Consider the following 144,179-nt stretch of genomic DNA (forward strand, 5'->3'; position numbering starts at 1 on the left):
AGTGGAGTTTGAGGCTGCGGACTGTCCCGTGCGGGTAGGGTGTTGGTGAATTGGAAGGGAGCGCTTGAGAGCAGCAGTGTGGCTGCTGGCAGTAGCTCTTGCGTGTGGGGGTGGGGAGAATTGCTTCCCTTCCTTCATACTTTTTGCGATGCACGAAAAATACTGCAGCAGCCATCCTACGTCTCCGCTCCGTCCGGGTTGGGGCTGTATTGTTTTTGTCGGGGGGGGGGCGCACAACAAAGCCGATATTGCACGCCCCCTGCTTGTGCCCGAAGGCCGGGGGCTGGGCTGCCGCACATACCTGGACTGAGCGGCTGGCGATGCTCCCGGCGGGCAGGGCAAGTGCCCCCCCCACTCCGCTAGCAGGTCGGTGCCTCCCCCCTTGAGTTGGGGGCGCCCCGTGGGCGGGGAGGTGCGGGGCCGGGAGCACAAGGGGCGATACCGGGCTGCCGCTGCTCCCCACCTCCCGGCTCCACAGGGGCCGCCCGCGGCTCGGCGCGGCCAGTCCCTCCCCCCGGGGGAGCAGCCGGCGGCGGAGCGGGGAAGGGGAGGGTCTAGTGCTCGGCGCACCGAGCCGGGCACTGAGCGAGCTGCCGGACGGGCGGCTCCTGCCGGGTTCCGGGCCGGCGGCGGTGGCGGCATGGCCGAGGCTGGCGGGGCCGGGGCAGGAGGCGGCGGGACGGGGGGGCTGCAGCAGGGCTCCCCGGCCGCGGGGGGGCTGGCTGCCTGCGGACCGGCCCGCGCTGCCGCCGCCGAGAGCCCCGGGGGCGGCGGGGAGCCCGGCTCGGCCCGCGGCGCGGGGAAGAAGGCGCAGCTCCGCTCCGCTCCCCGGGCCAAGAAGCTGGAGAAGCTGGGCGTCTACTCCGCCTGCAAGGTACGGAGCCGGGCAGCGGGGAGCGGGCGGCTCTGGCCCCTGCCGCCTGGGGAGCGCGGAAGCGGCTGCGTCCTGGTTGTTTGGCTTCGGTTTGGAACCAGGCGCAAACGGGGAGGCCCCTAAAATGGAGCCGGGGAATGGTGTATGTGGGAGCAACCTGCCCCCACTCCTGCAGTGCCCGGGCCCCCCTGTCCCAGCCTGCCACCCTCCCCCCTCAACATCCGCCGGCCAGCTACCTTCTCCCGCGTGCATCCCCCGCAACAACCCCCCCAGGCAGCTTCACCCCCGGCATCAACCTGGGAACCCCCCGCCTGCCTTCTCCGTCCTGCCCACTTCTCCCCTGTGCGACCACTTCCCCGCCACCCTCACCCCTCGGGCACAGACACCCCCCCTGCAGCAACCCCCACCCGCCCACTTGTGCAACTCCCTCCCAGCCACTGCACCCCCTGCAACGAGCCCCCTTTGCCTCTGTGCAATCTCTTCTCTGCCACTACACCCCTCTCCACCTCTTGGCCACCTTCACCCCCTGCAGCAATCCCGTGCACCCCCGTCTTTGCCACCTTCAGCGCCTGGAAGAGCCCCCATGCGACCCCCCTCTTTGCAGACCACCATCCCCTGCCCCTTGCACTTTGTGGGTTGTTGTTGTGACATTTGCATGGAGGATCAGACCGAGAGGAGAGCCCCTCCCTTTCTCCTGAACAGCAGGAAGAGGGAACTTGGCCTTAGGAGAGTGGGGGCGGGACATCGGAGAATATTGCCCGTTTCTGAAGAATTAAGAGTCTGATGGGGTGGGGGTGTCTAAAGGTATGTGTGCGGAAGACGGTGCACGTGTCTAACGGGAAGGCGATTTAGGCCAGCAGCACACACCATCCTCTGTCATTACTGTATTATTTGTTTGGTGAAATGTTGCTGCAGCTGCTTGCCTTGTAAACACAGGATTTGGCAGTGGGACAAGCTCCAGCTTTGAACGCTGTTGCGTTGTTATTTTAGCCCCCCCCCCTTGTTCTCCCCCTATGTTTGGAAGACGTGCTGCCCAGGGGAGACGGGTGCAGGGCCAGGGTGGGTGTTGGGATCTGCAGCTGGACTCCTGGCCGCCGGGGCCCTGAGCTTGGCAGCAGCGCCTTTGTTTTGACAGGATGACAGCTGAAGGAGGCGGGGACTTGCCTTGTTGCTTCTGCGGCCTCTAGCTGACAAAAACATTGTATTACTGGATTATCAGTAATGTGAGGAGGTCAGAGCCCAGCAGCCGGTGGTGGAGTAGTTTTCCCAGGGCTCCTCCTAAAGTTCCTCTCCTCTCCTGTTCTAGAGAAAAGAGGCCAAGCTGTGCCCATTCATTTAAACACTGTTAGAGACTGGGTCTTGAAGCTCTTGATTTTATTCATCTTTTCAAAACACTTGTTACCCAGGGAGCAGTGATGGCTGTTTGATGGTTTTAGCTTGGTTCCCAGTGGGGAGCTGTTGGCATCACAAAAGCCTCTGCTAGAATTCAAGTATCAGAGGGGTAGCCGTGTTAGTCTGGATCTGTAAAAGCAGCAAAGAACCCTGTAGCACCTTATAGACTAACAGACATTTTGGAGCATGAGCTTAGGTGCATCTGATGAAGTGGGTATTCACCCACGAAAGCTCATGCTCCAAAACGTCTGTTAGTCTATAAGGTGCCACAGGATTCTTTGCTGCTTCTGCTAGAATTGGCACTCTCCTCTGCAGTATTGGGAGAGAAGTAAATGAGTGAATGCAGCCTCTTAATTCCCACAAGCTTAGCCCTACTGATCGTGATTTAGGCATATTGGGGAAGTTGACGGTGCCATTCCCTTCGCTTTTATGGGGAAATAGGCTACATTAGTCTCTGGGGTCATTAATCCAGCACCTCTGATGAGCACTTAGCTCTTGTAAATTATTTTCAGTACTGAAAAGCATTATTAGAAGTATTGAGGTGAACATGAAAAAGAAAACTGAGAACACTTAGAGCAGTTATAAAGCAGATGGCCTTATTGCAAGGGTCAAGTAGAATTTAAAAGAGCAGCATGTCTAGTCAAAGCCTCAGTGAGATTGGCTCTAGTTACCTGAGAGATTGCTTCTTCTGTAGCCACGGCTGTTCATAACATCTGCATTTCACCAGCCCAGTTAAAGTGTTGACTGGTAGTAGGAGCAGGAAATGGAATGCAGGAGATGGAACCTTTGTGGGGGCCGAAATTGATGATGGAACTCACTCCCATAAGAATGAACACAGAATGACCACTGTCAGAATTAAATGTGAAATTAATTGCTTTGATTTAGCTCTCCCTGAACAATTTGTTGACATAACACTCCTACCTACAAACATAAGCAGGCAAACAAATAATACGTTTCCTATGAACAAATTAAGCTTTTTCTTTGGTAGGCTGGGAAGGAAGGAAGAAAGGGAGAGACTGCTATTTCTAAATATTTGGCAGGTGTTCAGGCCCCACAGTGATGGGGCTATAAAAGAAATAGTATTTGCAGGAGGTTGCAACAGCGAAGTGGTCAACTTTGAATTTTCGTGCTGTATGTCTCAACTTTTGATTCATTTTTGTGTTTGATTTCACAAGCTCTCAATCACTGAAGTATATAATTAGTGTTCCCATTCATGCAGTACGCATATGTGATCCTGTAACAAAAGAGTAAATCTATGTATAGTTGTTCACCTTAGTGAACGCAGGGAATGTGCCTGTCACTCAGCATGTTTGGCATCCTCTAGTCCTTGTATTTTTCTCTTCTCCCACTCCAGCCTGCATCACAGCAGTCAGCAAGATGGAATTTATTAGAATCTTAACCTTTGAGGTGCTGTAAGTAGCAAAGGAAGAGAGAACATTGATTAGGTCTGAAGAGACATGACAACACAGGAAGGATCTGCGAAAGTGAGAACATTGAATGGAGGAAGACTAGAGCATGGGCCTATCTGGTAGCAAATGTTGCTTTGCTAGAGATAAGACTTCCACAATGCTTCTCTGGAAATAGGCTGTTCATACCTTACTGCTATTGCTGTCTAATGATGCCCTCTGGCTCATTTGTGAGAGGCACTGGCAAACTCTGCAGGGAAAGTGTCTGTGATGCAGTGTGCAGGGCCTTTGGTGGAGAGAAAAAAGGAAAGATAGGACTATCCCTTAAGGAGGATACAAAGGAGAGGCAGGACATGGGAAAGACAAAGCACTTTTACTAGAAAACAGGATGATGAAAATAACCATATACTCAGCACTACAAATATTTTCTACAGAAACAGTCTTTATTAATTTTAATATACTTTTCTATGCGACGTACTTTTTAAAAAAGCAGGCAAACTTTTTGGCCTGAGGTCCACATTGAGTTTCTGAAATTGTATGGAGGGCCGGTTAGGGGAGGCTATATCTCCCCAAACCGCCAGGCGTGGCATAGCCCGGCCCCCACCCCTGACCTGCCCCACCCCGCTTCTTACCGCCTGATGTCCCCCCCGGGACTCCTGCCCCGTCCAACCCCTCCCCCATTCCGTGACAGCCCCCCTGGGACCTCTGCCCCATCCACCCCTCCCTATCACCTAACCACCCCTGGACCTTCTGCCCCTGACTGCCCCCCACTGCCCAATCCAACCCCTCCTCTCATTCCTGACTTCTCCCCGGGACCCTTGCCCCATCCAACCACCCCTTCTCCCTGATTGCACCCCCGAACCCCTGTGCCTGACTGCTCCATGCCACCCCATCCAACCCGCCCTTCTCCTTACTGCCCCTCCTGGGACCCCTGCTCCCATTCAACTCCCCTGTTCCCTGCCCTCTGATCGCCCCAACCCCTATCCACACCCTCGCCCCCTGATGTACCCCCTGGGACTCCTGCCTCATCCAACCCCACCATGTTCCATGACAGCCCCCCTGGGACCTCTGCCCCATCCACCCCTCCCTATCCCCTGACTGTCTCTGGACCTCCTGCCCCTGACTGCCCCCCACCGCCCCATCCAACCCCTCCTCTCATTTCTGACTGTCCCCCGGGACCCCTGCCCCATCCAACCACACCTTCTCCCTGATTACGTCCCCGAACCCCTGCCCCTGACTGCCTCCTGCCACCTCAGTCAACCCCCCTTCTTCCTGATTGCCCCTCCCGGAACCCCTGTTCCCATTCAACCCCCCTGTTCTCTGCCCTCTGACCGCCCCGATCCCTATCCACACCCTCGCCCCCTGACCACCACTGCGAACTCCCCTGCCCTCTATCCACCTCCACCCCCTATTCCCTGCCCCCTTACCATGCTGTCTGGAGCACTGGTGGCTGGCAGCGCTACACCCGTGCTGCCCAGAGCACCAGGGCAGGCAGCTGCGCTGCCCAGCTGGAGCCAGCCATGCCACCGCGCATCACAAAGCACTGGGTCAGGCTGCAGCTCTGCAGCTGCACTGCCCGGCAAGAGCTCGCAGCCCTGCTGCCGAGAGCATTGTGCCGGCAGCGCACTGAGCTGAGGCTGCGAGGAAGGGGGCTAGCCTCCCAGGCCAGGAGCTCAGGAGCCCGGCAGGAGGGTCCTGTGAGCCATATGTGGCCCACGGGCCATAGTTTGCCCACCTCTGCTCTAAAATCTCAAGTTAAAGTACACAATTTACTTTAGGAAGGCAAAATAGTATATAATTAAAATGAATTCAACCCCCCCCTTTACATTGATATGCTTTGTAGTGCACTGAAATGAACACTATTATAAATATGAATTAATTCATAAATATTTATTTTGCCCAGCATGCAATTTGATCATTTGAATGCAAGCTTGGCAATTGTTGGTATGAAAATAGCACTGTGTGACTTACACTCAAATGCATTTAGTGAAGATTGTAGGAGGAAAAATCTTTGGGTTTTTATACATGTTGCTTCATGTGATGTAAACCAAGTCTCATTGGGAGCTCTGTCAATGTCTTTAAGTATGTAATATTTTTGTACTCTTACATATTGTATATATTAAAACAGGATTATTTTTTATTCTTATTAATATATAGTACAGTAATGCCTAGAGGTCACAACTGTGACTGGAGCCCCAATGGAGTTTGGCCTGTACTACCACTTGACCATGTATGTACTGTGGGTATTAAAGCAGACGTTAGTGTAAATGCAGTCTGTAGAGACAGAAAGGGTTTTTCCATTGCTGTAAGAACACCACCTTCTAAAGTGACAGAAGCTAGGTCGACAAAAAGATTTTTCCTAGCGGTGTCTACACTGGCGATTGGATTAGCTTAGCTGTGAGGCTCAGGTGTGTGATTTTTCACATCCCTGAGTGTCGTAGATATGTCACCCTAAATTTTAAGTGCAGACCAGGCCATAGTAGGAAACAGTCCCTGCCCTGAAGAGCTTAGTCTAAATAAATGTGACAGACAAAAGGTGGGAGGTGGAATGAAGAAGTGAAGTGTGTCACAAGAAAATAAGAGCCAGAGTAGAATCCAGCTCCCCTGAGCCCCAGCTCAGTGCTCTATCCACTGGATCACATTTCTTCTGATCAGGTTCTAACTGTGCACTACTTCAGATCCTGCGATGAGCCCAATAAGGGTGGACCACTGGGCTCAGGTGGAGTCCCATTTCATGTGAAAATAGGAGCTGATGACATATCTATTTAGTGTAATATTTCTGTCCTGGTTAATGTTACATGCTTTATAGGACTGACTGAGATGACCCTTGACTGGCCTACCTTTTGCTTAGCTTTGTGCTCTGGAAGTGTGACTTTTGAAAGCTTGTCTGAGTGATAAATTAGTGAGTGAAAAAGGGTTCGAGTTGTTCTCTGGACTATGTATAATTCCATAGGCTCAGATGTTTAATGCTTTCTCAGTATCAGGTTAAAAGCTGGTGCAAACCCATCTAACAAGGCTTCTTGAGCCCAATCCAACTTCCAATAAAGTAAATTAAAAAAATCAGCCACTGACTTAAATGCGCATTGGGAGAGAGGGGAAACAGGTCCATATTAGCCTACAACTACTATAAAAGTCACAGCAAAATAGGAATAAATCAGATTCTGAAATTTGTCTTAGGAAATCTAAGGGCTCTACAGAACTCTTTAGTCAAATGGATCTGTTCCCCTCTTAATATCTGTGTGATTCTTCTCAATGTGATATATTTTCATGGAGGATACTCTAAATTTGAGTAGGAACAATTAGGAATAACTTGTACAAAGTTATTGAATTTTTGTTTTCATCCACGTGAAGCTTCTTATGTAAGAGCTTATCATGGATTTAGGTTGCTGTTTGCTGGAGAGAGCTGACAGCTAAATTTAGACACCCTAAACAGACTTGTACAATGTTGGATAATGTTGTGTAAGGTTTTTGTTCCACCTCCTGGAATTTAGCAATAAACCTGTTACATCCTGCTCCCCCTTTATAATTACTAAATAGGCCAGTTCTCTTCAAAGAGCCAAGTACAATGCTTAGCTCAAAGAGTTAATTCTAAGAGTCCTAGGGTCTTTTAATTTACAGCTAATCTAGCTCAGAATTTGTACCTATCTGTGCTCATTTCACCATCTTTAAAATGGGGATACCTTTTCTTAGCAAGCGAGGTATTGTGAAACATCACTTAATAATCTTCTTTAAGCATTTTTAGAACCTTAGATGAGAGGTTGCATGTGCAACCTTAAGTTTGTCATTTCCTGACTTTTAAATGCTTCATTTTGTAATCTTAACATTGTAATTTCACAGTTAAAACAAACAACCATGGACTATTAATAGAGTACCTGAAGCATAGTATTTTCAGACTCATTTTGGACATAGTGTCAGTGTACAAGGTTCTAAAGTTTAGATCAGCCGTTTGTCTGTTGGACAGCAAATAATATTAAATGTTTAAAGTTGTTTTTGGTTATTCTTGGTTCCTAGACAACATACTTTCCTAGTCTTAATACTTTAATTACACATAATGTAGAGGTATCATGAGGATTCAGATGTTCATATTTTTTTATATTGCTTTTAGCAAGTAAAGCGCATATTCATTGCTAAGTTTTGTACTAAACCAGCAGGGCCACCCAGAGGATTAGGGGGCCTGGGGCAAAGCAGGGGAAGTGCGGCGCTTGTACTCGCCCGGCGGCGGTCCAGGTCTTTGGCGGCATTTCGGCGGTGGGGGGCCCTTCAGTCGCTCCGTGTCTTTGACAGCACTGAAAGGCCCCCCGCTGCTGAAATGCTGCCGAAGACCCAGACTGCCGCCAGACCAGGGCCTACGGGGCCCCTGCGGGGCCCAGAGCCTGGTTCAAATTGCCCCACTTGTCGTCCCCCCCCCCGGGCAGCCCTGTAATCCAGATCTTTCCAACATGGGTTGTGGATGCTTCTGAGATAACATACACAATCATCTATTGTGGCCATTTAAGGAATAGTGTTAATGTCCCCTGGGTTGGAAGGATCAGGCTCAAAACCAAAGTTCTTGAAGGCTGTGATAAGGCAGGGGAAAATGGAAGTATCTTAACTGTCCTTTATTAGAGCCTTGCAATGGCCTAGAAAAATCAGTACAAGAATTGGTTGTACTAGGTCAGATGCTCTCCCCAGACACCTTCCCCCAAGACTGCTTTTGAAGCTAAATTAAGTTTTGGAGGAGATAATTTCATACTTTTCTTTCTAACAAAAAGCAGATGAGTGACATGTGAAAAGAAAAACTGTCATGAGAGAGTCAGAGAAAGAAATGAGTGAACAAAACACTGTGAAGACTCAAAACAACTCAACGGGATGTAATTTAAGCCACTAAGGAATGCACACTGAGTATTCAATGTAAAATATTTGCACTGTCAGGGTCCGTAATGAAGGCTTAGTTATCAAGAGGACCTCGTTCAATTTGTGCTGCTGTGTTGTGACCGAGCTTTTGTGCTGTATCTGGTGCTTTATGCTGAGTTTTTCAATGTTAATGTTTGTTTGAGGGAGAGATCTCTGGAATATTGGAACAAAAGAATTGAACATCTGTTTCGAAAGCTCTGGCTAGGTTAGGAAGTACAAGTGAGGGCAGAAAAAAATCTGCCACTGAACACATTTTATGTTCTGTGGGAGGGTTGATATTTAAATCTAGCAGTTTAACTGAGCTGTTATCACTATTCATACATCTGTTTGTTTGCATCTTTGGTGTTAATTACTGTGTGATGCTAAAGTTTGTGTAGTTACTCGCTGTTTGTGGATTTAAGGATTTGGAGTAAACGTGTTGCGTGCTTATGTGAAATGTTCACTGTTGCTCATAAGAAATTGTCTTAGAATTCTTTAGCCCAGCTTTTCTTACTATTTTTATTAGATATGATTGACACAACTATAAGCGTAATATTTGAGTGGTTTTTTTATAGCTTTAAACATTGCCTTTTGTTAGAGACATGCTTGGGTGTGAGTGTGGAAAAAAACAGTTCTGACAGACACAGAGTGATAAAATGGTTGGATCAAATCCAAGTCCCTTTTAAAAAAATATTCTGGTTTCTGTTTTTCAGAACTTCTATATTACCTTTTCCTTTTGAATTTTCCTTAATGATGCTTTGTTATAGTCCAGGCTGTTCGTTCGTTCTTTCTTTCACAAAATAACTTGCATTAGTACAATGCTAAGATTCCACATTTACAGTTATAAATTAGGAGTTGCGAAAATTAGCAGTTTCATGGCAATGCTGACTTTTCCACAAAGCATGTATAGGCAATCTGAGTGGCATCAAGTTTTGTCTTTCTCTGCATCCTAAGAAAAAATATGGTATCAAACAATCTCAAAGGGTATGTCTACACTGCAATTAAAGATTCGCGGCCCAGCCAAGTCAGCTGAGTTGGACTACAGGGCTGTACAATTGCAGTCTAGGGCCTTGGCTACACTGGCACTTTACAGCGCTGCAACTTTCGCGCTCAGGGGTGTGAAAAACACCCCCCTGAGCACTGCAAGATACAGCGCTGTAACGCCTCAGTGTAATCAGTGCCGCAGTGCTGGGAGCACGGCTCCCAGCGCTGCAAGCTACACCTGTAGAGGATGTGGTTTGCGTGCAGCGCTGGGAGAGCTCTCTCCCAGCACTGGCGCTCCGACCATACTCACACTTCAAAGCACTGCCGCAGCAGCGCTTTAAAATTTCAAGTGTAGCCATACCCCAGGTGTTTGGGCTCAGGCTGTGGCCCAGCCTCAGAGACTTCACAAGGGGGGAGGATCTCGGAGCCCAAGGCCCAGCTCGAGCCCATTGTCTATACTGCAGTTTTATAGCCTAAGCCCAGAGAGCCTGAGTCACCTGATCCAGGCTCTGAGACTTGGTGTTGTATTGTAGACATACTCAAAAAGATACTCTTTGTTGTAAACCTTTCCAGGGTTTATAACAGAGACTATACTTGGTTCACAGGCATCACTCAAACCTCTGCCTTTTCTACCTAGTAACTAAACAGATTCTACAGCCATTGAGTGACTAAAACAAAAATAGGACCTGTGCTTGTCAGTGTGTGAAAAATATGAGTGCTTCTCCAGATAAGCTGGATATCTGTGGTCTTCCAGACACTGGTGTATATTCGGGTATTTTTCTTAGGCCTTGTCTACGCTTACCGTGTGTTCGACGTGTGGCGATCGATGCATTGGTGGTTGATTTAGTGGGTCTAGTGAAAACCCCGCTAAATCGACCACAGATTGCTCTCCCGTCCAGGGCCAGTGCAACCATTTAGGCGAACTAGGCGGTTGCCTAGGGCGCCGAGATTTGGGGGCGCCAAAAAGCGCCCCCCAATTTTTTTTAAATGTTTGACTGGCTGCTGCCGCTGGGATGGAGAGGGAGTCTGAGCTGCCCGCGGCAGCTGGCAGCCCAGGGGGTCCCCCGGGTCAGGGCGCCGCCGCGGCAGCCGGCAGCCCAGGGGGTTCCCCGGGTCAGGGCACCGCCACGGCAGCCCGCAGCCCAGGGGGTCCCCCGGGTCAGCGCGCTGTTGCCGGCAGCCCAGGGTGTCCCCTGGGTCAGTGCGCCGCCGCGGCAGCTGGCAGCGGGTCAGGGCGCCGCCGCGGCAGCCGGCAGCCCAGGGGGTCCTCCTGGTCAGCGCGCCGTTGCCGGCAGCCGAGGGCTTCCTCTGGGTCAGTGCGCCGCCGTGGCAGCCAGCAGCCCACGGTGTCCCCTGGGTCAGCGCGCTGCTGCAGCAGCCAGCAGCCGGGGGTTCCCCGGGTCAGGGCGCCGCCGCGGCAGCCTGCAGTCCAGGGTGTCCCCTGGGTCAGTGCGCCGCCATGGCAGCTGGCAACCCAGGGGGTTCCCCGGGTCAGCACGCTGTTGCCGGCAGCCCAGGGGGTCCCCTGGGTCAGGGCGCCGCTGCGGCAGCCCACAGCCCAGGGGGTCCCCCAGGTCAGGGTGCCGCCGCGGCAGCCAGCAGCCCAGGGCTTCCTCTGGGTCAGCGTGCCAGCAGGGCTGCCCAGAGAGGGGGACAAGAGGGGCAATTTGCCCCAGGCCCCGCAGGGGCCCCCACGAGAGTTTTTTGAGGCCCCTGCAGCGGGGTTCTTCACTCGCTCCGGGAGCCCCGGAAAACACTCATGGGGCCCAGGCCCCTGGAGCTTCTTCTGCTCCCAGTCCTCGCTGGCGGGGGGTCCTTCCGCTCGGGGGCGGAAGGATCCCCCGCCGGTGAATTACCGCCAAAGCGGGACCCGCTGCCGACATGCAGCCCGGTCTTCGGCAGTAATTCGGCGGCGGGGGGCCCTTCTGCTCTGGGACCAGATGCTGAAGTGCTCCGGAGACCTGCGGCGGGGGCCCTCCACCACAGAATTACTGCTGAAGACCCGGCTGCACTTCGGCAGCTGGTCCCGCTTCGGCGGCAATTTGGCGGTTGGGGGGCCCCGTGGCAGGTCTCCGGGGCACTTCGGCGGCGGGTCCCGGAGCGGAAGGGCCCCCCGCCACCGAATTACCGCCAAAGCGGGGGCCCCCTGCTGCCGAAGACTCCAGGCTCCCGGAATCCTCTGGGCTGCCCTGGCGCCCCGTTGGCAACCCAGGGAGGTCCCCTGGGTCAGCACGCCGCTGCCGGCAGCCGCCAGCCCAGGGGTTCCACTGCGCAGTCCTGCTTGGAGAGGACATGGAGCAGAGGTGAGCTGGGGTGGGGAGGTACCGCAGGGGTCCTCGGGCTAGGGGGTGGGGAGCTGCCACGGGGACGGGCGGCACACTTCAGGGCGGGGGAGGGGGCGGGGAGCTGCTGCAGGGCTGGGGCGGGGGCGCAAGGTGAAAGTTTCGCCTGGGGCGCGAAACTTTCTTGCACCGGCCCTGCTCCTGTCGACTCTTGTATTCCACCTGAACGAGAAGTGCAAGGGGATTTGACAGGAGAACGTCTCCAGTCAACATTGTGTAGTGTGGACCCCGCGGTGGGTAAATCTAAGTATGTCGACTTCAGCTGTGTTATTTGTGTAGCTGAAGTTGTGTAACTTAAATCGATCGCACCCCAGTGTAGACCCGGCCTTAGAATGCTAGAGAAAACAGCACAGAAGTATAGCCTAAAATTCACTAGAATTAATATAAATCCCTCCAGACCTCTGCTTATTTGAAAAAAAAAATCTTGGAAAAAATTGTTCTTATAAGCCCCTCCCATAGATCCCCAACTCCAAAATTGACCCTCCTTTTTGCCACATACAGACTCCTCTCCTGGGAGCAAGGTTGCCAACCGGAGACCCCTGCCCTATCCCCTGCCCTGCCTCTTCTCCTAAGGCTCTGCCCCAGCCCCTCCTCTTTCCTCTGAGACCCTGCCCCTGCTCACTTCTCTCCCTCTGTTGCTCACTTCCTCCTCCTCCTCTGCCACCTACAGAGCCAGGCTGGGAGGAGCTGATGCGTAGCTTACCCAATCGGGACACGGCAGTCTGGTTTTAGCTCAGAAAAGAGGCGGGGGTAGGGGCAATAGGGGCATGGTGGGGAAGAAAGGGGGGTTGGTCCCCAGAGCAAGGGGTGAGGCAGGGGCAATGAGGGCACAAGCTGGTGGGGTGAATAGGATCCCCCCTGGGCAGCGGTGCCGGAATCTGCTGCTCCACCGAAGGCTTGAGCTGCGGGTCCGAGAGCCAGTTCTCTCCATCAGCAGCTGGGAAGCTCCTCCAGGCAGCAGCTGCTGCTCTTCCCGCCCTCTCAGCAGGGAGACTGACTTGCTATTCCTCCAATAACTGGACTTTTAATGTATAGTCAGCAGTACTGACTGGACACTTGCCAGATCCAGGAGTGATGGAAGTTCCCTAAAATTGGAGGGGCCACTGGTGCCCGAACTGTGGCCTGGCCCCCGTACTGCCCCTTCCCGTGAGGCTGCACCCCCGTGCCACCCCTTTCTCCAAGGCTACACTCCCTGCTCGCTCCTCTCCACCCCTTCCCCACTGTTGCTCGCCCTTATGACTGGTAAAAAGTGGGAGAACTATGCTTTTAAGTGATGGGTTCATGACCCCTTGGCCTCCTGTTCTTGCACCTCTGCCAGGTCCCCTTTTTGACTGGGCTCCTGGCAACCCTACCTGGGAGCTTAGTGGCTCCCTCCCTACCTGCATACACCTCTCAGCTGCAGATAGCCGCTCATGTTTCTGCCAACCATTTCATGCCCAGACAGTAGCATGCGTGTGTGGAAGGGGAGGGAGAAGCACGCTTCCTCTTTCCAAGGGTGGTGTGTTGGTATGTGCTTCCTAGTAATCTCTAGGGTCAATTCTATGTCAGCCAGTTGACGTCAGCTGCTGCATGGACCTTTTGCATCCCTTCTAATGTGCTTGCCTACATCGGGTGCAAACTATGGCATGTATATAGTATCACAGGGATAAGACTGGTAGTGCCATGAGCCCTTCCAAATATATCCAGTGAATGGAAATTACTCAAATGTTATGGAAAGTAAACATGTTGTATGTTGTCCAGCAAAGAGGCAGCATCTGGTATTCAATGCTTAGTGCACAGGTTGCATGATTTGAAATGATGGAGCTGAAGAACTATTTCAACACAGTTGACTAATAATTTCAGTTTGGGTACCTGAAAAGCCGCAGCCTCTATTGCCTCTGTTAGGCACTGGTACCTTAGGTATAAGGCAATTCAAAACAAAAGACAATGAAGATTTTGTGGAATAAGCTACATTAAATATTTATTTTTCATACCTTTTCTGAGCATAATGACACACGCAAGATAGACATGAACACCACAAACTGAGATACTACACTTATTTTTAAGTTACTGTCAAGTATTAAGCTGCATTTTTGCAGTAATTTCATTACTAAGAACCTAGAATAGCAAATTATTGTTTATCTTGTTACAGTGAAGTACACAAATGTTTCTAAATGTAGAGCAGATAGGAGATGCTTTTCTGGTAGGTAGGTCTTCAGATTTGAATATGACTTCAGTTAAGAAAATCCAGAAGTTCTTTAATTGCTTTGATGCTTGTACTCAGAAGAAAAAAATACCTTCAGTGCTACTCTTGTACCAAGTACTTTGCTTCTGAAGTGCCAGCATTCCAGTGGAACTTTGCTACTTCAGCCCCTGAATGTCTGGAATCTGGTTACCGGAGGCCCCACCGCCTACCTTATTATGTTACCAGTCCTGTTAGTTAAGATTTACGGGGCATCTTTTGCCATCAATATTTGGATCTAAACCTTCCAAGATAAGCAGCAGCATTTCCTTAGTAAAGGCCAGTGCCTCTGTAATTCCCTCGTTTTGGTGGTTTGCTCAGACCTTTGGTTTTGACGCCTCTATTGCATGATGTATTGTTTATTTGGTTTTGCTTCACATGTCTGTTGTATGGTTCCTGGTCAGCAGTATAGAAGACTGGGCAGTGATGTGGATGCTACCAGATGAGTGACCTATTTATTTTATTGTTTTAATTGTAAAAGTGTCTAGATGATATAGCAATAGGAGCCAGCACATCAAATAGATGAATGCTGCTTTTGCACAAAAGTTGGAGTGAGGACCTGCTGTAGAGAAGTTAGCCTGTGGTTTGGAGTGCTTGTCTGTTTTCTCAGCTGGTATCTTCTGACCAGCTGGTAGCAGTTATGGGCTGCCACAGATCATTGTGAATTCTCTGCTTTTAAGTAATAAGTGCTACTTTATTTTTGTGCATTTCTAGAAAATATGAAATACATTAGTTGTGTGGTAGATATATTAACTGTCTATTTTTATTTCAGGCTGAGGAATCTTGCAAATGTAATGGCTGGAAAAACCCTAACCCACCTCCTACTCCTCCCAGGGCAGATTTGCAGCAGACAATTGTCAGTCTTACTGAACCATGTCGCAGCTGCAGTCATGCACTAGGTAAGTATTTAGCTTCTCCTGGATTTGCAATCCATGTTCTTAAACCCTAGGTCATAATATGACAGTTTTTGTCTGGGAATAACAGAACATATGTTAAGATGGAGTTATAGTTGAGTTATGGTTATGTACGCATCAGGAATTTAGAGTAAAATACGGCAGAGATGTTGAAGTAGTCTTAAAAACAAGTGCTACAAACCAGGAAATCCAGAATAAAGGTGAAACTTTAAAGAAATCCAGATATTTTAAGGTATGGAAATGTACAATTAGTTCACAACTTTAACTTTGCCCAATAGTTATTTATTTAGCCTGTGCATAGTTGTCTGGCCAAGCAATGGCATCTTCAGTGGCGAGATGCAGTTCTTGTAGGCCAACCACTGAACCTAGTCAGCAGGCATTCGACAGTGTGCCTCATTATCTGTGTTGTGCCGCAGCTGCACAAAGGGTTGTCACAAAGGCCCCAGCAATACTTGTTGGCTGCACAGAGACCTTTCCCGGTCCGGAACCTGTTCAATAGGGACCATTGGTGATGGAGCAGGGCAAAACGAGGCACGCAGATTGTGGGGTTGGCGACGAGGGACTCATTGGGGATTATAACAGATTCCATTCCTCTTGCCAGAGTGTTTCCACCCTAACATCCTGGCATGGCAGATAAGTCCATAATGGGTGGTGTGACGGTAAACGTACAGCTGGTGGTTTAAAAAGGTTATTGTGCAGTGGCAGGCTTGAGTTAGCGCATACTTTCTCCAGTAACTTGCCAGTGGCAACCTTTTGCCTGATAGGAGGAGGAGCAATATTGCTTAGAACTGGAAGCCAGGAAGTGGAGTCAGACCCAGGATGCCGGAGATGATACGCATGGCGGCATGTAACCGCATATCCACCAGTTTGGTGTGTGATGATAGACTCCAGACTGGTGTGCAGAACTCCGTCACCAACTATGAGGTGGCAAGAGCTGATGTCCACAAAATTGGAGCATGAGCACCCCACGACGAATCTGCCAGTTTGCTAAGAAGATTGTTGTGCATCTTAACTTTAACTGCTGTCTTCTTCAGATGAACATGGTAACTCAATGTGCAGTCTAAGGTCACACCTAGATAGACTGGTTCTACTTCATGCTTCACCTTCTGACCATTCAAATAAACATTCAATTCTCGGTTTATGCTTGCGTGATGAAGATTGAACAAACTGGAAACTGTTTTTATGATCCTTGGCTGGAGGCGCCAAGTTTTACAGTAGTCAGCTAACTTTATCATGTCCTGGTTTAAGGTGGCATCAAACTTGTGAAACATTTGGGCCTGGGTACCACAACATATGTCATCTGCGTAAATGAACTTTTGTGACTCCTTTGTTGGCAGGTCATTGATGTAAATGTTGAACAGGGTTGGTGAAAGCACAGAGCCCTGGGATAACCCATTGCTCTGTCATCTCCAAGCACTCTTCTCCTCCCCCATATGGACTCTGAACTGCCTATCGTGGAGGAACAGTTCAGCGATGCCTGTGACCCAAAGGAGCAGGACCATACTGTATCGTACGCCATTGTTAGAGTGATGAAAACAGTGGCTGTTTTCAAGTTTCTCTCAAACCCATTTTCAACAGATGTGGTCAGCACAAGTACTTGGTTGCATGTGCTACGGCCTTGGCAAAAGCCAGCTTGGTAAGGGCTCAAAATTCTCTCCACGTGGGGTAATATGCGCTGTAGGACCAAGCACTCCAGAGTTTGAAGTACACCGACAATAATGATATGGGACCATAGCTTGATGCTTGACTTGAGTCCTTTCCGGGCTTTAGGAGGCCAATAACTTTTGTGGTATGCCATATCTTCGGTAAACTACCTTCACTGATGACCTATAGTGAGACTATGCAATGATCATATGACTAAGTTTAAGGCATTTTAGTGTTTGTAATCCTAGATTAGATTTTTAAAGACAGATTTAGACCCTGCCAACTCCATCCTCCGTTGTCAATATTGTGGCTGTGTTGTGGTTCTTCTGAAACTACAGCCTCATTTGGGGTCTGTCTATGCTACAGTTTCACCTCTGTCAAGTGACCTAGTTACAGCATGGTTGTCTCACAACATAGTTATTTTAGTAGTATAGATAAGACTGTGACTATCTCTGGACAGTGCTAAAGGTAAGAGTCCATGTACACTACAAAATGGAACAATGCTTGTACCATGTTGTGCAAAACTGTGTTGGAACCAGTCTTCCTGTATGGGTAAAGTTATTATATAAACAACCTCTGCGCTACAGAAAGGACAGTTTAAGTCTATTGTGAAACATGGTTGTATCCCAGCCAGGTTACAACATAATGATTCTTTACCAGTGTGGTCAGAAAAAACCCACCATGTGTCAGGGACAGTTTTAAACTTTGTGGCAACCTAAGCTAAAGCATGATTACTTAACATGGTTATAGCCTAGTTTTTCTGACCATAAAGTCAAGAAGAAACTGTGCTAATAACTGTTGGGCCACAACAAATTTCAGAACTGTTTAAAATGAAACTTGTTTTGGTTGTCTACTATGGCCTGAAATTACAAATCGGTAAAATCAGCAATTTTGTTAAATTATGTAAAATCATCACAATAGGTTATTTTAAAAAAAGTAAAGTGTGTTCCTTTTGAGGGATTGTTCACTACAGTATTGCTGTAGAGGATTTATTTGTTTCTCTGCTCTCGTTTTGTGTGTGTTCTGTTGTTGTTTAACCTATTTCTGGGCATTTCTTTATTCATTGTTATCATTTATGTTCAAAATCTCTTCTTTCATGCAACAGAGGAATAACAAATGTATAGCAGCATGAGTTCAGTATGTTTAGCGAGGCAGTTCATTTAACTTCTCAATGTGTAGCATACTTTTGCTGCCTCTGGGATATGCCATTAGATTAATCTATGTTATGAAACCCTTTCACACTGTGTCCTTGGATACTGAAGGCATTTCTTCACTGCTGCCAAATCCTGGTAGGTGCTGAGCCCTTAATGCTGCATCTTCGGTAGAATATGAAGGTGCTCATCTCCTTTCAGAAGAACTCGGTGCTTCTGAGGATCTGACTCTTGGTGAAAATCTTCGGTCACTCATTAACTTCAGGAATAGCAGTACATTGTTATTTTGAATAAACGTTACGGACCAAATCTGGTGCAGTGTTTCTATTTCATTACTGCCACAGTGAAGGAAGATGAAGCCATGTCATCTTCCCAGCTTGAACTAACAAGGATGATGCTTTGTTCGGAATAACGAGTGCCACCTACCACTCAGTTGTACCTAATGTGGAAAAGTGAATATTGTTCAGAAATATTTCTCAAGATATTTTTCCTATTATTCTCACCCTGATCAGCATGTTTCCCTCTTGAATTCTTTTAAAACCTGAAAGGTCGTGAGGGATCCCTATTTCAGCTGCTTCCCTGCTTCCCCAGCTCCATATACTCTCTTTCTAAATGAGTTCTGAAAAATAACCACAGATGCTTTCCGGGTTACGCAAACCCGATTTACGGAAATCTGGACGTATGGAAAAAGTTCTGTAAGTTCCATAAGGTGTGGGGTTTTTTTTGACGTAATTGTCGGAGATACGTTCCTGACTTACGCAAGGCGCTCCGGAACAGAACGCTTGCGTAAGTTAGGGAGCTTCTGTATGCAGAAATTTCTCTACTATTATAGGAAATGTAGAGTTGGCTTTTTGTGCTTATTTTTTTTCAGCAATGTTGCCCAGGCATCAATGCACGGTAGGCTCTTCCCCACTCAGGACTTGTCTATATTCAGTTTCACTGGCTTAATTAAAGGTTTGGTTAATCAGATGGAAAAGACTGTGGATGCTTATATCGGCTTAAATTAGGCTTATTTCTGTTTATTTTATAGGTTTGTTTACATGCACTTTCACAGAAATAACTACAGTGACATAAATTCACACTTTTTGTTATTTTGGTGAAAGTCCATGTGTGGATCTTCTTATTTTAGATTGTTACTTAAATGGATTTAGCATAATCTGAACTAAGAGTGTCGTGTTGTGATAATTGGGCCTACAAATTTACCCTAATTAAACACTCAATTGTAAAAAGTATATGAAAGTTCTTAAGATGTTACGATAACCTATAATAACAAATGTTGATGGAAAGTAAGTGAAGTCACTTTCAAATAGTGAACATAGGCACCAACTCCGTGGGTGCTCCGGGGCTGAAGCACCCACAGGGAAAAATTAGTGGATGCTCCTCACCCATCGGCAGCCCCCCCTTCTCGCCTCCTTCTGCCCCCCGCCCAGCGTACCGCGTTCCCACATCTCCCAGCGCTTCCCACCGCCCCACTGCCTAACAGTTGTTTGGCAGTGCTTAGGACTTTCCAGGAGGGTGGGGGAGGAACGGGCATGTGGCGTGCTCAGGGGAGGAGGCGGAGAAGAGTCAGGGCAGGGGCGGGGACTTGGGGAATGGGATGGAATGAGGGCAGGAAGGGGGTGGAATGGGGTGGAAAAAGGCAGGGTGGGGCAGGGATTTTTGGGAAGGGGTGAATAGGGGTGGGGCTAGGGCAGTGTAGGGGCTGGAAGAGGCAGGCCAGCAGCGAGGCCAGGGGTCGGGGGAGAGGTTGAGCACCCACCGGGTGGAGTGGAAGTCGGCGCCTATGATAGTGCATATTATAAACAGGTGCAATAGAACCAAACAGACTAAATTAGTCTAAACAAAAGGGCCTAATGATATGGTTCAAGAACTGTGTTAAAATCATGCTTGCTAAAAACAGAAGATGTAGAACCGGAGAAGATTGGTGTTCCGGATATTAGGCCTAATAGGTGGATAAAATAAAGAGGAGATGGGCTATTTCACCTGTCTCTCTCTTTGTAGACCCTTAAAGAAAGAGACTGGGGGTGGGGGGAATGAGAAAAACAGACAATGGCTATTGGAGTGAGCTTCACTATCAGGTCTGCCATGCCCCGCCATCTCCTGGACCTTCTTTGTCCTAATCCTAAGCGATGACTTGACCAGATCAGGCCGGAGAGAGGGAGTCAGATGACCTAATTACCCCTGTCAGCTCCAGCTGAATCCCAAAATGCCACCTGAGATGAAACGGGATTGGTCTTTAACGACAGCAGCAATGGCTCCAACTCGTCTGAATTAACTACTACTTTTTCCCCCAAAAGACAGTTACCACCATCTTTAATATCATCTAACAGAGACTGCCAAATAGGTTTTTTTTTTCTTTTTAAGATTCTCTCCAGCTAAAGGGAAAGGCAACAAAGTATGTTGTTAAAATTAAAGCCATATTTAATACTGCACATTTTAAATGCTTTAACTGTTTTTCTTCTTTCTTTATCTGTAGTAAAAGGTTAAAATAATCCTTAACGATGTGTTTGTCATGGTACTAAGAAGGCAGAGCTCTCGATATACCAAATTCTGAACCCCGTTTAGTGCTGTTTAATGTTGGACAGTGAGTGGGTTGTGTTAACACCTTTAGCCCATTTATTCCATATAAATTAATACAACAATCCACATACTGATTTACACTGAAATAACAAGGCTTGACTTTAAACTGATTTAGTTAAATTGGTGCAAACGCCTGTGTGGACATTCTGAAACAAATAACAGTTCTGCTCGTCGACCACAGGAAAGTCAGAGTAGCTTTCATCACCACCTCTGGTTTTGCTACTAGGCATTCTTACGATATTGATGCATATTTCTTTTCTGTTAGATTGCTGAAGAAAGCATTTCCAGTTTCTGTCAAGTTGCTATAGGCATTGTGTTTGTATTCATGCCTAGGAGCTTGAGTGTATTGCTCTTTTTAGGGTGATAGAGACAGAAATGATTGCTAAAGCTTTCTTCATTTAAAAGACCCTTCTCACGTACACCAGTGTAAATCAGGTGTAATTCCACTGAAATCAAGTGAGTCACACTGGTGTGAAACCAATTGTAAGTGAGAGGAGAATCAGATTCTTAGATTTTAATTTGTCAAGTACACATAGAGTTAAAGTGGGAAATTTATTGGAAGAATCTGTAATGTCTGAAGCCCTGCTTTGTATATTTTATTGCGTGTGAGTGCCTGTGATTTATTTTTGGGTATATTAAAAGGCTAGAGAGTAACAAATTGGGATCCTGGTTAGACAATTCATTTGTTCTGTTTTCTCAGTAATAATAACAATTAATAATACTGAACCCTCTATTAAATACAACATTTAGAACTTCTCTGAGGCTGTAGATAAAAAGTGCTTATGTTATGCTAGGCACTTCTTCTAAATGCTACTGTGGTATATTCCTTACAAAACAGACTCTCTGCAGCATCAGAACAGCTGCAGTTGTTTTTAATTAAGAACACACTGAATCTGGAATAATTTGGTTTTCTCCATTGGGGTCCTCAACTCAATCTTTTGATCTAGCCACTTGTGAACCAAATTACTGTATTATGCATGAGTGTTATCTTTTTACTATGTGGGGATAGTCACAGTTCCCTGATGCATCTTGCTTGGCTGGTAGACTCTCTCCTTTATGGCAACTGATGTTTGTGGGTTAGTCAGCACTGGCTGCTGCAGAAGGATGTAAGCAGTGACGCTCCTGTGGAGAATTGCCTTCTTGCTGGTACTGATTGGATAGTGCAACTGATGGGGATTACACTGCTCTGGGTCAGAGGCCTGGTCTACACTACGTGTTTATACCGAATTTAGCAGCATTAAACCGATTTAATGCTGCACCTGTCCACACAACAAAGCCCTTTATATCAATTTAAAGGACTCTTAAAACTGATTTCTGTACTCCTCCCCGACGAGGGGAGTAGCGCTGAAATCAGTATTGCCATGTTGGATTAGGGTTAGCATGGCCGCAATTCAACGGTATTGGCCTCCGGGCGGTATCCCACAGTGCACCATTGTGACCGCTCTGAAAAGCCATCTGAACTCGGATGCATTGGCCAGGCAGACAGGAAAAGCCCCGTGAACTTTTGAATTTCATTTCCTGTTTGCCTAGCGTGGAGTGCTGATCAGCACGGACTGTATGGGAGATACTGGATCTGATCGCTTTATGGGGAGACAAATCTGTTCTATCAGAGCTCCGTTCCAGAAGATGAAATGCCAAAGCATTTGAAAAAATCTCCAGACAGAGGTCACAGCAGGGACTCAACACAGTGCTGCATGACAAGCGTAACGGAAAGCCAAAGAATCGAATGGACGCTCATGGAGGGAGGGAGGGGGGACTGAGGATTCCAGCTGTCCCACAGTCCCCGCAGTCTCTGAAAAGCATTTGCATTCTTGGCTGAGTTCCCAATGCCTGAAGGATCAATAACATTGTCCCGGGTGGTTCAGGGTATATCTTGCCCTTCCCTCCTCGCCCGTGAAAGAAAAGGGAAAAAAATCATTTCTCACCTTTTTTCAATGTCACCGTATGTCTACTGCATGCTGCTAGTAGACGCGGTGCTGCAGCGCTGAACAGCAGCATCCCCTTCCCTTCCTTTCTTGATGGCAGATGGTACAAAATGGTGGGAAACCGTCCTCATCATCCCGTGAGTGCTCCTGGCTGGCCTCGGTGAGGTCGGCCGGGGGCGCCTGGGCAACAGTGGGAATGACTTCTGGTCATTCCTGGCAGATGGTGCAAAAGGATTGAAAGACGTCCTCATCATAGCAACTGGGGGGCTGTGCTGCATCAGCCCCCCCCTTTCATGTCTAATAAAGAATCTGTACTGCCTGGACTATCACAGCAGCGGGAGGCTGCCTCCCCCTCATTTTATCTCACTAAAAAGTCAGTGTTTCTTATTCCTGCATTCTTTATTACTTCATCACACAAATGGGAGGGGGCATTGCCACGGTAGCCCAGGAGGGTTGGGGAAGGAGGGAAGCAATGGGTGGGGTTGTTGCATGGGCACCTCCTAGAATGGCATTATCATTTCTGTGGGATCTCTGGGGCTCTGACCCAGAGTGGCTGTGCTCTCTGGTTCTCTAGTACACTTGCCCAATATTCTAGGCAGGACTGACTCTATTTTTAGACAAAGCATAAAGAAGGGAATGACCAGGGGAGTCATTCCCATTTTTGTCCATGCACCCCCAGCTGACCTCAGCGAGGCCAGCCAGGAGCATCCATGACAGCAGCAGATGGTACAAAAGGACTGATAACCGTCATCACCAATTTCCGATTGCAAATGGTGCAAAATGACTGATAAACATCATCGCCAATTTCCAGTTGCAGATGGTGTTATAGCTGGTAACCGTCTCTGCTACCTTGCAGAGGCAAATGAATGCTGCTGTGTAGCACTGCAGTACCGCATCTGTCAGCAGCATCCAGTACACATACGGTGACAGTGACAAAAGGCTAAACGGGCTACATGGTTGCCATCCTATGGCGTCTGCCAGGGCAATCCAGGGCCAAAGGGCGCAAATGATTGTCTGCTGTTGCTATCACGGAGGAAGGATTGATTGATGACATTTACCCAGAATCACCCGCAACACTGTTTTTGCACTGGGATCTCAACCCAGAATTCCAATGGGCGGGGGAGACTGCGGGAACTATGGGATAGCTATGGGATAGCTACCCACAGTGCAACGCTCCGGAAATTGACGCTAGCCTTGGTACATGGACGCACACCGCCGAAATAATGTGCTTAGTGTGGTCGCGTGCACTCAACTTTATACAATCTGTTTTAAAAAACTGGTTTATATAAAATCAGAATAATCCCGTAGTGTAGACATACCCAGAGTTACTCCATATTTGGTACTAGTGAAGGGAAGGAAGCATTTCTGTATAGATGGGCTTTTGTATTTGCCCTTTAGAGGTGGGCGACCAAAACATAATTTTAAACAGTCCACTAGGCTCATATAATGATTTAGAAAAGTATTCACACCAATAATGCGGAAATGACAATCTGTGGTAAACACAAACTGTTCATACGTTTGAAGCACTTTGCTATTGGGTTCACCACATGGCGGTTAGTTCGACTCTGTGTTGACGTATGACCACACACAAGTCAAGATAATATATACGATGGTGATAGCAGTTGTACAGGAAATGGATGTAGCTGGCTTGTAATGCTGATACTCTCCAGTTGTTGGTTGGTTCCAAGGTACGCGTGTGTGTGTATGTGTTTTTTACAATGCCATCAATTTTTAATGTGCTGCTGATCTAGATGTGAAAATTCATTACTTTAGCAAAATCAGAACTGATAGCTGGAAGTATTAATCTTTCATATCTTGTTGGAGGACAAAATTGGAATCATTTTACTCTGCCTGGAACTCAAAATATTTTAAATTAAAGAAGATAGTGTATGATAATTATCTCACTATCAGCTGGAGAATGTTAGGGACATAAGAGATCATATTGCAGACACTCGTTTAAGGAGAAAGGAGTGGATGTGCTCTTAAATATCTTGCACCAGAGTCTGCTTTCAGTTGCATCTATACAAATCCACTGAAGTCAATGGATTTGCAAAGAACTGATTAAACTTTCCAAAACAAAACATCACCTCTGAGCTGACAAAAAATAAGGAATTTCAATCCAAAGGGCATTTCCTCCTTTGAAATCATAAGTGCTTGAGAACAGGAGTGTATGATGGAAATACCTTCTCAGTCCTAACCATATTTCACTCCTAGGATAAGATAAATAATTTTACAGCAAATTTCTTCATATTAAGAGGTTTAACGTTTATTTTGTTAAAACTTTTAAATCTGTTTTTTTCCACTTCTAAAGAATACTATGTTAAAGCATTGCATGGGAAGAGGTGCAAATGGTCCCGATCCTGCAAGTGCTTATGCATGTGGGTTATGCCATGGAGTTCAGTGGGACTACTTCAGTGAGTAGAATTACTGAGGTGCTTAAGTTTTTTTGCAGTATTGGGCTCTCAAGTTTTAAGCTCCTCAGAGCAGGGACTGCAATTTCCTTTGACTAGTACAATGCCAGTCACATTGGCATGCCTTAACAAATAGTAAATTTCCTTTTTTCACAAAAATAAAAGTCCAGAATTAACATTACTGGTGAAGGGCAGACTGAATATTTAGAATGATATAATATGTGAACAGTCTCCTTTGAGGAGATGACTACAAAGGCAGTTGTAGTCGTGCAGACAGTTTGGCATGTTTCAGGAGTCTGTTCGCTTCATGTTTTGTCAAAAGATCATTTTTGATAAAAGGGGAGGGGAAACCATTAAACACTGGGGAACCAGTCCAGTCCAGAAGTCACTGGATTGTTTTTGAGCTTTCTTTCATCATGTGTCTAGAAATAAGTGAGAAGATTTGAGGGATAGGCCACTTGAAACTTCAGTAATTTAAATCTCTTCAGTCTTTCTGGATTAATTTTACTAATCTAATGGAATGGAAGTTACTGGCTTTTATCATGCTTATCATTGTTTTGTCTTTTGTTAACTGAAAATGCATCTTTCAGGTCTTTATCATGGATATAACCCTGAAGACTCTAGCTAGTTTCTAGGCTAGGAGAGACCTGTAGAAGACATTGCGCTAGTTGTGGGGAGGGTTGAGGAGGGACTCTTGGTTTAGAGCCAGTTAAGACCACTTACCATTTTTTCAAGTATCAGAGGTGTAGCCGTGTTAGTCTGGGTCTGTAAAAACAGCAAAGAATCCTGTGGCACCTTATAGACTAACAGATGTTTTGGAGCATGAGCTTTCGTGGGTGAATACCCTCTTTATCAGATGCATGTCAGAGGTATGCATCTGACGAAGTGGGTATTCACCCTCGAAAGCTCATGCTCCACAACGTCTGTTAGTCTATAAGGTGCCACAGGATTCTTTGCTGTTTTTACTGTTTTTTGTGAACTAAAATTTTTTCTTTTCTTCAGGTTTAACTTCTCTGTCTTCCTGGAGGTGCTTTTGAGGCCAACTTTTGAGACCACCTTTCAGTGGATTTCCCTCTTTGCACCTACAAAACTGCAGCCTCAAACCCCCCCCCCCCAAAAAAAACCGCAAGTGCAAAATTATGCTTGCATTTTACAGGTGCTAAAAGGAAAGGCTGGCTTTTGTAAATCTGGCCCTGTATTTGAAAAACACTTCCCTAAAGCTTCTGCTTGGAAGGGCATGTAGAACATGCAGCAGGAGGAGCATTGTAAATGTGACCCACACTGTGAATCATTGGAACTTGATACTGTATAAGTAGTCATGAAACATACTTACCAGTGCCTAGTTTAAGCAAGAAATTTTCATTTGTGAGCAGGAATTTTTCTCTCATTGCTGGTTTAATTGCCACTGTGGGGATTGAACCTGGGATCTCTGAGTTAAAAATAATGAGCCACACCTACTGCTTGGCTCCAAGACCAGATCTGCTAGGTTGGAGGCAGTAGCATACTCATAATCTCTTTACATAACCTAGACACTAAAGAGAGAAAGAGCACTAAGCTGTGTTAGTGTGGGTGACATAAATAGTGGAAGCACAATCTGCTGGTAGAGTAAGTCAGTAGCAGACAGGATTTGTGGGTTCTGTTCTCAGCATGGCCACAGCCTTGTGTGAGTTTGTACAAGTCACTTATCTCTGTGCCGTAGTGTATCATCTGTAAACTGTTATAAAAATTGTCCATATGGAGCCTGTGCCTTGAGGTTCTTCTGATGAAAGGTGCTGTTTAAGTGGTAATGGTGGTCATGGTTGCAAGGTTCATCCTTTGTGTTGTCTTTGAAATTATGTCTTATTGACCATAGAGTGCCGTCCTACCAGCTAGCTTTTTTCCACAATTTTTGGATTTTTATTTTGTTTAGCTGCTCATGTTTCTCACTTGGAGAACGTGTCTGAAGAAGAAATGAATAGGCTGTTGGGGATAGTGTTGGATGTGGAATATCTCTTCACCTGTGTCCACAAAGAAGAAGATGCAGATACAAAACAAGTTTACTTCTACCTGTTCAAGGTAAGATGAAGATGTTTCTCAAAATGCAACATCATGCAATTGTATTTCTGCAACTTTAGATACACATGTAGCATCTTGTCATATCTTTCATTCTTTTGTACTTACATTAATTTTATTGTCCTAATGGACCATTATATTTGTATTGACCTAGACAATTTGTAGGTTAAGCTCTCCTTTTTCCAAGATAGTAATAAGGTTTTTAATTTTGGACTAGATTCTGCTACCCTTATGTTGCACAGTACCTAACTTCTGAAGTCTTCCCAGTGATTTCAGAGTCTGGTCCCAAGTCAGCACCCATTTGGTATGTATTTTCTTTCCAGCCATCAACAGCATCTTCCTTAATTACAAGTCAGAAGAAGAGCCAGTTGACAATGAAGCTACTTTAGCTGTATACACATGGTCAGAACAGCCTTTCTTGGTGCATTTCAGAGGGTGAAGCAATTAACTCTGAAGTTAATTTAGCTGTAAACTTAATTTATTACATATACTAGCAAATATTTCAATAATAATAATAATTATGTTGTACCAGTACAAATTTCATTGACTGTCAAATGTTTATATAAAGATGTTAACCATTTAAAAATAAAATTTTGTTTTTTGATAGCTTTTGCGAAAATGCATCTTACAGATGGGAAAACCTGTGGTAGAAGGGTCTTTGGAAAGCCCCCCCTTCGAGAAGCCCAGTATTGAACAGGTAAAACAGAACATGATAATTTCTGTGAACAAGGACCCTGCTGCAGTCCATATGAGTGGATTTGGGCAATGTGTGAATATTAGTTCCCTGTATCATTTTGAACAAAGGTGAATCTGAGGTTTGCGTGAAGATGATTTCCTCTCCAGCCCCTGGGAAGGGCACTGTGATTCAGTTATTGAATTATTTTCCAGAGTGGTAGCCGTGTTAGTCTACATCAGCAAAAACAGCGAGGCCTCTCTTGTGGCACCTTAGAGACTAACACATTTATTTGAGTATAAGCTTTCGTGGGCCAAAACCCACTTCATCAGAAGCATGGAGTGAAAAATACAACAAGCAGTGTATATATATACAGCACATGAAAAGATGGGGGTTGCCTTACCAAGCGGGGGTAATTGCTAATGAGGCCAATTCAATTAAGGTAGAAGTGGCCTATTCTCAACAGTTGACAAGAAGGGATGAATATCAAAAGCGGGAAAATTACTTCTGTGGCTCTAATGAGGCCAATGCAATCAAGGTGGATGTCGGCCATTTCCAACAGTTGACAAGAAGGTGTGAGTATCAGCAGAGGGAAAATTACTTTTTGTAGTGACGCATCCACTCCCAGTCTTTATGAATTTGCAAACTAGATACCATCAAATTAGGCCTGAATAAAGACTGGGGGTGGATGGTTTGGATGAGGCAGAGTGAGGACATGGTTCAGGGAAGGGGTGGAGCAGAGATGGCAAGAGGTGGAGTGAGGCTGAGGCCTTGGGGGAAGGGGCAGAGTAGTGGCAGGGCTTCGAGGTGAAGTGGTGGTGGAGCATTCACCGAAAAAAATTAAAGTCAGCAGCTGTGGTTTAAATAGTAGACTTTCTTAGGGCTGGTCTACACTGGAGGGGGGAGGATCGATCTAGATACGCAACTTCAGCTATGCTATCTTATGCTTCAGCTATCTATGGCCACGTCCAGACTAGGAATTAAAATCGATTTTAGATACGCAACTTCAGCTACGAGAATAACGTAGCTGAAGTCGAATTTCTAAAATCGAGGTACTCACCAGTCTGGACGGCGCCGCATCGATGTCCGCGGCTCTCTGTGTCGATTCCGGAACTCCGTTCGGATTGATGGAGTTCCGGAATCGATGTAAGCGCGCTCGGGGATCGATACACCGCGTCCAGACTAGACGCGATATATCGATCCCCGAGCAATCGATTTTAACCCACCGATGCCGTGGGTTAGTCTGGACGAGGGCTTAGTTCGACTTACCTGGCCATCTTCAAGGTGGCAAGTTGACTGCCACAGCACTCCCGTCGACTCGGCTTACTCCTCCTGCCAAGGTGGAGTAGGGGTGTCAATTCAGGGATCGATTTATTGCATCTAGACAGGATGTGATAAATCGGTCCCCGATAGATTGATTGATTACTATCCGCCGGTCTGGCGGGTAGTGTAGATGTGGCCTTAAAGTACCTTTTTCATGTATGTCATGTCTAATCTTTGTTTATTTTGGTACACTTGGCAAAGCCTCAATTGAAGTTGAGAAATATAGCACTGGGGTGAAATCCTGGCACTATTGAAATCCAATGGGAGTTTTGCCACTGACTTCAGTGGGGCCAAGATTTCACCCCAGCATTACAAAGCAGAAACAACTGAAAGAAAACCAACAGTAGTTGATGCCTTTTTGAATACATATGTAGATAGATAACATACACAGAAACTGAGATTTTGATTCAGCAAGATGCATAAGCATGTGCTTATCTGCAAACACAGGAGCAGTTCTGTTAACTTCAGTGAGACTGCTTGAATATTGTGCTGAATCAGGGCCTGAATATCTTTCAAGCAATCTGTAGCTTAATGGGAAGTATACTCTTTTATTAAATGGCCTATTTTAAACTGGCATACTGTGTGAATGTTTCTTTGAGTTTAGCTTATCATAACTCAGTAAAAGAACACTCTTCACAGCAGCATTCCTTGTTTTTAGGAATAATTAGAGTATACATAATGTTATGTACTAAATTTCTTGTTTCAAAAAATAATTAGTGTACGTAATGTTATATACTCCTAATCCCTAAAATGCACATTTTGTACAGAGCTTCTTTTTCTAGTAGTAAAGCATTTTAAGTTTTCCTTTTGGATGATTGGGTTAAGAAATCTCAACAGATTGATATGAGGGAGTAATTCTCTTTACGGTTTATTCGGAAAGCATTTCATGTCAAATGAACAATATTTTCTGGTAAATTCTGGATTGCTATAAAATAAAACAATCTAAATTATACATTAAATTTGCTAAGGCAGCAGTGCTATTTTTTGTTTGTAAGAGTAAAATTGTGGCAGTTTATTTTAATGACACATTTAATTATCTTTAATTGAGTGTTTATTAAAGAGGTAATATAAAGAGTGCAGTGAAGTGATGTGCATACACAGTATGGGCAATTCAAGAAGAAATAACACAGTGTATAAACAGGAGTAAGATAGAAGTACTCCAAGCTCCACCCACAATTCAAAAGTATCTGGAAGTTTTTGTTTACATGATCAGGAATTAAATATTGTTAACGATATTTCTCTTTAAATCTTCATCTGTAGTCTTCAGCACTAATTCTCATTGGCAGTGAGAGTGAAGTGTGTCATTAGTGGGTCTGGGAGTGATGGGGACATGCATGCCACCCTTTTCCCCTCCATGTGGGTGAGGAGGAGGGGAAGGGGGGAACTTAGGCTCCCACTGGTGCCTCTCTTCCCTCTTGGGGGCAAGGGGAGTGGCTTAGCTCTAACAGAGTGTGAATTCTGAGCCTGTCTCACCCTCCCTTGCTACCATTGGATGACTGGGATGAGGGCAGACCCCTTGTTTGGCTCCCTCCTGCAGAGACGGGGAGGAGGAAGGAAGGGTTGTTTCTACCCTCTGCTGATCTCTGAAACCATTTTCATGGGGATGATTGCAGGAAGCTTACATCTCTCCTAGAGCTATTGCTTTAGTCTGTCTGCTAACACCAGAATGCAGAACTGAAATGGATTGCCGTAAAAGGATGTCTTTTCAATCATAAGGAATAGAAACTTTTCTTCTTAAGTGAAAACTTAAATTTTGCAGAAACAGGAAAGTGTTGGTATGACTCACCAATGATTGGGTTCATCTGACCCTGTGAGTTTAATGAATCCACGACTACGTGGCACACATACAGAATTGGAAGATACAACCCAGAGACTTTGTTTCTGAAATGCAGACTTCCACCACATCAGCTAACACGTTGATGTATATACTCTTTGCAGGCTAATGCCGCAAGATAGTGACACAACCACAAATATTTAATCAGATCTGAATTCCTTCCAGCAGAAAACAGTGTTACACATACATACTACCATTATTTGACATTTGTATTGTGATAACACTTAGTGGCCTGAGCCAGGGCAAGGCTCTATTGTGCTAGGTGCAGTACAATCATATAGTTAATAACAGCCCTTGCCGCAAAGAATATAAAATCTAAGGACAAGACATAACAGGTCGTTGAAGCAAACAGTAAATGGGCTGAGAGTGGACAACTCAGTGGCAGACAGATTGTGCCAAAGCGTTCTGCTAAGTTTGCATGCAGTTCTGGCCAGTCAGTAACAGTAATCACAGTTGGTCATCTACCTACTCCTTCTCAGATGGCAACATCCTAGCTAGTATGTTACATGCTTTTCTCAGTCCCAGGCCTAAATCTCAGAGCAGTTAATTTCTAACAAGTGAATGTCAGTTTACAAAGAGTACAGCATGGTCATCAACAAAACTGCACATGTGGGGCATCTGCGAAAAAGCGCATGACCTTTTCCCCGATAAAAGTTCTATATCATGTGAAGTAAGAGATTTATGTAGCGGTTTATACCCCTTATTATAGGCCAGTCGCTGGAGGGAAATAGAATCAAACACACTTGAGTAGGCATGACTTTCCATTTAGCAGAATCAATACTTCAGTTACACCTGTGGCAGGAGCAAATATTTCAAATGACCCAATGTGTATTTTCTCTGTGTTGTAATACAAGTTCTGTTATATATATAAAAGCTAGTAGTGCTCACAGGAAAAAAGATTATGCCTAAATTGTTAAATAATCATCACTTTTACCCTCTGTTTAAGGGAGTGAATAATTTTGTACAGTACAAATTTAGCCACCTACCATCAAAGGAAAGGCAAACGATAGTTGAACTGGCTAAAATGTTTCTAAACCGCATCAATTACTGGCATCTGGAGACACCTTTGCAGCGAAGATTGAGATCTCCTAATGAAGACATTGCTGGCTATAAAGTGAACTATACAAGGTAACTATGCTTCGCTTCAGTTTCCCCTTTCAGAATATAGGCCCTAGTTCTGTAGCTAGATGCACCAGCAGAGATTTCTTACAACCATTGTCTTTACCTGTAGACCTACTGACTTCAATGCTATCATAAGAGGCCCATGCTGTCACATATATTTACAGAACTGGGGCTGTATTTAATAATTACTCTTAATCTGATTGGATGCTTAGTGGAATGTCAGGCTTCATTTCATGCCCTGTCAGTTCATGAAGCTTGTTGTTTAAAAACCTTTTTTAAAAATTTAGAAATCTCAAAGCCTCCATTTCAAAATGAAGTATGAGAAATATGAAAAGTAATACCATCTTTAAAGATCTGAGAGCCAACTGTGGTTACCTGGCATTATTAGATTCCTTAAAATGAAAATTCATGTGTATATTTTCACTAATTCCATCAGACTTCTAAAGAATGGCTTATTGGAAAAAACTAATTATATTTAAATTTCAGTAAACTTATTTTTCTTAAAAAGTAGTATAGTTGCTTTTTGGATTAACAGCAGAGGTGCTACTTAGTTTTCTATAATAACAAATGCTCCAAGGAGGGGGCTAGAAGGGACTGCAGTTCAAGATCAACAGAGCTCTCCATCCTTACACTGATCATCTTAATTTTCTCACTTTTACAAATCTTCAATTCCATCAGCTGTATTAAAGAGGAAAGGCAAAAAGTGTTCAGATAAAATATTAATACTCCCAAGTAAACAAGAATCATTGATACCATAATAGACCACCATATTGGTAGTCCTTATTCCCCCATCTGTGATGACACACATTAGTGTGTGTAAATGAGGGGACATCAAACTTAAATCTTGATTATAAAGTTAACTGTTACACTGCTCTGCATAGTCAGCTTTACTGCTGCTTAACCCCTTCAGTGCCACAATCCATCCCCTGAAGAGATGTAACACAAAATGCTGTATTTTTATATTGGTCTGCTAATAGGGTATAACAAAACTCTTTATGGAATGACTCTCTTGTAAGTTAATGGAAAAAAGGAGAATAATAGGATGAGATTTAGTGAGAGAAAGTGACTTGGAGAAAGGGAGGGATGGAAAGTTTAGATAGATTTGGTCAGTCCTAATACAAAAATGACATCCCCCCTGCACATATGCTATGATAGGGTATGTCTGATATGCTCCCTCATTCAGCAGCAAGAGTGTTTTACAGGGTCTGAAGGTTAGAGAGAGTTTGGGAAGATCATGAAAGGAGTTACCCAATTTTCAGAGAAATGGCAGACCATGCAAGTGCTACTTTGCTATATGTGCAAGGGACCTAACCTGGATTTGTATAGTCATTTAATCTTTTGTTGCTAGTGATTCCCAGGTGGAGGTAATTATCTGGCTTTTTTGCTGCAGGTGGCTGTGTTACTGCAATGTTCCCCAGTTCTGTGACAGTCTACCTCGATATGAAACCACACAGGTTTTTGGGAGAACTCTGCTACGCTCTGTCTTTACTGTTATGAGACGGCAACTCCTGGAGCAGGCTAGACAGGAAAAAGACAAGCTTCCTCAAGAGAAACGAACACTAATCCTCACACATTTTCCAAAGTAAGGAGTAACTGCTCATCTTCCTTTGAGATTGTTAGCTAGCCATATGGAATTTTGTCTTGAGATGTAAAAATGCGTGTTAGAACAACTAACTGGTTACATCTGCAACAGAAAGACTATTTACTCCGATGTTCAATGACACACAGATGTTACACCAGCCCTCTGCTGTCACTTGCACTACATGTAGTCATTTAGTACATTCATACCTTCCAGTTATATTTAATACAGTTGCTGTATCTCCTTGAGATGGAGTTTTGTTTTATACGTGGGGCTGTTTTTGTTGCCAGAGGGGTTGCTCTCACTTTATAGTGGAATTTATGATTTTTTCCTTTTTCTTTAGACCACATAAGTATCTAAGGGCAAGTCTATACTACTGCGCTACATTAGTGCAGCTGCATCATGTCTGGTGAAGATGTGCTATGGCGATGGGAGAGTGCTCCCCTGTCGGCATAATTACCCCATCTCCGTGTGAGCTGGAAGCTATGATGATGAGAGAGCATCTCCCACTGACATAGCATGGTGTTGACAGCACTTCAAGTCGATGTAACTTGCGTTGCTCAAGGAGGGTGTCGTTTTCATAACCCTGAGAGATGTAAGTTACATTGACTTAAGCGGTAGTGTAGACCAGTAGTACAATAGATTTGTTCTCTATTAGTTTGTTTAGCTCTGCATCTTTCTATGCTCTCTCAGACAGAAATTGGTCAAATAAAAGATACTGGCTCATCTACCTTGTCTCTCTCACCAAAGAGCTGTCAAGTGCTAGAATGGATTAACGCTAACAGGAGTAAAGAGCAATATAAACCCTCCTAGGTTAGTAAGGGCCAGATTGTGATCCCCCTTACTCATATTGAATATTACATTGAAGTCAGTGGAACTGCTTGTGGAGTTGGGTATTTCTCAGGAAGGGAAAGGGGATCACAATCTGGCCCCTAAAGTAAGATGGTATTTTACTAAATAGGGTGTAGATCTCTGGATCAGAAAGGTGCCATGTTTACATAGTTTTGGTTCTAACCCAAACTGTACTAGGCTTGGTGGAAATTTAATTTGAAAAGCACTTTTATCCCTGCAACTTCTTGATTTTTCTAAGAAAAGCATATGCAAAAGATATGTGAGAAGAATGAATGGAATAGTAAACCTTTTATACACTGTACTCCTGCTCTGAATTATTTTTCTACTCTATCTCCCTCTGCTACCTAAACTTAGTTCCTTCTGCATCTACAGTTTAGAATACTGAGCTAATTCTTATTTTCAAAGCAAAGTTCTCAGCAGTCAAACCCTGTATGGTCACTTGTCCTTTGTTCAACAGTGTCTCCACATGTGGTGGGTAAGCACGTGTGCCTTAAAAGCGATCTTTGAGGGATTTGTAATGTGATTTAGTTATAATTATAACATAAGTGTTCAAGGGCAACGTTTCTCAAATGTAGCCACCGTGGCCATATGTGGCCACCAGGGGTTTTTCGTGTGACCACAGCCTCCTGGGTGGTGATGACGGGGTGGGGGAGGGCTGCCAGTAGGGGTTGGGTCCTGTCCCCCTCTGGAGCCACAAATACTGGAGGAACAGGCAGGTAATGGGGCTTGGGCTTCAGATCTGGCATGGCGGGCATCAGGCTCCAGCCGTGTGGCAGTGGGCTCCATCCCCTGGCCACGGACTTTGAGCCCTGACCCTGGCCCCGTGCTCAATCCCCCACCCCAACCTGCTCCCTCCTCTGGTCCCGGCTCTGGTCATGTGCTCTGACTCCCAGCCACAGGGTTTTGGACTCCACCCGTGGTGCCACATAATGCAGCCCCAGCTCCCAGCCATGTGGCAGTGACTGCCGGCCCCAAGCTCACGACCCCACCCCCCACATTGCTTCTGGCCCCCACTGCATCCTCTGGCCCTGGACTCTTTGGGCTGTGCAGCTGCAGGGCTCTGGTCCCTGGACTCAGCCCACATCCTTCCTGGCCCCAAGCTGCCTTCCTGCCCTCCTCCCCATCCAGGTCTTAATTTGTCCCCAGCTTGCCAGGGCTGAGTGAGTCTGTTGTGAAAAATGATATTTGTATGTTTGTCTGTTAATATCACTTTTCACTGCCTCCCTGCTAGCTAGCAAGTCGTCTGCTGTGAAAAGTGATATTAACAAAATACAAATATCACTTTCACATAAACAGACTTGCTAGCTAGTAAGTCTTAAAAAAATAAGCAACCAAAAAAAGCAAAAGAAACAATAACAAAAAGGGACAAGAACACGCAAAACACATTATTTGTTTCTGTTCTGGTTAGGTCCAGTAAAGAACAGAGAAAACTGTACATTATTTTTATTATTGTCTGCAAAAAAACCCTACATAAATAAATTACAATGATTTGGTCATGTATCTGTGCATATTTCTTTGTTTTCCCTAAACTTAATTAAGTATTTTAGGAAAAATTGTCAGAGCGGCCACCAGCTGCACTCTGAGGCCACCAAAAATTTTCTTTTGAGAATCCCTGGGTACATTTACACTGCAATAAAAGACCTGTAGCACAGCTGCTGCTGGCCCAGGTCAGCTGACGCAGGCTTGCAGGGCTTGCGCTGTGGGGCTATAAAATGGCAGTGTAGACATTCAAGCTTGGACTGAAGTCCAGGCTCTGAGACCCTGTGAGGGGGTGGGTCTCTGAGCCTTGGGCCCCAGCCCAAATGTCTACACTGCTATTTTTAGCTCTGCAGCCTGAGCCCCGCGAGCAAGAATCTGCTGACTCAGGCTCTGAGACACAGTGCCATGGGTTTCTTATTGCAGTGTAGATGTACCCAGAGGTTATTGTTTTCTTAACCAAGATAAAATTGTAGTATTTAAAAAAAAATATTAGGAGGGTTAATTCAGAAGTATTTTCTGTGGTACAAGTTTAAAGTCCTTTTGACGCAATGACACAATGTAAGTATACTCGCGATATCTGTGGGTGTCTAGGCAATGAGGGGAGTACAAGGACCATTGTGTACTGGGCATGTACATACAATATTTCTGACATCTATAAAAGAGTCTGGACTAGACTTTAACTTGTTGCTGTGCTCACTGTCAGTGTGACTGAAAATGGTTAGGAGGAGAGGGGTGTCTCAACCGCTTAAAACGTTATATGGCCATTTTCAATTATAGTGGATATCAGTTGATTCTCCATGTGGCATATATGTGTGTAAATGTACTATGTATAAAATTCAGTCCTGCAAATCCTTTTTGAGCAGTCCTTACTCAAAGATTCATCACTTTTTTGTTTTTTGTTTTTTTAAAGCCAGAAGCGCTTATTAGACTGTCTACCCTGCCCTCCTGTATAGCACAGGCCATTAAATTTCTCCCAGTCATCCTTAGATTGAACCCCATAATTTGTGTTTGACCAAAGCACATTGTCCGGAAAGGCATCCAGTCTGGATCTGAAGACATCAAGAGATGGTGAATCCATCAGAACTCTTGGGGCTTTGTTCCAATGGTTATTTACCCACATTGTTAAAAATGTGGGCCTTATTTCTAATGGGAATTTGTCTGGCTTCAGCGTCCAGCCATTGGTTCTTGTTGTACTAAAGATCCTTATGTACCTGCTATTTAAACCCAGTCCAGGCATTAAAACACCATGATCAAGTCACTTCTCAATCTTCTTCCCAGAAGTCCTGGGTTCTGTTTCTGGCTCTGTTCCTGACTTGCTTGCTGTGTGATCTTGGGCCAGTCACTTTCCCTCTCTGAGCCTCTGTGTCTCTCCCCCCCCACTTTATCTCTCGTCTATTTAGCTTATAAACTCTTGGGAGCAGGGACTGTTTCTTATTATGTGTATATGCAGCACCTAGCGCAGTGGATCCTGATATCACTTGGGGCTTCCAGATGCTAATGTAATACAAATAATAGTTATACATTAGAATTATTATTACTGAAAAAAGGAAGGACCATAATAAGGGTTAAAACTGGACTAAGGTTTCAGGAGGGATGAGTAGCCTTTAATACTGAGTGCTTCTATAGCAGCTATTGATCTGAAACTTGCAAAGCACTGTGCAAAGATAAGTAGTCTCATTATCCGCCTATTTTCAAGTGGAGAAACTGAGCCACAGATATGGGAAAGGAGGTGGGAAAGCAGAGCTGGGAACTGAATTGGCCATGAAGATCTAGGTTCTTATTTTAGTGAGATATCACTTGGGAACTGAGTGGTGTCTGTATGTGTGTGTCTGTGTCCACTGCCTAGTGTTGGGGACTGTGTACATAGGTGTATCTATATATGTGGGGGGGGGGATGGGGAAGGTGGTTTGGGTTTTAAACTAATGCAATCAGATGGTCTTCCAGCATTAAAACCTATTAACAGTCTAGCTGCATTTACCCCCAAAGTCCTTCTGAAATCTTGTACTTGCTGTGGTTATGGGGGGTTATAGGGAGATGAGAGTAGTTGAGGTTGAAGAAGGAAAGACATGGACTAACAATCACATCTTCAGCCTTTTTTCTTAGTGCCCTTAGCAGCACTTTACATAGTCAGTATCACTGCATCTCCTGCAAAGTCAGTTTCCCTGTTGTTTTGTGAGGTCTCTCACACTGGGATATGGCAGAGAAAAACATTTACAAACAAAAAATGAGATGGTAAAATCACAAAATATGGCAGGGGGACCTTGAGGACAGTACCTGCAACTCCTTTAAATCCTCTTTTGAAACTGCCTACGTTACTGGTTTGACCTTTAAAGCCTCAGGGAAATTCACCCCTGGATCCTGAATCAGTTTAACTGATTTCTCACTCAAATGATCACATTTGATTTCAGTTGAACAATTCACATAAATAATGATTTGTCTAGAGAGTAAAATGGTGTTGGGGTCAAGCTTCTGGCCTCTAAAAACCCTTCCGTGTTCCACAGGATATGACTGCACTGCAGGGGGTGTTGTTGTTCCTAGGACGGGGGTGCGCGCGCGCACACACACACACATATGCACTCTCTCTCTCTGTGTCTCTCTCTCTCTCTCTCTAAAAGTCACAATGTGGCCATGGAGGCATGGGTAGCAGCTCAAGCCAGCTACCTGAGTACAGTGCTGTCTGAGACCCTTGCTACGTAATCTGGTGTCTAGCCTGTGCTATTGTCGTCTCACTGCCATCTTTGGCACGCTAGTTCAGTCAAAACTTCTGCACGTATGTGTAAAAGAGCTAGGAATTACATGGCCCAGCTTCAATGTAGACCTATCTAGAGGATGTGCAGCTGTCTGAGCTATGAAAGGGAATTGATGTAGTGGTCCTATGAAGACATGCTGAATGTTCTGATGTGTAACATGGAGTGTTATGCTTGTGAGACATTTAATAAAAGAGTGTAAAATAAATTCATTTTTTCTAAACATACAGACTAATTTTTAAAATGTCATATAAGCACTAGGTGCGATTACACAGTTACATGGAAGTGTTTTCATAAGACCGATGTAAGTGGCTAGTGCTATTGTGATTTTTGTGCATGAACATGAAAGTAAGAGTGCAAACTTGTGCTAAATACTAGATTTTTTCAGAATTAATAGGAAATAAATTTCTTGCAGCTGCGTAAGACCAACAGACTCTTGCTTGTCAACACACAGCTGTCCTATTAATGCCTTCACTTGTGCTAGCTATGGAATCGAAAAAAGTTTTAATAGAGGAAACATTAGCATCTAGTTAAGGTATATAACCTCACATTTTACATGTTCCCATCATGGGTATTTTATTAAAAAAAATATTTAAAAAACCATCCATCAATGTTCAGTTGTAGAATCACCGGCTTCTCCAGTTTCTTCATTCTGTATTCAAAAGATTTTAATGAGAGTTTTAAATGATTATTCTGAAGGAAGGCCTATCTTCCTTTGAGTAGTAGTAATTCTTTGGTGTTTAATATTGCCTCTATATTTCTACATCTAGGTTTCTATCCATGCTAGAGGAAGAGGTATATAGTCAGAATTCTCCTATTTGGGATCAGGATTTCATGGTTTCCTCTTCTCGAACTGGCCAGCTAGGAATCCAAACAGGTAATCTGAATTTAGGACAGGGTTGGGGAGAGACTGTATAAAGAACACAATACAGCTGCAAAATCTTCCAGTGAGAGAAAATGGTGTTACTGTAAGCAGGCAGTACTGGAAATGCAGATTTATATGGCAGCTTCTGCTGAAACTGGTAGCTTGAATATCAGTCCATGTCCAGATGTACACAGGAAGCAGTCTCTCTGGTTCCTCATAGAATGATGAAATACTCTCCTCTGCAAAGGCATACGACTGGTGTCTTACCTCAGAACATTTTATATCTTGTTGTTGCAATATGTACTTTAGCTGTCTTGTTTTTTAGAGCTCCCTCAAGCATTGCCTGGTGTCCATTGACACATCCTGCCCTATACCAGCTGTTCATCAGCTCAGTTCAAAAGAATGCTTTCTCCTAGTCACGGTTCCCCAGAAGTCTACTCATGGCTATATCAAAGAAGCAGCACTTATAAATTTCCAGGGGAATCTGGAAAAGATATATCTGTTTGTAGAATATTTAAAATCCATTTATACTGCTCAGTAGTCTATCTACTAGACTACCGAAGTTAGAGTTGGGTATATTGAAGCATCTGATGTAGATTTTCCTGACCGTTAACTGGGGGAGCATTGTGCGTGTCTGATAATGGGGCTCTTACTACAGATTAGAGACCCTTCTATTGGGACAGGCATGTAACTTGGAGTAATTCCTAGTTTCTAACTAGTATCCAATCATATATGGGCATTGCGAGGTTGGGGTGGAAGACACATGTTGAAAAATATATCTAAAAATAGGCACTGTTAAAGTGCCAAGTAAAATTAGGCTAAGCTGTCCCCCATACCCACCTAATCCATCCTGTTTATGAACAGTGTAAGAGAGCACTAAATGTATCTTGGTTTTAGAGGCCATTTCATCAGCTAATCTTCAGTAAACTTCAAATTTTGACCTATACTCCTCAGGTGTCAAAGTAGCCAGGTTCTTCCCATGTGAATGCTTCAGAAAACAATTAAAAGGGGGCCTGTTGCTTTTGAGGAAATAACAGTAAGGGTTTACAAAGAGAGAGACTGCGTGTGCCCAGTTTCCAAGGAACCTCCTTGTCAGAAAATGATTAGTGGCACTAAACAAATCTGAGCATGTGGCATTAAATATATTTTAGAAGGGGTGTAGAAGTGTGGGGGTTTTGTTTTGAAAAATAATTGTATAGCTTTAAGTGGTGCCACAAGAGTAATTTTCATTGGATTTGGTTTGGGTAGCGTGTTCATAGAATCATAGCAATGTAGGGCTGGAAGGGATGTCAACAAGTCATCAAGTCCAGCCCCATGCGCTGAGGCAAGACCAAGTAGTATAAGTGGAGTGCACTTTAGTGAAATCGTACATCTTTTCCTGGAAGACCCTTGAGAACTAGCTGCTAATCGTTTCTTATGTGGCAGAATGCCAGCTAGCTAGGTAGGTATGTTGAGGAAGCCCGTTTTTACTAGCATTTGCGTAACACTGCAGAGGAATAAAGCCTGACATTGGCAGTGGAGTAAAATTAGCTCTGTAATACAATGGAAAGGTATTAGAGCTATATTTGTTACCTGGAAGCTTTTAGAAAATATAGTTCATAAATCCCCATCTGCTCACCACGGAATGTGGATTGCTATGCAGTATCCAATTTTAAAATACAATAAAAGAAATCAGAATAAAAAACCCTTTCTAAAAATATATACAAATAGCATTCTTTACCCTGGTTTTTGATTGCACTACCTAACATGGAGTGCTGTTGAAAACCCATTGGATACTCGCTACCAGTGTAACTCTTTGAAGTTATTTGTTTGTTCTTCCAGTCAGCGTTGTGGTAAATTCTAACGTCTTGAACATTCTTTCTCTTTTATATTGTTGCAGTTATCAGTCCTCCCCCTGTGGCAAGGTCTGTTTCGTATAGTGCAAGTCCTTCATCTCTAGAACAACCCAACAGCGGAAGTATGAGTCCTGCTTGCAAAGTTTCTTCTTGCCATGATCCAGCTCTAGGTAACTTGAAAGGAAGTTGATCTTGTCTTCTATTCAGCCTAATTATCACAACATGGTTTTATGTTGTGTCAAACCTATAGTTTTCTTTGTTTTTAATAGCTGTGGCATAGCTGAAATCTCCAGATCTTGTTCCTTGGGGGATAGGAGAAAACAAGTCAACTTTAAAGAATTGGTGTCCTTTCTAATGGAGACAAATTATAGCATAGCATTCACCACATGTTGAACTCTGGGGCATATATCTACTCTAATGGAAAGCAAAATGATTAGCAATTTAGTTCAAGCTCTCAGTTACTTACTAGACCATTGTTTTGTTTACAGATATGATTTAAAACTCCTATGTTAATCCAGAAGAAAAAAATCAAAGGTGACCCCAAAATCTTTTTTGAAAAATGAGGCAGTTTTAGGGTCACATGCGTAATATTCCAAGTAGTTGGAAGCAGAGGGATAACAGCACATAACTGTTTATGAACTTGCTTTTTTCTTGTAGTTTAAAGTCCTTTGAAGTAACGTTACCGGTTTTCATTCTACTGCTGTTCTCCAGCATGTATCAGCGTAAGCTATTTGGGTTACAAAATGAGACAATTAAAAAAACAATCACCAAAAATATTTGCAACGCAATAAAAAAATCTTAACCCAGACCTCTTCCATTCATATGTTGTCTCTGTGCTCCAGAGTGTTTGCCTGAATGCTGTAACATCTCAGTGTGATGCTTATTGGGGCATCATAGCAGAGAGGTGTCATAAACAGATAGCTAAGGGTTAATGTCTCTTTCACCTGAAAAAAAAGTAACCTGAAGCACCTGACCAGAGGACCAATCAGGAAACAGGATTTTTTTCAACTCTGGGTGGAGGGAAGTTTGTGTCTGAGTTCTTTGTCTTCTGTCTGCCTGAATCTCTCTCAGCTTTGAGAAGTGATCTCTATTTCCTGCTTTCTAATCTTCTGTTTCCAAGTTGTGAGTACAGAGATCATAAAAACAATAAGGGTTATTGTTTTTCTTTTGTATTTACATGTCTATAGTTGCTGGAGTGCTTTGAATTGTATTCTTTTTGAATAAGGCTGTTTATTCAATATTCTTTTAAGCAATTGACCCTGTATTTGTCACTTTAATACAGAGACACCATTTTTATGTATTTTTCTTTCTTTTTATATAAAGCATTCTTTTTAAGACCTGTTGGAGTTTTTCTTTACTGGGGAACTCCAGGGAATTGAGTCTGTACTCACCAGGGAATTGGTGGGAGGAAGAAGTCAGGGGGAAACCTGGGTGTGTTAGATGTACTAGCCTGACTTTGCATTCCCTCTGGGTGAGGGGGGAAGAGAGATTGACTCTCGGTAATTCTGTTCTCCAGGCTGGGAACGGGGAGGGTGGAATCCCTCTGTTTAGATTCACGGAGTTTGCTTCTGTGTATCTCTCCAGGAACACCTGGAGGGGTGGGAAGGGAAAAGGTTTATTTCCCTGTGTTGTGAGACTCAAGGGATTTGGGTCTGTGGGTCCCCAGAGAAGGTTTTTGGGGGGACCAGAGTGCCCCAAAACACTCTAATTTTTTGGGTGGTGGCAGCTTTACCAGGTCCAAGCTGGTAACTAAGCTTGGAGGTTTTCATGCTAACCCCCATATTTTGTACGCTAAGGTCCAAATCTGGGACTTGATGCTTATTGGGGCATCATAGCAGAGAGGTCACAGTCCTCTGGCTTCCAAACACAAATAAAAGATAAATTTATAATTAGCCATATAGTGGATAATCTCTGCCCCATGCTATTTGGGAGATTCAGCATTTAACTCATTTTTAAAAACAGTCTTCGGTCTGCCTTTACTACATTACATCTCAGTCTATAATTAACACCAGCATTGTTTCTATTGTATTTTGATTGGGAGTTTTAATATCTTGGTTTCTTAAAGTTACATATGGTTGAAATATGATATATATACTGTCAGACCAGCTGCACTTTTGTTCCCACAATAAATTAAAAAACATCAATAGTGGATGTTTAGTTCTAAGATATCACAACATGTAAGACAGAACTAGCTTCAGTTTTATATCAAGTTTTGGATAAAATTACTTGAGTTAATTTTTTAAAGGGAAATGAATTTAGTGAACCTTTGATGTTTTGAGGAAAATGGCAAAAATATGTAGTATTGGTAGGGCCCTACCAAAGTCACTGTCCATTTTGGTCAATTTCATGGTCATAGGATTTTAAAAATCATAAATGTCATGATTTCAGCTATTTAAATCTGAAATGTCATGGTGTTGTAATTGTAGGGGAACTGACCCAAAAAGGAGTTGTGTGTGTGTCACAAGGTTATTGTAGGGTTGGTTGTGTTACTGCTACCCTTACTTCTGCACTGTGCCGGTGCAGCCTTCAGAGCGGGGCAGCTGGAGAGCGATGACTCCCGGCCAGGAGCCCAGCTCTGAAGGCAGAGCTGCTGCCAGCAGCAGAGCAGAATTAAGGATGGCACGGTATGGTATTGCGTGCAGAGCTGGGCCCTCAGTCAGCATGTGCCACTCTCTGGCTACCCAGCTTTGCAGGCAGCAGTGCAGAAGTAAGGATGACATGGTATAGTATTGCCACCCTTACTTCTGTGCTGCTGGGCGTGGCGCTGCCTTCAGAGCTGGGCACCCATCCAACAGCCGTTGCTGTCTGGCTGCCCAGCTCTGAAGGCAGCGCAGAAGTGAGAGTGGCAATACTATTACCTCCCTAAAATAACCTTCTGACCTTATGCAACTCCCTTCTGGGCCAGGACCCCCAATTTGAGAAATGCTGGTCTCCCCTATGAAATCTGTACAGTGTAGGCAGGGCTGGCTTTAGCAAGTGCAGGGCCCAATTTGTACTTACCCGGCGGCTATCCGGGTCTTCGACGGCCCTTCAGCAGTGGGTCCTTCACTCGCTCTGGCAGTATTCAAGGACCCGCTGCCGAAATGCCACCAAAGACCCAGAGCGCCGCCGGATGAGTAAAAATTAAAAAGGTGTTGGTGGGAGGCCCTCTTAGACGCCGGACCCTCTTCAGTGCGGGGCCTGATTCCAGGGAATCGGGCTAATCGGCCTAAAGCCGGCCCTGAGTATAGGATAAAAGCACACAAAACACCGGATTTCATGGAGGGAGACCAGATTTCACGGTCCGTGATGCGTTTTTCATGGCCATGAATTTGGTAGGGCCCTAACTATTGGCTCCTGAGCGTGTGCAGCTTTTCAGAACTTTTCTGTGAGTGTGCTAATTCACCATTCACTTTATTGGGGTTTCTTTTCATCCCCAAATGCATATAACAGTGTTAGTGCAAGTCTGTGAGGTTGATGTGATTTCAAGATGATGGCAATACAAATATCTGAAGAGGATATTGTGATGAGAGGCAAAATGGTTTTAATGTGAATTTATGGAGATAAAATAGTGCAAGCAAATGTATGTATGTCCTCAAGTCAGTGCTGACATTCCAGCATACAGGCAATGTTGCATTGCTGATGTTTACGTCTGATAATTTGATATAAACAAACATGCAAGTGACATTTTTTTCTATTTCTAAGTTTAAAAAAAATGAAATTATATATAAGCACCAAAATCTAGGACTAATGTTAGAATGCAGACCAACTAAAGCAAGAACATGGTCTAAGTTGATGATTCATAACCTAGTCCCATAGTGCTTAGACACACAACATGCTGCCAACAACAATAGAAGAAGATTAAAGTGCAGATAAAGGCAAACAAGCAATTATTAAACTCACATGGTTGGGATATTCTCTCAAGGACTTTCATATTTAAGCAGTTAATACTGCAAATCAAAATATGTTTATTTTTTAAATGCCAGCCTTGTAAATGCAGCATGGGACCTGAAAGCTAAGCTCTTTTCTTCCTGTCTGTTACAAAAGTAATAGATTATTCAGCTGGAATTTAGCTGCCAGATTTGTGGATGGTACATGAGTGAGAAAAGAATCCAGCTCTGTCTTAAATAGCTATATTGTCTCTAGTGCAGACTAGAGTGAAAATTTGTTTTGGTCAGTAAAGCAATGCAGTGAGTAGCTAGGTTGAGTTAGAGAAGGTGCCATTTTTAGTCACTCCTCATACCATAATTACATGTTAAATAGCAGTGGGAAGAGGTGTAATCATTATGGGACAGGTTTGCGGAGAGAGAATTGTTTTCAGTGCTGTGTGCTTTTATTTGTAAAAGTGGCATCCTGAGGTATTACTCAGAGCCATAAGTAGGTATTTTAGCACCTGGGGTGAGCAAGCATTTTTGCGGCCCCTAGCGATGATGCGCAAGGGAGCATATGGGGTCATGTGCACACTCCCCCCGATTTCTGCCATCGATTTAACACACAGGTTTCCAAACTGGGCGGCATGCCCAGTTTGAAAACCGTTGGTTCCTTCAAGGAGGTAGTGGATTGGACGCTAAATCTTGCCAGGAGCCTGTGGTGGAAGTTGCCCAGCCCGCTCAGGCTCCTGGCTCTCTGTGGTGTGGATGCCGGGGTGCTGGCTGGCTGTCCAAGAGCCTAGCCTGCCCTGCCCTGCCCCCTGGCTGCCAGCAGCAGAGCCAGGAGCGAGCACCAGGGTAGTGGTTCCTGTAGTGTGCCCTGTCCATACTGAACAAGAAATAGAGTCTGAGATTCAATCTCTGAATTGCACCTTGGCAGTACATTGCTGTGCTATCTCTGTTGATAATTTTTCTGCATTTGTAGAACTTTCTTTCATCCTAAACTTTTCAGCTTTTAATAAATAAATGTTTCTTTTCTCAGGTACCCCCCCAACCAACTTTGTCTTTTAATTTTTTAAATCTTGGGAACATGAGCTGCCTGCATTAGTTCAGTGGTAGCTCATTTACAACTTACGCATATAGTGTGGTTTCTTAGCAAGACTTGTAGTGATTTGCTAGGGCTCTGAGTAATGGATTCATGCCTAGTATGGACTTATTAACATAAAGATTGATCACATGTCAGTACTGTGAATTGTAAAATTCACTTTTGGCATTGCTGAAAAAACACCTCAAATCCTAGTTCATTTACAGAAATCAATTACATTAGGAAAGTGATTAACTGCTGACTTGTGCTTGCTCTAATCCACTGCAGCGTTCACTAGGCTAATTTCTTGCTGCTTTTGTCTTATAAATGGAATATGTTCTGTGTCTGTGGCAACCTGTTTGGCCTTTAAATTATCCTTTCTTTTTGTTCTGATTTGACTGTGTAGGAGAGAAGAGAAAGAACACTGAACCTTATTCTCAGGAAGATTCAAAAAGGCCCAGAGTTGTAGGAGATATTCCTATTGAATTGATCAATGAAGTGATGTCAACAATTACCGATCCAGCTGCGATGCTGGGGCCAGAGGTGAGAAATGTAGACCTGGCAATATTGATGGTTCACTTTTGTAACCATTACAACGCAAATAGGATAATATAAACTACTAGAATTTAAGGATCCATTATAATTATCATCCCTTGTTTCTCTTTACTTAAAATGAAGGAAAATATTTGATCTGTTTCTCAAATGAAAGGCATTGTTTGACAGAACAATAAATAGTCAAAAAAATCTTTTGTTATATAATATGTACCACTTACAAAGACATTTTGATACCAGTGGTAGCAAAGAAATGCTTCAGCTACTCAGATTGCTCACAGCTTGTTTTACAAGGTACTTTACTACAGGGCAGTTCTATAATACTTTGTTGTTAATTGCAGATGTTTCATATTTTCTCTTGTTACTTTAAGACATGGGTGAAGTTGGTACAAATCTTGTAGCAGAATATTATATTCAGATTTGAAACTTCTGCCAATCACAGCAGGGCCGATTTTTCTTTAGTGAATATGTAGATATGCTGAAGCTTAAAAATGAAACAACTTCTTTGCTTTTTCTCCTATAGCTTTTTCCTTAACTGAGGGGGGACACAGGAGACTGAATTGCATTCTACCCATTTTCTACATTAGCATACACACCACAACATTGCACACATTTTTGGTTTGCATTGCCAGCTCTTCCTTCTCTTCACTCTCCTCCTGATTATGTTTTGCCAGTCTTTCATATTGGCCAAGTTTCAGCCAGAGGCTGCAGAAGATTTGGAGCTTTTACAAGGTTCTTACCCAAATTTTGTAATCTGATTGATGGGTACGTTCATTGTGAATGTTGGGACAATCAGGATGCAGGGCCTGGCAGTGACTGGATGCTCAGCAGCTAAACTTTGCTCTGGAAAGCAAATAGTGCATGGAAGTCTGGTTGAGTACAAAATAAAAGTTACTGTGGGCACCATTATAATTGGTGCCAATCCTGTTTCTGTAGTGTGTTTGTTCCAACTAACTATGCAAACAAGTTTGTGGCTTTTTCCAGACAGCATTAGAAATATTTTAGTACCCAACACCTATCTTCAACCTTTTTTTCTTTTCTTTTTATCACAGTCTAAAGGATAGGTGTTGGGAGTACCTCAGGCTTAATTACTATGAGTAACTGTGGTGAGCTTTCATTACCTGTTCATTTAATTCACCATGAGAAAGCTAAAAATTTAAATGCAAAATATAGCCACAATTTTAACGGGACCCACAAAAAGCATTTTTTTTCCAGTATTGCTAGAGTAGCAATTAACAGATACTATTTTCAGACTTCCACAGTAGATGTCAATGTAAAAGCAAAAACATTTCGGCATGGTAAGGTGGTATACAAGTAGAAGTTGCTAAACAAATTGGCTGTATTAATTTCCACTCTATTCAGATATAGACACAAAAGTGCCAGATTTTAGAAGCAAAATTAGAAGGAAATGAAATGTTGTTTTCAAATTCTTAAGATAGTTGTGTAATCACGGAAAGTAATAAAATCAAAACTCTGTCAGGCTTATTTGGCAGAGTCACTTTTTATTTAATACACAGAGGCAGCTCTGTTTGTAAAAGGATGAATGGGAGACTTAGAACATTTCATGATTGTCCTGTTGATAGATGTGAAATTAAGACAATATCTCCTTAGACTCTCTCAAATGTATTTTTGTTCCCCTCTTGCATGACACAGACTAACTTTCTGTCAGCACATTCAGCCCGGGATGAAGCAGCAAGACTAGAGGAGCGCCGGGGAGTGATTGAATTTCATGTAGTTGGAAATTCCCTGAACCAGAAGCCAAACAAAAAGATTATGATGTGGCTAGTTGGCTTACAGAATGTGTTCTCCCATCAGCTACCCAGAATGCCAAAGGAGTACATTACACGCCTGGTCTTTGATCCGTTAGTATCTTCTTTCTGATGTATGAGAGTCTGTAATATGCGGTAGATAGACAGGAAAGGATCAATTTACAGGACAAAAGGGACAGAAGGCATGTCTGTTCTATGCTTGCTTTATTATTTCAAACAGAGATTGAGCCTGGCAAATATATCAGTTGCTACTTTCCAAATTTACTGACTATAGATATCATCAGAAGGTGTGAGAAATCTGGAAATAATCTTTATTTTTGCTGTCATAGAAGTTAAAGATTGATAGCACTGGTTATTGGCTAGTGCGGGGAATGGATGCAGTGCAAATTTTCCCAGACTTTGCAGTAAAATTCGTGAACCTTGCCATAAACAGCTAAGAAGGGTTTACTGATGGCAGTCTTGTCCTTTTAACTGCTAGCACATGGTGTAAGTGCTGCTGAAATGGATATTTCTTCTGGTTTTTGCATGCTTTTGAGAATAGGTGCTTAGAAATACCTTAATAATTGACTGCCTGATGACCTATGCTGGAAATTGATCACTTAAGCTGTGTAGAATGCACACAGGGAATCAGGCATCTGGTAGTAAAGGCTAACGGAGCTTCAGGACATTCAGTCTCTCTTATTTAGCCAGGGTAAAGTCATGATAAGAAATGCAACATAACTGTATAACTTATAGTGACAAAGGCAAGAAAACTCTTTGAGACTTTTTACAGTAGATGCAGAACATGATATCAGTTAAATCAGCAACTGTTCTATAGATACAAGCAATTGGTTTAACGAAGACATTTATAATTGCTTTTGGAAAGCAAAGAATAAATTTCTGAGGGAAAGATGGCACCTGTGCTGTGCCCATGAACTAAGGCTGTGATTATTTTATGCATTCAGAAAACACAAGACCCTTGCGTTAATAAAAGATGGTCGTGTGATTGGTGGTATCTGTTTCCGGATGTTCCCATCTCAAGGATTTACGGAGATTGTTTTCTGTGCTGTGACTTCTAATGAACAAGTCAAGGTAAAGAGAATGTTAGAAGTGAATTTATTGTACAGTTGATTGTCTATTTGAGTTATGCGGGGCCAGAACTCACTAATGGATCATAGTCATAATCACCACCTTCTCACTTCCCTTTCCTGTTCAGGAATACTTGGCGATATATTTAACACACAAAGCAATTCAACTGCCTAAAAATGTTATATATCTGAGGGCCACCCCCTTCAGAATAGTTAAAAACATCTTCCATCAACACACTAATCTGTTGGCTCCCATTATTGGGCTCTTTACTCTGCAGTCTTCACTGACTGGCCTTATATCAACTTATTTTAACATTTGTAGTTGAATGAAAATGGGCATTCTGCTTGTGAGGCAGTAATGCTATGGACCACAGTCTTAAATCACTTCAATTAACAATACAATTTTTAAAAGCGGGCATATTCTTGCATCTGGCTATATAACTCTACTAGTGTGTTCTTGAAGGGTATTTAAATGTTAGGCCATGTCTACACTATGGGCATTATAGAGGCACAGCCAGGATGCTGTAACTGTGCTGCTGTGGCACCCATAGTGTAGATGCTTTCTAGTGCGACAGAAGGGGAGTTTCCATTGCCATAGAAACTCCACCTCCCCAAACAACGGTAGCTAGATTGATTGAAGCATTCTTCTATCGACCTAGCTATGTCTGTACCAGGGGTTAGGTCAACACAGCTGTGGAGCTCAGGAGTGATTTTTGATGCCCCCAAGCGCCGAAGTTATATTGACCTAAAATGCCTGAAGAATGAACCTCTCTGCTTAAAGAATGAAGAATGTAAAAGTACAGAACCAGATTTCCTTTTAACAGAGGATTTCAGGTGAATCAAAATTATGGCTGTTTGATTTCAGCCTCTTGCCTTTAGATAGCTCTGTAGCTGTATATTCAGTCAACTGTGGTTATATATGAGAATGAAACTAATTTGGAGTTCACATCACAGAGTTGGCAGAAGTAATGGGCTACATTCAGGCTCTTGGAAACAAAGAGCCAGGGTGGAGGAATAGCAGAGTGGGAGCTGAATGCTTTTACAGCCCTAAGTCTCTTCCCTCAGTCTTGGATTCACTAAACTCCAGATTTAGAGAGAGGGATTCACTCACTCTCTTAGCTGGCGGTCTGTCACAAGGGCGTTCATCCAGCATTTCTGCAGATATTAACAATAAAATATAACAGTCTAGACGTATATTTCTAAGACTAAATAATTAGAAAAATGTGTGTTCACTGTGTAATGGCTTTTGCTGTTTTAGTGCAAAGTTGTGCTGACACACTTTGTGTAACAGTTCTGCTGGGGTATCCTTTCAAAAAACAACCAACCAAATAAAACTAACAAAGGCCGACTGTCAAAAGTAGCTGCTTAAACAATACATGCATGAGCACTTTGGTGCACAATTATCAATTTTACGCTCCTGGCTGCCTGTTAACATACATATACATTTGAGATAACTACATCTGAAAACTGGGCTTCCCATGTTCCTTTCGGTGGAAGGTGGCCACTGCCAGCAGCTCACTCAGAAAATGTTTACAAATGGATCTTAGGAAGTGCTTTTCAGCAGGAAGAGGCTATCTTTATGAACTGTCAGATAGCTGGACTAAGTAAAATAGAGGACATTTTTTTTAATTTAGCTTTTGAAAGTTGAAACGGTTTTGAAGTAGCATGTGACATCTATGTACAAAATGTGTATTGTAGTTTGCATGTCTTAATTTCTCTGTATGAATATTCAGCTTCAGAAGTTTTTGTGAGAATGAATAAAATTTGAATAAAGGAAGAAATAAATGTATATAAAATAAGATAGCCAAATTAAAAATCATCTCTAGGACAAAATGTCCCAGGTATATGTAATTGCCACCATCATTATCGGAATTACTTAAAAAAATTCCTTAAAGCCTCAGATGTGACTTTGGGTTGGCTGTCAGACAAAATAATTTAGAACTCTTGCAATGGTCACTAAACTTGTGACCAGAGAATCATGGGCACTGAAAATGTCATAGTGTATGTCTACACCGCATTTAAAAATCCATGGCTGGCCCATGCTACCTGCCTTGGGTGAAGGGGCTGTTTAATTGTGGTGTAGATGTTTGGGCTCAGGGTTCAGACTGGGCTCTAGGAACCAGCAAGTTGAGAGGGTCCCAGAGCTTGGGCTGCAGACAGAGTCTGAATGTCTGCACTGTGGTTTAACAACCTCTTAGCCTGAGCCTTGCAATCTGGAGTCAGCTGGCATGGACCAGCTGTGGGTGTCTAATTTCAGTGTAGACATACCCATAGTCTCTAACTTACTGTTTGGATTGCTCTGCTACAGAGAAATAAGCTTGACTAGCACTTACATCTCTAGTTTTTAGGTAAAAATGATTTTTCATTACATTTTTATCATGGTTTCTCCTATTTAAATTAAACCCTTGTGAATTTAGAATTTGAACACTGAAAATCCCTTTATAGTGAGCACATCGGAGAATTCTGAAGAACTTTTGGGACCCCTCAACAGTCCGTCAGTTGTCAAATCATGTATTTGATACCTGGTGTATTCTTGGAAGGGTGAAACAAGTATCTTAGTAGCTTACTTAAATTTCAGAAATATGGAATTTCGGACATAATCTGGGGTTGTAATTTTAAATGTGAAGTCTGTAAAAGGGCCCCAAATTTTTAGAAGGTAGCCACTGAGAATAAGTTGATGCACAGGTATTATACTCCACAGTGACAGGCTTTTCAAGCATGTGTCATTATTAAGTATTCTGTATTCAATTTCCAGTATTTATTTATTCATGATATAATTTTGTTGCCATATTCCAGAGGCTATTAAAGATAGTGAATCATAAGTAATGTTGTACTTTCCATTTTGTAATATATTGCTCTATCTTGTGTCAAAGCATAAGAAGTCTCCCAATCTTCCAATGAAATAACGAGACCCCAGATATGTTTCCTAGACATTTTTTAAGACTCCATTTTTTTAATCCATTGCCTCAATAATTGCAGCATAAGCAGGAATGATTAATTCAGTTACATTGTGTGCAGTTAGCATAAAATACTCTGTCTCATTAGTGGGTTTAGTGTGTATCAGTTCCTTTTCATCACAAGAGAAAAATAATAGGACATTTTGGAAATGTAAATGAGCATATTTATTTTCTGTAGGATTATTCACTTTTAGCTATCTTATTGCATAATTCTCTTCTATTTCTGAATCAGACTGGGAATTGTTTTATTTGGAGTCAGGGGACATCTTTATTCATTAATTATTAATTTATATTGTGGTATATAATACCTCTGGGCCAGGTGCTTTGCACATATAATAAAAAGATGGCACCTGCCCCAAAGAGCCTACAATCTTAGCATGTGATGAAAAACAACAGGTGGGTAAAATGAACAAGCAGAGGGGTAGGAGGACAAGGTAACAATGAAACAATCATGATTACCATAATAAACAGCATTCTTAGTACATCAACTGCCTAGCCATTACAAAGTGTTTTGTAAGTGACATGACCAAAGTAAGTCTTAAGGAAGACTCTGTTTCTCAAATACATCATTGAAGCATCCGAACATCTTTAGCTTTGTTAGTCTCCAAGGTTGTGACTCTGTATACTTGATATTTAACTTAAATACAATATATATAGATATATTCACCTTGAATTACAACTACCTGAAAAAATTACCTCTAGATCAACACTCTACTCCCCAAGAGAGCTGAGGTTGTTTCTTTTAGATCAAAAGTGAATCAATAACTAGAAGCTATTCTGTGTCCTCCATTGGGTCCCATGTGACTATGTGATTTTCCAAGTATTTTAAATAGTTCAGTCTTTGCTAATCCTTTCTAAATTACGAACCTTGAGTACAGCTCTGGAGAAATACTCCCTTCAAAGAACAGCCCTCCCTCCATAGCTTCTAGTACATGTGACACCAAAAAGGTTTTCCTCATGAGATGAATTTCCTTAACTATTTCCACATAGGGTTATGGAACTCACCTAATGAATCATCTGAAAGAGTATCACATCAAACATAACATTCTCAACTTCCTCACGTATGCAGACGAATATGCAATTGGCTACTTCAAGAAACAAGTAAGTCAGCCCAAGAAAAATCTTCAGCCAGTGTAAGACATTGAAATGTAGAAACACTACAGCCGTGTCTACAGTTACAAGCTTACAGCAGCACAGCTGTAAGAGGATTTGGGTAGCTGCGTTATGCTGATGGCAGAGAGCTCTCCCATTGACATCATAAAACCAGCTCAACAAGTGGTGGCAGCTGTGTTGGTGGGAGAGCTTCTCCTGCCAACATAACCCTGTGCACACAAGCACTTATGCTGGCAAAACTTGTGGTACTCTAGAGTGGTTTTTTTGCATCCCCTGAGTAACAGACATTTTGCCAACATAAGTGCTAGTATAGGTATGGTCTAAGTAAAATGTATTAGCAGATGTGTAAAATGTGTAGTACCTTTTTATTTTAATGTACGAAATATGTTTTGTGTTAGCCATAGTTAAGGTACTATCCTTATAGAACAGTGTATTTTGAAGGAAAAATTTGAATATATTTGCAAATTACATAATACTCTCAATTAAGTGTTAACCAAGTTCAGCTGTGACTTTTTTAAGATAAATTCAGACTTTCTGATTTCCTAATTGTACGTTAAAAAGCTGTTACCAGTTCCATGCTCTTGATAAACCACTATTTTTAGAAGGAGTTTGAGGTAGGACAGATGTATGTGGGAATACAGTATTCTTACCACATTGAACAGAAATAGATTTAGCGCCTTACCTTGTATCTCTTTTGTGCTCACAAAGCATACTGAAATCAGTGAGTTATGCCAGCAGAAAATTTTAGTCTAGTGTATGGTGACTTTGTGTTTTAATTTTACTTTGATCCTTCTTTAAAATAGATACTAAATAAGAAGTTAGTTCTGCACTGAAGCACCAGTCCTGTTTTGGATCTGCTACCATGGACCCATACACAGTTCTGTTAACTTCAGTGTGAATCCACGTGAGTGTGGGGATCTGTGATAACAGATTCAAATGCGGAATTGGGGCCCTATATTGGCAAATTTAAACAAAAACAAAATAAGTCAGATTCTGCTAGTCTAAGAAAATCCATAAGGAAGTGGCCAAAGGGGAGGAAAACTTCCCCCTCGTTGTTTCATCTGAGAATTGTGGGGGTTGCCCACCTATAGTATGTGTGGGTGTGGTGGGGTGTTCTGTCCTCAGTACATGCAGATTTTATGATATCTGTATGCTGTACTCTCTGGAACTTTCTTTGGTTTTATATTTTGTTTTTTATCTTTTTGCACTTGATTTTTAAGGGGGGGGAAAGGGGTTAGCTGATTAGTTTTTGTTCTTTGGGGGCACAATGCAGCAGCCTTACTTAGGGAAAACTTTCATTGACTTCAGCAGAAGCCTTGCCTGACTAGTGACTGCAGGATTGAGACCCTTTAATGTAATGCTGAAATAGAGCTGAAAGTTGCCTTCATACTCATCTATAAACATCTTACTTTGAATAAAAAACTGTGTCTCCCTGTCTCCCCCACAACATAACTGGTTACATTTTGGAGTTTAGTTTCTACTCCTGATATGGGCCATGATCCTGCACGTGAGTAACTAACTACTTGTGTATAAAGCTACTTATCTTCTAACTAGGGCCATGGTCTGTAGCTCTTTCTTTATATTTTCGATAGTATAATGAATCTGATTGTAATTCATAATTGGTTTTTCAAGTAATGTGAATGTAAAAAGAAAATTGCATTGTACCAATTTGAGTTTATCATTTCTTAGGGTTTCTCCAAAGATATTAAAGTACCAAAAGCAAAATATGTTGGCTATATCAAGGATTATGAAGGAGCCACTCTAATGGGATGTGAATTAAATCCAAGGATTCCCTATACTGAATTTTCTGTCATCATTAAAAAACAAAAAGAGGTAAATAATGGAATAAGATATTGTTTAATAATAACAGCAGCAAATATTAACTAACAGACGTATTGGAGCATGAGCTTTCGTGGGTCAATACCCACTTGGTCGGATGCATGCATGCATCCCGACTAACATGGCTACTCCTCTGATACTTTAATGTTAAACATTGTTTTAAAAAATCCTACACATTTAAAATGACTTATATAAATATTTCTAGAACACTTTAGTCAGCACTCAGACATCTCTCCCCTTTCATGCCCATATCTGGTATTCAAAATATCACACAAACCATTTTTTAAATTAATTAAAACCTATATTTTATTCTGGCCTTAAAATTATCATACATTTACCATCTCTCAGGCATAAATTCTCCTTTCTTACAGTTAACATTGAAAAAATTATTGATATATTACTGATGTCACAAAATGAAATTACTCATTCTGGATGAGCAGGTGTGTGAAATGTTGTAAGGTTGCTTTAATTATTTTTCAAGTGTTTTACATAATCATTATTGCAGCATTCATTAATGGTAACTTTAAGTGGAAAGTTCTTACTTATATCCTTTAACTAGTTCACAATTTTTTCACACAAAAATCCTGGTCCAGCAAAACATTTTAGCATTAAAGTGACAGTTAAGCACTTGCTTAAATGTTTTTCTGAAATGTGGTCCAGCTGGGTAGCCAATGAAACAGAAATGTTCACAAATATGTTTATTTAAAATGCACAAGACTACTGGATCCTTCTGTGATGGAGTCAGATCTTGTGATTTCAGTTTTATTTTGTAAAATAACCTTTGTGTCAAGTAGCCATTTCCTTTTAACAGGAGAACATCCTGCTCTGTTTGACAGAAGCTGTTTCCCATATTAGCCTTCCAAGTTCCAGTTGCCATTAATTGCATTACCTCACAGGCAGAATTTATTTTAAAAGCTGAATGGAAGATGCAGTCTGTTCTTAGAGAACAGAGAGTCAAAACAACTGATTCTGGCCCTAATTTTTTAAAAAATCTCTCTTGATGCCTGTGTGTGTTAAATCTCACATACATTCTGTCTCACTTCCTTTTACTTTCTACAGTTGATGCCAAGTAAAACAACTTCTTGTAAAAAATTCAGTCTTTCTGAGCACATTGGTTTCTAAATGATGTCTGAGAACCTAAAATTGACTAAAGTTGCATGTGTACTTAATAGCTAATTTGGGGATTCTTCAAGTACTAAAGCTTGTAATATATCTATAATAGATCAAAATGAATGGAAATTTAAGATCTAAATCATGAAAACATCATAGTTTTTTCCTTACCGTTGTTTCTTCCTTTATGTGTGTATTCAAGTATAAGGAAAGATAATGTGAATAACTATAGTCATCCCTTCTGATTGTGGTAGTATATTTCGTGACATTGAACAACCTGTATCTGTTTAGATTTCTCTCATGTTTTGCCCTTCTGAGCAAAATGTTGTTCTGCGCAGTAGCTAACTTTCAGAATCTCAGGGCAGCTTGAATTTGACATATATGCTGTATCTTGCAAAACACATTTTTGAGCTAATCAGGCAGCCGGATGAAATTTCTGATTTCTTCTCAATTTAAGTGTCTGTAGGCTATATGCTTTTTTTCCTGCCCTCAGAAAATTGAGCCCAAGGATAAAATTTTCAAAAGCTCCTAAATACCATTTTCAAAAGTGGCCTGATCTGCACACAGATTTTGTACTGATTTCTGATAGAGGTGTGTTCTTTCCCCTCCCAGAGTAGTTATGCTTGAACATCTCTGGTGTGGGTGCAGTTACAATGGTATAAAGATGCCTTATGCCAGAATAGCTTATTCCCCTTCCTACATGGGAATAAACTATTCCGCTATAAGCACCTTCATACTGGTTTAATTGTAGCCATACTACAGGAGTTGTACTACTTTATCTATACCAGTATTGTTAAAGCATACAACTTTTGTGTGTAGACAAGCCGTTAATCACCCTTAAGCCTATTTTCAAAGGTGACTTAGACACTTGCATCATTTAAGTTCTTTTGAAAATTTTACCCCAGGTCTGATTGCTTAGTTGTTTTGTGTGTTTTTTGCTACTCACCTTTGTTTAAAGTGTTTCAAAGGAAGTTAAAGTGTCTTAGTTTGAAATGCTCCATATCCAGATTTTTCTAGTTCTATCAGCTTGTACAGAATTTAAGCTTCCATTTAAAGAATTGGGTTGTACTCCTGGGGCTGCAAAGAAGAAGGTTCTGAATGTGAACCAACACACTGCTGTCTGGTGTAGTCTGTAAATAAATGAAAAACAATAGTTCTGGGAGATATGAAAAATCCCAAATCACCTTGATGACTTGTTGTCTTTGAAGTCTAATTAACATGACTTAAATGTCAACATTAACTATTCCACCATTCATTTCTTCTGTAACATCCAGTAATTCTGGGATTGTGGGTGGAGTGTGAGGATATCACCACTTCCTTCTTAACTTGGCTTTTGCAACATGCTGGTGGTCTAAGCCTCTGGTGTAGCCCGTACTGTAGTTCTTTGCCATTTTATCAGGTGTGTCAGAAATCCCAGGGGAAGGGGAGGGTGGTGCTGGTTGTTTTGTTTTTGAAGAAAATTCTCTCACCCCATTATTAAAGGAAAACTATTGTAATGCAAAAGATATTGTGATTTCCAACTAGTTAAAAAGATAAGTAAATAACCAATATTAAGTGTCCTAAATGTATAAAAGAACAATTAAACAGGAAGCAGTCATCTTGACAATGACATGTTTGAGAGAGAAAGCGTAGCTAAGCATTTTAATGTACATCAAGAGCAGAAAACCACATTACTTAGAACTGAGGTAACCAAAGGGAAAAAAATAGAATAGAATAGAATAGAATTTATCTTCCGATTGGGGCAGTTACCTGACTTTTTATGCATTCAGATTTTGAACTGAATTTGTATCTCAATCTATATAATCAATCTGGACTTCCTTGAGGGGGAGGGGGAAACAAGAATAAAATAGCAGCTCTCATTAATATTAACGTTCCACAGTTTGAGATTTTGAAATGGAACAGGTTTTTCTAAAATCTGGAGTATAAATAATAATCTTATTTAGTAAAACATTTGTTGATGGGTTCAATCCTGCGTTCTTTATTCACTCAAAATGCTCACTGATTTCAATGGGACTCTGTGAGATCAGGATCCTGTTATGTTTCTCAATGCCACAGTTTTCTTTAGTGTCCTACCACTTTGCCTTTGAGCCAGTCAACTGCTTTCCTTGACTTTCAAAGCTAAAACTGTCTCCCCCGCCTTCTCTGCAATATTATTACAGATCATTAAAAAGCTGATCGAAAGGAAACAAGCGCAGATTCGAAAAGTCTATCCTGGCCTTTCCTGCTTCAAAGATGGAGTACGACAGATTCCTATAGAAAGCATTCCTGGAATTAGTATGTACCAACCTCCCTTTATTAATGCAGAGCTACATCAAAACAGCCAAGGCCCAAGATTAGAGAAATTTGAATTTGCCAAGTATTGTCTTTTTAATAGGATTCAATTATCTAGGTTTGTTAATCTGATATAAAACAGGCTGGATCTGTTTCTAGTACCATTATTCACTTCTGGCTTAGAGACTTCCCTAAGGTATTCTAGTGTAGTGCTTCTCTACATACATTTATTTAATTCTGCCTCCTTTGTTTTGCTTCACAGTGCAGATGGCATTTTCCCTCTGAGTCCATCTTACATCTACAATCCTAGACCGTAGTACAGTTCTGTGTTAAATAGATACTGATTTGAATCAGGGCACAACAAAGCTACAACCAATTATTTTTTCAGTTGTCTGTGTAATATATTTTATGTCCATAGGAAATTATTGTGTTGAATCATTTTATATCTATTTTCTTTACATAGAAGAGGCTGGATGTAATGATAAAAGATGGTAAAGAATGTTTAAAAGGCAGTGCATTCCTTGTAGAGCATGTTGCAGTATACTCGAGTGTGGTATGTAGGAAATTAGATGGGATGGGAGCTAGAGTGTTGTAGTTTTATTAGGATTAGTCTTTAGAAAGCTTTTTATTGAGGGAGTACTATAATTTTATTAACTTTTTAGATTCATATTAACTTTCAACCTGAAGTAGTTCTTATATAATGTTTATTTTTATTGGTGTGCAGGAGAGACAGGCTGGAAACCAAGTGGAAAAGAGAGAGGGTAAGTACTGCTTGGACAAAGGGAATCCTTTGAGAACAAACGTCTCTAAATTGAGTAACTTTGAAATATTTCTTTCCATCTATCACAGAACTGAGATAAGGAATCTGCTGTAGAATAGCTCTTGGGTCTTATTTTTCCATTAATGATAAAATGTTTTAAATTTGTGTAAATATGTAAGGTGTAGCATTGTAGAAAATGAACATAAGAGATAAAGCTTATCTTCTTTGTTAATATTTTCTTTCAAGTAAAGAACCCAAAGATCCAGATCAGCTTTACAGCACATTAAAAAACATCCTGCAGCAGGTGAAGGTGGGTATTAGTTTTAGTTTACCTACTTTAAAGATTTTGAAATGATTTCCAATATGGAGTTTCCATATTAGATACCTTACTTTTTTCTTTACCAAAGAGCCATCAAAGCGCTTGGCCCTTCATGGAACCTGTGAAGAGAACAGAAGCTCCTGGATATTATGAAGTTATAAGGTTTCCCATGGGTAATGCCATTAACATTTTTAAAGTATAAACTTAAAGATCTCTCTAGCTGGAGACACATGAGACAAGTATAATCATCAAGATTTATTGTTACAAACATTTTCTAATGTATAGCTTACAGTGTGATAGCTTGCAGCTCAGCAGTGGCAAAAATATATTGCTGTCAGTTGAAATGTATGAATAGCTTGTAACCTCAGTGAAGCATCTATATTATGTACTCCTGTAAGAAAAAACAAAATATGACAGTACCTGAGAGGATCCCAGCAACCTCTTAACCGGGTCTATCCCAGCACCTTTTAGCTGACTGTATGGGTTAAGAAACTATGAAGATATGATCTCACATGAAGGGTAATTTGCCACTGCATATTTTGTTGTATATTTCTATCTAACTTGTTAAAAAACCCTGAGACAAAATTTCCAGACTCACCTAAGTGACTCAGAAGGCTAGGTCCTTTTGTCTGGCTGTGCTGGAAGAAAGACAGGAGGCAATGGGTGTGGTTCCATTAGGCCAAAACTTTGAAATATCTGGGAGTACCCGGCATTAAATTGTACAGTGCACTCATTCTTTCCTTAGTTGCTTCCACATAATACCCAGTCTGGTCCCAGGCATCATGCTGCCGGGACCTCTCCACACTCCCCTCACCTGAGGTGAAAGGGAGTTATGAGAGAAGGGAGGTCAAGACAAAGGAGCCTCAAACCCCCTTCCTCAGCTCCCTTAAGGGATGCTTTCCTTCAAACCCTTTTCTAGTCCATTTTATCCAGTAACTGTGTCCCTTCCATACTGATTACCTGCACTGGACATCTGCTGCAAGTTTTATATACCAGGTTGCAACATTATAACTTACCCCCTTTGTCCTAGACCTGCTGTGAGGAAGGCAAAAAAACCCAACTCACCATAAAAGAGGGTTTCTCTGCGACTGGCTGAGTATAAATATCCCTCTCTTCCCCCCCCCCCCCCGCACTCTCTGGTCAGCAGGAAGGGCAACAGTGATGGTCTCTTGACCTGGCCCCAACTATGTCCTGCCCTCCTGTCTGCCCCTCCTCCTCACTCATTTAACTTGTAATTTAAATCAAGTGCTTGTTTCAGTTTAAGCTCAGCACACGTGCTAATTATCATAACCAGTCTTACAATATTTTTATTTTGAGATCTTGAAAATCAGTGTGTGCATTTGTTGTGACCCAGCTATCGTTCATGCTTCTATTGCAACACAAGTGGTAATGAGAAAAAAATTGAATTTTTACTCTGCCTTTGGCTGCTATGTTGTAAATCATAGTGATTCCATCCTGTTCTAAACAAATGCTTATTTGCTTTGTGGCACCACAGAACTAAAACTGAATCAAACCCTGCATTCATTGCCTTACAAATCATTCCTCCCTCTCTTACTGCTTCCAGTCATGGCATTTTCTCTTGTGATCGGAAAACAGAACACAACTTCATTGAGACCACTGTTGGTATCTCTGTGAATCAGCCCTCTAATCAGCCCTCTGTTTGGCTACACCGAAAGGACAGGAAACACTGGATGTGGTTTAATTTAGGCTGCAACTTTATTATTAAGTGGCTAGTAGCACCCAGCAGATAAAAGTGTACAGTGCAGGTAACTTTATGACCATTTCAATATCTACATAGGCTGGGGAGGAGGGCTTCCGTCAGACCCCCTACCTTTTATCCTGGTCCCCAGCCAACTGACTGCTCGGTCCTTACCATCTTCCCACCTCGAATGAGGGTTAAAGTGGGCTATAAGGGGTGGGGATGTTGGCTCCCTGCCATGCCAATCATGGGCTCCTTCCCTTCTGCTCCACCCCCATTTCCGCTCCTTTAACAAACACCTCCTTCAAATCCTTTAGCAAACCATAGATCTGATCACTGGATTCCCTCCCTGCAGAGTATGGCCCTGGACATTCGCCCCAGGTTTACAGAATGAGTTGCGACATCACAGCCTAACTCCTGTTCTATGCTCACTTCAGCTAAGCCTCCCCTCCCCCAAAAATGTGCTGTGGGGAAAGTCAACCCCCTCACCATTCTGTCTTGACCAATCTGGAGGTGAGGGAAGAATTCTTTCTCAGCCCTCCCCACCCCGTCCACAATAGATCCTAACCAAACTTGATATTTCACCACTTTTATGGCTGGAAGGGTGGGTGCTGCTCTGCCTGGTCCAGATAAAAGAGATCTTTTCCTGCTTGGCTTGCATCTATGTACTCCCCCTCTTCTGGTCACCTGCGGGGGATGAGTCAACGTGTCCAGGCTAACCTGCTCTGAATCTGCAGCAGCGTCCATGCCTCTGCTCTTAAAAAGGTATAGTGCTTTCCCCCAGAAAGCCAGACAATGCCCCTGCCATCACATGCTTAAGGTGTGGTGTGGTCATTCTAAAGAGTAGAGATGGCGATACCTAGCTTTTCTGTGGAGTCCTTGATTAGTTACTAGGAGCATACCCACCAATCTGCCTTAATGATTATTGTATGGAACTAATCCTTGCCATATAGGAAGTATATGTGTTTGAATAAAATAATAATCACCTTCCAGTACCCTCTTAAAGCAAAGGTATTTCATTTTCTCTTCTCTACCAGTGAAGAAAATGAATGCCATATTGCCATATGGCTGAATATTAAGAACCTGCTTTGTGCACAGAGTTTAGGCTACCATTTACTCAGAACAGTTTTATGATTATAAAGAACACTTACTGCCTGGATTGGCAAGCTCAAAATATAAATATTATCCTTCATTTTTTAAAATGTTCGATGCTGTGGCTAAAATAAACAAACAATCTCTGTCATTTTAAGGTGAAGATAAGTTTATCTTCTCAATTAGATCATCCAACACCAAACAACCGAAAGCTCAGAGTTTTTGATTTGTGAGCCTGCACATTGTAGTGTCCTCCTTCTGACTGCCAATATACTGACACTTAAAAAAAAATCATGTGATCGAACATATCAACAATGATAAAAGATAAACAGCCCTCAGCTTTGTGTTTTTCTTGTGTGGGATGAATGTGTTTTGCCAGATTTCTCCATTCTTGCGTTATCAAACTTAAAACACCCATAATAATGTTTTATCTTTAAAAAGTTCCTGTGCAGCCTAAATTGCAACGCATTTTATGGGTGTATAGCCATAGGATTTCTGACTACATCCAAAGGCAGATTTTCTCTGAAAGTAGTCCCAAAGGTAGCTAACTAGCCCGGGTTTATCTAGTTTCCACTGATATTCCGAGTGCTTTTGCAGCTACTTATTTTTCTAAACTTTATCATGTCTAAATGGTGCCTTCTTAGTTCATGTGATTTTTTTTTTTTCCTGTTCACCTGTCGTAGTCCAAGGTGCATGATTAAATGGAAGACACCTGTAGTTTTCCTGGCCATAGCTAGGCTTTGATGATAACGTCCCTGTCAGATGAATGGGAAGAATCTACACAACTGTTGGAGCTAGATTATGCTGTTTGATTCCATAAGACAAGAACGTTATGGTTAAACTAGTACAACCTGTTAATCTTTTTCTATATGCATCCTTTGTAGAATTAATACCATTTATGTTTTTCCCCAAATCAGTCTGAATCCTAAAGGTACAAATCATCCCCATGTGAGCTGAGCATAAAATTAGCTTGAGGCCTACATTTCACAGTGCTACGGCCGGGCCTGCACACACAAGTTGCGCTGATTCAACTAAATCAGTTTAGACAGGTTTAGCTACGTCAGTGCAAGGCCGTGTGTTAGATCCTCTTAAATTGGCTTAAGAGTGTCATATGTAGTCTTAGGCCAGGTCCACACAAAAAAGTTAAGTCGACCTAACTACGTCACTCGGGTGTGAAAAATACACACCCCTGAGCAATGTAGTTAAGCCAGCCTAACTCTCAGTGTAGACAGCGCTTGGTCAACTGAAGTATTCTTTCGTTCACCCAGCTGCCACCTCTCGGGAAGGTGGATTAACAACAGTGACAGGAGAACCCCACTGTTTGCTGATGTGAGTGGCTACACAGCACTGCTGCAGCTGTTCTTCTGTAATGGTTTAAGTGTAGACATACCTAAGTTAATGTCAGCAAAGCAATCAACTTTAGCTAAATCAATAGAGGGTACTCTTAATCTGATTTAAGAGTGCCCTCAGAAGGGGATTACGTTAATCTAACTAAATCAGTTTCTAAACACATTTACTGATAAATCAGTTCAACTTTTGTCTGACAAGGTCTGAGTCTCCAGTGTGGGAAGGGCTTGACTTGTATGCAGCTGGCGTATACTACACGATTCCTAGTTTTTGTGAACTCAAGGTTCAGTGCTGCCAATATTCCATGTAAGAAACATGGTGTTCCCTTCATTTCTCCAAAGACATGTACCTCATTCAAGGCCCAGAAAAGAACTCTAACACTGCTCCAAACTCCTGTGATGGTAACACGTTGCTTTCATGCTTCAGTTCCCTTCCCACCTTCACTTACCCGTTTACATGCTGAAATGTCCTCAGTTTGGTGTAACGAATATAGTGGCATACTTTTGTGTTACATTTTTGCATATTCCTACTTATTGTGCACAGTATCTGCTTGGAAATTTGGGGTCATTGGTAGAATTGACGTGCATAAAATGTTTTATTACTTTTGACAGTGGCTTTGGCTTCTGGAATGAATGACTTACACATTCTAGTGGCTGTTTTTCTTTTTTTCTTACGCTACGTTTGCCACTAAGAAAGTGGTTTTTCCTTATGTGAGTTTCTTTCCAGTAGTAGAAAGCTGACATCTGACATCATCCTACTGGTATTTTCCCCACTGCCAATAACATTCATGGTCTTCTTTCACAAACTAGATTTAAGGGCCTTTGGGGATCTAGCTGGAACTTTAAAATGCTATGCAGCTCTGTTTTGACATAGGCAGAACTGTGGCAAAATAGCAATTTGACAGAAATTTGAAAGGTACACCTAATTTGTGTAGGGGTCTGTGTGTGTGTATTGTTCACACGTGTCTGCATTAATTTTTTCTACAATCTAAATACATGTTTGTGCCATTGATTTAATAATGCATTTTGTAAAAATTAAAATAGCGGTTCAGCAGAGATTCTTTTGCAGCCAGGAAGTCTGTGTCAAGAATTTTTATTCCTCTCTCTCTCTCCTCCTTGATTTGTATGTTTTATTTCGGTGGATATGTCATTATATTCAACTAAATAAAACATACAGAACAAGGAGTTTACGAATCAAGTTTAGCAACATTTTGAAATTTCTCCCTAAACCGATATGTGCTTTAGTCATTTGTGGATTGCTCCAGAAAGAGAGACACGAAATAGCTCAGTGGTTGCTTTGTGTTTGTTACATGCAGACTGTACAAATGCTGTTATACCTAATCGGGAGGAAAAAACCCTCTGACGAATTGGGATGAAAATGTTGACTGTATACTCAGATAAAGAACCAGAATTTTAATGACTTTACCCATTTTTAATATATGGAAGATGTTCATTAATTAATTATTTTTGACCAGATTTACTCATTTAATGAAGAAAACAATGGTAAAAATGAAGATGAAAGTGTTGCTGGATTACTGTCAGAGAGACAAATAGTTTACTTACCCGTATGGTTGATTTACATCCTGCTAAAGTCAGTAGGAGCTTGCCTGTGTGAGAACTGAGTTGGGATCTCAAGAATTGGCCCCCAAAATGAACAGAGGACAGAAAGCCCACAGTTAGGTGCTAGATAAATGCAGAGTGTTCCAGATTGTTGGAGGTACAAAATGACAGGAAGTGGATAAGCCTTTGCCTTTATAGTAGCTGTTACTGAGCGTTTTGCCTCATTGCTATTCATAGGTGGAAGCATGAGTGTCTGTTAGCTGTTTCTTTTGTAGAATGCGGTGCAACAAGACTAGCAAATGGCAGAATTATGCAGCTAAGATTTCCAGGCTGTTTGTGGGTACTCAGCGTACCTATTCTTCTTTTCTGAAGAATTTCATGTTAGTCGTAATTTATGTAGGGCTTGTCTCTTGTTTGGGGAGTCATCTTTTTTGCAGATGAATGGCAGAAGGATGGGTGAAAAAAGCTCATAGAATCAGACCCTGCAGAAATAAAGATACTATCACTCCACTGTAACGGAATCACGAATGTCATTTTTGGAGCTGTGCATTCTTCTTTAGGGATCTCTTGGCTTTACAGTGAATGTGCCAGCATCTCCACTGCAAGCAGTGGATTATGTGTTGTCCTTGGCAATGAGTAAGATTTTTCTGGTGCACTGATTAGATATTTTATTAAAATATTTTTTTTCTTTCATGTTTCTAGAGCCTGGGCTCCAGCACTGTTATGATATAGCTTGAACTGGAAAAGCATTCTGGCTATCTGGTTATGCCAGTGCACATAGAAAGCACGTCACTACCTCAGAATTTTTATATCCAGTCAGGGGCGGCTCCAGGCCCCAGCACGCCAAGTGCGTGCTTGGGGCGGCATGCCGCGGGGGGTGCTCTGCCGGTTGCTGGGAGGGCGGCAGGCGGCTCCGGTGGACCTCCGGCAGGCATGCCTGCGGAGGGTCCGCTGGTCCCGTGGCTCCACCCAAGGTGCGGGACCAGCGGACTCTCCGCAGGCACGCTTGCGGGAGGTCCACCCAAGGCACGGGACTGGCGACTGGCAGAGCGCCCCCCTGCGGCATGCTGCCGTGCTTGGGGCGGCGAAATGTCTAGAGCCGCCCCTGTATCCAGTACTAGCACCTCCAAAATAGAAACAAGGTTTTAACAAGACCTAGTGTAGAACTATGGATTGTATGGTCTGGATGTGTGTTGAGTTCATTGATGTGTTTTGTGAGCAAAAATAGTGGAGGACTTTCGTCACTTTGTTTCAAAGCTGCTGAACAGTAGACAGTAAAATACACTTGCTTAGATTGCTGAAAAACAGAAATCTTGTTTCATAAAAACCCTGTATATTTTACTTGGTTTTCCTCTTAATTAAAATATAAAATAGTGTTAGTGATTTACTGTGTGCATAGTATATTACTTTCATGCACTTTTACTTACCATGTGTAATAGAGAGATGTGCATTCTTTGCTGTATTCAAACTGAATGGCATATGTTGATGAACCTGATGCTGTTTTTGTTAATGCAGATAGCTAGAAATTACATGACAGATTGAACTTTTCATTCACATAACCTAGGGCCTCATCCTTCAAGGTGGTGAGCTCAACTTCTGAGGTTGAGGAGACTCAACGCCTTATAGGATCAGAGCCTTACAGAGACAAACAAGAGTATCAGGAGAACAGCAAGTATGCCTTAACCTTTAAATTGAGACATTGTAGGTGCTGCAGAATTGCATTCATTGTTAGCGTCAAAGATGCTTATGTGACATAGGGCTTGATCTGCATTACTGTTCAGTTTTGCTATTGACTTCAGTGAGAGCAGGATCAGGCCCTAAAGGAATAAAAGTAATTAAGAATTAGTAATTTTCCATTTAAAAAAATGAGTTGATGGCAAAGATTGTGTATCCGAAGCACTCTATGCCTTTACTATTATAGGAATCAGATTGCTAATCTTTTTTTTCCTGTGCAGATCTGAAAACCATGAGTGAACGACTCAAGAATAGGTACTACGTGTCTAAGAAATTGTTCATGGCAGACTTGCAGCGGGTCTTTACAAATTGCAGAGAGTACAACCCCCCTGAGAGTGAATACTACAAATGTGCCAATATATTGGAGAAATTCTTCTACACAAAAATTAAAGAAGCTGGATTAATTGACAAGTGACAGTTGTTTCTTTCAACGAATCAGTATGCCTAACTTATAGGCACAGTATGCTATTCACCTTCATGTAGATTTGGGACTTAATACATGTATGTTAAAAAAAAAACTGTGTATTTTAACTAGCACTTTTAAAAACCCTTTCAGTTTTGCAAACATGTATTATACTGAAGTTACAGAAAATGTTTATTTTATTAAAATGAAGCTTTATAATGTATTTAACATTACTTTAAAACTTCTTTTGCATACATATTTGCAGTATGGTCAAGAATAGGCTTTTTATTGGATATCTCCAAAACTTTCATATGGGAATTTGCACGTTTGGGGATTTGGAATCAGAAATTCCCATACAATGAATGTTTTAGTTTATCTAATGCAGTATATATTTGAAGAAGTTTTATTTTTTTCCAGTAAAAACAAAACATTAAGGGAAAATTACAATTTAAGAGGAACTGAAATATGTTTTGTCTCTACCTTTCATTGTAGAGTCCTATATATATATATATTATTTTTTAAAAGAAACAGTCAGCTAGTTGAGACACTATGAGAGAAAAGCAACTTATTCTGGAAAGGAAGTGCTTTGAATCTTTAGGAAAAAATCCTATATAGATGCAAGCTTTTCTATGGATTTTGTTTTTGATAAATATCTGCCTGCAAATAACTTGTGATTTCATAACCACTATTTAAAAAATATCATATTGACTTTGCTTATGCAGGACATAAGTTCCCCAAATAACTCAAAAATTGTGGTAGGCATATCCTATAGTTACATACTTTAGTAGGGATGTTTTTGATGTACTTCAGTGAACCATTCCATTTCCTGGTCATTTAATTGATACTTCTGTAGAGTTCCAGACACAGATCATGAAGGCTGTTCCTTAAGTACATACAAAAATGTTACCATATCACAGCCTCTAGTTTATGTATTTGCCTATGAGGTAAACTGGATTTTCTACCAAGTTCTACTATAAACATTTTATTAATTATATTTAGAATAGTTAGACCCAGGAGTATATTTTAAAAAGTTACACAACTCATGTTAATACATCATTAGGTATCAAATCAAGCACTTCTGTGTATTACTGCTTACACTACATATAAGAGGTACTCTTACCTTTCTAACAGAGAGAGAGAGATTGTCACTTGACATTAATTTTATAATTTAAATTTATAAACTGCTTTTGTGAAGCCTCAACTTTAACTTGGTGTTTTTATATGTACAGATATTACATGGTAAAGTGCAGTAGTTATCAGGTTGAAAATAACTGAGTTGTGACGAAACATATTCTTGCAAAATACCTGTGCAGTGTTAAATCACAATTCTATTCAACAAGTAGATGCCAGAAATTAGTTGGAAGTAGCTATTGTGGTACTAAAGGTATTCAAAATGTTAACATTAGAATTGCCTCAATGCTTAATATCTGAAACCAGTCTGAATTACATTTAGATTTGTAACTATAAAGGTACAATACTAGAATTGTATTAAAGCATCCAGTACTGACCATAAACTATATTGTAAACTGGGCCTACAGATGCACCTGGTTGAGCTTGGTATCCTGTGAAAGTTTGTTATTTTCTGAGTAGATTTTCTTACTGTCTTTAAATCAGATTGTCTCTTCTATATTGAAAGCATTTGTTTTCTAATTTAAAAATTAATATTTTCATAGATATTGTGCAATAAAGCTACAGTAGGATGTGTGGGTTTGCAAATGCTTTAACAGCCGATAAATTTTACATTTGTAAAATTAATATATTGTACTGGTACAGAATAGTTTTAAATTTTATTTATATATATATATACAGACACACACACACACACATTATAGAAAACCTAATTATTTTGGTCTCTTATTTCAATAGATGACTGCTTTGAAGTCAATATTTGATTAGTTCTCACATTTAAAAAAAACACACTGAAGCGGTTTATATTTTCTTGTATTGAACAGAGATTTACAAGACCCAGGTATGCAATTCATTTATCTACCAAGTTGCACTGTGGGTAGCTGCTCTAAAGTTAACACTGCAGGCCAATGAATTCATTTGAAGTGTAAAATCTGCAGAGTTGGGCCCTTCTTCATGAAGAGCAATGAAAATTCCAATAAGTCTGCAAATACAGCGTATGCACTATTCAAGCTGAAACATTCATGCTACAAGTGCCTGTAATGGTTTGAATAAATCTTTATTGGCTTTAGCTGTTTAGTAAAGTTGACAGTCTATATTATTTTTACTTGGATATCTGCTCTTGTGTGGTTCATGATATTTTTTGCCTTCGCAAGAGCCATTTGCTGTCTTCATTAGCTCCTGGCTTTTGATGTGTGTCCAGTTAAATCCCTTGTCTAGATACTAGAGTACCTAGTTTTTGGATTTTAATTCTCTTCTACTAGGACACCACCTGAAGCAGCAGATGGTGATAGGTAAATCCTTCTGCTGTGCTCTGTGCAAGCTGCAGATTATGGATAAACACAGGCATAACTTCCAAAAGAGTGTGATAGCAAAACGATCACATGGTTGAGAGTTGGAACTAATTAGCCTTGCCTCTATGTGACATTTTGTCTGCCACTGTGCGTAAGTTGTAGCTCTGTCAGCCCTTTAGTTTATGCCTATACTGCCATTAAAAACCCACAGCTGGCCTATGCCAGCTGACTCCGACTCATGGAGCTCAGGCTAAGGGTATGTTTAATGGTGGTGTAGACATTCAGGCTGGGTCCCAGAACTTGGGCTCCAACCCAAACCCAAACATCTTCATTGCACTTAATTTAGTAGATTAGCCAGTGAGCAAGCAGATGCCTTTCAGGACTAGCCTAACCAATCATCTGGGTAATTTTGGAAGTGATGCAACAGACCAAAGAGTAGGGCCAAGTTCAGACTCTTGTCTGCAGTGAATCCTACCTGCTCCTACCAGGAATGGAAAACTTATACATAATTTCTTCTTTGCTAGCAGCATCTCCCTCAGTTCTAGACATCTGGGTTGCTTTCCTCTCTCTGCAGCTCACAGAGACAAATCAGTGTTTTGGCATGGCATGGTCTGGTCACCCCTCCCGCCCCCACTCCTGCTTTTAGCCACATGAGTTATTACCAAGCTGCAAAATTTGCATAACATCCTTAGCAAATATTCCAGAGATAACAAAATGACTATATACATTATACCGAGGAAGACAGTCACATGATAACTACTCCACTTAATACCTGACTTGTGAGCCATCCAAGGAGGATAGAATTGTGGGAGAGACTGCTAGCAGAAAAGAAATTTTCCATGCTGCAGTCCAGCATCTCCCCCAATTCTGGGTATCTGGTACAAGTGACTGAACAGATGTAGGGAGGATTATGAAGCAAAAGCTTGTCAGAAAAGAAACACTCTGCTTTTTTTGTGAGCTCGCTTATCTCTGGGCCAGCAACTGCAGCACCTTCCTGCAGGTCCTCTGCTGAAGACAGAAGATCAATCTTGTGCTTAAAGAAGGTTTTAGCTGTAGACCAAGTCCACTTTGCAAATTTCCAATGGTGACACGCTTGTTCCAACTATGAGGTGCTCAGAATGTCTTGGAGCATGCCTTGATCCCTTCTGGGACAGGAGCCTCTAATGATCTGTAGGCTTTCATAATAGATAGTCCACCTAGCAACAGAGAACTTGGAAGTTCTGATTCCCTGGCATTTCAGGTGAAAGGATACAACCAGGGAGCCTGATCTTGTGGATTCTGTACACTTGAGAGAGAGTTTCAACACTCTTCTGACCTCTAAGATATGCCACTCCTTTTCAAGTGGATGTTATGGTTTTGGATAGAATGAAGGACGTATATGTTTTAGGAAGAAAGGATTCTGGTGTCCTGAACACCACCTTGTCCTCATGGATCACGCAGTAAGGTTCCTGTCTAGATAAGGCTGCCACTTGCTTGGCGGACATGACAGCTATGAAGAAATAAATCTTAATGGATAAATAGGCCAACACTGAAGTCAGAGGCTACAAGAGATGACTTCTCAGAACCTTTAAAACTAGTGGAAGGTCTCATTCTGGGAAGAGTGATCTGATTGATGATCTAGCGTTGGACTGCTTGAAGAAATCTGGCTAGATATGGATTGCTAGCAAGACAGAGGATCCTGTACTTGCACACTACTAACAGACACCTGACAAATAATGGTACTGGGCTGATGGCATTTGTCTAAGCCTTCTTGGAGAAAACCCAGAATGGTTAGAATTACAGATTTCTGGGATTTGCACTGTGCTCTTGGCACCAGTTGTTGAATCTGGACCAGACAGAGGAATATACTTTTAGTGTCTATATTCTCGTAGAAAGAAGCAATATCTTAATGACTGTGAAGGACAGACTAAGACCTGCTAGTCACTAGTGGTTGCCTCTCAATATTCAGGCTTAACGGAAGCTGCTTTGGGTCCAGATGAAAAGGACCTTGAGAGAGGATGTCCTGTTTCCAGTGGGGCTCCAATATCAGCTCTATCCATTCTGAGAGCCAGTCTCCTCGACCATGGGGAGTTATCAGTATCACTGTCGCTCATCCTCATTTTGTTTTCTCAACCACCTTCCTCAGTACGGGAAAGGGTGGAAACTTGTAAAGTAGGCTCTGCAGCTGTCATAACATTTTCCCAGATTTGGACCTTAGCGTCCAAAATATGGGTGTTAGCATGAAAACCTCCAAGCTTAGTTACCAGCTTGGACCTGGTAAAGCTGCCACCACCCAAAAAATTAGAGTGTTTTGGGGCACTCTCATCCCCCCAACAACCTTCCCTGGGGACCCCAAAGACCCAAATTCCTTGAGTCTTACAACAAAGGGGAATAAACCATTTCCCCCCCCCTTCTCCCTTCCAGGTGTTCCCTCCCTGGGTTCCTGGAGAGATACACAGAAGCAAGCTCTGTGAATCTAAACAGAGGGACTCCACCCTCCCTATTTTCAGTCTTGGAAAACACAAGTACAGAGAGAGAGCTAATCTCTCCTCTTCCTCCCTCACCCAGAGGGTATGCAAAGTCAGGCTAGTAAATCTAACACACACAGATTTCCCCCTGACTTCTTCCTCCCACCAATTCCCTGGTGAGCTACAGACTCAAGAAGAAACTCCAACAGGTCTTAAAAAGAAAGCTTTATGTAAAAAGAAAGAAAAATACATAAAAATGGTCTCTCTGTATTAAGGTGACAAATACAGGGTCAATTGCTTAAAAGAAATATGAATAAACAGCCTTATTCAAAAGAGCACAATTCAAAACACTCCAGCAACTACACACATGTGAATACAAAAGAAAAAAACAATAACCCCTATTGTTTTATGATCTTTGTACTCACAACTTGGAAACAGAAGATTAGAAAGCAGGAAACAGAAAAACCCTTCCCATAGCCGAGAGGGACAGACTCCAGACAAGACAAAGAACTCACACCCAAAACTTCCCTCCACCCAGATTTGAAAAAGTCTTGTTTCCTGATTGGTCCTCTGGTCAGGTGTTTCAGGTTACTCCTTTTCAGGTGAAAGAGACATTAACCCGTAGCTATCTGTTTATGACACGCCCCCCAAATTGCAGACAGTGGGGAAGCTCACTGGCGGCGATTTCCTTCTAGAACTTTAAAATAAACAGATTAATACAACACATGCACCTTTACATATACCACTAAGTATATAACTAACAGACTTCTACATTTTAAGAACACCTTTTAACTACTGGATTGTGGGAAACTCTCACGGGAGAGAGCATCAACTACTTTGTTAGAAGCTCCTGAGATGTGCTAAATTTCAAAATCAAAATCTTGGAGAGCTAAACTCCAACGAAGAAGTTTCTTGTTGTTCCCCTTGGCAGTATGAAGCCACTTTAGCGCAGCATGGTCAGTTTGTAGCTGGAACTGCCGTCCCCAAACATATGGGTGTAGCTTTTCCAGGGCATACACAATGGCATAGCATTCCTTTTCACTGACTGACCAGTGACTTTCCCTCTCAGACAGTTTCTTGCTGAGAAACACGACAGGATGGAAGTTGCGATCCGTTGCTTCCTGCATGAGAACTGCTCCTATACCACGCTCAGATGCATTCGTGGTTACTAGGAATGGCTTGTCAAAGTCCGGGGCCCTGAGCACAGGGTCAGACATGAGTGTCGCCTTAAGTTGGGTAAAGGCCTTTTGACACTTATCAGTCCAGTTAACTGCATTTGGCTGGGTCTTTTTGGTCAGGTCGGTCAGTAGGGCAGCGATTTGGCTGTAGTGTGGTACAAATCGCCTGTAGTACCCGGCCAAGCCTTAGAAGGATTGGACCTCTTTCTTTGACCTTGGGACAGGCCACTTTTGGATAGCATACACCTTGGCCTGTAGGGGGTTTATGGTTCCTCGACCCACCTGGTGCCCGGTAAGTCACTCTGTTATGGCCTATTTGACACTTTTTGGCCTTAACAGTAAGTCCGGCCTGCCTGATGCGCTCAAAGACCTTTTCCAGGTGTAGTAGGTGTTCGGGCCAGGAGTCTGAAAAAATGGCCACATCATCGAGGTAGGCAACTGCATATTCTCCCAGTCCTGCTAGTAGACCATCTACCAGCCTCTGGAAGGTGGCAGGTACATTTTGCAGCCCGAAAGGAAGGACATTAAAATCATACACCCCCGCATGGGTGACGAATGCTGACCTTTCCTTGGCAGGTTCATCTAGCGGTACTTGCCAGTACCCCTTGGTTGTCTATTGTAGAGATGAACTGGGCACGTCCCAACTTCTCCAATAGCTCATCGGTGCGTGGCATAGGATAGTTGTCCGGACGAGTTACCGCATTTAGCTTACGGTAGTCCACGCAAAAGCGTATTTCCCCATCTGGTTTGGGTACCAGAACCACTGGAGATGCCCATGCACTGGTAGATGAGCAGATTATACCCATCTGTAGCATGTTCTGGATCTCCCGTTCTATAGCAGCTTGGGCATGAGGAGACACCCGGTAGGGTGGGGTTCTAATGGGGTGAGCATTACCTGTGTCAATGGAGTGGTATGCCCGTTCAGTCCGTCCTGGGGTGGCTGAGAACAATGGGGCGAAGCTAGTGCACAGCTCCTTGATTTGTCGCTGCTGCAGACGTTCCAGGGTGGTTGAGAGGTTCACCTCTTCCACGCCACCGTCTTTTTTTCCTTCGTAGTAGACACCGTCAGGCCACTCAGCATCATCTCCCTGGACTGTAAACTGACAAACCTGTAAGTCTCTGGAATAGAAAGGCTTGAGAGAATTAACATGGTACACTCTGGGCTTTAGTGAGGAATTGGGAAATGCTATGAGATAGTTCACAGTTCCCAGGTGCTCTTGGACTGTGAATGGCCCTTCCCATGATGCTTCCATCTTATAGGCCTGTTGTGCCTTCAAGACCATAACCTGGTCTCCTACCTTGAAGGAACGTTCTCTGGTATGTTTGTCATACCAGGCCTTTTGCTCTTCCTGAGCATCCTTTAGGTTCTCTTTAGCAAGGGCTAAAGAGTGTCAGAGGGTGTTTTGTAGGTTGCTTACAAAGTCCAGAATGTTAGTTCCTGGAGAAGGCGTAACCCCTCCCATTGCTGCTTCACCAACTGTAATGGCCCCTTAACCTCATGACCATACACAAGTTCAAACGGTGAAAACCCTAAACTGGGATGTGGTACAGCCCTGTAGGCAAACAGCAACTGCTGCAACACTAGGTCCCAATTATTGGAGTGTTCGTTGACAAATTTACGTATCATGGCCCCCAAAGTTCCATTAAACATTTCCACCAGGCCATTGGTTTGATGGTGGTACGGGGTGGCAACCAAGTGGTTCACCCCATGAGTTTCCCACAGTTTTTTCATGGTCCCTGCCAGGAAATTAGATCCTGAATCTGTAAGGATGTCGGAGGGCCAACCTACCCTGGCAAAAATGTCTGTTAGGGCCAGGCACACCGTGTTAGCCCTGGTGTTGCCTAGAGCTACTGCTTCCAGCCATCGGGTAGCAAAGTCCACGAAAGTCAGTACGTACTGCTTTCCTCTGGGTGTCTTTTTTGGGAAAGGACCCAGAATATCCACAGCTACTCGCTGAAATGGGACCTCAATTATGGGGAGTGGTTGGAGAGGGGCCTTGACCTGGTCTTGGGGTTTTCCCAGTCTTTGGCATACCTCACAAGACCGGACATACTTGGCAACGTCCTTGCCCATCCCCTCCCAGTGGAAGGACTTCCCCAACCGGTCCTTGGTTCTGTTCACCCCAGCATGGCCACTGGGATGATCATGGACTAAGCTTAAGAGCTTCCCCCGGTACTTAGTTGGAACCACCAACTGTTTTTGCGGCTGCCATTCTTCCCGGTGTCCACCAGAAAGAATCTCCTTGTATAAAAGTCTTTGGTCTATATCCTTGTATAAAAGTCTTTGGTCTATAACAAACTGGGATCGATTAGAAGAGCTGAGAGGCGGTGGGGTGCTCCGTGCCGCCGCCCAAGCTTTCTGCAGGCTGTCATCTGCTTCCTGCTCAGTCTGGAACTGTTCCCTTGAGGCTGGGGTCACCAGTTCTTCCTCAGAATGTGGACTTGGGCTTGGTCCCTCTGGAAGCGATGTAGGTGATGGGGTTGTTTCCGTTGCTGGTGAACCACTCTCCGCTGGTGCACCTGAGGGAATTTCAGGCTCTGGCTGAGCCCTTTGGGTACGGCTGTCTGTTGCTTCTGTCAGTTCTGGCTCGCTGGCGCCCTCTGGCGTTGAGTTTGAAGATGTGGTTGCAATTGGTGGTGCTGGTTGCTAGTTTCAGTTCCGGGCCTGGGACTGGAGGTGCTGTGGCTGTTTCAGTGGTTGGCATGGAATCCGGGTCCACTACGTCTGTCTGAGTCTCTGGTAACACAGACGGGGCACCTGTGGGCGGCTCAGGAACAGGAATGGGTCTGGAAACTTGCCTGGTTTGGCTACGTGTAACCATTCCCACTCTCTTGGCCCACTTCACCTGGTTGGCCAAGTCTTCCCCCAGTAGCATGGGGATGGAATAATTGTCATAGACTGCAAAAGTCCACATTCCTGACCAGCCTTTGTACTGGACAGGCAGTTCAGCTGTAGGCAAGTCTACAGCTTGTGACATGAAGGGGTAAATTGTTACTTGGGCCTTTGGGTTGATGAATTTGGGGTCGACGAAGGATTGGTGGATAGCTGACACTTGTGCCCCCGTGTCTCTCCACGCAGTAACCTTTCCGCCCACTCTCAAATTTTCCCTTAGCTCCAAGGGTATTTGAGAGGCATCTGGGCCTGGGGATCTTTTGTGTGATGGTGGTGTAATGCACTGCACTCGGTTGGCGGTCTTTGGGCAGTTGGCCTTGATATGTCCCAGTTCATTACACTTAAAGCATCTTCCATCTGACTGGTCACTGGGTCGAGGTGAGTTACTGGAGACTGGTGAGGTGGAAGAATAGGGCATCTGTGACTTTACTTGGGTTGTATGTGGTGTCTCTGTCTGTCCTCGGTTGTAGGGTTTATTGTCGGTGTGCCTCCTGGGGTATTCGTTCCCCTTGACCGTAGCTTTCTTGCTTTCTGCCACTTCCATCCATCTGGCTCCAATCTCCCCCGCCTCGGTGAGATTTTTGGGTTTTCCATGTTGCATGTACCGTGTTATGTCCTCAGGAACACCATCCAAGAACTGCTCCATTTGTATGAGGAGGTGCAGTTCATCTATGGATTTAACATTGTTTCCTGATATCCAGGCCTCATAATTTTTCCCAACGTAGTAGGCGTGTTTGGGAAATGACACCTCTGGTTTCCACTTTTGGGTTCTGAAACGCCGACGGGCATGATCCGGGGTTATCCCCATTCTGTATCTGGCCTTGGTTTGAAAAAGTTTATAGTCGTTCATTTGCTCCTTAGGCATTTCAGCTGCCACCTCTGCTAAAGGTCCACTGAGCTGTGGCCTCAATTCTACCATGTACTGGTCTTCAGGGATGCTGTACCCAAGACAGGCTCTTTCAAAATTTTCCAAGAAGGCCTCAGTGTCATCACCTTCCTTGTAGGTGGGAAATTTCTTGGGATGTGGAACCATAATTGGTGAAGGGTTGTTAGGATTGGCTGGAGCCTGTTGCTTAGCCTTTTCTAATTCCAGGGCCTGTCGGTGGGCTTCCCTCTGGAGTTCTATCTGTCTTCTGTGGGCTACCTTTTCTTCTTCTTGTTTCCTTCTGTGAGCTGCCTCATCTTCTTGTTGTTTTCTTTTATGGGCTGCCTCTTCCTTGGCTAGTTCTGCATTAATTAGTTTTATCTGTCTCTTATGTTCATTTTCTTTGTCTATGGCTTGTTGCGGTGCTCTCTCCTGCCTTAGGCTTTCCTTGGAACTCATGTTTTCTGCTTTCTTGTGCTGAGGCGCCCTCTGGTGTTTATTGTCTGAACTGCAGCTTCTCTGTTGCCTCCTGGGGTCTGCCTAGCAACAGTGCCTTTTTCCTTTTCTTTCTCTAGCTAATCTTTTAAATGTAAAGTAAACCAGAAAAACCACTTTATTTGCATGTGTATTGTGCTGGTATTTGACTCCTAATGGGAGTGCTATTGTGTGACAAAAGACCCGTAATAGTTCCTTAATGGTTCCTTGCTTAATATGCAAGCCAGAAACTGCAAGAGAGAGCGGAGAGAAAAAAAATTCTCTCTGGTTCCTTTTAAAACCAAACTGTTTCTCTTTGCCTAAAAGCCCTAGCAGATAAAAAGAAAATAATAATATTCCTACTGGCTTCTGGATTCTATCTTCCCCACAAACGCTGCCACCATGTCATAACATTTTCCCAGATTTGGACCTTAGCGTCCAAAATATGGGTGTTAGCATGAAAACCTCCAAGCTTAGTTACCAGCTTGGACCTGGTAAAGCTGCCACCACCCAAAAAATTAGTGTTTTGGGGCACTCGGGTTCCCCCAACAACCTTCCCCTGGGACCCCAAAGACCCAAATTCCTTGAGTCTTAAAACAAAGGGGAATAAACCATTTCCCCCCACTTCTCCCTTCCAGGTGTTCCCTCCCTGGGTTCCTGGAGAGATACACAGAAGCAAGCTCCGTGAATCTAAACAGAGGGACTCCACCCTCCCTATTTTCTGTCCTGGAAAACACAAGTACAGAGAGAGAGCTAATCTCTCCTCTTCCTCCCTCACCCAGAGGGTATGCAAAGTCAGGCTAGTAAATCTAACACACACAGATTTCCCCCTGACTTCTTCCTCCCACCAATTCCCTGGTGAGCTACAGACTCAAGAAGAAACTCCAACAGGTCTTAAAAAGAAAGCTTTATGTAAAAAGAAAGAAAAATACATAAAAATGGTCTCTCTGTATTAAGGTGACAAATACAGGGTCAATTGCTTAAAAGAAATATGAATAAACAGCCTTATTCAAAAGAACACAATTCAAAACACTCCAGCAACTACACACATGTGAATACAAAAGAAAAAAACAATAACCCCTATTGTTTTATGATCTTTGTACTCACAACTTGGAAACAGAAGATTAGAAAGCAGGAGACAGAAAAACCCTTCCCATAGCCAAGAGGGACAGACACCAGACAAGACAAAGAACTCACACCCAAAACTTCCCTCCACCCAGATTTGAAAAAGTCTTGTTTCCTGATTGGTCCTCTGGTCAGGTGTTTCAGGTTACTCCTTTCCAGGTGAAAGAGACATTAACCCTTAGCTATCTGTTTATGACAGCAGCCAACTGTGCAATATGGCATCTGTCACCATGCAGCTGGAGTCTGCTGCTGTGATAAACAGATGGTTAACGGTTAATGCCTCTCTTACCTGTAAAGGGTTAAAAAGTTCACCTAGCCTGGCTAACACCTGACCAGAGGAACCAATGAGGGAACAAGATGTTTCAAAAGAAAGGGAAGTTTTTCCTTTGAGAGTTTCAGTTTCAGCCGGAGTGAAAAAGATCAAGGAACTAGCCTCTTATCAGAGTAGTAAGTTTTAGAAAGGAATAAGTAGGTTTATGTTTATTTCTTTGTAACCTGTCTTATGCAATTAGAGGTAGAATCGAATTCGGTATTTGGGTATTTTTTTTGTGTAACTAAATTTGTGCCTAGGGGAACATCCTCTGTGTTTTGAATCTGTTGTTTGTGAGAGTAGCTGGTATGCTAATCTCTCCCAGAGGGTTTTCTTTTACCTTTCTTTTCTTTCATTAAAAGCCTTTTTCTTAATACCTGATTGATTTTTTTCTTGGTTTTAGATCCAAGGGGGTTGGATCTGGATCCACTAGGAGTTGGTGGGAGAAAGGAGGGGAGATGGTTAATTTCTCCTTGTTTTAAGATCCAAGGGATTGGATCTGGACTCTCTAGGGAATTGGTGAAGGAGTCTCTCAAGGCTACCCAGGGAGGGGAAGGCTTTGGGGGGAAAGGGAGTGATCCAGACACTGAAAATTCTGGATGGTGGCAGCGATACCAGATCTAAGCTAGTAATTAAGCTTAGAAGTGTCCATGCAGGTCCCCACATCTGTACCCTAAAGTTCAGAGTGGGGAAAGAACCTTGACAGCTGCCCTGGTGAAGTATTTTGGCTTTTTAGTGTTCAGACGATTCCCAGTTAGATCGGTTGAAGGGAGACTGAATGTCTGAACAATGAGCTTGAAATCTTCCTCCTTCAGGCACCACTCGGAGTTGCAGACCCTGTCTCTGCTGAGCCAGTCTGCTTTTGGTTCAGTTCTGCTATAATACGGATTGCTCAGTGGGGAAAAGAGGAACTGTTCTGCCCACCTCATTATTGCCATTGTTTCTGCGTTTGATGTGGGACTTCTTGTTCCCCTTGTCTCTGTAAATGTGACTGCAGTCATCTTGTCTGCTTGAACCAGCATGTGGTTCCCCCTTAAGGTGGGCTGGAATCTTTGCAGGCCTACTTTGAACTCTCTCAGCTCTGGGAGGTTTATGCTGTGAACGCTTTCTTCCTTGTTCCTGAGGCCCTGGGCTGTTTGGTTCTGTGCAGCCCTCCAGGCTGATGTTCTTTGTGAGAAACTGGAATATAGAATCTTGACAGCAGATGGATATGTCTTTGTGACATTGTCGTAGGCTGACTGCTATTGTAAAGAGTTGAACATCTGTGTTGGAATGCGTACTTGATCTTTCATGTGTTCTGGGGAGTGGTCCCACACCTTTGGTGTGAAGCCTTGAAGACTTCTGATGTGTGATTATGCTCATGAATGATCCCAGTGCATGACACCAGGAGTCCTAGCAGTTGTAGACACAGGACTATGGTATGGTTCCTACAGTTCTGGAGAAAGAAAATAAATTACTGGATGGAACCAGAGAACTTTTCTTTGCACTCATGATGAAGCTGAACCTGGAGGAGATTCAACATCTGATATCTGGTCCTGTAAGCCATTGACTGTGATTGAGCTCCGATCAAGATGTCATCCAGGAAGGGGTTCAGGTTACCGGTAATTCCGTGGAAATTTGGTTCTTGCTATTACTACCACCATCACCTCTGTAAAAATCCTAGGGGCCAAAGACCGGCTAAATGGGAGTGTTCAGTAGTGATAAAATTTCCTGCTGTAGGTGATTCTCATAAGTCTGAGGTGGTACTGTCAGCTGAGAATATGCATCCACTGAGGCAGAGAAGTTCTAGTACAGGGGCTGGCTTGGTAAAGGTCAGGAGCTCCAGCTATGTTTCATATCCTTTATCCACTTAGAGACTTTGGGGGTCAAAAATGGCTCTGATTTCCCCAACCCTGATGCACTTCTGTACAATGAAGATGGAGGAAAGCCCTAAAAACCTTTCTTCTGACAGAATATCACTCCCCTATCCAGAAGATGAGAGATTTCTGTTTGTATCAGATTGTTTTATGGGGTTATTGGAACCGGATGACTTGATGAAAAAGATGGGGTGGAGATGGTAGCTTGAGGAAGCATCCCTGGCTCACTATTTCCCTGACTGACTTGTCTGTGGACAATCAGAACTATTCCTCTAAGAAATGGGAAGTCCTGTGGCTATGTCAAGAATTGTTGGAGATACTTGGTGACAGTTTTTCATTATTTGGTCTGCTTCTCACTAAGATGCTAGATTATAAATTGCAATGTCTATTGAACCCAGAAGCCTCTCCAAAAGCTGGCTATTTAGTTACTAAGTCTACATTTACTGTATCTTCTCCAACTAAAGGCATCCCTTTTACAAATAAAAAATCCGTCTGTGGGGGCTATGAGCATATTCTGTTTAACTCCCTACAATCCTATAGAGAAACAGTGGCAATCCTGGGTGTGGGCAGAACTGGGCTTCTTACTCCAGTAATGGAAATTTACAAGAGCTGGTCCTATATTCAAAAGATATCTTAGAATAGATGTTTTAATTCAGTAGTTATTGCTTTCACATACACATAGTCCCACATTAAAAATTAATACTTGGTGTATACTTTGCTCACTTAATGTGAGACGTCTCAAGTTCTGCTAGCCCCATCCTCCTTGGTGGATTTGACAGACAAACTTTTAAAAAGTGAATAACCCGCCCCATGGTATCAGAATTCCATGATGAGGAAGACCATCCCTCTGCCTGGCTAGTGGCAGCTTTCCAACTACAGCTGTATTGGGAGAAATTTTTAGTAAAGTGAAATGAGCAGGTAGGAAAGTACGTTTCTGCTTGGCTAGATTTTTCTGTAAAACCCTGTTAAAAGGAAAACAACTTTTGCAGGAGAAAAAAACCCAACAATAGGTAACCCAGGAGTTGCATAATGAGAAAAGCTTTGCACAGTCTACATCTCAATTTAAAAAAAAAAAAAAATTCCTCCTAAACAAAGAACCTCCTTTTAGCTCCCACCAATGGCAGCTGTCAAAGTGGACTACTACAGTTTACTCTCATCTGTGTAAGTTGTGCTGAACTGTGTTACAGCTTGGTTAAAAATCATGTGTTACCTATCAACTTTCATATCTATTGTCTTACTGTTGTTTAGACTATGTAAATAGAGCTTAATATTGGAAAAAAATTGCATCTGAAAACTGCTTCAGGATACACTGTTACTCATATAGCTTATCTGGTATTTTTGGTTTGACTTGCATAGTTTAGCTACATACTAACTCTACTTCTTTCATATGGAACTTAAAATGCCAACAGCTGGAGTCAGGGCAAGAAGCTTTAACATTTTCTTTACCACCTCTAAGCCAGGGCACAGCTACAGTAGAGAATTTACAGCTGTGCCAGCTGCCCCGATGCAGCTGTGCCTCTGTAAGGTCTCTAATATAGCTGCTGTAAGCCACCGGGAGAAAGCTGTTCCATCAGCTTAACTTCTCCAGCCCCCACGAGCAGCAGAAGCTACATCGGCGGGAGAAGCTCTCCCACTGACATTGTAAACAGCACTATGTCAGTGCAAGTTATGTTGTTCCGGGAGGTATTTATTCACTCCCCTGAGCAACGTAAATTATACTGACGAACTGTAGTACGAACATAACCTTACTTAGGGTTTGTCTCCACTACCAGTGGGATCGACACTGCGGTGATCAATCCACCAGAGGTTGATTTAGTGGGTCTAGTGAAGACCTGCTAAATTGACCACTGATCACTCTCCCATTGACTCTAGTACTCCTCCGGAATGAGTTTCTCTCGTCGACCATGCAGTAAGTAGATCTAAGCTACGATGACCTGAGTTACACTACTAACGTAACTCAAACTGTGTAGCTTAATTAACTTTTCTCCATAGTGTAGACCTGCCCTTAGACTGAAACCATTGCAGTTAGAATGTAAGTTATTTACAAGACTTTATAAAATCTAAAAGTTTTATTATACATTTCAACATTAGTAGACTACAGGTTTGTGTAAGTAATAAGACAGCTGTACAACCTTGCTCACTTAAAATTGTAATCTAATCCCAAGATTTACTATAATTCAGCTATATCAAGTGAGGGGTTACAATAAGCAGGGACTGGCAAATCTAGTAATCAGTCAAATAATTCACACTGCTTATCTTTTTACACCAGAGATTCTCAACATGCCTTCAGATAATGGACTTCACAGTGGAATTCAGGAATCAAAGAGTTTAAATAGAAACACTTGTTGGGTAGCAAGACTGCTTTTATAACAAACAGGCACAGTAACAGTTACTCCTTACTCTATTAAATTCAATTCATGATCTTAAAATATTCATCTGAAATCTACTGAAATTCCCATGGAATCTAAATTTAAAATAGTCTATAGTTATCACTACCTACTCCAATATACAGTTAGATTTCCCTGGTACACAGGACAGAGACTGAACAAGACATTCTTATGGCATAATTATAATGTGACATTTTGATTTACGTGTCAAATTACATAGCAAATTTGTTAACCAAATGTTCTTTGCCTCAGCACTCCACAAGGGGGTGCAAAAGAGCTTCTCAACGACATCCAACAAATGCCTCATTGTATTTGGAGAGAGATTCCTTTTTAACAGAACGGTGTTTAGGATCTTTTTTCTGCTTGAAAATTGGAGAGTTCAGAAAACACATATCTGTAAACGGATCTCCTCTTCTGAGCTTCCTGTCAAATTAATTTAGAAAAAAGTTATTCTTGCACAGCTTTAGCTGTAACACAATGTAGTTTTCAGCTAAAAAGATACATTTAACAATCTTACTTGAGCAAATCAATTTACTAAAGTTCTCACCAAAGCCTTTATTTCCAATCAAATAAAATCCTAAGTCCTAAATCTACCTTCCTGTCCAAAAATTTTAGTACATTAAACTGGGACAATAAAAGAAGATACTAACCTGCTGATACTTGGTTCCTTGTAATTCACATTAATAGTACACCTGCGTTTGTGGCTGGGAATTCCTGGTTTTTCATCAATACTTAAAAATGGATGAGAGATTCTACTTTTTGTACCAGACAATGAAGAGATGTTAGTTACATCACAGAGATGAAGACGAGATGTTTGAGAAGCCTCAGGTTTCCCTACTGAAAGAATTGAATGGATACGTTTTTGCATTGCAATGCTACCCGTTATTTGTTTTAAACTAATTAACACAGTACTTATTGAGACAAGACTCAAAAGTTTTCCCGGGGGAGAAAAAAATCCATGTATTTTGTCTAATAAAGAGATTTATTCCCTAAATCAGAATGCGTGTGGGGCAGACCAAATTCATCTGTTCTCAAGAAAAACTTGTGTTTTGAGAGCAGCAAAGCAAAGTTCCAACTTGCCAACATCACAAAGGGCTTCAAACCTTGTCCAGGATGAACTACCTTTAAAGGAAAACCAAGAGCAATTTCATTTCCATGCCCATTCAAACCTTAGCCTTAATTGCTAGTAAACCATGTTAGTTCTGGGGACATCTATCAATTAAACCAATGGATTTTCAAATGTTAGAACTCCAGGACCCCCATTTTGATTTAAAAATTTTCAGGGACCCCCAAGCCTCCTCACTCTCCCCTTCCCCGCCCTCTTCCCTGAGGCCCCACCCCATCTCACTCCATCCCCTCTCCTTCCATCACTCATTCTCCCCCACCCTTGCTCACTTTCACCAGGCAGGGGTTGGGGTTCAGGCTCTGGGAAGGAGTTTGGGTATAGGAGGGGATGTGGGCTCTGAGAGGGAGTCTGGGTACAGGATGGGTGAGGGCTCCGGGAGTTTAGGTTCAGGCTCTGGGCTGGGGCAGGGGGTTGGGGTGCAGACTCCAGCTGGGCAGTATTTACCTCAAGAGGCTCCTGAAAGCGACCGGCCCATTCCTCTGGCAGTGGCTCCTAGGCAGTGCGGGGGCCAGGGGGTCTCTGCATGCTGCCCCTGCCCGCAGGTACTGCTCCCGCAGCTCCTATTGGCCAAAGTTTCCGACCAATGGCAACTGTGGGGTCAGCGCTTGGGGTGGGAGCAGCAAGCAGAAACAGTCTCCCTCCCTGGGGCTGCAAGGACATGCTGGGCCCGTCTGGGAGCAGCAGGGAGCCAGGGTAGGTTGGAAGCCTGTCTTAGCCTCGCTGCGCTGCCAGACTTTTAATGTGCAGGAGGCGCTGGGAGGGAGAGGGAGGAGTTGATCAGCAGGGCCCAGGGGTCCGCAGACCCCAGTTTGAGAAACGCTGCAGAAACTGAACTGACAACACCCACTTGTGTCACCAGCTTTCAAAAGTCATCTAAAGCTATGACTTTTGGTCACAACTGACCTGAGCTGCATTTTAATCACTGTCCTAGAAAAGTAAAGGCTCCAGTGTTCTGTGATCGATATTGCCAGGCATCGGACTAAAGTTAGGAGTGATTTATGTGTATTCTTGTCACAGAATACTGCCTTAGGCAAATTATGAAAAGCTAAAGAATTCCACAGAAGAGATTCTTATAAAAAAAGACAACCAAAAATTAAGACGTGTCTGGAGTTTACAAGCGCCACAGGCTTCTCCAATCCTGTACAAATATATGCAGGTACATGGTCCTCACTGATAATGTAAGCTTTATAGCCATTTATTTTTAAAAACCCACTTTGTTACCTTTATATTTGTTAAACTAGAAATTCTGCTTTACAAAGAGGTGTGCCATATCTTTTAAAAATGTATCCAGTCTTGCTTTAAAACCCATAAGTATAAAGTATCCACCATTATCACTAGGGTTCTGCCAAATTCACAGTCCAATTTGATCCTCTTCCTGGTCTGCGGGTTTTAAAATTGGCCAACTCCACTTTTTCAGATGTTTATATTTGAAATTTCACACTGTTGTAAGTGTGGGATTCCCAACCCAAAAGGGGATCACATAGCTGATGTAAGGGGTCGTGTTGGGCTCTGAAGGCAGCAGCTGCAAAGCTTCCTGCAGTCAAGGGAAATTCTCGGAAGTGGGATAAGTCTGATCTCCCCTGTGCTGCTGGGAGCACCCCTGCTAGTGGCTCCTAGCTGCTAGTGTCAGCTGAGCTGGGGAGGGACAGGACTTCGTCTTCCCCTGCACAGGTGGGTGGGGGGAACGGGGTAAAGATCAGACCTACCTTTGGGTACCTCCCCTGGCTGCCCAAGTTTCGGGGCTGTGCTGCTTTCAAAGTCCAGCTGTCACTGAGCTTCCAGCAGCTGGCGAGATTTCTGGAGATGTAGGTGGGTCTGATCTCACCCATGCCGCTGGGAACTTTCATAGCTGGCAGCAGCCACAGAGCTTCTTGCAGCTGGGGGAGATACCTAGAGGTCGGTCTGATCTCCCCCGCAGAGAGCAGCTGTGCAGGGGAAGAAGTTGTCCTATCCCTCCCCAGCCCAGCGGACTAGCAACTGGAGCCCAGTGAACAGTAGGCTCTCCTGGATGGCTCCCCTCTAATAGCTTGATTTCATGGTCTGTGATGTGTTTTTTCATAGCCATGAATTTGGAATGGCCCTAATTATCACCATGCCCCTTGTTAAAATGTTCCAATTCAGTTCTATTAAAACTTCACCCCTTATTTCTAATTTGAATTTGTCTAGCTGCAGTTTCCAACCATAGGCTCTTGTTATGTCTTCTTCTGATAGATTAAAAGAACCACCTATCTGAAACTTTTTCCCCGCAGTAGGTATTTGTAGACAGTGAACAAGTGACTTCAACCTTCTGTTAGATATATTAAATAGATAAAGCTTACAGTCTTTCAGTGTAAGTCATGTTTTCCAGACCTCTAATAATTTTTAACTCTTTTCTCAATCCTTTACAGTTTTTAAAATATCATTTTGGAAGTGTGGAGCCCAAAACTGAACCCAGGATTCCAATGTTGGTCTCATTAATTCATATTCAGAAATAATGCTACCTTTCTCTCATTCTACTTGATATGTCCCTGCTTGAACAACCAAAGACCGCAGTAGCCTTCTTAACTACAGCATTGCACTGGAAGCTCATGTTCTTCTGGCTATCACATAATCCCTAAATGCTTATCACAGGGCTTGTCTACATCACAAAGTTGCAGCGCTGGTGAGGGGGTTACAGCGCTGCAACTTAGGAGGTGTACACATCTGCAGGGCATCACCAGCGCTGCAACTCCCTGTTTGCAGCGCTGGCCGTACTCCCGTTTTGTCTCGGGTGTAGAGGATCCAGCGCTGGTGATCCAGCGCTGGTAATCAAGTGTAGACACTTACCAGCGCTTTTCTTGACCTCCGTGGAATAAGCAGTATCCCAGCATACCTGAGGAAGCCTCTGGTAATCAAGCAGGTCTCCTTCCCCGGTTTGCTCTCGCGTTCCCCGAATCCCCGAGCAAGCAGGTCTCCTTCCCTGCGGTTTGCTCTCGCGTTCCCCGAATCCCCGAGCAAGCAGGTCTCCTTCCCTGCGGTTTGCAGGGGGGTTCGGGGAACGCGAGAGCAAACCGCGGCAAAGCTGGTCTCCTTCCCCGGTTTGCTCTCGCGTTCCCCGAACCCCCGTGCAAGCAGGTCTCCTTCCCTGCGGTTTGCTCTCGCGTTCCCTGAATCCCTGAGCAAGCAGGTCTTCTTCCCTGCGGTTTGCAGGGGGGTTCGGGGAACGCGAGAGCAAACCGCAGCGAAGCTGGTCTCCTTCCCCGGTTTGCTCTCGCGTTCCCCGAACCCCCCTTGAAGCCGCCCAACAGCGCTGCAGTGTGGCCACATCTAACACCACTTGCAGCGCTGGTTGCTGTAAGTGTGGCCACTCTGCAGCGCTGGCCCTATACAGCTGTACTAATACAGCTGTAACAACCAGCGCTGCAAAATTGTAGATGTAGACATACCCAGAGTCACTGCATTCTAGGACATAGTTTCCTATCATAAGTGTGACCTGTCTCTTTTCCTAGATGGATAACCTTGCATTTGGTGGTATTAACACATGTTCAAATGAGCCCACCTTATCAAGCAATCGAGATTACTCTGCATAATTGATCCACCCCCTCATTATTTACCACTCCATCAACTTGTGTGTCATCTGCAAATTTTACCACCAATGGTCTTATTCTTCTTTCAGATCATCCATACAGACATTGAACGACAGTGGGCCAATAACAGATTGTCATAGAAAACTATTAGCAATGCTCCCTTTGGATGAAGATTCGCCAGTTACAATTACATTTTGAGACCTAGCAGTTAATACAGATTAAAAATTAGTGCTGTATGCAAAATCAGGTAATCAGAATGTGATACAGGACTATATCAAATGGTTTACAGAAGTCTTAAGTATATTATATCAAAGATACCTTTATCAACAAGCTTGTAAACTCATTGAAAATGGAAAACAGGTCCTGTCACACAATGTTCCTTGGCATTATCTATGTTACCATTCTTTACTAATTGCATTCCATATTAGCCTTTCCATGACTTTGCCCAGGATCAATGTCAGGTTAACCTACCCAGGTTATCCCTTTAATTCTTTTTAAATATTGACACGTTTGCCTGTTTCCAGTCCTCTGGAACTTCCACAGTAAGCAACGATGTGTTAAAAATCAAGGGTTTTAGAACTTCAGTTTGATCTCAAGTATCCTGCTGAAGTTGATCATACAGCACCAACTACTAACTGCTGTGGGAGTCTTCAAGAGCATTACCTTTAAAAAAGAATAATGGAACTCCAGGGATTCTTGTTTTGTGGTTTTACAGCACCTAACTCAATGGAGTCAGTGACCAGAGCTCATAGGTGCTACTGTGACATAAACTAGTCAGAGATGGCAAGCAGCAAGCAACAAACAAACAAAACCCAAACAAACAAAAGTACCTTTAGCAAAATTGCAATATATATTTCCAGAGGAAGAATTCTTATCTACTTTTGGTACTGTATCCATAGCACATAGGAGAGAATATGATTTTACTTCATCTACTTTCATCACAATGTTTGACAGAATGTTGGTTTTCCTGATCATGGAGGTACTATCCACTGGAGTATTTTCAACAGTGCCTGCAATTTTAAACAGATTTTTAGAACTACCACTGGGTTGTGTACTTTATCATTTTTTTATATGGAAAATTTGACAGTACACATATCTCCCTACATCAGTAAGTATGTAAAAGATTACATATTGTTTATGTATAAAATTAGAATAAAATTTTTCATGCATTTAGATTAACTGTTATAAGGAGAGCTGCAGTGAGTAAAAGGGGACACTAAATTTAGTGTAGTCAATTTTAGAAAAGGAATTTCAGCCACTATACCCTACTCTGGAATCTCCCTGTCAATTTGAGTTTGACAATACTGTCAAACAATTTTTTTATTTTATATTTTTACTTTAAGTGCCCAAAAATTTCGTTAATGCAGACTCAAGATTGCTTAGTAGCACCTTTTGCCTGTCCCAAACCTCAAGTCATCTACATTCTGAAAGCAAGGAAATACAAAGTTAAAGTAAATACCACCCCTGAAACATAACCCTAACTCTGTTGTCCCTGAGAGATGCCCCAACATGCCAATAACACAATCCTTTGTATCTCCCTTGTTTCCCCTCCAGCCCAAGACTAATCTCTTAATCCCCTTCCCTACCATACATCCCCACTTATCCCATTCTTCCCTTAACACCACAGCCCCACTCCTCTTGATCCACCTTCCCTCCCTACACCTGCTCCATTTCCCCTTCCTTACCATGTTCTTCCTTACTCCAGAACCCCCCACATTCCCCAGATCTGCACCAAAAATCTTATGATAATCTGGAAATGTTATGAGCTGTTCATATTAGAGGAGCTGTGTATCAGGACCCTCTCTACCAAGCAATCCTGCAGCTGCTTTCCTTTGATCACACTCAGTTCCATTGGCCAGGATGATTACATTAAGCTAACTGCTTATTGTAATCTTTCATATTACCTCAATTTAATTAATGCTAATTTCCTTGACAATACTTCTAAAGTAAAATCACAGTCCACATGTGGCACTTTAAAATATCACTCAAAACAGAAATTTTGGTCTCATGGCAACATTTCCAAAAGGAGCCCCTGCAGAATGAGGCAGTGAGCAAGGAACATACAAAACCCACATTCTCTAAAGGCTGCCATGGGTAGGGCTCTCGTGCTTGGGTATAGCTGTGGTTCAATGATCACAGCTTGTCTTCTTGAGCCACCCAATTACTGTGACAATAATATGTCTGGAAATTTTTTGATTGGTGGTAAAGGTTTAGTCTTCCTGCACATGCATGTTTCATTCTCTTTGTTTCGCACTAATCACACTCCAATTCAGAATTCCTAGCTTAACTTTAAATAACTTCAGAATAACCCACCCAAAGGACAGTGCGTGCCAGGCAATAACTGAGATAAAACCTGAGTGGCTAAACTCAGATTGGGTATGATTAGAGCCATAGTTTGAGGAGCCCTATATGTGTGCAAAAAATATTAGAACCAGGGTGATTTTAAAAAATGCTTTAAAAAGGGGGGAGGGGTCCTGTATCTCAGGAACCCCTTGATCAAATGACTTCAGATTTGGACCACTAACCCTACTCTGCACCCACATGAGGCAGAGTAAATTTCAAGACAATCCAAGTAAGCAAGTGGATTTTAGCATTTAGTCGAGTCCTCTTTTAAACAAAAAACAACATACACATTTAAGTGAAACCAGAGCCACTGCTCTCCTGTAATTGAAAGATACTGTAATTATTCTATTATACTAACAAGAGTAGGTAAAGAAAGTAGTGTGATTTTTTATAAACTGATGGCATCCTGTTATGGTCTTTTTATAAAAAAAAAATTGCCTCCTGATTTCCCTCATCCCCAAAACGCTTTCAAATGCATTTGATTTGGGGAAAATTAAGTGCCATCGAGAAATACATTAACTCAGTTTAAAAGGAAATTAAGAAAGTGCACATTAAAACTACAACTTATCCTATGGGAAAAATATTGACATTTATAAAAATACATCATATGAAATTTATTTCAATAACTTAATAGTTTTAAATGCTTTAAAAAATTTAGCTTGTTTAATTGACTAAAACAACGATAAACCACTATTAAATAGAAAAAAAAATTGGAAAATGCTTTCCAAAAAGGTCACTTACTGATAGTTTTTTCATTTGATGTAGTATTCTTAGTCTCTTTTTCATTACTGGCTTTCTGTTGCTGGTACACCACAGATCTTTTAGAGCGTGGTCTTGTATGGACTGGACTTCCATCATTTTTGCACTGTGAACTCTTCCTGTATTTTGATTTACTCCTGTAAGGCACATACAGGCTGTCATCAGAATTCTCTTCTGAATCGCTTCCTTCACTGCTGTGTGTTTCGGATTCAGATGTATCCTTTCTTTCATCCACCTCACAGTCACAATCATTCATCTTGTTTTGTCGGAAAGGTGTGATATGGACATTCTCCTCAAACTGAAAATCATAAGCGTTATTGGAGCCAACTGATAAATCCAGTTTCACTTTGGAAGTTGGTTCCTCCTGGCTTCTCTCTCTTTTTGATCTTGTTCTGGAAGTATTTTTACTTCCTTCCAATTTTCCTTTTTGTCCTTTCTCTCTTCTTGTTTGAGAGTCTTCTCTGCTTTTAGGCTGAATTTGTTTAAGTTTAGGTTCTGCAACTGAGCAGTTCAATTCAGTCAAAGTATCTGCCTGATCCAACATTGGCTTCATGTTTATCTTGTTTTCATTCAATTGAGAAAGATTTGGCTCTATATTTTCTATATTACCTTTCTCTAGACTTCCCTCAAGTCTAGTTTCATCCTGTTTACAAAATTCTCTGGTCAAATAAATCCTTTCTGAATGGTCTAGATTATGCACATGAATTTTCCTGTTTGAACAGCGACGCCTAGTAGATACAGTTTTTGGTACGATATTACCAACTTGCCTATCCTCTTCATCTAAAAGAATATTTTCCAAGTTGGCCTCTAGGTTGTCCAGATGAAAATCAGATCTTTGTCCTGAATAAAGAAGATAATACATGTCAAATTAAATGTTGTTGGACCTGGAGATGTTTAATTTGTTGGCAATTTTAGGCTTTTAACAAAGATGAACAATCTTAGAATTTTCTGCAGGCAAGTATGACCCATGACATAAGGACAACCAAAGTAATCCCTTGAACACAGACTCAAAAAATGTAATTCATAGCTGGACTTAGACTTAATGAGGTTTTTTTCCAAGCATGTGAGGAAAAATTAGTTGTGTCTTGGAAGATACAAATAGCTTACACTCAGTACTTTGCCTCCTGAGGGCTTTTGGAGCAACTCATGCCTGTTTGTCAGGTCAGGGTTGCTTTTTTAATGTTTGCATTTTAACAATTATGTTTATATGCTAACGAAAAGCCCCTTAGACAGTATGCCTAGTTAGTTTATTCTTTCAAATCATTCAGTAAGTAGTTAAAGTTAGTTTCTCATAACACCTCAGTTGTTTAAGAGATGCTGCCTTCTGATCCCTCCCCTTTTGTTTAAAAGAATTATCCTTCCCTGGCATTTACCTTCATTTTGAGGTCCTTTTCACCAGTTATCACTAGGTTTTTACATTAGGACATCCCTGATTCTACACACTCTCCAGGAATGAGAATTTTGTACATATGGAATCTTGAAAGAAGGGAAAATACTTAACCTGCTATTCTGCTTCTCTCAGAACATCTTGTAAGATTATCAAAGAACCTCTGAGTTTGGTGGCCTTTTATTTTTCCAGGGGTACTATATCTGCATGTTAAGTTTCTTGGTGCTCCCTTTGAGTATAATATTTTTCAGTCAAATGTTTGATGATTGGGCAGGGTTAAGCCAACCATGGACTGACCGGAACATTCAATGGTTCATAGTTAGAAGTCCAAGGACACATAACCACTACTGCTGGCTAGGTTGGCTCATACTCCAAAATGCTATCACTCCTTGTACGAGCAGAAAAAAACCTTTAGGGTTGGGGAGTTCTGCAAAATTTTTAGAAGTCAGAATCCTACATTGAAGGTATTTAAGTAAGTAGTTACTTTCCATCTTACCTTCAGAAAGCATGCTGCATTTGTGTAGATCTAACACATGCTTTTGTGATGGAGGAAGAGAGAAAGCTCTAGTTAAGAGTGCATACAGAAGAGTTATAACCCTTGCTTCAACATGTGTGGTGAGACCCTCCCATGGAGGCACATGCTGTAAATTGGGATGATCACCACCTCAGAAAGAATTTTTTAAAAGGTAATTTGGAAAATCCTTTGGTGATTTGCTGCTTTTTACTGTCTAGTTGCAGGAATTTTAAAATGTTGTTGACAACTGAAAACTAATGATCTTACTTTATTTAAAATTGCCAACCTGCCATACACAGTATCTCCTCACTTAACGTCATCCTGGTTAATGTTGTTTCATTGTTACATTGCTGATCTATTAGAGAACAGACTCGTTCAAAGTTGTGCAACGCTTCTAAGTCATTTGGCCACCTGCTTTGTCCATAGCTTGCAGGATTCTCCTGAAGAGCAGCCTGTCCTCATGGGGGCTTAGAACTAGGGTGGGCCGACAGCCCCCCCTCCCCATAAGCTCCCCTAAATTCCCTGTAATTAGGTGTGCAGCTGGACTCCCACCCAGCATGCTATCAATTGCCACAGTTCAGGCGTCCCTCTCCCCACTGCTGTGTACTGCTCCTGCCCTCTGCTTTGGAGCTGCTCATGGGAGCCTCCTGCTTGCTGTGCAGAGTGGGAGGGAGAGGGGTGCTGATGTCAGGGTGTCCCCCTCCTCCCGCTCTTGTACCCCATGTCCACAGAGCGCCGGGGGGTGGGGGGGAGGTGGGGGCAGGCAGAGATACACAACAGGGCTCAGGATGGAGGGAGCTTGCTGGAAACTGCTGCTGTGTCTGAACTTGCTGATCTACTTTAAAGGGCAGCGTACTTAAAGGGGCAACACGAGTCTCTGCCACACACATACAGAGGGTGTGTGTCTCCGTCACTCACACACAGAGGGTGTGTATCTCCGTCACTCACACACACAAACACACACAGAGCACTTTGGAAGGTCAGTGCCCGTGCAGCTGTGCACGCACCATCCGGAACAGTGAGTGGTGCGCTGCAGTGGGATAGTGTGGGTTCATCACCACATTCAGTTTCTGCAGGGAAGTATTTGCAGCCACTGCTGTGCATCTATTATGTTTCCTCTCACCTGCTGCCTTGTAGAGTGTGAGGCTACATTAACAACAACGTGTTAACGCTTGAGGGCTCAGCCGAGTGCTAGTTCATCATTTAGCAGGAAGCCATTCCCTGGGAAATATCCCACCCTCTTACTCCACCACCTCAACCAAGCTTCACAATCATCACTGCTGTGTACATTATTGTTTGCTCAAAATTGTTTAAAACGTATACTCTCTGTGTATATAATACCTTTTTTCTGGTGATAAAAGTTTCCCTGGAACCTAGCACCACCGACCCCCCACCCAGCCCATTTACATTAATTTGTATGGGGAAATTGGATTCACTTAACATTGTTTTGCTTAAAGTAGCATTTTTCAGGAACATAACTATAATGTTAAGCAAGAAGTTACTGTATATGACCTGAGCAGCATACTAGTTTAACTGTACCCAATCAGGGTCAGAATTTTGCAAGAGAAAATCAGAAGCAGGAAAAGAAAGATGACGGTTTAAGGAATCACTTTCAAAATCCTTAATTTTTTGAAAGTTACTTTCATCTGCTACTTCAATTTTAGGAGGAAGAACCATCGCTAGTTTAAACCTAGGTTTAGTTACCTGTGTTTGTTGCCATTTTCTTAACTGAAGAGGTATTTTTAAAGGTCTGCCAGGAATCTGACATAGAATAAGATGCATTGTTTGTATCAGTATTATTCTCTATTTCATTTCCAAGCATTTCGCCTTCCAGGCTAGCATCTGCAACAAGAACACGTGTAGGAAGTCCCCTAGGAACAAGAGTTGGAGTTTATGTATTAATCATACATTTTAAGATAATTAATTTTATTTGATTATTTTAGCAGCTTCTTCCCCTCAATTCCTACTACAAAGATATTTTGTAATAATCTGGAAAAGTATTTCCCACTGCAATTCTGTATGAAACACCAATCCTCTCATTTGAGAATTACATCAAGGAAGTATGTCTTTAAATTTAAAATTAAACTCTTGCACATTCTTTAACTTGAAAGTTTTAAGTCCATTTCTACCATCGTATTCTATTACCAATACGAGAATTTATCTACTTATAAAAGTGATTAGTTTTTTACAATGACTAACACTGGCAAAATGTATCTTCATCTCTAGAAAATGTTTCTGGAAGAGTGGTGACTGGAGTTCGAGTGCTAACTTGGTGATATGTACAGGACTGTCAGTAACTTCATTCTAAAGTCTATTTGTAAACATTTCAGATTGCTCTTGAAAACCTGACTGCTGCATCTTTGCACACTAATATGTCTACTGAACAATTTTTTAAATTGAAACTATTTTTTGTGGATGAAGGAGAAAGGAGCTGTGTTGAAATATAATAAAGATGTAATTATGAACTGGTCTACTAGTAGTACATTATGTTGCTATGCAAGTATTCAGGTAGAGTTTCTGTGCTCATGTCATGCCCTGGGACAACAGATACTGAGTACATTTAGAAGCAGAAGACCTTCTCCCCAGAGCTAAGTGTTGAGTAGGGCAAATGCTTCTAGATGTTCCAGGAGTAGTTTTCCTCAGATCTGGATTTTTGGGGGTGGGAATGGGAAAATTTGGGGCAGATGGTTTTTGAAGAGAAAATCCACTGAGCATCCTGGAGAGACTCCCTACCCCCACAAAAAAGTGACATTTTCATTGGCCAAACATATAAACAGGACTCCAAAAACCAAGATTTTGCTTCAAAACAGATATTAACAGTAATGTACAGATATCACTGCTTATCCCTCATCATTTCATGAGCAAACAGAAGGATGCTGATTAAGTAGTTACTATAGTAGGCTTTACAAAGATAAAAATTAATGCATTAAAAAAAAGCACTTACAGAGAACCAGCTTGTCTTAAAATACTGGAGTCATCATCTTCAAGAATTGAGGGACACATCCTCTTGTTCTGTAGACAGAACAAATCACACCGTGATGAAGTGGTAATATACAGATTGTTACAAAACTCTAGCAGACCTATGAGTTAAAGGGACACCTCGACCTTGAAAAAAATCACATTTCTGCCTGAAAATGTTGTGTATATATAGTTACATGTAACACACACTACTATAATTGATAGACGTGAGCATAGAATTTTCAGTTTCCTTGTTTTGCACAGCTTCTTGTGGATGACTAGTTTCACTGTTTTTCTCTTGTTGAAAAAAACCTCAGACTTAAAACAGAGAAGCCTTTAATTTTTTTTATAAGAACTTTTTTTATAAGAACTTTTAAAAAAAAATTAGGATACATGATTTAAAAGACACTAGAATATCAAAATTAATTCTGAAAAAATTATGTTTGTGTTCTTTTAAGACAGAATTTTCTTTTTGGTTATAAATTTGGTTTAATATTGTGCCATCTTTTACAAACAGCCTTTGTTAAAGCTTGTTATACAAGCTGTCAGCCTAGAAGTGTATATTTTTAAACAACAAATAGTTTAATGTTAAATGGTATTTTAGTAATCAAGTACACCTCTATCCTGATATAACGCTGTCTTCAGGAGCCAAAAAAATCTTACTGCGTTATAGGTGAAACCGCATTATATCGAACTTGCTTTGATCAGCTGGAGCGCGCAGCCCCCTCCCCTCAAGCACTGCTTTACCGCATTATATCCGAATTCATGTTATATCGGGGTAGAGATGTAATTAGAACAAATGATGACTGATTTCAATGCTTCTCCTTCCAGCTTTTGGACAACAGGAAAGCTGCAAACATGATGGGCCAAATGTGGCACTAGATTTTTTAAACAGATCATGCCTTTAGGATGTTTGTGGAGGGAAAGTGATGAAGAATTTTTCATAAAAAAGAAACTAAACTGTTAAAAAATGCGAATTCAGATGGGCAACTTTTCAAAGTTGGAGACAGGCACCCGTGAGGGGAAAAAAAATAGTGTGCATATAGTTTGTGCCTATATACATTTTCTGAAACTGGAAATCAGATTAATATCTATGCATGAACATATAAAACCAAGGTTTTGTAGCATACATGCTACATCTCACTTGGAAAATTAAGCTGAAAGTTTAAAATTTACCTAACAAGAGAAAATTTTCTGAGAACGAAGATTTAGAAAAACCTAGAATCCAAAGAGATGTGCAGTATCCCTCTACATACCAATTTTAGAAATGTCAAACTGAAAATGTGGGAGTAAGATCTTGACTGCTATGTTTTTGTAATAGTTTGTAGTTCTATAAACTTGTAAAAAATAGTCATAACACATTGCCATCCATTTTTAATAGCTGTTCGTATCCTCTTAGATTTTGCCAAATACTTAAATCCTATTATCCATCTGAAAATGGGCTACACGGAGAAAAACACACTGAATATGTATTAAAATATGCATATAACAGACTTAACAGTCTTAATTACATATCTTTATTTACTGTACTTCCATGTCACCTTATCCTCTGCACTGTTTCTCTTTGCAAAGGATTTTGAGATCTACAAGTGAAAAGGGCTGATAAAGAGTTAAGAATTATTATTTTGTTTGTAGATGATAAGTTCTGCCTCATATCTACAATTACACTGTAAGCGCCGCAGGGCAATGATTGTCTAGCTTATCAGTCTGAAAAACACCTAACATCCCGTGGGTGTTGAATTAATAAGAAGGGGTGAGATTTTTGTAAGCAACAAAAGTGACTTAGGAACACAGGTCCCACTGAAAGCTAATGGGACTTATGCAAAGTCACTTTTAAAAAACCTATCCAAGAACCATAAAACTACAATGCACAAAAAGACATGCAAATCTAAGAAAAATACAGGCCAGACTTACAAGATCAGTGGAACACAAATCCTGAGCTGGACCAAGAAGATCCGCTGTATCGAGTAGGTTTTGAGCAACTTTAGAAACAATCTTGCTCAAGATCGACAATCTGGTCTAATGGAAGGAGAAGAGCAAACAATTTCACTCTAATTCATGCAAAATAAGCAATGTAGCACTCTCTCTTGTACTGTTAGGTTACTTCTCTCTTTTTTAATTATACCACGCGTACTATGCTATACAAAGAAAAGAGAAAATAACCAAACAGCAGAGAATCAGTTACAGTTTGCAGAACAAGAGTAAATTTTTTTCATGCAAAAAAATTAGTTTCACAGTATTTTCACTAAAAACCCAAAATCAAAAATTTTTCACAGGGGGAAAAAATGTCCTGACTTGCTCTATTAATGCCGGTGCTAAGTTAAATAAAAAAGACTTTTATAAATATGTATGAAGTTGAATAGTATTAAAAGGGTAGGGGAAAAACAGAAAAGTAAAAATATTTAGACAGCTAGGAGATACCTGAAACCATTATACCAATTAGAGCTGGCTGAAAGGGAATTTCTGGTTTGGGAGAAATGTAGAAATTTTTAATTTTTTCTGGTTTTCTTTGGAACAAAATTTTCTTTTTTGAAATATCCACAAACTAGAAATTTAAGAAAATATTTCATTTTAGAAACACCAATACATATGGTGGTTCTGAAATGGAGTATGTTCCTGGAAACCCAGGATCTGCTGCCTGAAATTGACATGATTCTTGTTGTTTTCACCTTGCTGGTAAAACTACCAAGAACGGTTTCAGTCAACATCTCCCAGAATCTGCTGCTCTGGGGCAGCCCTACCATGACGTCCAGGGTTTCCAGATTCCTGGGCCAGCTAGAGAATTTGGAAGTGGTGGGGTTGTCTGGCCAAAGCAGTCCACATGCCACAGCAGTCCCAGAGCTGTGGACCATGGAAGCCAGTCCCAGGACTTCCAAGCTCCATCACAGGTAGCCTTGAAATCCTGGCATGGCATGCTGCCCTAGAGCTTTGGACCGTGGAAACTTGAGGTCCCCAACCGTGGGGCAGCCCACATTGGTGGGGTTCCATTGGAGCCACAGATCCTGGAAGTCATTAGGTCCATGACCCTTGGACAGTCTGCATGGCAAGGCTGACCTGGAGCTGTGGATCTTCTAGAAACCCAGGGGCACTCCACCTGACAGGACTACCACAGACCCCATCCCGCTAAGTTGGGTTCCATTGGAACTCTGCCTGTGATTTGATTAAAGTTCACTGAAACTGTACCATATCTGCAAACCTTTTGTGTTCAAGGAATAAGTGTTTTCCAAATGAACTGTTTTGTCACAAGTTTTCTAATAAGAATGGCTAAGCATACAATTTAGTCACAGAGGTCACAGATTCACCTCTGTGACTTCTTCCATTTCAGCCCCTGCTATGGCCACCAGCTGCTGTGGCTGGAGCTGTCAGCCCCCACGGGTTATTTTTAGTAAAAGTCACGGAAGGTCATGGGCATCCATGAATTTTTGTTTATTGTCTGCAACCTGTCCATGACTTTTACTAAAAATAACTGAGACAAAAGCTTAACCTTAACAATAGTTTTTGATAACTCATTCAAATTGAGTTAGATGTATAAAACCAGCTCATGGATTGAAAGTTAGCCAAGTAACCATAAACGGGTGGTGATAAACAATGTATGAAAGTATGGAAAGAGAGGAGAGAGAAATATCAAAAGGATGGGTTACCTTTAATTGGAGTTGTAGGGTGCTAAGCACTTCTGAAAAAGTCAGGCCATTTATATAGGTGCCTAAATAAGGATTTATGAGTCTAATTTCAGGCACCCATTTTTGAAAATTCTGACCTTAGTTTTTGAAATCTTTTCACAGATGTACACACTTTGGAGCCAGATTCTATCTAATAAATAAATGTGGTTCCAACTGATTTTAACTAGAGTCCTTCAGAATGGGCACAATTCAGCCTTTCAAAGTTCAACCTATTTCTTACTAGAATAGAAAGATGTCATTGCAATGAAAATACCTCAACAGGTTCTTTCGCTTGCTGTGAGCTAAGTTTTCTTTGTAAAACAAATATCTGAAACTTCAGAGACTGATACTCTTTCTTTAAATGCAGAATGATATCTTGGGCTTCTTTCATTTTGGCTTTTTCCTCTTGCAAAGCTAGAGCTAGTGCTCGATTGTTTGCTTGCAAGCTTTTCAGTTGCACCGAACTGTTGGCTGTAAGAAAATAAACAGTACTTAGAAATGATAAAAACCAAGCTTATGGAAAAAATGTGAAACAAAATAGTAAAGCATCTTACTTGCTATTTTGCATTTTATAGGCAAGACCTGGTTTGTTTTACCCAACTTTGCCCATTTTTGATTTCTTTTCTCTTTCATTCTTTCTTTTATATCATCCAGACTGTCCTTAAAGGACCTTTTCAAGCATTTTTCTCCACCCATCTTCTACCTAAGGAAAGGCAAATACAAAGAACTGATGAAAATAGTTCAGAATATGCAAGCAGCGGTTTATATGACCTCCTGCACTACGAAAAATCCATTCTAGTTGAATCAGTTTTACAAATGAGTTCAGGTAAGAGATTCCTCCATCACAGACACAGCTATATTTATAAGATGTGAAATTTAGCAATTATTAAGATCTAAATATAGTTAGCAGACTTTAGGAGATTCTTGAAAAACGGTGACTTTTAGCTTCATTATCAGTTGCTTGATTGAACTAGAACTTTCCGTCTGAAAAATGTTGTGCCTACTATTGCTACAAATAATGCCTGAGAGTAATAGAGGTTTTTTGGTGCTTGTTGTTGGTTTGTTTTTTACACTTTTCGCATTTGACAGCAATAAGAACTGCCATACTGGATCAGATCTAAGGTCCATCTAGCCCAGTATCCTGTTTTCCAAAGTGGCCAATGCCAGGTGCCCCAGGGGGAACAGAACAGATAATCATAACATGATCCATCCCCTGTCATCCACTCCCAGCTTCTGGCAAACAGAGGCTAGGGACACCATCCCGGTCCATCCTGGCTAATAGCCATTGATGGACCTATCCTCCATGAATGTACATTAACTCTTCACTTAAAGTCATCCTGGTTAACATTGTTTCATTGCTGATTAATTAGGGAACATGCTCGTTTAAAGTTGTGCAATGCTCCCTTCTAACATCGTTTGGCAGCCACCTGCTTTGTCCATTGCTTGCAGGAAGAGCAGCCGGTTGCAGCTAACTGGTGGGGGCTTGGAAACAGGGTGGACTGGCAGCACCCTGCCCCCCTAAGTTCCCTGTGCAGCAGCTGCCCGGCAGGCTATCAATTGCCGGCAGTTCAGCTGTCCCTCCCCCAAATGCCATGTGCTGCTCCTGCCCTCTGCCTTGGAGCTGCTCCCTGAGACTCCTGCTTGCTGTGCAGAGGGGGGAGAAAGAGAGGGGCTAATGTCAGGGTGTCCCCCTCCCCCCTGCTCCTGCATCCCATTTATCCCATCTTCCACAGAGCAGAGGGGACACACGACAAAGCTCAGGATGGAGGGAGCTTGCTGGCAGCAGCTGCGATCTCAGCAAGCTGATCTAATTAACAAGGCAGTGTACTTAGGAGTAGGGTCAGCGTACTTAAAGGGGAAATGCGCATCCCTCTCACACACACACACACATACACGATGTGTGTCCCTGTCTGCGGTGCTGTCTCCCCTCCCTCCATTCCTGCTGCCTTGTAGTGTGTGAGAGTTAACCTCTGATGGCTCAGCAAATTGCTAGTTCATCATTTAGCAGTAAGGCACTCACTGTGAAATATCCCACCCTCTGACTTCTCCACCTCAACCAGGCTTCACAATCATCATCACTGTGTACCAGTATTAAATTGTTTGTGTGTGTGTGTGTGTATGTATATATATACACACACACACACACACACACACACACACACACACACACACACACACACACACACACACACACACACACACACACACACACACACACTATAATATAGTCTTTTGTCTGGTGAAAAAAATTTCCCTGGAACCTAACCCCTCCCATTTACATTAATTCTTATGGGAAAATTGGATTTGCTTAACATCATTTCGCTTAAACACGCATTTTTCAGGAACATAACTACAACGTTAAGTGAGGAGTTACTGCATCTAGTTCTTTTTTTGGAACTCTGTTATAGTCTTGGCCTTCACAACATCCTCTGGCAAGGAGCTCCACAGATTGACTGTGTGTTGTGTGAAAAAATACTTCCTTTTGTTTGTTTTAAACCTGCTGCCTATTAATTTCATTTGGTGTCCCCTAGTTCTTGTTCACTTCCTTATTTACTTTCTCAGTTGTGTACAGTCAACGTTACTGTTTTGTTGATGGTCCATTACATTTTTCATGAACTGCTCTGGGGGAGCTCAAGAGTACAGCTCTTCAAATAAATGATTTTTCAGTTAACTGATGGGTCAGAAAAGTTGAAAAAAATCAGTTTGGGTTGAACCAAAACTGAAAAAATCCAAAATTTTTGGTAAATTGACAAAGTAATTCCTGATTGAACTAAGCATTTTATTCAACCTGAAACATTTTGTTTCTGTGCATTTTTAAAGGGCTAGATTCACAATACAGGAGGAGGCAGTAGTGATGACTTGAATAGCCATTGAATTAGAGTATGAGGATAGTCTGGTGGTTAGAACATTCACCTGAAAGTTGTGAGGCCCATGTTCATGTTCCTACTTCACATCAGGGAGAGGAGGAAACAAATCTTGGTCTCCCACATACTAGATGAGTTTCCCTAACCATGGGGCTAAAAGTGATAGGGAGACAGCATTTCCTCCCCTAGACAGACTCCTCCCGTGATTCTAACCACCCCTCAATCAATAAAAAAATAAAAAACATTGGGGTGAGGGTCTCCAAACTATTAGTATCAAAGTCATGGATAGTACAGGGGCAACTGAAACAGCACTTTTAACCAAATAAATTATTTGTTCCAAAAGCTTTGCCCCTCTCTACTCATGATTGTTCTTCTACGGCTCTAAAGGTATGTCTATGCTGCAATTAAACACCTGCAACTGGTCCAGGTCAGCTAAATTCAGGTTCATGGGGCTCAGGCTAAGGCAGTGGTCCCCAAACTGTGGGGGCATAGAGGAACATTCGGAGGAGATAGGGAGGGGGCCTAGGGAGCCCAGGCCAGCCCTCACAGGGGGTGGGGTGGGGGCATCTCCCAGCCCTGCTCTGCCTCCAGCTCCTGGCCATGGTTCTGTCCCCAAGCTCTGGCTCTGGGCTTAGGCTCTGCACCTGACTGCGGCCCTGCTCCCAGTCACAGCCCCAACCTCAGTCTCCAGCCGTGAGTGCAGCTTCACTCCCGGCCCCAGGCTCAGGCTGCAGACCTGCTGTCAGCCCTGGCTCCTGACTGCAGCTCCTGGGGGTGAGGGACGCAGACAAATCACATTACAGGTAAGGGCGAAGCACAATCTAAAAACGTTGGAGACTATTGTGCTAAGGGGTTGTTTAATTGCAGTGTAAATGTTCAGGACTGAGACCCTCCCCCCTCACGGGTACCCTTGGGGTACATCTATATTGAAAAAATCCCACTGGCTGTCAGCTTCAGAGACTGGGTTTACAGACTTTGGCACTAAAAATAGCAGTGTAGATGTTCCTGCTTGGCCTCCAAAACCCAGCAAAGTGAATGGGTCTAATGCCAGAGCTGGAACATTGCTATTTTTAGCGCCAGAGTGCAAACCCAAGCCTGTTGACCTGGGCTCTAGACTCACTGCAGTGGCAAGGTTTTGTCTTTTTCTTCCAGTGTACATGTACTCCTAAAAGAGAGTGATAAGTTAAAACTGAAAAAGCGACATATGGCTCTGTGCACTGAAAGGAGGAGTGTGCTTATGATCAGTGAAACTGAGCATATGTGGTAGTGGTCTTGGAAGAGAGGAGAAAAACCTTTACTTTCTTATTTAAAAAATGAGGGCAAATTAGTTCAAGTGCGTGATAAGAGGGGGCCTGGGCTAGTCAGAGCCGGGGTCAGTGCGCAGCGCCCCGGATATCCACCCCAAAGCGAGAGAAGAGCCTGGAGTCCGCGAAGCAGCCCCCATGTATCTGAGAAAGGAGTTTCAAACACGCAGGCCGTATTTTCTGCGGCCCACGAGCTCCTCGCAGCTCCCCCGCCCTCCCCCAGCGTTTACCTAGAGGGGCTCTAGCCCGATGCTAACTGGGGGCAAGGCAGGCTCACCTGATGGACAAGGCAATGGCTTTCTAAGTCAGAGATTGTGGGTTCAAGTCCCATCTGGGGTGAAAAACTGCCCTGCCCCTGTGCTGCTCCAGGAAGCGGATAGACCCTGGGGGAGGAGACACACAGGGGTGTGTTGATGTTGCTTCAGGCGATTCCCGGTTCCCAGCCAATGGGAGATGCTGGGGGTGGAACCTGAAGCAACAGCCACAGACACCCTTGTGTCTCAGCTCCCCTACATTCCAGCTGCTTCCCAGAACAGCGTGGGGGCAGGCACGCAGGGAGCCTGCCTTGCCCCCGGTGCGCGCTGGGCCAGAGCCCGCCCCCCGGACCCTTCCCGCAGCCGAACCCCCTGCCCTGAGCCCCTTGCCACACCCTGCACCCAGACCCCCTGCCACACCGCTTCTGCACCCCAACCCACTGCCCTGAGCCCTCTGCTGCACCCCTCATCCCTCCTGCACCCCACACCCCAACACCCTGCCCTAAGCCCTTTGCTGCACCTCTCATCCCTCCTGCACCCCACACCCCACCACCCTGCCCTAAGCCCCTGGGGAGCAGGGAGGGGACAGAGCTGGGGTGGGGATTTCGGGGAAGGGGTGGGAAGAGGTGGGGCAGGGGCGGGGCCTCATGGAAGGGGATGGAGTGGGGGCGGGGCCGGTATCAGTAATGCAGCCCTCCGGCCGATGTACTGGTGGTCATTTGAGTTTGAGGCCTGTGATTTAAGAGGAGCTCGGAGCGCGTGACTCTTCCCTTCTCGGGGCAGCTCTGGAAGAGCCCAAACCCGGGACAACTGGCGCACGCAGCAAGCGCCCATCACGGCCTGTCCCCGCTGCGCCCCGACTCTCACGCACTCCCGGGGCCAGGCGTTAGGGCGGGACACGATACAACGACCAGGCTACGTCTCCGCGCCCGGGCCGAGTTTAACCCGCCCGCCAACCCGCTTCCCCCACGGGCCCTACGCGGCCCGGGCAGAGACCAGAGCTTCGGCCTGCCCGTGGGGTTACAGGAAGTGAATCCCCTCCCCCATCGGGCCCCATCCACCGGCCCTTCCCCCGCATACCGGGCACCTCGGCCCGCGCAGCAGCGCCACTGATCCCGGCCCGCAGCCGTGTGCAGGCGGCTGCCGCTTCTTGCTCACTTGCGCGCGCTCTTGTTTATCTCGGAACCTGACCGTAACGGACTCCGGCGCTTAGACCGTTGGCTCCTTCCTCGCTTCCGGAGTCTTCCTAGTTCGAAATTCTCCGCTTCCTCCGCCCATTGGCTGGACTTCCCACGACAAGTTATGCGTGACGTCACCGCGCAACCGAAGGCGGCGAACGTGCCAGTGTTGCTGTTATCATCCGGGTTCTTCTGCTCCGCGGCTGTCGCCTCTTGGCGCCCGTCCGCGTTGTTGAGTTCGGCCTGCTCTGCGCTCCCAGGAGCTCCGCGGCCACAGCTACGTACGTGATACGTTGGCATCGACGCGGGTGTGGTCGGGGGTTCAAGATGGCTGCCCCGTGTCACGGCCCTGGGTCTGCAGCTACTGGCAGAGCCGGACTCACTGTAGCTCCTGCCGTGTCCCCATAGTACCTAGCCCTGCGCTTCCCCGCCCCCTTCCAGACCCGGCACGCCACGCCCCCACAGTACCCAGCCCTGGTCTGCTCCCATCCAGACCCTCCCTGCCCTGCCCCCTCAGTACCCAGCCCTGGTCTGCTCCCATCCAGACCCTCCCTGCCCTGCCCCCTCAGTACCCAGCCCTGGTCTGCTCCCATCCAGACCCTCCCTGCTCTGCCTCCTCAGTACCCAGCCCTGGTCTGCTCCCATCCAGACCCTCCCTGCCCTGCCCCCTCAGTACCCAGCCCTGGTCTACTCCCATCCAGACCCTCCCTGCCCTGCCCCCTCAGTACCCAGCCCTGGTCTGCCCTGTCCCCTCCAGACCCTCCCTATGCTCTCTCCATAGCCTCCCTGTCCTGCCGTCTCAGTACCCAGCCCTGGTCTGCCCTGTCCCCCTCCAGACCCTCCCTATGCTCTCTCCATAGCCTCCCTGCCCTGCACCCTCAGTACCCAGCCCTGGTCTGCCCTGCACCCCTCCAGACCCTCCCTGTCCTATGCTCTCTCCATATCCTCCTTATCCTGCCCCCACAGTACCCAGCCCTGGTCTGCACCTCTCCAGACCCTCCCTGTCCTCCCTACACCTGCTCCAAATCCTCCCTGCCCCCACAGTACCAAGCCGTGTCCTGCACTGTACCAGATCCTCCCTGCCCTGCACCCTCAGTACCAAGTCCTACCCTGCACCCCTCCAGACCTTCTCTGCCCTGCCTCCAGCCCTGCCTTACACCCCTCCATGTCTTCCCTGCACTGCACCCTTACTCCCACTGACCAACATCAGTACCCAGCCATGCCCTACACACCCCCAGCAGATCCGCCCTGCCCCATTGTCATGGTATAAACCCCCGCTCTGACCCTTAGCGTCCAAAAGATGGGGTACCAGCATGAATACCTCTAAGCTCAATTACCAGCTTAGTACTTGTAGCGCTGCCACCAACCAGGAATTCCATTGCCTAGTACACTCTGGTCTCCCCAAAACCTTGCCCGGGGACCCCCAAGACCCAGTCCCTCTGGATCTTAACACAAGGAAAGTAAACCCTTTCCTTCACCGTTGCCTCTCCCAGGCTTCCCCTCCCTGGGTTACCCTGGAAGATTGCTGTGATTCAAACTCCTTGAATCTTAAACAGGGAGGAAAATTCACCTTCCCCCTCCTTCTCAATCCCCCTCCCAGACTCTCTCTCAGAGAAAAAGTAATCCTAACACAGAGAGAAAATTAACCTTTCTCTCCCCCTTCCCTCCTTTCTCCCCACCAATTCCCTGGTGGATCCAGACCCAGTCCCCTGGGGTCTCACCACAATAAAAAAAAAACAATCAGGTTCTTAAACAAGAAAAGCTTTTAATTAAAGAAAGAAAAACAGTAAAAATTATCTTTGTAAATTTAAAATGGAATAGGCACAGGGTCTTTCAGCTATAGACACTGGGAATACCCTCCCAGCCTAAGTATACAAGTACAAATTACAAAGTACAAGTACAAATTTCAGCAAAATACAAATTTGAACTCCTCCCAGTCAAATACACATTTGCAAATAAAACAAACATAAGCCTAACTCGCCTTATCTACCTAGTACTTACTATTTTGAATCTATAAGAACCTGTATCAGGGAGATTGGAGAGAAACCTGGTTGCACGTCTGGTCACTCTCAGAACCCAGAGAGAACGACAACCAAATTCTAACTGCACACACACAAAAACTTCTCTCCCTCAAGATTTGAAAGTATCCTGTCCTCTGGTCAGGTACAGCCAGGCTCACTGATCTTGTTAACCGTTTACAGGCAAAAGAGACATGAAGTACTTCTGTTCTATTAACTCTTAACTACCCGTTTATGATACCCATGCATTCAGACACTCTACTGTCCCTCCCTGCCCTGAATGCTCACACATACCAGCACCTGTCTCACACACACCCCTGCTCCAGAACTCCCCACCCTACTCTGAACACAGGTACCCGCCAGATCCTTCCTGCCCTGTCTGCACATTCACACATCCACTCTAATTCAACCTTGCCCTGCACAGACACCAGTATGCATCCCTGTCGTGCCCACTCAGACCCCCTCCAGTTCCCCTCTGCCCTGCACACATACCCTTGCCTTTTACCTTTTAACCCACACTGCTATCTTTCCCCTTTGACCTGCACCCCTCTCCCCCATATTCGCCATCCTGTGGCTGTACACTATACACACACCAACAACCTCCAGCTTCCCCCTGACCCTGTGCACACCTGTGCAGGAATCATCTATCACCTCTCTATATATACTTATACATATATACTGCTTGTCACTGTACCCCTCTGCTCCTTGCAGCATAGGAGGCCACCTACTTCTCTCAGGGCAGCCTACTGGGAACAGTAAGAGGAAGTGGCCATATTTTCTAAGAATAGCCTATAACAGAGGTGGGCAAACTACAGCCTGTGAGCCACATCCAGCCCGTGGGACCATCTTGCCTGGCCCCTGAGCTCCGGGCTGGGGAGGCTAGCCCCCGGCCCCTCCCCCGCTGTCCCCCCTTCCCCACAGCCACACTGCCGCACAGAGAACACTCTGGCATGCTGCTCCTGCTGGGCTGCGTGGCTTGCGCCCGCCCACCTCCCAGGCTTTCCAATAATCCAGTCCTACCGCTCTGAACAGCATGGTAAGGGGGTGGGGAGCGGTGGGTTTGGATAAGGAGTCCTAGGGGGCAGTCAGGGAACAGGGGCAGTTGGATGTGGTGGAGGTTCGGGGGTGGTGTCGGGATGGGGAACGAGGGGCTTGGATAGGTGTGGAAGTCCCAGGGGGCAGTCCCGGGAGGAGGCGGTCAGAGGACAAGGAACAGGGGTGATTGGATGTGTTGAGGGCTCTGAGGAGGGCAGTCGGGGGGGGAAGCGGGAGGGGGCTGATAGGGAGTGGGGGCCAGGCTGTATGGGGAGGCACAGCCTTCCCTACCCGGCCCTTCACGCCATTTCGCAACCTCGATGTGGCCCTTGGGCCAAAATGTTTGCCCAGCTCTGGCCTATAACCTTAGTGCCTTTGAGAAAAAATGGGAGATAGTACCAATTTTGAAAGAGGGTAGTTCTCAGTGAGTATCTCTGAAGAATAAAAATTTTGTGGGTCAGCCTCTGCTGACAGGTAGACTTTCAGTTACGAAGACTAATGGAACAAATAATCATTGTTATTTAACTTTCCTCACACTCCCACAGTCCATTCCTGCAAAATGAGATAATCTCTTTGATTACATCCTTTTGTGAGATCTGGACTAGCTGACCTGTTTAGCTTTAAGCTGTTTCTTGAGCTGTAGACGACTGGTGACTTCTGACCTATGAAATACAAAATGAAATACAAATGAATGATAACACATTAGTAATGGAGCAGGTGATCCCATCCTAGTAATAAGTGTATTGTTGCACTCAACCAAAGAGAAGTCGGAGTCTGCTCCACTTGATTTTTTTCTAGAAGGTGTTTTACAATGACTAAAAGGCGACAAAGAGTCCTGTGGCACCTTATAGATTAACAGATGTATTGGAGCATAAGCTTTCGTGGGTGAATAACCACTTCGTCAGACGAACAATGACTGTGTTTTTCTGTTTGCCCATTTGATTGTAGATACAGGAACTATAAATTGTGTGACAGAAAATCACCACTATATTCAAACTGGTGGAATTTTTGTGTATTGTTGGATATCAGCTTCTCATATATTCCATGTTGAATTACCCATCATTGCTTACCTATTACATGGAAGTTTTTATGTTTCTTAGGCTTGGTCTACACTATGCGTTTAAACCGATTTTAGCAGCATTAAACCGATTTAACGCTTTACGCGTCCACACTGTGAGGCCATTTATATCGATATAAAGGGCTCTTTAAATCGGTTTCTGTACTCCTCCCCAACGAGAGGAGTAGCGCTAAAATCAGTATTACCATATTGGATTAGGATTAGTGTGGCCGCAAATCGACAGTATTGGCCTCCAGGTGGTATCCCACAGTGCACCACTGTGACCGCTCTGGACAGTAATATGAACTCGGATGCAGTGGCCAGGGAAACAGGAAAAGCCCCGCGAAATTTTGATTTTCATTTCCTGTTTGCCCAGCGTGGAGCTCTGATCAACACGGGTGGCAATGCAGTCCCAAATCCAAAAAGAGCTCCAGCATGGACCGTACGGGAGATACTGGATCTGATCGCTGTATGGGGAAACAAATCTGTTCTATCAGAGCTCCGTTACAGAAGATGAAATGCCAAAGCGTTTGAAAAAAAAAATCTACAGGCTACACTGCTGCGTGACAAGCGTAACGGGAAGCCAGAGACTCAAATGGATGCTCATGGAGGGAGGGAGGGGGTACTGAGGACTCCAGCTATCCCACAGTCCCCAGCAGTCTCCGAAAAGTATTTGCATTCTTGGCTGAGCTCCCAATGCCTGTAGGTTCAAACACATTGTCCGGCGTGGTTCAGGGAATAGCTCGTCAATTTACCCCCCCACACACGTGAAAGAAAAGGGAAAGACATCGTTTCTTGACTTCTTTCAATGTCATCCTATGTCTACTGAATGCTATTGGTAGACGCGATGCTGCAGCAGTGAAGAGCAGTATCCGCTCCTCTCCCTTCCCTGGTGGCAGACGGTACAATATGACTGATATCCGTCGTCACCATCAGCCCGTGAGTGCTCCTGGTTTGCCTCAGGTGATGTCGGCCGGGGGCACCTGGGTAAAAATAGGAATGATTCCTGGTCATTCCCAGTAGATGGGACAGAACGGCTGGTAACCGTCCTTATCATGGCAAATGGGGGCTGAGCTCCATCAGCCCCCTCACTTTCCTGTGTAAAGAAAAGATTCCATACTGCCTGGACTATCATAGCAGCGGGATGCTGGGCTCCTCTCCTCCCCCCCGCTTAATGTCCTGCCTGGACTGTCATAGCACCAGGAGACTGCCTCCCCCTCGTTTTATCTCACTAACAAGTCACTGTTTCTTATTCCTGCATTCTTTATAACTTCATGACACAAATACGGGGGGACACTGCCACGGTAGCCCAGGAAGGTTGGGGGAGGAGGGAAGCAATGGGCGGGGTTGTTGCAGGGGCACCCCTCGTGAATGGCATGTAGCTCATCATTTCTGTGGGATCTGACATGGAGCGGCTGTGCTCTCTGATACACTGGTTCTCTAGTACACTTGCCCCATATTCTAGGTAGGACTGACTCTATTTTTAGAAACCATAAAGGAGGGATTGACTCAGGGAGTCATTCCCAGTTTTGCCTTTGCACCCCCAGCCGATCTCAGCCAGGGGCACCCATGATAGCAGCAGACAGTAAGAAGGACAGATAACCGTCATCTCATTGCCAATTTACACCGGCAGCAGACGGTACAGAACGACTGGTAACCATCTCGGCTATCATGCAAAAGCAAATGAACGCTGCTGTGTAGTGCTGGAGTATCGCCTCTGTCCGCAGCATCCAGTACACATACGGTAACTGTAAAAAAAAAAGCTGAACAGGCTCCATGGTTGCCATGCTATGATGTCTGCCAGGACAATCCAGGGAAAAAGGGCACGAAATGATTGTCTGCCGTTGCTTTCCCAGAGGAAGGAATGACTGACGACATTTACCCAGAACCACCCGCGACAATGATTTTTGCCCCATCAGCCACTGGGTTCTAAACCCAGAATTCTAAGGGGTTGGGGAGACTGTGGGAACTATGGGATAGCTACGGAATAGCTATCCACAGTGCAACGCTCCGGAAATCAATGCTAGCCTAGGACCATGGACGCACACCGCCGAATTAATGTGCTTAGTGTGGCCACGTGCATTTGACTTTATACAATCTGTTTTATAAAACCGGTTTATGTAAAATTGGAATAATCCCGTAGTGTAGACATACCCTTAGTCTCTCCATTTCATAATACTGGGCCTGATTGTGCTATTGCTTACACAGGTTGTCACTATTGTAACACCACTGATTTCAGTAGAAAATTTACTAGCTCACTTTGAGCATATAGTTTTTATGATCTATTATGAAAATGACCTCAGAGGTGAAATGGCATATTATGAAGGATCATGAGCTTTTTAGAGTTTGACATGCAATACTAGTGGACCCACTAGTTAGTGCTTCTTTTTCAATTTGTGAATTCACACAAGGCCAAAACAGCAGAACTCTGGCCCTATGCTTACAATTTTCTACTCCCAGTGTCCCAAATGTATGTATTTTGTCTTTTCTAATGGTACCACAAGTATTCTGCCTTTAAAGATTAGACTCTCCAGAACTCTGCCACTTAGGGTTGACACAAATATTTTGCTTTTGGACAATCAGCAGTTCATGGTTTCCAGCAATGAAGGTAATGGGGTTGTGACCCCTGGTATCCCTATATTCACCACTGTCATATAATTATATGTTTTGTACAGAGTATGCCTTGTGAGGTATCATTCTAAAATTCTTGATCTGCTAGACTTTAATATCTCATTGAACTGTATGTGCTATCATTGTATGTGAAGTTATGAAGTTTGGCTATGTATGTGCTACTAAAACATATTGTGAGGTTGAGAACACCCACAAGCAGCCTTTCAGGTACAACAATAAAAAGGTCAAACAATGTTAATGGCTTATTGAGGGAATTCACACAAGCACAAGGATTACCCCAGGAACTGTGTACAATAGAAACCTATCAGAGATAGCACCAAAGAATGCTGTTTGACCCAGATCACCGCAAAAAAGCTTTCAAGCAAGTTGGAAGAAGATATAAAAGGCAGAAATGACATCATGACTATGCCTCACTCTCTCTACAACAACACACCTGAAAGTACCGGAGGAAAAATACTTAACTAGGTGGGCAGGGATGTGGGGGGGGAGTGCTGGTCACAGGCCAAACTGATTTCTAGCCTATGTATGGAAACTTGGTGGACTGCTTGTATCATCAGCCAAGGTGAGAAATTGCTAGTTCATATCCAGTCTTTCTAGTATCTTAGGCTTAGTTTGCAGTTTTGTTTATTTACTAGATAATGTACTTTGATTTGTTTGCTACCACTTATAATCACTTAAAAGCTATCTTTCTGTTGTTAATAAATCTATTTTACATTTTACCTAAAACACTATGTGTTGTTGGAAGTACAAAGAAGATAAATCTCAGCTCATGAACCAGAGTTGGTGCATGTTCACTTTCCTTTGTAGAAGTAGCAGACTGGATAATATATTCATACTTGTCAGATTTTGACCAGGAGAGGATGGTACTTCTCTGGGGTGTTAGACTGGGGAGCTGGGAGTATTTTGGCTGTAGCTTCTCTATTGTGGGTTCATGAGTGGCTGGCCAGAGCATTCATGAACGCAGCTGGGTGTGGTCCCTGCCTGTGGATGTTGGTGTGATGGGTGCTTGGTTGGAGGGATTTGCAGCTTGTCACAACATCACAGTGCAAGAGGGAACACAGATTGGTGAGACAGAAGGCTCAGCTGTACCTCAGTTCCAGGTGGCACCCTGGGAGGGACCCATCACAGGGGGTTCTTGTATCCCTGAGTTCTGTCTATTACTAGTCTGGCACAGAAGAACATAGTATGGCATTGAAGTTGTGCTTCAATTGAAAAGGAAGTCTTTTCTCATTCCTAACAAACTGCTTCACTACCAGTGACTTATAGTTTTTTCAGAGAATATTGCAAACGCATAATAATTTCTTGTCTCTTTCTACTTGCTCTGCTTTTGATGGTATTCACCAAATCATTTCTGACATAACTGTATAGAGTTTGAGGAGTTATTGTAGATCTCACTTTGTTTTTAAACATCTAAATTCTGTGTTCTGATAATCTTTTATTCCTTTTAACAATGACTAAGTTGTGCACATTTCTTCATCACTCATCCTCTTGAGACATTTTTATCTTTTTGTTACTACATGATTAGATTGTTGTAAGCTACATCTGCTATATTATTTTGTGCTATTTATAACATTTGCTCTGTAAGCAGTGAATCTTTCTAGCTCAAATAACTCTCTTTGCTGTAAACAATTTTATATTTTTCTCTGTGGAGATTGATGCTATCTTCTGTGTCTGGAGTGACCTGGATTAGTTTTTTGCTACTACATGCACTTACATGACAAAACAGTTGTTGAAATGATCAGAGTTGGTAGGATACTAATAGATGTACACCGCTACCTGGGCTTTATCCCACTTAAAAAACATAGAAAGACTGATTTTAATGAGAGTTGGATTAGGCCTAAATGATTCGTAAAAGAATAGCCTTTTAAAAAAATTTAATGAGGTTCACTTTGTAGTATAAAAAGTGATACCTCTATGACCAGTTAGATATTCTCTTCTCATAGGTTTTTGGAAAATAATGAGGAGAGTTTTTGCAATGTCATGCCTTTCTCAAAGCACATTTTCTGGTTGTTTGCATTTTTAGAAGTCTTTTTATTAGATTTTAAAGAGGCATGATAGCGCACAGTGTATCATACAGCACAATTATATTAATAGTTTGATTCCTCACTAACTTAAAAAATCAATACCAGAGACAACCAAAACCATTACATAAATGAAAAGAAAAAAAGATGAGAAAAGATAATACCAGTAACCGTAACCATGAGCCTGTAAACTTTCTAAATACTTCTCAGTGGAATTACAATTTAAGCTTAATATAGTGCTATTGCCAAGACAAATTCTAAGCCCAGTCCAAGTAAAGTACTTAGTAGTCAACACATTTATTATTTTTCTTTTCTAAAGATGGGAAGTGGATTGAACTGAAGAACTTGTGGATCTAAAGGCAGAGGAGGCCTGGAATTACTTCATGTCATAGTTGCAGAAACTATCAGAAGCCTGCATCCCAAGAAAGGGGAAAAAATGCATAGGCAGGAGTTGTAGACCAAGCTGGATGAGCAAGCATCTCACAGAGGTGATTAAGAAAAAAGCAGAAAGCCTACAAGGAGTGGAAGATGGGAGGGATCAGCAAGGAAAGCTACCTTACTGAGGTCAGAACATGTGGGGATAAAGTGAGAAAGGCAAAAGTCCATGTAGAGTTGGACCTTGCAAAGGGAATTAAAACCAATAGTAAAAGGTTCTATAGCCATATAATTAAGAAGAAAACAAAGAAGAAGTGGGACCGCTAAACACTGAGGATGGAGTGGAGGTTAAGGGTCATCTAGGCATGGCTCAATAGCTGTACAAATACTTTCCCTCAGTCTTTAATGAGGCTAATGAGGAGCATAGGGATAATGGCGGGCTGACAAATGGGAATGAGGATATGGAGGTAGATATTACGACATCCGAGGTAAAAGTGAAACTCGAACAGTTTATTGGGACTAAATCGGAGGGTCCAGATAATTTTCATCCAAGAATATTAAAGGAGCTGGCATATGAAATTGCAAGCCCATTAGCAAGAATTTTTAATGAATCTGTAAACTCGGGTTGTATCATGTAACTGGAGAATTGCTAATATAGTTCCTATTTTTAAGAAAGGGGGAAAAAAAGTGATCCAGGTAACTACAGGTCTGTTAGTTTGACATCTGTATTATGCAAGGTCTTAGAAAAATTTTTGAAGGAGAAAGTAGTTAAGGACATTGAGGTCAATGGTAATTGGGACAAAATACAACATGGTTTTACAAAAGGTACATCATGCCAAACAAACCTGATCTCCTTCTTTGAGAAGGTAACAGATTTTTTAGACAAAGGAAATGCAGTGGATCTAATTTACCTCAATTTCAGTAAGGCATTTGATACGGTTACACATGGGGAATTATTAGTTAAATTGGAAAAGAGTTGGATCAGTATGAAAATTGAAACATGGATAAGGAACTGGTTAAAGGGGAGACTACAATGGGTCATGCTGAAAGGTGAACTGTCAGGCTGGAGGGAGGTTACTAGTGGAGTTCTGCAGGGATCGGTTTTGGGACAAATCTTATTTAATCTTTTTATTACTGACCTTAGCACAAAAAGTGGAAGTGTGCTAATAAAGTTTGTGGATGACACAAAGCTGGGAGGTATTGCCAATACAGAGAAGGACCGGGATATCATACAGGAAGATCTGGATGACCTTGTGAACTGGAGTAATAGTATTAGGATGCAATTTAATAGTGAAAAGTGCAAAGTCATGCATCTAGGGATTAATAACAAGAATTTTTGTTATAAACGGGGACTCATCAGTTGGAAGTAACAAAGGAGGAGAAGGACCTCGGAGTATTGATTGATCACAGGATGACTATGAGCCGCAAATGTGATATGGCTGTGAAAGAAGCTAATGCGGTCTTGGGATGCATCAGGCAAGGTACTTCCAGTAGACATAAGGAGCTGTTAGTACTGTTATACAAGGCACTGGTGAGACCTCATCTGGGATACTATGTGCAGTTCTGGTCTCTCACATTTAAGAAGGATGAATTCAAACTGGAACAGTTACAGAGAAGGGCTGCTAGGATGATCCAAGAAATGGAAAACCTGTCTTACGAAAGGAGACTCAAAGAGCTTGGCTTGTTTAGCCTAATCAAAAGAAGGCTGAGGGGAGATATGATTGCTCTCCATAAATATATCAGAGATAAATACTAGGAAGGGAGAAGAATTATTTAAGCTCATATTAATGTGGACACGAGAGCAAATGGATATAAACTGGCCTTCAGGAAGTTTAGACTTGAAATTAGATGAAGGTTCCTAATCATCAGAGGAGTGAAGTTCTGGAACAGCCTTCCGAGGGGAACAATGGGGGAAAAGTAAATGGAGGGGATGGTATAATGGGATAGCCTAATTTTGGCAATTAATTGATCTTTGACTATTAGCGATAAATATGCCCAATGGCCTGTGATGGGATGTTAGATGGGGTGGGTCTGAGTTACTACAGAGAATTCATTCCTGGGTGTCTGGCTCGTGAGTATTACCCACATGCTCAGGGTTTAGATGATTGCCATATTAGAGGTCAGGAAGAAATTTTCCTCCAGGGCAGATTGGCAGAGACTCGGGGGGGTTTTCGCCTTCCTCTGCAGCGTAGGGCATGGTCACTTGCTGGAGGATTCTCTGCACCTTGAAGTCTTTAAACCATGATTTGAGGACTCCAATAGCTCAGACATAGGGGTTTATTACAGGAGTGAGTTGGTGAGTTTCTGTGGCCTGCGTTGTGCAGGAGGTCAGACTAGACGATCATAATCGTCCCTTCTGACCTTAAAGTCTATGACTCTGTGATGTGATTAAATTTGGGAAGCCAGATGGAATTTAAAAATTTTCCTTCTGATCTCATAAATGTTTTTGAGTAGGGCATGATGGGATATATAAATCCCACACTGGACAACAAGGAGGTAAGGGGCTGCTCTTGCCTCAGGCAGCTCTTCCCTGCCACAATACAAGTCATACACAGGCTGGAGGAGGAGCTTAAAAGGGGAGAGAGCTACTGTGTGATGCCCAGCCACAAGGAGGCGCCAATGGTGGGTCAACCCCTTCACAACTGGTGTAGAATGCAGGCATCCTTCCCAACCCTGGAGAAGGCAGAGGACTGACTGACCCTAAAGGCATGGGCTGGTAGAACAGTCAAGAGCATCTTCTTAAGTAGATTACTAAGAACCACCAGCAGCAATAGGCAGCCCAGCAGCAGCAACTCACAAGGAAAACAGCTGTCCAGCAACACCTGCTAGTTTGGGATTTAGGGCACAACAACAAGAACAGCAGTAAAGGCTCTGATGGTCTCAGGGTCTCCCCAGGGTTTCCTTTCCAGGGACTGTAGACCTGGCCTGGTGGTCCAGCCTGTGCCAGTGAAACTCAAAAGATGGGCCCTGGGGATGACCCAGAGGCTTTCCTGGTAATGTTTGACTGAGTGGCAATGGCACCTGACCACTGGGCCATCCTGTTGACTTCTTACCTGACAGGGCCAACACAGGCTGTATACTGAGGGCTGGATGTAGAGTCTGTTCAAGACTATGCTCAAGTGAAAGCTGCTATGCTCAACTACTTTGACATCACAGAGGAGGCCTTGCAATAAATTCTCCATTGGGAGAAATATCCCCAGGGAACCCAGCACCACATGGTCACCCAGAAATTAAGAGACCTCTGCTGGAGTTGGAGATTTGGACTGGAGTCAAGGTGGCTGAGCTCATCATGGCAGAGCAGTTTGCTCACATACTTCTGCTGGGAATATGGACTGAGTGCATAAACACCAGCCAGAATCCCTAGCTGATGCTATCTGGCTGATGGAAAAGGAGTTGCTGAAATGACAGTGGCAGCATCACATGAGCTGGAGGCCAAGGAGGCTCCTAGATTCCAAGGAAGAACCAAACATGGGGAAATGGCAGTCAGACAGTGTGGTCTCAGAAGCACAAGACCTCTAAGGGCCCAGCAGACTGCGGGATCTGGACTGGCCCTTGTTGAGAAACCTCACCATCTCAGGCCCCAGCCCAGACAAAAGCCCCTGGGACTCCTGCAGGCTCCTCCACAGGAAAGCCGGGAGGAGAGGGGAAGAGCTGACGAGCCACGGAGGAAAGGGCTACCTAAAACAGGCTCAGGGCTGATGCCCATTCAGCCAGCAGTGGGGGGTTTCTTTTCATGTGGGTGTCCAGGTCATCAGTATCATGAGTGCCCCTATATGGACTGTGGTTACGGACAAGTGTGAATGATAGACAGTCACACCCATAAGCGAACCGAGCTAAAGTGACAGTCCTTGGTCAGATAAACAGACAGAGGTGATGGCCTGGTGCATTCCAGATGTGGGCAGACCCTGGTCCAGAACAACTTGGTCCCAAACCCTGAGGCCACTGGGGAGACTGTGGTTCTACAGTGTATTCAGAGAGACATTGAATATTATTCTAGTGTATGTGTGCAGTTGACTGTAGGGGAAAACACAAAGTCTCTTGTACTGGGGCTAGCCTCGACACTAGCCTATCCCGTTATCATGGGTTGGGATTGAGAGCATTTCTCTGATGTTCTAAGTATTTAAATCAGCACCAGAAGGAGTAACTGAGGGGCCCTGGAAGATGGGATCTTGAAACCTGTCATGTTAGCAGGGGTAGATGAGGAGCTAGACCCTTGAGAGGGGGGGATTCGGCCAAGAGGCAGCTGCCCCAGAAGGGCCACCTAACAATGAAGCAATGGTGGCCTCCTATAGGAGAGGGACATTATAACTAGAGGGACTGACTTCATCAAGGATCAGAGGGAAGACAGACTTTGAGCTGAGCTTATGACTAACTGTTGGTCGTTAATGGGGAGGTGATTGACCCCCAAACAAGTAGTACTGCCATTTTGAGCTTCAGGCAGAGAGACTGTAGCAGCAAGAGAGATTGACTGATGGGTGAAGTTCGGTCAGAACTCCTTGTTTCTCAGCCTCACAGGTGTGAGGTTATGTGACTGGCTCAGATTATCTCGTCTGCAGGTCACTTCAGTCACCAGAAGAGCTTGGCCAGGAATCTGGATTGCTTTTTATGGCCTGGGTTTCACCAAGAAGTTAAAGACTTCATCAGCTCCTGCCCTGAATGCCAGCTCGCAATGTTAGGGAGATTTTTATTTTACCATGTTATCTCCTCTTTGGCCATTTTGTTTTCACTAGGTTATTGTTGGCCTCCATACTGAATACCCCCCTTCATGGAGTGTTTGGCACCTTTCCCCCAAAAAAAGCAAGAAAGGAGAGGGTTAGGTGACCAGTAATCTGCCTGGCAACAGAAGATTACTTAAGGGGCGTTCACCCATTCCTCAGTGCTGTCCGTCATAGTTACTGTCAGTTGCCCACATGCACAGCTGCTAGCCCCAGAGCAGACTCGGACTCGTGGTATGCCATCTTATTCCATCTGGTTCCCTACCTGTATCTACTTGCACACATCAATAATTCCATCAGCCCATATATTACACTCAAGACAGCGTGTCAAGTATCAAAGAAAGAAGATACAAAGACTGGCCACTTACCTGTGTAACATCCTCATGTGTTCTAGTGTCCTGTGTTCCTGGTACCGTGTCCTGTGGTTCTACTCCTCGTTCCCTTTGGTGTCAGTGCGTCTTCTCATCCTGCAAGATATGGTATTGTAATAATCCTTTATTGTTCTGGTCATTTTCCCTAGTGTATGTAAAAGGTTTTGAGGGCTCTGGGCTTTATGCCCACATTATTTATGTTAAGAACTGAGCTGTTTTGTGGTTTCATTGTTCACATTTTGGTTGCGATCCTTGCTTAGGATATTATTTGCTTACCTGTCTGTCCAATAAATCCTGTTTGTTTGCACCCTATCCATTTGTTAAGTTTTATATTACTAATTTAAACACCGTTGAACAGATGCAGATGGTGGGGGAACGGACTTGTGATTAGTCCATTTTCAGGCTAACAGCAGGACTTAAAGGAGTGACAAAAAGCTCCTCTGGTCCATTCCCTGTAGTAGGCATACCGTTTGAAAGAATCGGGATGGACCTCATTGGGTACTTAGAAAAAAGTGTAGCTGTATATAAACACATATTAGTGATAGTTGATTATGCCCTCTATTATCCCGAGGCATTCCCACCGCACACCACCAATGCAGAGACTGTTGCAGCAGTACTTCTAAAAGTCTTTGCTGGATTAAGAGTAACTAAGGAGATCCTCACTGATCAAGTCACCAACTTTATGTCAGTTAGTGAAGGAGGTGTGTCATCTGATAAAAATAAAAACTCTGTATGTCTGTCTGTCATCTGCAAATAGCAGATGAATGATTCAACCAGACCCTGAAAAGTATGTTAAAAAATGTATTTCTGAGAACGCCCATCACTGAGATGAAATGATCGCTCTCCTATTATTTGCTATTTTGAGATGTTCTCTAGTCAGCTACTGGATTCTCCCCATTTGAACTGTTATATGAGAGACAACCCCAGGGAATTCTTGACCTCATCCATGAAATGTGGGAATAACAGATTTCTAAGATGAAGACTGTTATTGGGTGTACGCACTGAAGCTCCAGGAGAGGCTCTAAACCCTAGAGTCCTTTGCCAGTGCTCAGCAGACCCAGGAGTGAGCCTATAACAAAGGGGCACATATGGGCATATTCAAACCAGGCAATCGGGTACTTCTAAGCGACTCACTAAATGGCAAGGACCGTACAAAGTAGTCCGCCAAGTTAGGCCAGAAAAGTATGAAATTAGACAGCCCAACAAGAGGAAGCTAACACAGGTCTATCATATTAACCTTCTGAAGCTATGGAAGGAGTGGGAGAGCTTATTTATTGTTCCTCTCCTTGAGCCAGGGCTGAGACCCCAAGTGCCCATCTCACCAGACCGAAACCCTACACAGATGGAAGAACATCTTTGCCTGGAACAGAGGGCCCAGGTGAGAAGCTAATAAAAGCCTTCTTGATGGTGTTTGTATCTCACCTGGGGTGGACTCACTTCATGCAACACTGTATCCAAAGAGAACCTGGTCAACTCGTCCAGGAGAATTTACAGCTATGCCCCAGAATCATGCGAGAGACCCTGAAGCAAGAAGCCCATGTGATGTTGGAATTAGGGGTTATTGAAGAATCCCGCGGCAGCTGGCAAAGTCCTGTTGTACTGGTCTCAAAGCCAGATGGCACCATCCAGTTTTGCATAGTCTTTAGAAAGGTATCTATCCCTCCAGCTGTATGCCTTCCAAATTCAGTATACAGCAGGAAAAACTCACCAAAATGTTGATTTTTTTGGAGGGAGTATGTGGCTATTTTGCACAGTAGAAAATATAATTTGTGTAGCAAAGCATTCTCTGACTCTTCTTCCAGTCTATAACCAAGAAAGGCTCCTGTGTACAATCCAAACTTCCTTTGGGTGCAGAGAGAGACTGGGCCAAAATTGGCATATTTTATTCATTTATGTCATAACTTCCCCTCTTTGAGATGATGAGCTGTGGAGTTCTGAAATGTCAGATGGTTCATGGACTCAGAGGACAAGGCTTCTTGACCTTACTCTTGATTCTAATGATTTGCAAACTTCATTTACTCCATCTTGCAAGGCCTTTAGATGACTAGTGTGCGAGACCTGCCCTGGAGCCATGCAGATCCAATCAGGTTCAAATCAGAACATCCTTAGCTAGTGTCAGCTTGGAAGGGTCTCGCTTAAGCCAGCAATTAAAAATATATTTGGTATTTGCATACTGCAGAGACTGTAAACTTGTGATGCTCAAAATATGCAAAGCACAAAATACTTTTTTGAGGAAGCTGGCATGGCCTTATCTGGGAGAAAAGGTCTTGTGATGACGTTATATCACCAGTTTATGAAAAGTTCAACAAAAATCCTATAAAAATAACTAACTATTTGAAAAGACCTAGAAAGAACCAACCACTCATCCATCAGCAAGATGAAAGATAAATTTGAACATCTTATGACCAGATGTCTTCATTATTTGCACAAGCAAGACAATTTAGTAATCTTTATATTTAGGAATTAGGCCTAAGTCAAGCAGCTTATCTTTGAAAGTTCGGCTTGATAGAGAAAAGTTACTTGAAACTCTCTCAAAATAGAGCCAATTTAAGAAATAATTGAGCTATATCTGTGTTCCCATATATACTATTTCTCTCATATAATGTGGGGGCTTTGCCAGATTGGCCCCTTAATTACAATAATAACTCAAACAGCCTGTGAATTGGAATAAATTGTTTTTCTGGTTTTCCAATGATTTTGTGGCTGCCTTCCAGTGGGCTTTTTGATATTTATTTACTTAAAAAAAAACACCACTTTGTTATATTTAGAACTAAAACAACAAATATGCAGTAAGATTAAACCAGACATGAGTTAAGTGACACATAAGACAACATATGTCTCATTCAAATGTAATTAATATTAGGGCTGTTGATTAGTCACAGTTAACTCATGAGATTAACTGAAAAAATTAATCATGATTAATTACAGTTTTAATCACACTATTAAATAATAGAATTCCAATTGAAATTTATTAAATATTTTTGGGTGATTTTCTACATTTTCAAATATATTAGTATATATATAAATTGCACTTTCATGATAAAGAGATTGCACTACCTTACTTGTATTAGGCGACTTGAAAAACATTTCTTTTTTATAGTGCAAATATTTGTAATCAATCAAGTGAGCACTGTACACTTTGTATTCTGCGTTGTAATTGAAATCAATATATTTGAAAATGTAGAAAACATCCAAAAATATTTAAATAAATGGTATTCTGTTATTATTTAATGGCACGATTAATTGCGATTAATTATTTTAATCGCTTGACAGCCCTAATTAATATGTAATAAATCATCAGAGCTACAGTATTTGTGTCAGTATTTTTTTTGTATGTATATATATAATCTCTGATATATTTTCAATTATTTGTTAATTTATTATGAATAAGTAGATAAAGGATTAATAAGTATCCAGATACATAAGGGAAAAATTCCAGATAAGAAAACATGCAGTGATCATATGGGTCAAATACTGCTATCCCTGTTACCACAGGTACAATTTGTTATTAATGCTTTAACATATATTGGACTAATCTACTACAAAAATCATTTAGTTTAATCACACACAAGATTTAGAATCCCAGAAGACTGTCTTAATCCCATGGCACTAAAGTAATTCAGCTGTTACTCTGTAATCTCGATATTGTACAGATAAAATGAGTGAAAGGGGAACCATAAATCAATAAAATGTATATCAGTGCTTCACCTTAATCTTGTTAATTTTTCCATCGAGTATATATCTTAAACTTTATGAAACCATCTGTTAATTGACTAGACCCCAGCAGTTAAGCATGAAGCCAGACGCAAAAACCCTACACTTTTGAAACAAATTCCCGTTGGTCTCAGTTTCTAAGACAGCTCGCAGCAAGGGAATATCTGAGGTGTTATTAATATTAGTTTCTGTAATAACTATTGCACAGTATATTTGATTACAAAAATACCAATGTTGTTGGCTCTTAGGTAACTGGTTATGCTCTAATTCTCTCCCATTTTTTTCTGATTAACGGCCCAAAGAATCTAGTAGAATAATGGTACCTAAGGGCAAAAGGCTATTCTCAGATCTGCATGGAAGATCTTGACTATGATATTTAACTTGATAAAAACAAGCTCTTTTACACAAAGAGCAGAATGTCATAGTCAAGATCTGTCATTAGGATCTGTGAGCAGAATATTGAACATAATACACGCAAGGAAATCTTGGATCAGAAAAACACATCCCAACAGTTTTCTGCTCTCATGTATCTCCTGTGCATACATTTTGGCATCACTGGAATTACTCCAGATTTATACAGATGAAGCCAGGAGCAGAACTGAATTCTTTAATTTTATTTTTCTCTCCAAACATGGGTATGTCATACGTATATTCTGTATCACAGGCTACAATGTTTATTATTATGTGTTTAGAGTACATAGCATAGTGGGGCCCCAGTCTCAGGGCTTCAAGGCCTGTAATTAATAAAGAAGGAAAAAGAATAAGAATTAGTAATAGCCATCTATTGTGTATATAGATATCAGGTGGGAAAAAAAAGGCTAGGCTATTCAAATTCTCTGCTAGTGCAGAATGTTTGGATCAATCAGATTTTAATGTAGTGAGGAATGGCAGTTTTATTTCATGCTGTGGCTGTATTGCTGTATTCAGCACCAGACAGTCTGGAGCACAGAAGATTGACATTCAAATAGCTGATCTCAATAATCACCATTCAAAGTCAGAAGAAATTGACAGGGACTGACACTTTCTTTGTGTACAATAGGGGTTCATTGCAAACACTTTTTAATGACTTCCATCCAACACAGAGAAAAGTAGAGAGAAGGCATAAGGAATAATTTATAATTAAGGCTAAGATTTTGTCACAGATATTTTCAGTAAAAGTCATGGTAGGTCCTGGGGAAAAAAGAAAAATTAATGGAAGCCGTGACCCAAGTGAAGTGGGGCAGCTGCGCAGGGACTAAGAGCTGCCTGCAGCAGCTGGGAGCTGTGCAGTTCCCCTGCTGCCCATGGCAGCTGGAAGCCCTGGGGGTTTTTCATCACCCACAATGGCCTGTGGCCGCTGGGAGCTGTAGGGTATCCCGCCACACAGAATCACAGACTTTAAGGTCAGAAGGGACCATTATGATCGTCTAGTCTGACCTCCTGCACAATGCAGGCCACAGAATCTCACCCACCTACTCCTGTTTCAAACCCCTAACCTATATCTGAGCTATTGAAATCCTCAAATCATGGTTTAAAGACTTCAAGGTGCAGAGAATCCTCCAGCAAGTGACTCGTGCCCTGTGCTGCAGAGGAAGGCGAAAAACTCCCAGGGCCTCTGGAGGAAAATTCCTTCCTGACCTCTAATATGACGATCAGCTAAACCCTGAGCATGTGGGCCAGACTCACGAGGCAGACACCCAGGAAAGAATTCTCTGTAGTAACTCAGATCCCACCCCATCTAACATCCCATCACAGGCCATTGGGCATATTTGCTGCTAATAGTCAAAGATCAATTAATTGCCAAAATTAGACTATCCCATCATACTATCCTCTCCATAAACTTATCAAGCTCAATCTTGAAGCCAGACACGTCTTTTGCCTCCATTGTTCCCCTCAGAAGGCTGTTCCAGAACTTCACTCCTCTGATGATTAGGAACCTTCATCTAATTTCAAGTCTAAACTTCCTGATGGCCAGTTTATATCCATTTGTTCTTGTGTCCACATTGATACTGAGCTAAAATAATTCCTCTCCCTCCCTGGTATTTATTCCTCTGATATATTTATAGAGAGCAATCATATCTCCCCTCAGCCTTCTTTTGATTAGGCTAAACAAGCCAAGCTCTTTGAGTCTCCTTTCATAAGACAGGTTTTCCATTTCTTGGATCATCCTAGTAGCCCTTCTCTGTACCTGTTCCAATTTGAATTCATCCTTCTTAAACATGGGAGAGCAGAACTGCACACAGTATTCCAGATGAGGTCTCACCAGTACCTTGTATAACGGTACTAACAGCTCCTTATGTCTACTGGAAATACCTTGCCTGATGCATCTGAAGACCGCATTAGCTTTTTTCACAGCCATATCACATTTGCAGCTCATAGTCATCCTGTGATCAGCCAATACTCCAAGGTCCTTCTCCTCCTCTGTTACTTCCAACTGATGCATTATTCTTGTTATTAATCCCTAAATGCATGACTTTGCACTTTTCACTATTAAATTGCATCCTATTACTATTACTCCAGTTCACAAGGTCATCCAGATCTTCCTGTATGATATCCCGGTCCTTCTCTGTATTGGCAATACCTCCCAGCTTTGTGTCATCCACAAACTTTATTAGCACACTCCCACTTTTTGTGCCAAGGTCAGTAATAAAAAGATTAAATAAGATTGGTCCCAAAACCAATTCCCGAGTGACTCCACTAGTAACCTCTCTTCAGCCTGATAGTTCACCTTTCAGTATGACCCATTGTAGTCTCCCCTTTAACCAGTTCCTTATCCATCTTTAAATTTTCATATTGATCCCCATCTTTTCTAATTTAGCTAATAATTTCTCATGTGGAACCATATCAAATGTCTTACTGAAAGTTTGAAGCTCCGGGGGCTGCCAGAGGTGGTGAGGGTACCCCGCAACTCTCTGCCCCTGTGGACAGCAGCGGACCATGGAAGCTGAAGTCACGGAGGTTGTTCTTGTAGTGCTTGCTCATATCAATTCCAGTTAGGTGTGTGTGCGCGCCATGTGCACGGATGTTGGAAACTTTTTCCCTAGCGGGTACCCGTCGGGCCGTCTGGGGAGTAACCTGGAGTGACGCCGACATGGTGCTCTATATAAGACCCTGCTGGCCCGACCCCACTTCAGTTCCTTCTTACTGCCCATGACAGTTGTTGGAACAGTGGTCTCTTGTTTATCAAGTGTTTCACTAATCCCTAGCTTTTTCTTATCTTAGTAGATACCTTTTTACTCACCCTGTCCCATGTTTGCTTGTGGTAGACGCGGTGAACGCAAAAGAGAGACAGGGCCAACAAGGGCCTGGCCCCAGATCAAAGGATGCCAAGCAGCTGAACCTTTTCGAAAGAAAAGTTTATTCTACTGGTGGCCTTTCGCTATGGATCACAAACTAGTTTGCGATCCTCAGTAGATACAATTTCAGTAGATACAATTTCAACTCATGGTCTGCGGTCCTTAAGTTCCAATACTTTCTTCCAGCAGAGGCTCATACGGAACTGGGGGCCATTGCCTAGGAGGGCAAGTTGGTAGCTCGAACCTCCCTTCAGGGTTCCCTTGATGCTGCGGATGTGGCTGCACGCACTCTGGTGTCCGACATCGCCATGCGTCGAAACGCCTGGCTCCAGTCGTCGGGTCTTCCGACTGAGGTGCAACGCACCATACAAGATCTCCCCTTTGATGGCTAGGGCCTGTTTGCAGAGCAAACCGATTCCTGCCTGTATACCTTGAAGGATAGAAGAAATACTATTAAATCCTTGGGCTTGCATAACCCGGCTACTCAAAGGAAGCCCTTTCAGCCCTAGATCACCCAACAATGCCCCTTCCCACCTAGACCCAGGCAGGACTTCTCCCATTGGAGAAGCAGGTATCCTCGACGTAGACCATCACACTCCCCTTCCTGGCAGGGTTAAGGGCAATCCAAGCCACCTCCAGGCCCTAAGCATCCATTTTGAAGGTATACTTGAGGACGGACTACAAGCTCACATCCCGGACAATTATCCCTTTCTGAACCGCCTATCCCATTTCTACCATGCCTGGTCCCTTATTACATCAGACTATTGGGTCCTCCGCATGGTAGAGGCAGGATATTCTATCCATTTCTATTTCACCCTGCCCTCCCACCCCCCTTCCCCTCTTCAGTGACCCTTCTTACGAGCAACTCCTCATCCAGGAGGTACAATCCCTCCTTGCCCTAGGGACAGCGGAGGAAGTGCCTCGAGAGCTCAGGGGCAAGGGCTTGTACTCCTTCTACTTTCTCGTCTCCAAGGCAAAAGGAGGCCTAAGGCCCATCATGGACCTCAGGGAGCTCAACAAGCACATCGTCAACCTGAAGTTCTGCATGGTTTTCTAGGTCACAATTATTCCCTCACTGGATCCGGGAGACTGGTATGCCACCATTGATATGAAAGACACATACTTTCACATTTCAGTTATCCTGCCCCACAGACGTTTTCTCCGTTTTGTGGTGAATAAGATGCACTATCAGTTCACAGCCTTTCCATTCAGCTTGTGCACAGCCCCTCGCGTCTTCACCAAGTGCATGTCAGTCATGGCAGCTTTTCTTCGCCGACTCCACGTGCACTTCTTCCCATACCTCGACGACTGGCTTATATGGGGCCGATCTCACCAACAAGTCTGGTCTCAGGTACAACTGGTCATGGACATGTTCAGTCGCTTGGGCATCATGCTGAACATCAGCAAATATGTCCTCTTCACTACCCAGACAATAGAGTTGATCGAGGCAGTCCTAGATGCAAACCAAGTGCGGGCTTTCCTCCCGGAGGCCTGGCACCTGGCTGTAGCAAACATAATCACCAGCCTCTGCAGGTTTCCCACCACCACAGCGAGGTAGTGTCTCAGTTGCTCATGGTGCAGGATGCAAGACTCAGGCCTCTCCAGACGTGGCTAGCATCAGTATATCAACCAGGCTGTGACAATCTAGATATGGTGCTTACGGTCTGAATACACACACTCGACTCCCTACGTTGGTGGCTGGATCCCCGTATGGTGAGTGCTGGGTCCCCTTTTATCCCTCTCAACCCACCCTGACCCTGGTTACAGATGCATCTGCCCTGGGATGGAGGGGGCGCACCTCGGGAGCCTGACAATGCAGGGTTTATGGCACGAAAATGAGCTATCCCTGCATATCAATATCAAGGAGCTCAGGACAATTCGCCTTGCATGCCAAGTGTTCCTTCCCCGCTTACAAGACCATTGTATAGCAGTCCTAACAGACAACACCACGGCCATGTTCTATCTGAACAAATAAGGTGGAGTCCGGTCATTGCCGCTCTGTGAAGAAGCACTGCTTGTGTGGGAATTCTGTTTAGCTCACTCCATCAGCCTTCAAGCCTCATACCTGCCGGGTGTCCAGAACATACTGGCAGACAGCTTGAGCAGGTGTTTTCTCACGCATGAATGGTCGATTCGCCTGGACATCATTCACTCTGTTTTCCACATCTCGGGGTTCCCCAAATCGACTTGTTTGCTTCGCAGACCAACCAGGAAGTGACCAACCTTCTGCTCCTTGCAGTGTCACAGCCTGGGCTTGATCGCAGACGCCTTCATGATCACGTGGTTGGACCAACTGCTTTACGCCTTCCCACCACTTCCGCTGGTCCGCTTCTCAACCGCCAGGACAAGGCAAATGTCATACTGGTGACCCCTGCCTGGCCGCGCCAGTGTTGGTACACTATCCTGCTGAACCTGTCAATTCAGGCTCCCCTACACCAATCTCGCAGCCTCAACCTCATCTCACAGAACCACAGTCGTCTCCTACACCTGGACTTCCAGTCGCTCCACCTCACAGCCTGGAGGATCCATGGTTGAACCAGGCTGAGTGTGCCTGTTCAGACTTGGTAAAGCGGGTGCTCCTAGAAAGTCGCAAGCCTTCGACTAGACTTACGAAGCTAAATGGAAACGGTTTTCCAGCTGGTGCACTCAGCGGCAGATGCCCCCGATCCAGGCTTCAATCCTGTGTGTCCTGGACTACCTGATGTTTTTGAAAGACCAGCACCTAGCTTTTGGATCCCTTAAGGTTCACCTCGCAGCCATTTCTTTGTTCCACCTAGGAGTGGCCAGGCACTCGGTCTTTGCACTTGGTCGTGCGGCGTTTCCTCAAAGGCTTGGAAAAAGTCCATCCTCCAACGAAACTGCCTGTGCCTGCATGGGACCTTAACTTGGTTCTTTCCTGCCTTTTGGGCCCTCCTTTTGAGCTGCTGGCCTCCTGCTCACTCCTCTATCTTTCCTGGAAGGTCACCTTCCTAGTGGCCATCACTTCAGCACGTCGGGTGTCCGAGCTACGGGCTCTCACATGTGAACCGCCTTATATCATTTTTCATAAAGATAAAGTTCAGCTGTGACCTCATCTAGCTTTGCTGCCAAAGGTAGTGTCCCGTTTCCATGTAAGTCAGGACATTTTCCTGCTGTTTTTTTTACCCAAAACCAGACGCCAACCTTCGGGAGCAACGCCTCCATTTGCTGGACATTAGGAGGGCACTCACCTTCTATATAGACCGAACAAAGCCATTCCGTAAGATAACCCAGTTGTTCATCGCCATCACAGAGCTGATGAAAGGCGCACCAGTCTCCTCCCAGCGGATATCTTCGTGGATCACCGCATGTATCCGTACTTGCTACAACTTAACAAATGTCTGTGCTGTCGGGGCTCACTCCATGAGAGCTCAGGTATTGTCAGCAGCCTTTATAGCAAATGTTCCCCTCCAGGAAATCTGCAGGGCTGCCACGTGGACCTTAGTGCATACCTTCACATCCCACTACGCCATCATCCAGCACTCTCGTAATGATACGGCAAAGTGATTCTTTGGTCTGCGGTTCCTTGACTCTGACCCCACCTCCAAAGTAAGACTTGGGAGTCATCTAACTGGAACTGATATGAGCAAGCACTCGAAGAAGAAAGAACGGTTACTCACCGTTTTTGTAACTGTTGTTCTTCGAGATGTGTTGCCATATATATTCCATACCCCCCACTTTCCCCTCTGTCAGAGTAGCCGGCAAGAAGGAACTGAATGGGGGTTGGTCCAGTGGGGTCTTATATAGAGCACCATATCAGTGCCACTCCAGGGGGCTCCCCAGCCGGCCCGACAGGTAGCTGCTAGGGAAAAATTTTCCAACATCCGTGCACGTGGCACGCACACACACCTAACTGGAATAGATGTGAGCAACACATCTCGAAGAACAAAAGTTACAGAAAGGTGAGTAACTGTTTTTTGCTGGAAGTTACGGATTCCATGACTTCTGTGACTAAATCTTAGCCTTATTTATAATTAAGGATGTACAAAGGAAAAAAAGAAAAGCAATCACCACCCAATAGAAGTCCATTCAAACTTCTTCCAAGTGTACAATCTATGTTTGTGAGTATTGCCAGACTGAGAGCAGAGGCTGAAATCCACTAATAGTCCAAGTGTGCTCCTACTCATGTAATGGAGCCCTCACTGAGAGCTTTCTACTTGACAGTATACCTGAACTCATATTAGTGGCCTAACTTCTTGAGTTGGAAATAAAGATTTGAAAGCATTCTCAAATGAGAGGGAGCACGAATGAAAACTATAAGGCCAAGATGTCATTTCCATGTTCCAAGTGGGTTGTTGGAGATATTTTTAGTGTAACCCACTGCCAACATTATGATTTATATTTGAACATTTGAAGCAAATCCATCAATACTGAATGTTCTAAGCAGTGTGGCAGCTGGTAAAGAGATAATGAAAGCTGTAACTGAACTGTAGATGGTGTCAAGTTCAAACATAACAATATTTTTGATTGACAGAAAAAATCAACAGTGGCAGAATTCTGCCATCCCCATGTTATCTTTGTACTTTTCTCTCTTCATAGTCTCTTTTCATAATCTTTAAAAAAAATTCTACCTTTTATCATTCTGTTATCTTAGCTTCCAACCATATTATATTATCCAAGTTGTACCAACTCATTTTCCCCTGCAAAGTCATCAACCTTTCTAGCTGTTGCTTTGAAATACTCTCCCTCATTCCTAATCAAAGGCTTATCACAAAAGTCATGATTCTGATGATAAGATATAAACATTGAATAAAATGACATTGTGACATGAAGATATTGTAGACACAATGCAGTATGTGCTAGAGATCAAAAACGTCAGATTAAGGAGAGTCAGAATAGAGCTGATAGGAAAATGGAATTTCTGTCCCATGGGAAATTCCAAGATTTTGAAATTTTGTTTTGTCCTGAATTGGAACGTAAAGAAGAAATCTTGGAGATTTTTGTGAAATAAAATATTCTGAAATATCTTGTTTTGATCTTAATGAAATGTATAACGTATACACACACACCAACAGTTATGGGAACTTGATGCAGTCCCAGTAGCAAGGAAGGGAGACACAGCCAAGCAGCAATAGGTAGTTCCTCCACCTGGAATTCTCTGGCACCCATTGGCCAGCCGGGGGAGAGGCCTGAAGTGTCTTTCTGGATTTGGCTTATTAGATACATTATTTACATAGCAGCATAGCAGCAAATTGTGCTTTAGAATGTGCAAAATATATTAACCAAAGAACATGAGCTCCTGCTCCAAGAAGTTTGTATTCTAAAGGCACAAATAAGTGCAGCAGAGTGAGGAGAAATAGTTAGGCATAGAGGAGTTATATGTAGATGGTAGTTTCTGCAGGACAGAGGGAATTTCTAGGAGAGCTGAGCAATTTATTATAACTTATTGAGCAAATATTGCCTCTTTTTCTGTTTGTGAACTGTCCATAAGCAGCTTGTGGTTTTCTCAAATTTATTTATTTAAAATTGCCTGCCAGATAATTTATATGAATAATTCTTTGCTTTTGGAGAGTTTGTGGGCTGTTAATTCTGAATATTCAGTAGTCAAAATTTGAGACACAGCTGGTTTTGATTGGACTCATTCCAAAGGTTACCCAGCATTGTTTCTCTTTCTTTATTTATTAGATAGGCATAATACTTAGAACCAAGTTGCTGTTCATTTCCTCATGCCAGCTCTGCCTACTGCCACTGTCCTGCCCTTCTTTGTTGCTGTTATTAGTGTTTCAGAAAAGGGCAGATACAGACACACATGAGAACAGAAGTTCATCTGCCTTCCAGTTCTGATATGGTGCTAATAAGCAGCAGCTGCCTAACCCTTTCCCTTCTAGTTTAGCTCCACTGGATACCTCCAGATCTGGCAGCCCCTCTCCCTATGACCCCTCCACACTGACTATTGTTCCAATTGAGTGTGGAAATACAAAGTAACTTGTGCACAGCTGTGGCTGAGTTATGGGCAGTTACTAGATTCAAGCCATAATCTCTGAGTAACCTTAAAAAATCTTTAGTGCTCTAGTGTGGCAATCACATTACTGGTTTAATGTTTAATTTCTTCGTGTCCCCACAGAAATTTACTTTGCCACCCAAGTCCTGAAGTACATTTTCCGTTGTCCATCATTAGAATAATTTGAATGCAGATTTATCAGCTTTGCTCCAACTTGTCTGAATGGGCTATTCCTGTCCGTTGATGTACCCTCCAGCCCCGATTCTTTCATGGTATCTGTTAGCATCCAACAAGTAATCCTTGTATAGTTGCTTTGTATTCTGGCTGCCTCTCCTTGTCCCTCCATGCACATTGCTCTCCTTCCTCCATTAACTCATCTTGCCCTCCCCAATAGTTTGTTTAAAATTGGGGAGAATTAGGATTTTTAATCCTAGGACAGAGTGCCTTTCTATAAGTTTTTAGAATATGAAAGTGAACAGTTGTCACTTTTATTGCATTCCAAGGGTTATCTGCCATAAATAATTCATTCCCTTATTTCCCAGTATAGAGACCATTTCTGCCATATGGCCATAACTGAGAGTGAGCAGGTAGCTGGGAACACAGAGAGCAGAGTTCTGGACTAAATTCAGCAGGAGAAACCAGAAAAGAAGAGAAAATCTGTTTTTTGTCTCCATGGGGACAAAAATTTTAAGTCAAAGGAGGAAAAACACAGTCTTTTTTTTCTTTTTTTCCAGAAACAAGATAGATTTAGATAAGAGGACAAAGAAGCCAAACAGAAATGCAGCTGCAAGAGAAAGTGTTCTACTATGAACATATGAGGAAGTACATACAGGGCAAAAGGTAACTCGTGGGCCTCAGTATGTTCTTCAGTATAATGCCATTATGCAGGACAGCAGCAGCTCTTACAGAACTGCCCATACTCATGTTCCCAGGGCACTCCACCCCTTCTAGTGAACATGACAGAGAAAACTGGAACCCCAGGACATTCATTTTATCTCTGCATAGTCCAGAAACCATATTGTGTGGGAGTAGGGGGGTTATCCTAGATATTGCGGCTGACCTGCATATTGGTTGGTAAACAAAGTTAATTAGCGGCATTTCTATCTCTGCTAATTGCTCATGAAAAGTACTCTAAGTTAAAGTAAGACAATGCTGCTTAACAATTCCATAACTGTCCTAATCTAAAATGCTATAAATGAAAATGGTGATAAAAAGAATATTATAAGATAAAAGATATTAGGATAAAAAGAAAAGTATATGACGTAAACCCCACAACCAACTAGGAAAACAATTCTATTCAAGAACATCAAATGCTAACGTTTGATTGTGCTAGTTTTAGGCTTCAGCAAGATCCATCTCCACATGGCCCTCTGTATCTGTAAAGTATGAGCATAAAGGCCCAGATCCTCAAAGGTATTTAGGTGCCTAACTCCCACTGAAATCCTAAATACCTTTGCGGATCCAGGCTAAAGAGTCTCTGGATTGGTTCACAGGCCTGGCCCAGGAAGCGTTCACAACAGTCATAGAATCTAGTGGTACAGCTTGCCTGTTTGGTTGTGCATAGCTTGCTGCAAGGCCTGCAGCCTCCTCACTCCTTGGCATTTTAAACTTCTTACTCTTGCTTTCACAAATGTTATGCAGAATACGATAGGTAGATATTTTGTTACCCATGCTGGGTCAGTCTGTCAGCAGGCACCTCCACTTTGCTTTGAGCCTTCCCAGTGCCTGGTCTTTCATGCCCCTGTAGGTAGAGACTGTAGGTGGTTTGTATCTCAGAGCCCACAGTCATGCCTTCCATAGCTGTGGGTCTACAATCTAGCTTCTGCATCGGGAAGCCAGCAGAACTCAGTCAATTAATCTGTCTCCCCTGCATATTAGTTCAAAAGATATTACTCTAAATTGCTGCTAATTCTTTGAACACATTTGTGAAACAAATGTTTAGCATTAACCAGTAATGACTGGGAAAATAAGAGTTTCATTCCAACTGTTTAATGTTGCATGGCGATATCAGAATGAAAAGAAGCCATTTTACTGGGATGAACTGTTTGACTCAGAGCCTGCACAACAAAGAAAATAATTTTATTGGACTGGTTTAGCGTGCAGTACACGTTCATGTTATTTCAAGTTCACATACAGAATGGCAACCGCAAGAAATTGTCACTTGGTGGAGCTAGATTACTCTACAAATCGAATGCACTTTAAGAGATGCTTGCTTTAAAGGCCTCAAAGGAGAGTTTATAAATAGTACATAGGGGAAAAATACAAGGAATAGGGGATTTTAGCAAATCCTTTGGGGAATCAGAGTTTATATAGCCCTGGTTTTAATTACTCTACCACAGTAGAAGTAAAAGCCTTGTCTGTTGAGGGCAAAGGTTATCTTCTGCTAGCTGAGAGAACTGAGATTTCAGCAACTTGGGTGCAAAATTGTATAGAGCAAATTTACATGTCACATTTTTTCCAGAAGTAAAATTGAATTAAGTCCTGATTTTTAAAATTCAGTTGTTACTAAAACATATTGTATGTGTTTTTTTTTTAAATTGTTTTGCATGTGGAAATCTATTGCTGAAATGCCTTGTTAATGGAGGTTTTTTACCATCCTTCTGAATCCACTTCTCTAAATGTTCTTCACAAAATCAAGAAAGTCCCTCTGTTTACTTCCAGTTTAGGAACACAGAGCATCCTACCGACAACTCCTCTGTACCCTTCTGGAGTTAGCAATTGGGATAGGTAGGGATAGGGTCCAGAGTGACCTAGACAAATTGCAGGATTGGGCCAAAAGAAATCTGATGAGATTCAACAAGGACAAGTGCAGAGTTCTCATTTAGGAGGGAAGAATCCCATGAACCGCTACAGGCTGGGAACTGACTGGCTAAGCAGCAGTTCTGCAGAAAAGGACCTGAGGATTGCAGTGGATAAGAAGCTGGATATGAGTCAGCAAAGTGCCATTGTTGCCAAGAAGGCCAATGGCATATTGGGTTGTATTAGTAGGAGCAAACCCAGCAGATCAAGGGAAGTGATTATTCCCCTCTATTCGGCACTGGTGAGGCTACACCTGGAGTATTGCGTCCAGTTTTGGTCCCCCCACTACAGAAGGGATGTGGACAAATTGGAGAGAGTCCAGCAGAGGGCAACGGAAATGATTAGGGGGCTGGGGCACAGTAATTATGAGGAGAGACTGAGGGGACTGGGCTTATTTCATCGGCAAAAGAGAAGTGTTGGGGGGGGGATTCCAAAGAGGCTGGAGCTAGGCTTTTTTCACTGGTGGCGGATGACAGAACAAGAAGCAATGGTCTCAAGTTGCAGTGCGGGAGGTCGAGGTTGGATATTAGAAAACACTATTTCACTGGGAGGGTGGTGAAGCACTGGAATGGGTTACCTAGGGAGATGGTGGATCTCCTTCCTTAGAGGTTTTTAAAGCCCAGCTTGACAGAGCTTTGGCTGGGATGATTTAGTTGGTGTTGGTCCTGCTTTGAGCAGGGGATTGGACTAGATGACCTCTTGAGGTCTCTTCTAACCTTACTATTCTATTATTCTATTCCAAGAATTGTGCCCTGGAAAATATGTTTCTCTCTCTAACTACTCGTTCATATTTCCTTTAAAAAATTAATACCACTACTAGGGCATTGTCAGAGGTCAATTGGTCCTTTAAGGAGAGCCAAACTTATAACAGCTTTCTGAAGGCTCACCTAGGAGTAACTGGTTGTGCCAGGTGGCTGGTAATGGTCAATTAGTAGAGGAGCACCAGCACCCTATTCAAAGGCTGCTGAGGCTCAGTCACAGAGAATGCTGTCAGAAGGAAGGTGCCTTTGAGATGAAGAGGCTTGTGAGGAGAAGGCAACTTGAGAGGGAGAGAGTACCTTGGGAGCAAACAGGAGTAAACCAAGGGAAGGCATTGAGGGAGAGACACAGACACTGTTCCTCAAGTGGAGGGAGCAGGAGTACCGTCAAGGGAAGGGGTCTGTGACTGTTTTTGGGAGAAGAAAACTATTCTGAGAGAAGATTCAGGGGAAGGGAACCAGAGTTCTGAAGGAAAAAGCCAGAGGTAATTCTATAAAGCTTGTTTTACTGACCCTGGACTGCAGATGCCCTGGGAGTTACCCGAGTAAGGTCTTGCTTATGTTTGCTTTAATTTTTGTTAATAAATGAGGCCCTGAAGTGAGGCATTCTTGGATGCACAGAAGGTCTGTGTGGATTGGTCTATACCTGGCTAAGGGAAAATTAAGGCAGTGCTCGCTCATGGCACCTTTCTTGGATGCTAGGGGGCAAGCAGCTAGAGAGGGAGCAGCCACAGTCCTATTGCTACCTTTGGTTGTTTATCCTACATACTGTATTCACTGTGACGAAGGGGAAATTTTATCTCCCACTACCACCTTGATTCTCCATTCTTGGTGTGTGGTAGGATATGCCCATTGAGTATGTATACTTCCTGATAACTTTTAGTCTCTGGTCTCTTACCTAACCTTTCTCCAAGCCAGGGGGAAAGGCCAGAAGGGGAGGCCCTGGGGCAGAAGTGAGTGGGCATGAGTAGATGCCTTCCACTTTATTGTGTGTGTGTGTGTGCGTGTGCGCGCATGCATGTGTGCATGATTTTTAGTAGACTTTGAGCACTCCTAATTTAGGGCCTAACTGCCACTGGTTCTGTGCATCCAATAAGGAAGCGAGAAGGACCACAGAAACTCCCTGCTTTATAGATTCATGTATTTTTAGTCCAAAAGGGACCATTATAATCATCTAATAATCTGACCTCTTGCATAACAAAGGCCGTTGAGTTTTCACTAAGTAACTAAGCTTGATGCAGTGTAACTTCTGTTTGAGCATCTCTCTTTAAAAGGTATCCAGTCTTCATTAAAGACAACCAGTGATGGAGAATCCACCATATTTGTAGGCAATGATTCCAATGGTTAACTATTCTCACTGTTAAAAATGGAGACCTTATTTCTAGTATGGATTTCTCTTGCTTCAGCTTCCAGCCACTGGACTTTGTTATTCCTTTGTCTGCTAAATTGAAGAGCCTTCTACTTTCTTTTGCTCTTTCTCCCCTGCATTGGGACTGCCACATTGTGGGCTTGATCCTGTCCTCCTTGCTCATGTTAAGCAATGCTTTATTTCACACAGGCAATAACTGCTCAGCATGAGTAAGGGGAGAAGAATTTGACCCTGTGTCTGGGCAGCAGACCATTGCTCCATGCCAGTATTGACAACCTCTTCAGATAGGATGGGGGCATGAGGGTAAGCCGGTGGAAAGGGACCCAACAGAACACTTTTTAATCCTTTCCATTTTTTTTGAAAGATCAAAACCATTTTCCTGCTTCCTTCTGTACTCTGGTTTTTAACACTTTTCTTTTTTTATAAACATTTTCCATTCCTGTTTGCTCCCATCCTTCCCTATCTGCTGTCTCTTGAACAGCTGTGACTGGATATGGTGACAATGGAACTAAGTTCTTGTCAGCTGGAGGGCCTTAAAAGTGAGAGGCTTTAATTTATTCTGCTCTCCAAAGAAGGCTTGCATTGTCATTGGAATATTAATGCTTGTTTGTTCTGTCTCTTTCACTCTGTTCAACTTGAATTGGAGATTTATGGATAAAATCTTTGATTTAATATAATCTAACTAGTGTGCCTAGCTTTCTTTATTCTACGTAAACCCCCTGATTTCTCATGCTTTTAAATCTATTCAATTTATTACCTTCCTCCTTCATACTGCCCTCCCCATGGTTTTGTATCATCAGCAAATGTCACCTCTTACTTCACACATCTTTATCCAGGTTAAAAGGTAGAGACAGTCAATCAGTCAGTAAATCCCTACTCTCTGCATATGCAGTTATCACCAGCTGTAGCTCAATTAAACTCAACACTTGAATAGTTCACAGGAGAACACACACACATATGCACAAATTAATCAAACAAATCCATTTTCCAGTGACTAAAAGTATTCCAAGAATTTAAATCAGTTGAGCACGTGAAGAGAATGGTGGTTCTCTGCAGTGGCACTGATAGGTTGAAGTGATAATAATCAGAACATAATTTTGAAACTAAGTGTTTGTCTATACTTAAAAAGCTACAGCAGCACAAATGTGCCAGTGTAGCATTTCAGTGTACATGATACCTATGCTGATGAGAGGGAGTCTCCTGTTGGTGTAGGTAATCCACCTGCTCAAGAGGCAGTAGCGAGGTTGATGGAAGAAATCCTTCCATAGACCTAGTGCTCGCTACATGGGACTTGGGTTGGCTTAACAGCGCTGTTTTGAGGTATGGATTTGTCATACCTGTGACCGCTGTAATTAAACAGACCTAATTTTCTAGTGTAGACCAGGCTTTAGATGACTAAATTAGGGCGCCTATCTTCAAATTAGATGCTCTAATTAGCATCTACTTAGGAATCTAATACGAGTGTTTTGGTGGCTAAACACTGATTTGGGCAGCCTAAGCTGAGCAAAGCCTCAAACTAGGCATACGTAATTGGGTGCCATGTGTACATATTTTGAAAAAGTCAATGCATGTTTTTAAAGTTTCATGTTTTAGCTTCTCCCATTCTCCAGAAATGAAAGTGGAAGCAGCAGCCAGGGAGGGGGACCCTTGTGGAAAACCCTAGAGTGTTTGCCTGTTTGATAGATTTTTAAAAATCAGCTTTAAAACCACTCAAGAAAATTATATCCGTGCTCTTGACTGGTTTAAAAAGCATACAGTGTTTATTTTCTGTTTGAATATATAGGTTTTCAGAACCGTATTGATTTAGGTCTCACTTTGGGAAAGCAATTAAGCAGTGTAAGTGCTGTCCTCAGGGCCTCAGTCCCTTCTAAATCCTGCAGGACTCTCACAGTGGAAGGGATGGTGGAGTCCATAGTACTGTGATAGGCTTTACTCAGGCTCTAACCCTGGGGAGGAAAGTTCTGTAGACAAAATGGAAAAATCCTCGCCTCTGAGTTTGATACGATTGTATGGGGCCAAGGTCTGGAGTGACCAGTATAACAGATCAGAGTGTGTTACTGTAGGAGTGAATTCAAGCAAGTTCAATGGGAGTTACTGATAAAGAGGTTGGGTGAAGAGGTGTGTGGTCCTCTGCATCCATCTCTGAATAATTCCACTCTTACCACCTCTACAGTCTTGTCTACACTAGTTTCCCTCCCACCCCCTGAATGATTCCACACTAGCCTTATAATGCTGGTTGGTGGGGGAAGAAATCACAACTTTTTTCAAAAATTTTACCCCAAACTTGAAATTTTGAAGATCTTCAACCAGCTCTAAAGTTGGCTTTCAAAAAGTGGGGGAGATTTTCATCAGTTTTTTCCTAATCTTTATTTTAGACATTATGAAATTGAAAAGACTCTGAGCAGTTCTAAATGATAACAACAATAAAAGCAACAGCACTAGTATAGGTAGCGTGCCAGCGATTGCTGTCATTTTTACCATCATGTTGTAAAACCTACTCTGAGCAGGTTTTAGACAAGACTGCTTAAAATGCTGGCATCTAGCTGGAGCCCTGTCTCCAGTGGTACATCTATGCTGCATTTTAAAAGCCATGGCAGAGAGTCTCAGAGCCCGGGACTGCAGATTTGGGTTCGTGTTAGGGGACTAAAAACAGCAGTGTAGATATGTGGCTTGGGCTGGAACCTGGGCTCTGAAACCCAACGCCAGTGCTTAACTTTGTAATGAAAGAAAGAGGAGTTGTAATGAAAGAAAGGGGATCAAGCAATTTTTTACATTCATAACTGATGCAGAAAGCCAGAGGTGCCAGAGCTATGAACTGCCAAGTGTAGAGGTGCTGGGGCTCAGCCCTAGCGAGCTGTGACATAAACTAAGCACTGCTCAACCCCCTCCGTGGGCTTCAGAGCCTGTGCTCCAGCCCAAGCCCAAATGTCTACACAGCTCCTCTGTGGCTCAAGCCTGGGCTCTGAGACTCACTTCTGTGGGTTTTAAAACAGTGTAGACATACTCCATGTGTGCTCAAAGCATTGCTACCGCTGCTTGAGATGCTGTTCTTAGCAGTGGTTGGGAATATCTTAGAAAAAAGACTAGCACAGCCAAATATGGAAAATAACCTGTTTGTGACAGTGTCAGTGATGCGTTCTCTCTGCACTTGAAAATAGTCAGGCTGCTAATGTAGACATCACCAGGCCCTTCACAACACCCTTTGCACAAATCACATTAGGCCAGAGGCTCTCAAACTGGGGGGGCAGGGGGGCAGGCCCCCCCTGGAGAGGATGCAGACTGTATTTTGCAGGGGAGTGTGAGAGGCTTCAGGGGAAAAAATAACAAACTAAGCACATTTTACATACAGACATATCAGGTCATCAGATGGCGCTGTGTATTTGACTTTTGAGGGCACTGCACATTTTAATAAAATTCTGTTAAGCCTGCATAGCATTATACAAAGTCTTGCTAGCTGTACGTTAATACAGTTGCTATGATGTGGTGTGCACATTTGATTGTAAGCCTGGACCACAATCACAGTTTCGCTTTTGCTCTTATTACAATGCATCATTGGCTCATTCGTGCAACAGAAAAAAAAAACAAAAAACGCAATTGAAGTGAAGCATCACCACTGCATATATCGGTATAGTATTTATGTGGAGGGACGGGGGAGGGCATAAACTACTACAGGACACAAAAAAGGGCAGGGCATGATCAAATAAGATTGCAAGCCACTGTGTTAGGCCATTGCTGAAATGAAATGTTGTCTGTCTAGGATGTTGGTAATCGCTTGCCCCATTTGAGGGAGGCCAGGAGTAGGAAGCCATTGCTGATGCTTGTTGTCAGTGATGGGTCATTTTCCTAGTTAAAACAGATTCTGTGAGTATATAATAGGCACTGTGAGAAATAGAGATGCTTGATGCAAAGTCTAGTGGGAAACTTTGTATTTACTTCAATGGGTTTTGAATCAGGCCCTAGTAGGGAAGGATTTGAAGGCCACACCTTTGTGTTTTGACGCTCAATCCTTTGCCATTTGGTGGATAAAAAAGTTGCTATATAATACAATTTTCAACTGTTCAGTTCTCTTCTATTTTAAAACTCACTATTTCACTTGCTCTGTACTTTTCTTCTTAACTACAAAGGAGAGCTTGTTTATAGAAGCATTACAACATCACAGATGCTGGTATTAAGATTATGAAGTCACCAATACATTACTGTTCTCAGACACTTCTGTTTATACACTTGAATTTTAGAGTAATAAAAAGCTACAGGCTTGTTAATCTATGATTTATGATATGAAAAGCTTTATCATCTTATAGTGTAAGAGGAATACAAATAAAATCTGGCCACAAAGTTGACTCCAGCTCTGATCCTTTTAAGAGACATATTAGTCCTTTTCATTCAGTGTAACTCTAAATAGAGGCATTGAAAACATTGCCATAGGCTGCTTCCCTGCTTCAGGGTGTCAGGGAAATAACTTCTGAATATTCTCAGAAGTGTTCAACAAAGCATAAATTATATTGAGGATGGGGAGACAGGAAAAGCTCAGATGCCTATGAATTACTGAATATTTCCCCAGGGTATAAACATTAATGACTTTAATTAGATTATAATTGCTCATGGAAGCATATTCTTGCACAAGATAAAAATACCTTACATTGCATTCATGGCTAAGCTACTGTATCAGCTGCACAATATATACGGAGATATACCTATCTCATAGAGCTGGAAGGGACCTTGAAAGGTCATTGAGTCCAGTCCCCTGCCTTTACTAGCAGGACCAATTTTTTGCCCCAGATCCCTAAATGAGCCCCTCAAGGAGTGAACTCACAACACTGGTCTTAGTAGGCTAATGCTCAAGCCACTGAGCTATCCCTCCCCCTGCCTCTGGAGGCTTAATGTAAACTTCACTTAAATACAATTTCCTCACTAAATGTAAACTACTTAAGCCCACAGTATATAATGTATTATACACATATATTAGTGTGATTGTAGCAGTGCTTTAGGATTTAGAGATTGTGGGCAATGTGCAGTCATGGCACTGCGTGGCTAGATCCACCAGAAAGATAACTGGTACACTTTCCATGGCAGGGGCCTCAGGCATTGGTAGTACTTCAGTCTCTCCTGTTCTCCACCAGTGCACACAAAAGTTTAGTCTCTTGAGGGCTGGTATGCTTTGGTCTACCTAAAATCTGGGGGGTGAAATTTAGTAGCCTATGTTATACAAGAAGTCAGACGAGGTGCTCTAATGATCACTTCTGCCAGTAAACTGGATGAAACTATGGGACGGCATCCCAAGAGCGTCACCTCCAGGCATCCACCACAGGGGATTGTTAGAATGTAGCATGAGGTGTTCTTTCCTTGTTAGTCCAGGACTTAGATTTTAAAGTGCAGATTCACTCACTGCATTTCAGCTAAACCACTGAACAAACTAGTCCAAAATTCTATTCTTGAGCCAGAGGTGAAAGTAAGCAGGTATGCCCCGGTACGGTGTACTGGCAAGAGCCGGTGTGCGGTACCGGGGCAGATCGACTTCCCCTGGTGGCAATTTAAAGAGCCTGGGGCTTCGAGCAGTGGCTGGCGCCCCGGCCCTTTAAATTGCCACCAGAGCCCTGCTGCCGGAGCTCTAGAGAAGTGGCAGTGGGGCCCGGGCGCCGATTTAAAGGGCCCAGGGTGCCTGCCGCAGCTACTGCCCCGGGCCCTATAAATTGTCCCTGGAGCCCTGGAGTAGCGGCCAGCGGGGCTCCGGTGGCTATTTAAAGGATCCGGGGCTGTGGCAGCCGCTACTCCCCCAGCCCTTAAAATAGCTGCCGGAGACCTGCTGCTGCCTCCGCAGGGCTCTGGCAGCAGGGCTCTGGGGACGATTTAAAGGCTCCAGGACTCCGGTAGCTGCTACCACTCTGGGCCCTTTAAATCAACCCTAGAGCCTGCCAGAGCCCTGGGGTAGTGGCGTGGGGCTCAGGTGACGATTTAAAGGGCCAAGGCTCGGCCGCCGCTACCACCAGGGCTCTGGCAGGCTCCAGGGTTGATTTAAAGGGCCCAGAGTGGTAGCAGCTACCCGAGCCCCAGAGCCTTTAAATCGTCCCCAGAGCCCTGCTGCCAGAGCCCTGGGGAGGCAGCAGCAGGTCTCCAGCAGCTATTTTAAGGGCTGGGGCAGTAGCGGCTGCAGGGCTCTAGGGCTGATTTAAAGGCCGGGGTGGTAGCAGCAGCTGGAGCCCTGGGCTCTTTAAATCACTACCCAAGCCCCCGGCTGCCGCTGCTACCCCAGGGCTCTGGCACCATGGCTCGAGTGGCAATTCAAAGGGCTCAGGGCTCCCACTGACACTACCCTCCAAGGCCCTTTAAATTGCCACTCGAGCCCTGCTGCTGGAGCCCTGGGGTAGTGGCAGCAGGGCTCTGGCAGTGATTTAAAGGGGCAGGGGCTCCTGGCTGCCGCTACTGCAGCAGAGCCCCAGGCTCTTTAAAACTCCACTAGAGGCCGGGGCCCCCTCCAATGGTGATTTAAAGTGCCCTGGGCTCTGCTGCTGTAGCAGCAGCTGGAGCCCTGGGCCCTTAAGGCCCCGCCTTTTCTGGTAGAGGCCACGCCTCTTTCAGTTGAGGCCCCTCCCCTCCTAAGGACTCCAGGGTACCAGTAAGTCCTTTAAGTTACTTTCA

The 144,179-nt window shown here is 43.3% G+C and overlaps 2 protein-coding genes across 8 annotated transcripts; one reads left to right on the forward strand and one right to left on the reverse strand.

Annotated features, from left to right (window-relative positions):
* The first annotated feature begins 224 nt into the window (after positions 1–224).
* On the forward strand, positions 225–69,324 carry KAT2B (lysine acetyltransferase 2B). Of its 6 annotated transcripts, none has more exons than XM_030550941.1 (18): positions 225–366; positions 14,864–14,990; positions 26,626–26,771; positions 27,376–27,465; positions 31,545–31,726; positions 33,111–33,302; positions 39,148–39,254; positions 41,122–41,247; positions 46,416–46,552; positions 48,215–48,423; positions 49,275–49,401; positions 53,345–53,455; positions 55,157–55,300; positions 58,576–58,690; positions 59,412–59,448; positions 59,694–59,757; positions 59,855–59,939; positions 67,419–69,324. In XM_030550941.1, the coding sequence occupies exons 3-18, from the start codon at positions 26,667–26,669 to the stop codon at positions 67,610–67,612; spliced, it is 2,025 nt and encodes a 674-aa protein (XP_030406801.1). In that variant the 5' UTR covers positions 225–366; positions 14,864–14,990; positions 26,626–26,666; the 3' UTR covers positions 67,613–69,324. The 6 variants fall into 6 exon arrangements, with proteins under 6 accessions (XP_030406801.1, XP_030406802.1, XP_030406799.1 ...); XM_030550942.1 differs by lacking the exon at positions 225–366 and adding an exon at positions 1,594–1,678 and having other exon boundaries at positions 59,699–59,757; positions 67,419–67,506; XM_030550938.1 differs by lacking the exon at positions 225–366 and adding an exon at positions 1,595–1,678.
* A 10,660-nt stretch (positions 69,325–79,984) lies between these two features.
* On the reverse strand, positions 79,985–105,965 carry SGO1 (shugoshin 1). Of its 2 annotated transcripts, XM_030550944.1 has the most exons (10): positions 105,460–105,963; positions 100,401–100,549; positions 100,121–100,317; positions 98,102–98,206; positions 96,174–96,241; positions 94,934–95,100; positions 91,311–92,168; positions 89,057–89,236; positions 84,206–84,392; positions 79,985–83,978 (listed from the first exon to the last, which is right to left on the reverse strand). In XM_030550944.1, exons 2-10 carry the CDS (start codon positions 100,540–100,542, stop codon positions 83,837–83,839), a joined length of 2,046 nt encoding a protein of 681 aa, XP_030406804.1. In that variant the 5' UTR covers positions 100,543–100,549; positions 105,460–105,963; the 3' UTR covers positions 79,985–83,836. The 2 variants fall into 2 exon arrangements, with proteins under 2 accessions (XP_030406804.1, XP_030406805.1); XM_030550945.1 differs by lacking the exon at positions 89,057–89,236 and having other exon boundaries at positions 105,460–105,965.
* Positions 105,966–144,179: the final 38,214 nt, after the last annotated feature.

This window comes from Gopherus evgoodei, chromosome 2, assembly GCF_007399415.2.
Source record: "Gopherus evgoodei ecotype Sinaloan lineage chromosome 2, rGopEvg1_v1.p, whole genome shotgun sequence".
NCBI classification, from domain to species: domain Eukaryota; kingdom Metazoa; phylum Chordata; order Testudines; family Testudinidae; genus Gopherus; species Gopherus evgoodei.

Coding starts and splice junctions, on each gene's coding strand:
- KAT2B (XM_030550938.1), top strand. CDS start 1,658: ATGGGGTGGGGGTGTCTAAAG. Junction 59,758..59,854: donor ACATCCTGCAGCAGGTGAAG/GTGGGTATTAGT, acceptor TCTTTACCAAAG/AGCCATCAAAGCGCTTGGCC. Junction 59,940..67,418: donor AGTTATAAGGTTTCCCATGG/GTAATGCCATTA, acceptor TTTCCTGTGCAG/ATCTGAAAACCATGAGTGAA.
- SGO1 (XM_030550944.1), bottom strand. CDS start 100,542: ATGGGTGGAGAAAAATGCTTGAAAAGGTCCTTTAAGGACAGTCTGGAT. Junction 96,242..98,101: donor ATTTGTGTTCCACTGATCTT/GTAAGTCTGGCC, acceptor TTCTGTCTACAG/AACAAGAGGATGTGTCCCTC. Junction 89,237..91,310: donor ATCAAATGAAAAAACTATCA/GTAAGTGACCTT, acceptor TTAAAATTGCAG/GCACTGTTGAAAATACTCCA.